This window comes from Pristiophorus japonicus, chromosome 12, assembly GCF_044704955.1.
Source record: "Pristiophorus japonicus isolate sPriJap1 chromosome 12, sPriJap1.hap1, whole genome shotgun sequence".
Classification (NCBI taxonomy): Eukaryota; Metazoa; Chordata; class Chondrichthyes; family Pristiophoridae; genus Pristiophorus; species Pristiophorus japonicus.
The window spans coordinates 163,106,461-163,250,639 of NC_091988.1; the positions used below are offsets into that span (position 1 = coordinate 163,106,461).

At 44.8% G+C, this 144,179-nt stretch overlaps 1 long non-coding RNA gene across 1 annotated transcript; it reads left to right on the forward strand.

Moving 5' to 3' along the window:
- The first annotated feature begins 1,094 nt into the window (after positions 1-1,094).
- LOC139277032 (uncharacterized) lies at positions 1,095-89,376 on the forward strand. The gene is made up of 3 exons (XR_011596022.1): positions 1,095-1,161; positions 2,582-2,795; positions 88,989-89,376. It is a non-coding gene; the product is annotated as an uncharacterized lncRNA (long non-coding RNA).
- Positions 89,377-144,179: the final 54,803 nt, after the last annotated feature.

Genomic DNA, 144,179 nt, shown 5'->3' on the forward strand with positions numbered 1-144,179 from the left:
GATGTCAGGCTGACTGGTCTATAATTCCCTGTTTTCTCTCTCCTTTTTTAAAAAGTGGGGTTACATTGGCTACCCTCCACTCCATAGGAACTGATCCAGAGTCTATGGAATGTTGGAAAATGACTGTCAATGCATCCGCTATTTCCAAGGCTACATTAGGGTTCATCCTTTTCAGAAAGTAGGCTGGAAATAAATTATTGAGCCTGCATCATTACTGTTCAGTGGTTAGAAAAGAGAAATTGCTTGTCTTTAGGTTAAAAGCTTTGGGTTAAGAAGGAAAGAGTTTATATTTATATAACACCTTTATATAGCACCCCAGGATGTTCCAAAGTGCTTCAGAGCCAATGAAGTACTTTTGAAGTGGTCACTGGGTTGAAAATAATTGGAGGACATAATTAGAAAGGGTTCAGTGCTGTGAATAAGATTGTATATGGCAGCAATCAGAGATGATCTAACCTTTGATGAGGGGAACATGGAGGCTATCTGCATCGAAAACTGATGTCATCAATAAATTGGATATTAAAACAATTAGGGCAAAATTAATAAATTTACGTACAATTATTATCTGAGCAAATGAGGACACCAATTGGAGATGGAACACATCAAAAAACAGCTTTTTCAATCTGTCAAGTTTTCTAGACCGATCTTCCTCATCTTCGGGAGAAGGACATTCACGTGGGCGAGATTGCGCTATTTGCCCATCTCTTGCCCAGCGCATGTCCTTCAAACTCTTGCGCTTGGCAAAAGCAGGCGCATAGCCTACTTTTATCAGCATTTAAAACATATAAAATACATATAAAAATAACATTTAAAAACACATTTTTATGTTAAAAAACCCTCTCCACTATGGTAAGTTTATTTTAAACTCTAATTGCAACACTTAAAAATTTTCTAACACATTTCATTAACTTTAATTTAAATTAATGTTATATATGTGAGGTGTTTTTTTAATGTTTTATTTGTGTTCGGGTGTTGGGGGAGGGGTTTTCTCATTCATAATGAGTACGCAGACTTACAGAGTTCCCATTATTATGAATGAGAATACTGTACCTTCATTGGCTGTCCAGTGCCATGTGACTCAAGCTTCTCCCTCCGCATCTCCAAGACGTGAACGCGCCCCAATGCGCAGGAAGAGGCCTCAGAACGCTGCAGGAGCAAAAGGTAGGTGCAGATCTTTTTTCTTATTTTCAGGTGAGCGCTCACGGGAAGCCCAGAACCGGGATTTCAGGCCCATGGGCTTTTCTACTTGAAACAATAAAAAGAATTGATGGTGTAGGACTGGGTGGCACAATGCATTCTTATTTTGCTTCTTGGATCTATGTTATGAACCAGTTCAGATTGAAGGGATGAATCTCTCTATTGACTGTAAGAATCCTACATATGAATACAGCTAGATAAGATTTATAAAGGGTCAACAGCATTTTACATTTTCTAAATGGAAACGTAAAGGACAAGAGCAAAGTTATGCATTATTTGTACATGCATGTGATTAGGATCCAGCTGGATAACGTGTACTGTATTGGGTACCTCTTTATAGAAAATAAATTAAAGCTAGAGAGAGCATAGAGTCACCAACCAGTGATGATAAATTATAGTTATGAGGAGAGATTTGAGGGACTGAGACTATTTCCAATGAACCCGAGAAAGCTAAAAGGAGATCTAATGTAGCCTTTTTAAGAGTTTTAATAGACTGTATAGGGAAAGATTATTTCCGCTGGTTGGGGTGATCAGTCATTTAAAATTGTCAGAGAAAATGAGGGGAGATTAGGAGAAATGTATCTACACAGATAGTTTCTGGCATGTGGAATGCTTTGCCACAAGGAGTAGTTGTGAAAGAAACCATTGTCTATTTTAAGGGAATAGATACACATTTGAAGCAGAGGACAATAAAATATCTTTGGGAAGAGAGCACGGCCATGAGATTAGTTTTGATTGCTCTAGTAAAGAGCTAGCATAGACGCAATGGGCCAAATGGTCTCTTCCTTCCATGCTGTAAACATTTATGGATCTATGTTGGTGACAGTATTGATGCAGTTCTTAGTAGTTGTGGGACCCTAAACTATTCACACTTTAGCACAAATGGTGTAAGGCAATCTCACACAGTATCACAAAGCTGCCTAATTTGGCATGAGTAAAAATTCACACCAGTGGAGTACTAATCTAAAATTGTAGTTAAGGTGTATTGTTGGGGCAGTGTAGAGGGATTTGTAATTTGGATCTGGCTGCGGTGTAATCAGCCTGAATGTATTTGAAGCTGATCTGGGCAATGCAAATGGAAAATAGCATTCCATTTGCCAGGACTGGCATCTCATTTTGATGCGGATAATTAAAAAAAACAAAGTGAAATGAAAGTTGGGAGGGAAGAATTTTTAGGTGCATTATCAATTTAGTTGAGCTGGTGCAGGCTGCATTTTGGTCCAATATATTAAAAAGATATCAGAGAAGAGATGGTAACTTGTTAAAATCACATATGGAGAGGGTTATTAATAGGTATGGATCTGATTGTAGAGTTCCTCAGGGCTCCACTTTGGTCCCATCACTGTTCATCAGTGGAACCATTCTCAAATTTCTTAACTCTTAGGCCTACCCGATCCAATCGACTTAGTACTTCCTCAAGATTGCGGAGATGAGAGTCGGTGTCCCTACCCGTGATGAATATGTCATCTTGAAACACAACCGTCCCCGGGATGGACTTGAGCAGACTGTCCATGTTGCGCTGGAATATAGCAGCTGCCGACCTGATGCCGAATGGGCATCGATTGTACACAAAAAGGCCACGATGTGTGTTGATGGTGGTGAGTAGCTTAGACTCTTTGGTCAGTTCTTGTGTCATATACGCAGATGTGAGATCAAGTTTCGAGAAAAGTTTTCCTCCAGCCAACGTGGCAAATAGGTCCTCTGCTCTGGGCAGCAGGAATTGTTCCTGTAGGAAGACTCTGTTTATGGTAGACTTGTAATCCCCACAGATTCGCACGGATCCATCAGGCTTCATGACGGGGATGATGGGACTTGCCCACTCACTGAATTCCACGGGAGTAATTATGCCTTCCCGCGGAAGCTGGTCCAGTTCGTTTTCAATCTTTTCCCTCATCACATGAGGTACAGCTTTAGCCTTGTGATGGACCAGTCTGACATTCTGTGTGATGTAGATTCTAACTTTAGCTCCTTTGAAGGTGCCCACACCTGGCTGAAAGAGATGTTCAAAACGGCTTAGAACTGTTGAGTAGGAGGTCCGTTCCTTTGACGACATGGCGTGAACATCACCCCATTTCCAATTAAGTTCTGCTAGCCAGCTTCTCCCCAACAGGGCTGGGAGATCCCCGGGGACAATCCACAGGGAAAGTCAGTTCACCATCCCTTTGTGTGTGACCGAGAGCATGGTGCTGCCAAGGACTGCGTCAATTTCTTTAGTATAGGTCCTTAGTTTGGTGTCAATCTTTGTGAGTTTTGGTCTGTTGCTTTTGCGCGGCCACAGCTGTTCAAATTGTTGAACGCTCATGAGGGACTGACTGGCCCCCGTGTCCAGTTCCATGTTGACGGGTATCCCGTTGAGTAGAACCCTCATCATAATTGGAGCCGTCTTGGTGTAAGAACAGTGGACATTGATCGAATTAACCCGCTGTACCTCGGTGTCCCGTGCACTGTTCCAACCGTCTTCTGGTCCGCTTTCCGACCCTTCCGATTCGTATACCAGCCGAGCTGCATTTTATTCTGCACATGCGAGCCAGATGCCCTGTGTAGTTGCAGTTTCTGCATACCCTGCTTGAGTGCCTTCCCCCACATCTCCAACACAGACAGTTTTCACTGTTTCCGAAGGATGAGCTGCGTCTGGCTGATCTCCCTTGAGCTTCTCTCAATCTGTTGTTGATTGCTCACATTGTGGGTTGATGAGGTGTGATCGGCCGTTCATGTGGCCCTTGATTTTGATGGCTTCTGGCGCCACTGTCTGCTGTTGAAGGCCTGCTCTCCTGCCTTTGTCTGTGTGTGGGGGTAGCGGTTTGTTTCACAATGTGAACCCCTTGTTCCGATGCCTCGTTGGTTGTCGTACCCAAAGTATAGATCAGCCTCGATTCTTCTTCGCCTGCCAAGAATGTCTGTGCGACCAGTGCTGCTGCCTCTAGAGTCAAGTTCTTAGTCTCTATAAGCTTTCAGAATATGCCTGCGTGGCCTATTCCTTCAATAAAAAAGTCTCTCAGTACTTCTCTCCTTAGTTCATCGGGGAACTCACATGAACTAGCCAGCCTCCGAAGTTCTGCCACAAAGTCGGGTATGCTTTGGCCCACACTGCGTCTGTAGTTGTAGAACCTGTGTCTGGCCATGTGTAGGCTGCTCGCTGGCTTCAGCTGGTTTCTCTCCAGTGTGCTCAACTCCTCAATTGACTTGCTTGCTGGTTTCTCGGGTGCCGGCAGGTCTTTCATTAAAGCGTATGTTTTCGAGCCACAGCTGGTCAAGAGATGGGCTCTTCTCTTGTCTGCCTTATCGTCACCCAGCCAGTCTTTGGTCACAAAGCTTTGCTGGAGCCTTTCTATAAAGTCATCCCAATTGTCTCCAGCATCCTATTTCTCATCTGAGCTGTTGGTAGCCATTCTGTGGATTCTGTGATCCCGTAACTCGTCACCACTGTTAAGTCCTGACTCTGATGTGCTGACTTACACGAGACACATGCTGAAGTCAAGGTTACTCAGGACCTGCACCTTTAATTCACAGCTCTCCAGTGCTGCACTTGCCTGAGACCTCCCTTTATATACTATACTCAGTGGAACAGGTATGGAGTGTCTCCTGCAAGTGCACCCCTGGTGGTAAGGTATGTTTATTGTTTCAGGTCATATCCAGTTAAAGTCATGTGTAGCATGGTAAGATACAGCTATATACAGTAATGTGAGATACATGACAGAGGCAGTGCAACAAATGTTCACTAGCTTGATTCCTAGGATGAGAGGGTTGTCCTATGAGGAGAGATTAAGCAAATTGGGCCTATACTCTATGGAATTTAAAGAATGACTTTCATTTATGTAATGCCTTTCATGGCCATTGGATGTCCCAAAGTGCTTTACAGCCAATGAAGTAATTTTTGATGCACACTGTTTTTTTAAATTTTATTTGAGGAATAAATATTGACCAGGACACCGGGGATAACTCCCCTGCTGTTCTTCAAAATAGTGCCATGGGATCTTTTATGTCCACCCTGTTAGAGCAGATGGGGCCTCGGTTTAACGTCTCCTCTGAAAGATGGCACATCAGACAGTGCAGCACTCTCTCAGTACGGCACGGGAGTGTCAGCCTAGATTTTTGTGCTCAAGTCTCAAGAGTGGGATTTAAGCCCACAACCTTCTCACTCAGAGGTGAGGGTACTACGGATTTGAGCCACCGGCTAATACTAGGTGATCTCATAAAAACATGTAAAATTCTGAGCGGGATTGAGAGGGTAGATGCTGAGAGGTTGTATCTCCTGACTGGAAAGTCTAGACTTAGGCGGCTCAGTTTCAGGATAAGAGGTCGACCATTTAAGACTGCGATGAGGAGGAATTTCTTCACTCAGCAGGTTGTGAATCTTTGGAATACTGTCCCTCAAAGGGTTGTGGAAGCTGAATCATTGAGTGTCTTCAGGTTGACATAGATTTTTGAACTCGAGGGGAATCAAGGGATATGGGGATCAGGCAGGAAAGTGGAATTGATGTCGAAGATCAACCATGATTTTATTGAATGGCAGAGAATGCTCGAGTGGCCGTATGGCCTTCTCCTGCTCCTAATTCTATGTTCTTATAGTTTTGGCACATATGTACTGTTATGTCTTTAGATGCTCTGATAATGACTCCACGAGGCAATGTATTTTACTTGAACTGTAGTGACCTTAGTCCATTTAATGTAACTCCAGAGTGAGTATCACACATGGTGGCCTACCGTTTATACTAGGCCTGGCACACCTGTACAGGTAACCTATAAGTCTCCCACTGCAGTGCCCTCTGGTGGCACACCTTAGTGACCATACAGCTGGTGTACAAGTTTCCCACAGTAGAGACGTCTGATGGCACATCATATGTAATAGTACAAGCAGTAAACATAGAAACATAGAAAATAGGTGCAGGAGTAGGCCATTCGGCCCTTTGAGCCTGCACCACCATTCAATATGATCATGGCTGATCATTTTGCAACTTTAGAATCCCATTCCTGCTTTCACTCCATACCCCTTGATCCCTTTAGCCGTAAGGGCCACATCTAACTCCTTTTGAAAATACTAATGAACTGGCCTCAACAGCTTTCTGTGGTAAAGAATTCCACAGGTTCACAATTCTCTGAGTGAAGAAGTTTCTCCTCATCTCGGTCCTAAATGGTTTACTCTTTACCCTTAGACTGTGACCCATGGTTCTGGACTTCCCCAACATCAGGAACATTCTTCCTGAATCTAACCTGTCCAATTCAGTCAGAATTTTATATATTTCCATGAGATCCCCTTTCATTCTTTTAAATTCCAGTGAATATAAGCCTAGTCGATCCAGTCTTTCTTCATATGTCAGTCCTGCCATCCCGGGAATTAGTCTGGTGAATCTTTGCTGCTCTCCCTCAATAGCAAGAATGTCCTTCCTCAGATTAGGAGACCAAAACTATACACAATATTCAAGGTGTGGCCTCACCAAGGCGCTATACAACTGCAGTTAGACCTCCCTGCTCCTATACTCAAATCGTCTCGCTATGAAGGCCAACATGCCATTTGCTTTCTTCACCGTCTGCTGTACCTGCATGCCAACTTTCAATGACTGATGTACCATGACACCCAGGTCTCATTGCACCTCCCCTTTTCCTAATCTGTCACCAGTTAGATAATATTCTGCCTTCCTGTTTTTGCCACTAAAGTGGATAACCTCACATTTATCTACATTATACTGCATCTGACATGCATTGGCCCATTCACCTAACCTGTCCAAGTCACCCTGCAACCTCTTAGCATCCTCCTCACAGCTCACACTGTCACCCAGCTTAGTGTCATCTGCAAACTTGGAAATATTACATTCAATTCCTTTGTCTAAATCATTAATGTATATTGTAAATAGCTGGGGTCCCAGCACTGAACCTTGCGGTACCCCACTCGTCACTGCCTGCCATTCTAAAAAGTACCCATTTATTCCTACTCTTTGCTTCCTGTCTGCCAACCAGTTCTCTATCCACATCAATACATTACCCTCAATACCATGTGCCTTAATTTTGCACACTAATCTCTTGTGTGGGACCTTGTCAAAAGCCTTTTGAAAGTCCAAATACACCACATCCACTGGTTCTCCCTTGTCCACTCTACTAGTTACATCCTCAAAACATTCTGGAAGACTTGTCAAGCATGATTTCCCCTTCATAAATCCATGCTGACTTGGACCGATCCTGTCACTGCTTTCCAAATGCGCTGCTATTACATCTTTAATAATTGATTCCAACATTTTCCCCACTACCGATGTCAGGCTGACCGGTCTATAATTCCCTGTTTTTTCTCTCCCTCCTTTTTAAAAAAGTGAGGTTACATTAGCTACCCTCCACTCCATAGGAACTGATCCAGAGTCTATAGAATGTTGGAAAATGATCGCCAATGCATCCACTATTTCTAGGGCCACTTCCTTAAGTACTTTGGGATGCAGACTATCAGGCCCTGGGGATTTATCGGTCTTCAGTCCCATCAATTTCCCTAACACAATTTCCTGACTAATAAGGATTTCCTTCAGTTCCTCCTTCTCGCTAGACCCTTGGTCCCCTAGTATTTCCGGAAGGTTATTTGTGTCTTCCGTGAAGACAGAACCAAAGTATTTGTTCAATTTGTCTGCCATTTCTTTGTTCTCCATTATAAATTCACCTGATTCTGACTGCAAGGAACCGATATTTGTCTTTGCTAATCTTTTTCTCTTCACATATCTATAGAAGCTTTTGCAGTCAGTTTTTATGTTCCGTGCAAGCTTATTCTCATACTCTATTTGCCCCCTCCTAATTAAACCCTTTGTCCTCCTCTGCTGAATTCTAAATTTCTCCCAGTCCTCAGGTTTGCTGCTTTTTCTGGCCAATTTATATGCCTCTTCCTTGGATTTAACACTATCCCTAATTTCACTTGTTAGCCACAGTTGAGCCACCTTCCCCGTTTTTACGCCAGATAAGGATGTACAATTGTTGAAGTTCATCCATGTGATCTTTCAGTGTCTGCCATTGCCTATCCACAGTCAACCCTTTAAGTATCATTCGCCAGTCTATCCTAGCCAACTCACGTCTCATACCATCGCAGTTACCTTTCTTTACGTTCAGGGATCTAGTCTCTGAATTAACTGTGTCATTCTCCATCGTAATTAAGAATTCTACCATATTATGGTCACTGTTCCCCAAAGGGCCTCACACAACAAGATTGCTAATTAATCCTCTCTCATTACACAACACGCAGTCTAGAATGGAAGGCTCTCTAGTTGGTTCCTCGACATATTTGTCTAGAAAACCATCCCTTATACACTCCAGGAAATCATGTTTGGATACATGACATCACCCCCCCCCCCACGTCGTTAGTGCAAATCACCTTCATTCATTGACTGTGCTCTGGGCTTAGCTCTATCTAGTTGACCCTTGGAGGGTTGTTTCCATCTTGGGTGAGTAGGTGGTGTTTCATTGGCAGTAGAGGTGCTGGTGGTTTCTATTGTGTTCCTAACACAGATGAGGCTGCACACAGGGAGGTTAAAGTAACAGTAACCTCAGTCTTTAATAAGACACTCCAGAATGAGGAACAGGCCTTACGGGCCGGCTTATATACAGTGCTCCCAAGGGATGCTGGGATCCCTTGAGTCTTCAGGGGATGAGCTCCCTGGTGGCAGAACATGGGAGTGCATGCTTTACAGATACACAACATCACTCCCCCCGCAAAGTCAAAGTGAAAACTATTTACAAGGTGAGGTGGTCGGGAGCCTTTCTTTCCCTGGTGGACCGCCTCGGTATAAATGTCTGTTCTGGTGTGTTGGCTCTGCCCTCGCTGGGCTGGCGTGTTGTTGGCCCTGCAGGGCTGCTAGGTGAGCCTGGCCTTGCTGGGTTGTTGGGCGTGATGGGTTCAATTTCCTGGTCCGGCGTGGTGTCGTTGATCCTTTGGGTGTGTGTTGTGGGCTCGAAAAAGGTGGTGTATGCTGTGGATTGTTCAGGGCATTCTGTGAACCGCAGCCTCGTTTGGTCCAGGTGCTTTCTGCAAATTTGTCCATTGTCTAGTTTGACTACAAACACCCTATTCCCTTCTTTAGCTATCACCGTGCCCACGATCCACTTGGGACCATGTCCATAGTTTAGCATATACACAGGGTCATTCAGATCAATTTCCCATGACACAGTGGCGTGACGATCGTTTACATTTTGTTGCTGCCGCCTGCTCTCTAACTGATCATGCAAGTTGGGGTGAACCAGCGAGAGTCTGGTTTTCAGTGTCCTTTTCATGAGTATCTCAGCCGGGGGCACCCCTGTGAGCAAGTGCGATCTTGTGCAATACTCGGGACAGGCAGGCTTGGAGTGAGCTTTCTGTGACTCATTTAAGGCTCTGTTTGATGATTTGTACTGCCCGCTCTGCCTGCCCATTGAAGGCTGGTTTAAACGGGGCCAAGGTGACATGTTTGATCCCATTGCGGGTCATGAATTCTTTAAATTCGACACTGGTGAAACATGGCTCGTTGTCACTGACCAGTATGTCAGGCAGGCCGTGTGTGGCATACATGGCCCTCAGGCTTTCAATGGTGGTGGTGGCGGTGCTTCCTGACATTATTTCACATTCAATCCATTTTGAAAAAGCATCCATCACCACCAGGAACATTTTACCGAGAAACGGGCCCGCATAGTCGACATGGATCCTCGACCATGGTCTGGATGGCCAGGACCACAAACGTAGTGGTGCTTCTCTGGGCGCGTTGCTCAACTGAGCACATACGCTGCATTGCCGTACACAGGACTCTAAGTCAGAATCGATACCGGGCCACCACACGTGGGATCTGGCCATCGCTTTCATCATTACTATACGCGGGTGTATGCTGTGGAGATCCGAGATGAACGTCTCCCTGCCCTTTTTTGGTAGCACTACACAGTTACCCCACAAAAGGCAGTCTACCTGAATGGACAGCTCATCCTTTCGCCGCTGGAATGGCTTGATTGGCCCTTGCATTTCAACTGGGATGCTGGCCCAGCTCCCATGCAGTACACAGTTTTTTACTAGGGACAGCAGAGGATCTTGGCTGGTCGAAGTCCTAATCTGGTGGGCCATGGCAGGTGATTTATCATTTTCAAACGCTTCCATGACCATCGACAAGTCTGCGGGCTGCGCCACCAGTAAAACAAGTTTGCAGGCTGCGCCATTTCCACCCCCGTGGTGGGCAATGGTAGCCGACTGAGAGCATCCGCACAGTTCTCGGTGTCTGGCCTGTGGCAGATGGTATAGTTATGCGCTGACAGCGCAAGTGCCCACCTTTGTATGTGGGCTGAGGCATTAGTATTTATCCCCTTGTTTTCAGTGAACAGGGATATGAGGGGCTTGTGATCGGTTTCCAGCTCAAATTTGAGGCCAAACAGGTACTGATGCATTTTCTTTACCTCGAACACACACGCTAATGCCTCTTTCTCAATTACGCTGTAGGCCCTCTCGGCCTTAGACAAGCTCCTGGAAGCATAGGTGACAGGTTGCAACTTCCCCGCAATGTTAGCTTGTTGTAATAAACACCCGACTCCATACGACGATGCGTCACATGCTAGCACAAGTCTTTTACACGGGTTATACAATACAAGCAGCTTGTTGGAGCATAAAATGTTTCTGGCTTTCTCAAAAGCAATTACTTGTTTTTTTCCCTATACCCAGTTCTCACCTTTGCGCAATAACTCATGTAAGGGCTCTAAAAGGGTGCTTAACCCCAGTAGGAAGTTACCAAAATAGTTGAGGAGGAATGACCGCAGCTCCGTGACATTCTGTGGCCTGGACGCGTTCCTGATAGCCTCTGCCTTGGCGTCTGTGGGCCGAATGCCATCCGCCACGATCTTTCACCCCAAAAACTCCACTTCTGTTGTCATGAAGATGCATTTCGACCTCTTCAGCCGCAGCCCTATGCGATCCAGTCGCTGGAGGACCTTCTCCAGGTTTTGTAGGTGCTCGGTGATGTCCCGACCCGTGACCAATATATCGTCCTGAAAGATCACCGTGTGTGGTACCGACTTGAGTAGGCTCTCCGGTTTCTTTGGAAGATCGCTGCAGGCAACCGAATTCCAAATGGGCATCTGTTGTAGATGGACAGTCCCTTGCGCGTGTTAATGCAGGTGAGGCCCTTCGAAGACTCCTCCAGCTCCTGCGTCATGTAGGCCGAAGTCAGGTCGAGCTTGGTGAACGTCTTGCCTCCTGCCAGCATCGCAAATAGGTCATCTGCCTTAGGTAGCGGGTATTGGTCCTGTAGCAAGAAACGATTAATAGTTACTTTATAATCGCTGCAAATCCTGACCTTGCCATCACTTTTGAGTACTGGAACAATCGGGCTGGCCCAGTCGCTGACTTCCACCGGGGAAATGATGCCCTCGCGTTACAGCCTGACCAGCTCGATTTCCACTCTCTCCCTCATCATGTGAGGTACCACTCGCGCCTTGTGGTGAATGGGTCGTGCCTCTGGGAGCAAGTGGATCCGCACCTTCGCCCCAGAAAAGTTTCCAATGCCTGGCTCAAAAAGGGAATGAAATTTGTTAAGAACCTGGGTACATGAGGCCTCATCGACATGTGATAGCACTCGTATGTCATCCCAGTTCCAGTGGATTTTGCCCAACCAGCTCCTTCCAAGCAGTGTGGGGCCATCGCCCGGGACAATCCAGATTGGCAGTTCATGCACCGTGCTCTTGTAGATGACCTTGACCATGGCGCTGCCCAGGACAGTGATAAGCTCTTTGGTGTACGTTCACAGTTTCGTGTGGATGGGGCTCAGAGCTGGTCTGAATGCTTTGTTGCACCACAGTCTCTCAAACATCTTTTTAATCATGATGGATTGGCTAGCGCCAGTGTCCAGTTCCTTGGCTACGGGTAAGCCATTCAATTTTACGCTTAGCATTATAGGTGGACATTTCGTCAAAAATGTGTGCACCCCGTGTACTTCAGCATCTGCCTCCTCTCTCTGAGGTTCGAAATTGCTTTGATCTTCCTCTGCCACGTGGTGGTTAGCAGGTTTTGCAGAGCTTGCAGCTCGTTTGCAAGCTCGTCGGAGGTGCCCCATTGTTCCACAGATCTTGCAAACATACCCTTTGAAGCGGTATGAATAGGCTGAATGGAAGCCTCCACAACGCGAACAAGGTGTGAATTGCCTTGCATTCATCCTTTGTTGGGGATTCTGAGTCATCTGGGTCACCTGAGGCCTGCTGGCAGTTGCAGACTCGCAGGTTCTGCCCTGTACATTTCTGCTCGCAAACACAGTTTCAGTTAATTTATGAACATTGCTAGCACTTGTGTGCTGAGAGATTTGTTTGGTGTTATCACTGGTGGACATAAATGCCTGTGCTATCGCAATGGCCTTACTGAAGGTCAGTGTTTCTACAGTCAAAAGTTTTCGTAGGATGGTCTCGTGGCCAATGCCCAGTACAAAAAAGTCTCTGAGCATTTGCTCCAGGTAGCCATCAAACTCATATTGTCCTGCAAGTCGCCTTAACTCGGCGACGTAGCTCGCCACTTCCTGACCTTCAGATCGCTGGCACGTGTAGAATCGATACCTCGCCATCAGTACGCTGTCCCTCGGGTTAAGATGCTCCCGAACCAGTGTACACAGCTCCTCATATGACTTATCTGTGGGTTTCACCAGAGCCAGAAGATTCTTCATGAGGCTCTAGGTCGGTGCCCCGCAGACTGTGAGGAGGACCGCTCTCCTTTTTGCAGCGCTCCCTGCTCCGTCCAGCTCGTTGGCTACTAAGTATTGGTCTAGCCGTTCGACATAGGCTTCCCAGTCCTTACCCTTCGAGAACTTCTCCAGGATGCCCACAGTTTGCTGCACCTTTGCATTGGATTCGTATTCTCGTCGCCAGTTATTGTGTTCCTAACACAGATGAGACTGCACACAGGGCAGTTAAAGTAACAGTGACCTCAGTTTTTAATAAGACACTCCAGAGTGAGGAACAGGCCTTAGTGGCCGGCTTATATACAGTGCTCCCAAGGGATGCTGGGATCGCTTGGGACTTCAGGGGATGAGCTCCCTGGTGGCGGAATATGGGAGTGCATGCTTTACAAATACACAGCAGTTTCTGATTGCGCGTCCATGGCCACTCCATTCTCTACCCCACACATGTACATTATGCCGGTGGTTCATTACATTCATATACATTCAAGTCCAGAAAAAAAAATTACATTTACAGCATTACATTTGTGAGGCAAATACATTTGACTTGTGAGGTACATACTTGATACATACTTGGAATCAGTACTGGTGTCAGCACCGGTGCGTGAGGACAATCTAGTACCAGAATTGCTGGATGGTGTCCAGGTAGTCTGGTGGCGGCGCAGTGCCCAGTGCTGGCAGTGGGAACTTGGTTGGCTCAAGTTGCCTGCTCTCGGGGCCTTTGTCATTGCTCCTAGCATCGGGCAGATTTGCACTGTGACCTCCCTGTCTTTTCCTTGCGCCCTGGGTCGCTGCTGCTCCCTGAGGAGCAGTCGTCTAGCAGTGTGCAGGGAACTGCTGACTCGCTTGCCTGGGCGTTACTTGGTTTGGGATCCTGGCTGGTCCTGGTCCCATTTCGGAGAACCATTGCAGGTGACCCTTCGTTCCCAGGTGTAGCTTTAGTGGCGATAGGATCTGGGAGCTGTGCCTTTGCGCGGTTTGCTCTTTCAGGCTCCAGGCGGTTGGTGTCATCGGGAGCCTGAGAGGTGGAGCTGATCAGGGGCAGGATATCGATACCAGTGCCATTGCCCTCCTGAGGTCGCTTGCTCTGCAGCTTGTCTATTTTAGCTGCTTGTGGCCACACTCCATGGTGCATCACTCTGGTCCCAGGGACGCAGGCTGGAAAGCTCGCTGGACCTGTGTGCTCCAGATGGGTGTTTGCCCGCTACATTAACTGAATGCAGTTGAAATCCTACATCTCACAATGTTTCATTACTCATTGTGGATAAACTGTAGCTCCGATCGCAATCGCACAACTTTTCTATACTTATTACATGTATAAAACTCTGATCATCAATTACAAGCTTTACATTTAACTCACAGTTGCTATTACATTGATTGAGAATGTGGACCTGTCCCTTTAAGTGTGGTGGGTTGCCGGCCTCCTTTAAGAGAGCCTTGCTATCTTTACCCCAACCATCTTCTTCGCTTGGTGCCATGTGTTGCTCCATCAGCGCTGCATCTCGTGGTCTGATCGCTGCCATCTTTTTTCCATCCACGATGTCGACTGCTGTGATCCTCTTCTCCCCGGGTTCTGCCACCGAGGCTGGGAAGTTGCCTTTGGATCTGATTTTCTTCCTGCCACTGGAACCCGGAAGGTGCGTTCAGGTCGTCTCAGCTGGATCATCTCCACGCAGTCGTGCTGAGTGGTCTGTGCCTCGAGTGCTGTGCTGGTCTGCTCACTGGTGCCGGATCCAACCTTAGGTGAGGGCTTGCTTTGCCTCTGAGCGCGGGGGACGTCGATCGCTGGAGGGGTGAAATCTTCCCAGCTCCAATGGATCTTCTCCATCCACCTTCTTCTGAATAGCGTTGGCCCATCACCTGCAACAATCCAGAGTAGTAACTTGTGCACCATGCCATCCTGGAGTACCTTTACATCCGCACTACCAACGACTGGGATAAGTTCATTAGTATAGGTTCGCAGCTTTGCCTGAACTGGGACCAACTTGTGTTGTTCAGCTTGATTGTCACATAGCCTCTCAAAGGCTTCTTGATCCTTACTGACTGGCTCATCCCGTGTCCACTTCCATGAAGACTGGAATGCCATTTATCTCCACTTCCATCCTCAGCGGGGAATATTCTGTGGTGCAGGTAAACATGCTATACACCTCATTGTGGGGCTGAGCTGCCTCTCTGACTATCGCTTCATAATCCGTGCTGGATTCATGGTCATCTACAGACTCTTCATCAACACAGTGAGTCATATTTCTTTTACACATTCACTGAAGGTGGCCCTCTGTGCTGCATCCTTTACACACATAGTCCTTAAAATGGCACTGGTGAGCCCTGTAATTCCCTCTGCAACGCCAGCATGATGCTACTCGATTAGCCCCCCTCAGCGGACTCTGAGTTAAGGGACTCGGGGGCCTGTTCTCTCTTCCCTGAGGAGATTCACTTTCTACAGCCCAGCCTCTACAAGGCGCCATTCTGTGTACAGTACTTGCCGGGTTTGAGTCCTGAGGGTGAGTCATCCACCTAGAGCTGCAAGTTGAGGTCATGAATGCTTGGCTCACGGAGATGGCCTTCTGCAGTGTGACTGTGGTATCCGCTGACAGTAGCTTATGAAGAAGGCCCTCATGGCCAATTCCAATGACAAAGATATCCCGCAGCGCTTCGGTGAGATGATTGCCAAAATCACACGGCGCCGCCAGCCTCCTGAGGTCTGCAGCATATTTCGCGATTTCCTGGCCTTCGGGCCGTCAGTGGGTATAAAACCAGTGTCTGGCTGTGAGAATGCTCTCTTTGGGTTTGAGTTGTTCTTGGATCAGCGATACAAGCTCCTCGTACGTTTTGGTCATTATCTTTGCTGGTGCCAGCAAGTACCTGACGAGACCATAGATGGTAGGTCCACAACTGGTTAGCAGGATAGCTCTGTGCTTATCAGCCAATGTGGCTGGATTATCGCCTGCCAGGTCGTTTGCTGTGAAGAAATGGTCGAGCCTCTCCACAAAGGCGTTCCAATCATGACCATTGGTGAACTGCTGCAACGTACCAAGGTTACCCATTTTCGCATGAAAGTCCGTAATCTCGTCGCCAATTGTTATGTCTTTAGATGCTCTGATAATGACTCAAGTACAATGTATTGTACTTGAACTGTAGTGACCTTAGTCCATTTAATGTAACTCTAAAGTATCACACGTGGTGGCCTGCCTTTTATACTAGGCATGGCACACCTGTACAGGTAACCTATAAGTTTCCCACTGCAGTGCCCTTAGTGACCATACAGCTGGTATATAAGTTTCCCATAGTAGTGCCCTCTGGTGGCACATCATATGTACAAGCACTAAACATGTTTGGATACATGACATATACCATGCAGGACAATGAGAGAGCACAGATTTAAGGTGATTGCTGAAAGAACCAGAGGTGACATGAGGGAACACTTTTTTATGTAATGATTGGTTGGGAATCGGATTGCACTGCCTGATAGGGTGGTGGATACAGGGTCAAAATAGCCTTCAAAAGGCAATTGGATAAATATTTTAAGAAGAAAAAATTTGCAGGGATATGGGGAAAGAGTGGGGGAGTGGGACTAACTGGATTTCTCTTCGATATAGCCAGGGCAGGCTCAATGGGGCGAATGGCCTCCTTCTGTGCTGTACTATCCTATGATTCTATTCTATAAGAGAACCCATCAAACATGGATCTGGAAAGAAACCTGGAGATAATAGCTGATCACTTGTTAAAAGTGCATACACGGGGAATTTTTTGGGCTGTAGGCGTAACGTATGATGTTGGGTCAGCTGGGAACATATATTTTGACAGCGGGTAGGGAACCTTCTGTCAAACCACCTCCACGCTAGTGTCCCAGATATTGGGTCCGTCATCGCTGAACAAACCAGAAACAAGCGGCGGAGGAAATTTAGATTATTAAGAGCTTGTTAACAGGCACTTAAAAACTATTTTAAGCTCACCTTTAGATTTTAAGAGTTTGCCAATGGCTTCCCCGCTGCTCGGGAATCATGTCAGATAAGGAGGTTGGGCGTTGTGTCAGCGTGGGATGATTTGAACATAAGAACAACGTAAGAAATAGGAGCAGGAGTAGTCCATTTGGCCCTTCGAGCCTGCTCTGCCATTCAATAAGATCATGGCTGATCTGATCATGGACTCAGCGCCACTTCCCTGCCCACTCCCCATAACCCTTTACTCCCTTATCACTCAAAAATCTGTGTGTGTCCACCTTAAATATATTCAATGATCCAGCCTCCACAGCTCTCTGGGGCAGAGAATTCCATAGATTTACAACCCTCTGAGAGAATAAATTTCTCCTCATCTCAGTTTTAAATTGGCAGCCCCTTATTCTATGTCCCCTAATTTTAGTTTCCCCTATGCGTGGAAATATCCTCTCTGCATCCACCTTGTTGAGTCCCCTCATTATCTTATAAGTTTCAATAAGATCACCTCTCATTCTTCTGAATTCCAATGAGTATAGGCCCAACCTACTCAAGCTATCTTCATAAGTCAACCCCCTCATCTCCAGAATCAACCTAATGAACCTTCTCTGAACAGCCTCCAATGCAAGTATATCCTTCTTTAAATACTGCATGCAGTACTCCAGCTGTGGCCTCACAAATACCCTGTACAGTTGCAGCAAGACTTCTCTACTTTTATACTCTATCCCCCTTGCAATTAAGGCCAACTTTCAATTTGCCTTCCTGATTACTTGCTGTACCTGTATACTATTTTTTTGTGTTTCATGCACAAGGACCCCCAGTTCTCTCTGTACTGCAACACTTTGCAATTTTTCTCCATTTAAATTATAATTTGCTTTTCTATTATTTCTGCCAAAGTGGAAAACCTTACATTTTCCTACATTGTACTCCATCTGCCAAATTTTTGCCCACTCACTTAGCCTGTCTATATCCCTTTGCAGACTTTTTGTATCCTCACAATTTGCTTTCCCACCCATCTTTGTATCATCAGCAAACTTGGCTACATTACACTCGGTCCCTTCATCCAAGTCATTAATATAGATTGTAAATAGTTGAGGCCCCAGCACCAATCCCTGCGACACCCCACTAGTGACTGTTTGCCAACCGGAAAATGACCCCTTTATCCTGACTCTCTGTTTTCTCTTAGTTAGCCAATCCTCCAAACATGCTAATATATTACCCCCAACCACGTGAACTTTTATCTTGTGCAGTAACCTCTTACGTGGCACCTTATCGAATGCCTTCTGTAAATCCAAATATACCACATCCACTGGTTCCCCCTTATTCACCCTGCTCATTACATCCTCAAAGAACTCCAGCAAATTTGTCAAACATGATTTCCTTTTCATAAAACCAGGCTGTCTCTGCTTCATTGAATTATGCTTATCCAAATGTCCCGCTACTGCTCCCTTAATAATGGTCTCCAGCATTTTCCCAATGACAGATGTTAGGCTAACTGGTCTATAGTTTCCTGCTTTTTGTCTGCCTCCTTTGTTAAATAGGGGCATTACATTTGCGGTTTTCCAATCCGTTGGGACCGCTCCAGAATCCAGAGAATTTTAGTAGATTACAAACAATGAATCCACTATCTCTGCAGCCATTCTCTTAAAACCCTAGGATGTAAACCATCAGGTCCAGGGGACTTGTCTGCCTTTAGTCCCATTATTTTACTTAGTACTACTTCATTAGTGATAGTGATTGTATTAAATTCCTCCCTCACTATAGCCCCTTGATTATCCACTATTAGGATGTTTTTAGTATCTTCTACCGTGAAGACCGATACAAGATATTTGTTCAATGTCTCTGCCATTTCCCTGTTCTCATTATTAATTCCCCAGTCTCATCCTCCAAGGGACCAACATTTACATTAGCCACTCTTTTCCTTTAAATGTACTTGTAGAAACTCTTACTGTCTGTTTTTATATTGCGTGTTAATTTACTTTCATAATCTATCTTCCCTCTCAAACATTTTTTTAGTCGTTCTCTGCTGGCTTAAAAAAGTATTCCAATCCTCTGGCCTCCCACTAGTCTTGGCTACATTGTATGCCTTTCTTTTCAATTTGATACCCTCCCTTATTTCCTTAGTTAGCCATGGATGATTATCCCTTCTCTTACAGTTTTTCCTTCCCATTGGGATATATTTTTGTTGCGAGTTATGAAATATCTCCTTAAATGTCTGCCACTGCTCATCAACCGTCCCATACTTTAGTCTATTTTCCCAGTCCACTTTAGCCAACTCTGCCCTCATACCTTTGTAGTCTCCTTTATTTAAGCTTAGGACATTGGTTTGAGAACCAACTTTCTCACCCTCCAATTGAATCTGAAATTCAACCATATTATGGTCACTCATTCCTGGAGGATCTTTTACTACAAGGTCATTTATTAATCCTGCCTCATTACACCTGGTCAGGTGGGCAGAGCAGTGGCAAAAGGAATTTAATTCAGAGAAGTGTGAGATGAAGCACTTTGGGAGGGCTAATAAGGAAAGGGTATACACATTAAGCGGTAGGCCACTTAATAGTGCAGAAGAACAAAGGGACCTTGATGTGCTTGTCCGCAGATCACTGAAAGTAGCAGGCCAGGTGGATAAGGTGGTTAAGAAGGCATCCGGAATGCTTGCCTTTATTGGCCGGGGCAATAAAGCAGGGAGGTTATGGCTTAAATTGTATAATACTTTGGTTAGGCCACAGCTGGAGTACTGCATGCAGTTCTCGTCACCATATTATAGGAAAGACGTGATTGCACTAGAGAGGGTGCAGAGGAGAGTTACTAGGATGCTGCCTGGAATGGAGAATCTTAGTTATGAGGACAGATTGGATAGGCTGGTTTTGTTCTCATTGGAACAGAGGAGGTTAAGAGGAGACCTCATTGAGGTGTACAAAATATTGAGCGGCCTGGATATAATGGATAGTAAGGGCCTATTTCCATTGGTGGAGGGGTCTATTACGAGGGGCATAGTTTTAAGATGGTTGGTGGAAGGTTTAGAGGGGATTTGGGGGGGGGGACTTCTTTACGCAGTGGGTTGTGGGGATCTGGAACTCGCTGTCTGGAAGAGTGGTGCATGCAGAAACCCTCACCACTTTTAAGAGATGGTTGGATGGGCACTTAAAGTGCCGTAACCTGCAGGGTTATGGACCTAGAGCTGGTAATTGGGATTAGACTGGATGACCTTTTGTTGGACGGTGCAGATATAATGGTAAGTACTGCAGGGAATCAAATACGGCCAGGGTGATCTCCTGGACTAGTTTCGATCGCTTAGATGGGTTGGAGAGGAATTTTCCCAGATTTTTTTCTCCTTAAATTGGCCTGGATTTTTATCTGGTTTTGGCTCTCTCAGGAGATCACATGGCTCCGGTTGGGGTGGAGTGTAGAAAGTTTCAGTATAAGGGGTGTTGCAGTTGTGTGAGGTGGACTGGTTGGGCTGGGTGCTTTTTACCTTTCCGTCATTATTCATAGGTTTATATGTGTTGTGGAGCATTAAAAATATAGCACTCACATGAAAGGTCTTTTATAGAGAAAAGAGTTGTTTATTAAAACCTGATTAATCAAGGGAGATCTGGCCGCATCAGTACCGTTACTAAGTGCTCTGCACGCCGATCTCACAGCACAGGTGGTGCAATTACATTTTTATAGAGTCGAAATACAGAAACTAGGCGGGGAAGTGTTACATTAGTTATTTGCCACCAGTCCCCGCCCACCTACTACTAATGCATTGGTTGATACAGGTTACAGGCAATTTCATTGGTTACAGTAATTTCTAATGATTCTATTGGTACATTCAGCTCTGACAGCTGTTGCTAGGGAACAGCCCCTGCAGGTTATGTGCACTTTCCTGGGAATGTCTTCCCAGGCTTGTTATCTTTGCCAGAGTCTGGTTACACTCTGCTTTAAAGAGGCTTTTGTCCCTCTTATCTCCTGTGTCTGGAACATCGTGGCCTTCTCTCATTATTTCTGTGAGCTGTCTACTTAAATCTTGTGGGTGTTCTTTTCTCCGAAGAGAATTCCTCTGACCTTAGTTTTTCTGCCTAATTCAGCTATTCTACCATCACCGCATTTTAAACCTTACTCTCAGTCTTTCTTCCTTTATTTTAATTACACCGAATTACTTTACCCCTAATTAAGGTTTTTCGCCCTTACAGTATGTAACCTTCAGGGCTGCTGACCAAGGGCCATGCGGCTCTTTGTCGGTCGGCATGGACACAATGGGCCAAAATGGCCTCCTTCTGCGCTGTAAATTTCTATGTTTCTTTGTTTCTTACACAGTACTAAATATAAGATAACCTGCTCCCTGGTTGGTTCCACAATGTACTGTTCAAGGAAACTATGCTGGATACACTCTATGAACTCTTCCTCAAGGCTACCCTAGCCAATTTGCTTTGTCCAATCAATATGAAGGTTAAAATCACCCATGATTATTGCCATTCCTTTATTACAAGCCTCCATTATTTCTTGATTTATACTCCATCCAACTGTGTAGCTAATGTTAGGGGGCCTATTGACTACACCCACCAGTGACTTTTTCCTTTATTATTCCTCATCTGCACCCAAACTGATTCAACATCTTGATCCTCTGAGCCAATATTGTTTCTCACTAATGCACTGATCGCTTCCTTTATTAACAGTGCTACCCCACCTCCTTTTCCTTTCTGCCTATCCTTCCAAATTATCAAATACCCCTGAATATTTAGTTCCCAGTCCTGGGCACCTTGCAACCATGTCTTTATAATGGCTATCAGATCATACCCATTTGTATCTATTTGTGCCATCAACTCATCTATTTTCTTATGAATGCATCGTGCATTTAGACAAAGAGCTTTTAAATTTGTATTTTTTTCTACCCTTTTTTCCTGCTTGTTTCCTCTGTCCTTCAAACTCACTTTCTACATTTTTGCTTTCTAATTCAAGCTTTACAACCCTCCCTACTGAATCTATTCTCAGGTTCCCATCCCCCTGCCAAGCTAGTTTAAACCCTCCCCAACAGCACAAGCAACCCTCCTGCTGCCGCCGTGAGGATATTGGTCAGTGGATATTGGATATTGACAGCTACAAATGGTCTATAAAAGCTTCCATTTCATAGGTGTTCACTTTCTAAGGTTAGAAGCTGTTGCTTACTGCATTTGGAAGACAGATCGAGCTTTATGCAGCTTGCAACTGTTTGGAGCAAACTCTCTATCCAGCGTCACCTCATTGGAACATCCTCTCTTACCATTGACAGATCACAACTGTCATCTCAACCTCACCTGTTATCCATCAGCATCACTGCCATTGAAAAAAATCTCACCTTGGTCCTCAGAATCCCATCATGATCAGCCCCAACACCAGTAACACCAGGCACTCCAACAGCACCAACAACAATATTGGCTAGGATAGACTGGAGAATGATACTTAAAGGGCTGACGGTGGATAGGCAATCGCAAACATTTAAATATCACATGGATGAACTACAACAATTGTACATCCCTGTGTGGCATAAGAATGATAAAGGGAAGGTGGCTCAACCGTGGCTAACAAGGGAAATGAGGGAAAGTGTTAAATCGAAGGAAGAGGCATATAAATTGGCCAGAAAAAGCAGTAAACCTGAGGACTGGGAGAAATTTAGAATTTAGCAGCAGAGGACTAAGGGTTTAATTAGCAAGGGGAAAATAGAGTGTGAGAGTAAGCTTATAGGGAACATAAAAACAGACTGCAACAGCTTCTATAAATATGTGAAGAGAAAAAGATTAGTGAAGACAAACGTAAGTCCCTGCACTCGGATTCAGGTGAATTTATAATGGGGAACAAAGAAATGGCAGACAAATTGAACAAATACTTCGGTTTTGTCTTCACGAAGGAAGACACAAATAACCTTATGAATGTACTAGGGGATAGTGGATCTAGTGAGAAGGAGGAACTGAAGGATATCCTTATTAGGCAGGAAATTGTGTTAGGGAAATTGATGGGATTGAAGGCCGATAAATCCCCAGGGCCTGATAGTCCGAATCTCAGAGTACTTAAGGAAGTGGCCCTAGAAATAGTGGATGCATTGGTGATCATTTTCCAACAGTCTATCGACTCTGGTTCAGTTCCTATGGACTGGAGGGTAGCTAATGTAACAGCACTTTAAAAAAAAGGAGGCAGAGAGAAAACAGGGAATTATAGACCGGTTAGCCTGACATCAGTAGTGGGGAAAATGTTGGAATCAATTAAACATAGAAACATAGAAAATAGGTGCAGGAGTAGGCCATTCGGCCCTTCGAGCCTGTACCGCCATTCAATGAGTTCATGGCTGAACATGCAACTTCAGTACCCCATTCCTGCTTTCTCGCCATACCCCTTGATCCCTCTAGTAGTAAGGACTACATCTAACTCCTTTTTGAATATATTTAGTGAATTGGCCTCAACAACTTTCTGTGGTAGAGAATTCCACAGGTTCACCACTCTCTGGGTGAAGAAGTTTCTCCTCATCTCGGTCCTAAATGGCTTACCCCTTATCCTTAGACTGTGTCCCCTGGTTCTGGACTTCCCCAACATTAGGAATATTCTTCCTGCATCTAACCTGTTTAAACCCGTCAGAATTTTAAATGTTTCTATGAGATCCCCTCTCATTCTTCTGAACTCCAGTGAATACAAGCCCAGTTGATCCAGTCTTTCTTGATATGTCAGTCCCGCCATCCCGGGAATCAGTCTGGTGAACCTTTGCTGCACTTCCTCAATAGCAAGGATGTCCTTCCTCAAGTTAGGAGTCCAAAACTGTACACAATACTCCAGGTGTGGCCTCACCAAGGCCCTGTACAATTGTAGTAACACCTCCCTGCCCCTGTACTCAAATCCCATCACTATGAAGGCCAACATGCCATTTGCTTTCTTAACCACCTGCTGTACCTGCAGGACAACGTTCAATGACTGATGTACTATGACACCCAGGTCTCGTTGCACCTCCCCTTTTCCTAATCTGTCACCATTCAGATAATAGTCTGTCTCCCTGGTTTTTACCACCAAAGTGAATAACCTCACATTTATCCACATTATACTTCATTTGCCATGCATTTGCCCGCTCACCTAACCTATCCAAGTCACTCTGCAGCCTCATAGCATCCTCCTCGCAGCTCACACTGCCACCCAACTTAGTGTCATCCGCAAATTTGGAGATACATTTAATCCCCTCGTCGAAATCATTAATGTACAATGTAAACAGCTGGGGCCCCAGCACAGAACCTTGCTACCTCACTAGTCACTGCCTGCCATTCTGAAAGGTACCTATTTACTCCTACTCTTTGCTTCCTGTCTGCCAACCAGTTCTCAATCCACGTCAGCACACTACCCCCAATCCCATGTGCTTTAACTTTGCACATTAATCTCTTGTGTGGGACCTTGTCGAAAGCCTTCTGAAAGTCCAAATACACCACATCAACTGGTTCTCTCTTGTCCACTCTACTGGAAACATCCTCAAAAAATTCCAGAAGATTTGTCAAGCATGATTTCCCTTTCACAAATCCATGCTGGCTTGGACCTATCATGTCACCTCTTTCCAAATGCGCTGCAATGACATCCTTAATAATTGATTCCATCATTTTACCCACTAACGATGTCAGGCTGACCGGTCTATAATTCCCTGTTTTCTCTCTCCCTTCTTTTTAAAAAAGTGGGGTTACATTGGCTACCCTCCACTCCATAGGAACTGATCCAGAGTCTATGGAATGTTGGAAAATGACTGTCAATGCATCCGCTATTTCCAAGGCCACCTCCTTAAGTACTCTGGGATGCAGTCCACCAGGCCCTGGGGATTTATTGGCCTTCAATCCCATCAATTTCCCCAACACAATTTCTCGACTAATAAGGAATTGCCTCAGTTCCTCCTTCTTACTAGACCCTCTGACTCCTTTCATATCTGGAAGGTTGTTTGTGACCTCCTTAGTGAATACCGAACCAAAGTACTTGTTCAATTCGTCTGCCATTTCTTTGTTCCCCGTTATAACTTCCGTTGTTTCTGACTGCAGGAGACCTACGTTTGTCTTTACTAACCTTTTTCTCTTTACATATCTATAGACGCTTTTGCAGTCCGTTTTAATATTCCCTGCAAGCTTCCTCTCGTACTCTATTTTCCCTGCCCTAATCAAAACCTTTGTCCTCCTCTGCTGAGTTCTAAATTTCTCCCAGTCCCTGGATTCACTGCTATTTCTGGCCAATTTGTATGCCACTTCCTTGGCTTTAATACTATCCCTGATTTCCCTTGATAGCCACGGTTGAGCCACCTTCCCTTTTTTATTTTTACGCTGGACAGGGATGTACATTTCATGTAGTTCATCCATGCGGTCTCTAAACGTCTGCCATTGCCCATCCACTGTCAACCCCTTAAGTATTATTCGCCAATCTATCCTCGCCAATTCACGCCTCATCCCTTCAAAGTTACCCTTCTTTAAGTTCTGGACCATGGTCTCTGAATTAACCCTTTCATTCTACATCCTAATGTAGAATTCCACCATATTATGGTCACTCTTCCCCAAGGGACCACGCACAACGAGATTGCTAATTAATCCTCTCTCATTACACAACGCCCAGTCTAAGATGGTCTCCCCCCAGTTGGTTCCTCGACATATTGGTCTAGAAAACCATCCCTTATGCACTCCAGGAAATCCTCCTCCACCATATTGTTTCCAGTTTGGTTAGCCCAATCTATATGCATATTAAAGACACCCATGATAACTGCTGCACCTTTATTGCATGCACGCCTAATTTCCTGTTTGATGCCCTCCCCAACATCACTACTACTGCTTGGAGGTCTGTACACAACTCCCACTGGCGTTTTCTGCCCTTTGGTATTCCGTAGCTCCACCCATACCGATTCCACATCATCCAAGCTGATGTCTTTCCTTACAATTGCATTAATTTCCTCTTTAACCAGCAACGCCACCCCGTCTCCTTTTCCTTTCTGTGTATCCTTCCTAAATGTTGAATACCCTTGGATGTTGAGTTCCCAGCCTTGGTCACCCTGGAGCCATGTCTCCGTGATGCCAACCACATCGAATCCGTTAATTGCTATCTGCACAGTTAATTCATCCACCTTATTCCGAATACTCCTCGCATTGAGGCACAGAGCCTTCAGGCTTGTCTTTTTAACACACTTTGCTCCTTTACAATTTTGCTGTAAAGTGGCCCTTTTTGTTTTTTGCCTTGGGTTTCTCTGCCCTCCACTTTTACTCTTCTCCTTTCTGTCTTTTGCTTTTGTCTCCATTTTGTTTCCCTCTGTCTCCCTGCATTGATTCCCATCCCCCTGCCATATTAGTTTAACTCCTCCCCAACAGCACTAGCAAACACTCCCCCTAGGACATTGGTTCCGGTCCTGCCCAGGTGCAGACCATCCGGTTTGTACTGGTCCCACCTCCCGCAGAGCCGGTTCCAATGCCCCAGGAATTTGAATCCTTCCCTTCTGCACCACTGCTCAAGCCACGTATTCATCTGAGCTATCCTGCGATTCCTACTCTGACTAGCATGTGGCACTGGTAGCAATCCTGAGATTACTACTTTTGAGGTCCTACTATTTAATTTAACTCCTAGCTCCCTAAATTCGTCTCGTAGGACCTCATCCCATTTTTTACCAATGTCGTTGGTACCTATATGCACCACGACAACTGGCTGTTCACCCTCCCTTTTCAGAATGTCCTGCACCCGCTCCGAGACATCCTTAACCCTTGCACCAGGGAGGCAACATACCATCCTGGAGTCTCGGTTGCGGCCGCAGAAACACCTGTCTATTCCCCTTACAATCGTATCCCCTATCACTATTGCTCTCCCACTATTTTTTCTGCCCTCCTGTACAGCAGAGCCCGCCACGGTGCCATGAACCTGCAGATTGGTGTGCAAAATCAAAGATATTGGGGATAATGTACTGACGTGGATAGAGAACTGGTTGGCAGACAGGAAGCAGAGAGTTGGGATAAACGGGTCCTTTTCAGAATGGCAGGCAGTGACTAGTGGAGTGCCGCAGGGCTCAGTGCTGGGACCCCAGCTCTTTACAATATACATTAACGATTTAGATGAAGAAATTGAGTGTAATATCTCCAAATTTGCAGATGATACTAAACTGGATGGCGGTGTGAGCTGTGTAGAGGACGCTAAGAGGCTGCAGGGTGACTTGGACAGATTAGGTGAGGGCAAATGCATGGCAGATGCAGTATAATGTGGATAAATGTGAGGTTATCCATTTTGGGGGCAAAAACACGAAGGCAGAATATTATCTGTATGGCGGCAGATTAGCTAAAGGGGAGGTGCAACGAGTCCTGGGTGTCATGGTTCATCAGTCATTGAAAGTTGGTATGCAGGTACACCAGGTGGTGAAGAAGGCAAATGGTATGTTGGCCTTCATAGCGAGGGGATTTGAGTATAGGAGCAGGGAGCTCTTACTGCAGTTGTACAGGGCTTTGGTGAGGCCTCAACTGGAATATTGTGTTCGGTTTTGGTCTCCTAATCTGAGGAAGGACGTTCTTGCTATTGAGGGAGTGCAGCGAAGGTTCACCAGACTGATTCCAGGGATGGCTGTACTGACATATGAGGAGAGACTGGATCAACTGTTCCTTTATTCACTGGAACTTAGAAGGATGAGAGGGGATCTCATAGAAACGTATAAGATGATGACGAGACTGGACAGGTTAGATGCGAGAAGAATGTTCCCGATGTTAGGGAAGTCCAGAACCAGTGGACATAGTCTGAGGATAAGGGGTAGGCCATTTAGGACCGAGATGAGGAGAAACTTCTTCACTCAGAGAGTTGTTAACCTGTGGAATTCCCTGCCGCAGAGAGTTGTTGATGCCAGTTCATTGGATATATTCAAGAGGGAATTCGACATGGCCCTTATGGCTAAAGAGATCAAGGGGTATGGTGAGAAAGCAGGAAAGGGGTACTGAGGGAATGATCAGCCATGATCTTATTGAATGGTGGTGCAGGCTCGAAGGGCCGAATGGCCTACTCCTGCACCTATTTTCTATGTTTCTATGTTTATATGAAGGCCGATAAATCCCCAGGGCCTGATAGTCTACATCCCAGAGTATTTAAGGAAGTGGCCCTAGAAATAGTAGATACATTGGTGGTCATTTTCCAACATTCCATGGACTCTGGTTCAGTTCCTATGGATTGGAGGGTAGCTAATGTAACCCCACTTTTTAAAAAAGGAGGGAGAGAGAAAACAGGGAATTATAGACCAGTTAGCCTGACATTGGTAACGGGGAAAATGTTGGAATCAATTATTAAAGATATAATAGCAGCGCATTTGGAAAGCAGTGACAGGATCGGTCCAAGTCAGCATGGATTTATGAAAGGGAAATCATGCTTGACAAATCTTCTAAAGTTTTTTGAGGATGTAACTGGTAGAGTGGATAAGGGAGAAGCAGTGGATGTGGTGTATTTGGATTTTCAAAAGGTTTTTGACAAGGTCCCACACAAGAGATTGGTGTGCAAAATTAAGGCACATGGTATTGGGGGTAATGTATTGACGTGGATAGAGAACTGGTTGGCAGACAGGAAGCAAAGAATGGGAATAAACAGGTCCTTTTCAGAATGGCAGTTAGTGACTAGTGGGGTGCCGCAGGGTTCAGTGCTGGGACCCCAGCTATTTACAATATACATTAATGATTTAGACGAAGGAATTGAATGTAATATTTCCAAGTTTGCAGATGACACTAAGCTGGATGTCAGTGCGAACTGCGAGGAAGATGCTAGGAGGCTGCAGGGGGGACTTGGACAGGTTCGGTGAATAGGCAAATGCATGGCAAATGCAGTATAATGTGGATAAGTGTGAGGTTATCCACTTTGGTGGCAAAAACAGGAAGGAAGATTATTATCTGATTGGTGACAGATTAGGAAAAGGGGAGGTGCAACGAGACCTGGGTGCCATGGTACATCAGTCATTGAATGTGGGCATGCAGGTACAGCAGGCAGTAAAGTAAACAAATGGCATGCTGGCTTTCATAGCGAGGGGATTTGTGTATAGGAGCAGAGAGATCTTACTGCAGTTGTACAGGACCTTGGTGAGACCACACCTTGTGATGAGTGGCACAGCAGGATGAGGTTGAGTTTGGTTTTGCAGTAACATTTCATTAGCTACTGTGATCATTGAAAGGTTTGCACCACTGGTCCTCCTGATGACATCTCTGCTTGTTCTCCTAATCTGAGGAAGGACATTCTTGCTATTGAGGGAGTGCAGCGAAAGTTCACCAGACTGATTCCTGGGATGGCAGGACTAACGTATGAAGAAAGGCTGGATCTACTCGGCTTATATTCACTGGAATTTAGAAGAATGATAGGGGATCATATAGAAACATATAAAATTCTGATGGGATTGGACAGGTTAGATGCAGGAAGAATGTTCCCGATGTTGGGGAAGTCCAGAACCAGGGGTCACAGTCTAAGGATAAGGAGTAAGCCATTTAGGACTGAGATGAGGAGAAACTTCTTCACTCAGTGAATTGTGAACCTGTGGAATTCTCCACCACAGGAAGTTGTTGAGGCCAGTTCGTTAGATATATTCAAAAGGGAGTTAGATGTGGCCCTTATGGCTAAAGGGATCAAGGGATATGGAGATAAAGCAGAAATGGGGTACTGAAGTTGCATGATCAGCCATGATCATATTGAATGATGGTGCAGGCTCGAAGGGCCGAATAGCCTACTCCTGCACCTATTTTCTATGTTTCTATGTTTCTATGTTTCTAACCTTCTCTGCAATCAGCAGATGCTGCATAGAACACAGGGCATCAGCACCCGACCACATTGCTGCCGGGACACCAGGGATGGCCTCACCATAGCCAGATTTACTTCAACTGACCCTGTACACCCTGGCTGTCACATGATGTGCCAGGTTAGCACTACCCCACACCAATACCATAAAACATCTGTACAATGCCTAAGCCATTCCTTTCACACTCATCGCCATTGCAGGGTGTACCGATATGTCTCACCATTCACTGCAACTCACTAAGCCACTTCCAAAGGTGTACACAAATCTGTCGAAGAACTCAAAGTGTTGAAAATAAAGACTTCAATGTTTGACAGCACAGAAATGGAAACTTCACTTGAACATTGGCTAAAACAGTCAAGTGCCTACCCTTGTGTGTTAGTTGGTATGATTAGACTAGGATGAGGGTGCATGTGAGATGGGGAAGTGATAATGTAGATAGAGAGGGATGGGTTGAGGTGCAAGATAAGTTGGTGTGAATAAGGATGTGCAGGAGTAGGGAAGGGAAGGCAGAGTGATGGGGATGTGATGAGTGGCACAGCAGATTGAGGTTGAGTGTGGTTTTGCAGTAACATTTCATTAGCTACTGTGATCATTGAAAGGTTTGCGCCACTGGAGCCTGGTCCTCCTGATGACATCCCTGCTTGTGCCCTCATGTGCAACCAGGCTGCATTGGTCTCCTGGGTAGGACTCTTCCACCCATTGAAAGGGAAGAGAACCACCCTGCAAGCTTTGACTCCCTCCATAAGCATATGGAGAGCCTGAGTGCTGCAATGCACTTCTGTGCAGTGCTTGTCTGTGTTTGCAGTACTCAATGCTGTCGAACACTGACAGTACAACTGTCAAAAACAATGTGGACATGATCCCTTTGAGGAAACTGGCAGATGACGTCTCATCAAATAAAATCATCAGACCTGCTTCCTTTTAATTGGCCGGGAACCTCGCTGGGCAGGTTTACCAAGCCCAATCAACCTAAAATCACTACAGAGTGGTGTGGAGCCAACAGCAGGTTGGGTCCCCGCTTTGGACGTCGCATGCCTCAGTCGGTAAAATCACGGCCTTTCTTTTGTTTCTAGCAATACAACTCAAAACCCTATTTACTTTCCTGTTAGCCACCTCATACTGCATGTGCAACTTTAACGAATTATCAGCTGTGACCCTCAGGTCTCTTTCTTGCTCTGTAACATTTGATAGTTACCCCTGTATGGTATAAACTTTCCTGGAGTTTTGCAATCCCAGTGCATGATACTGGGTCTGTCCACATAAAATGACATCTGCCATGCCTAGGCCTAGTCTCCTAACTTTTCTGAATTGCTCTACACCTATTGTTTTGGTCTGAATTACTAACCCCTGTGCATAGTTTTGTATCATTTGTGATGATGTATTACTTTAAGAATGAAAATTAAGAATAGTGTGTGATGTTGCACTTAATGGTCTTATTTGCCCCCTTTTGATAATTTATAGTTAATTAAGTTCGTATTCTAGACAGTGGAAAGTTAGGAGTTGCTTAGATACTAGTGATAATGCCATCAGATTTAAACTTATGGCATACGTATGAACAAGAGATAATAAAATCTTAAACCCAGAGTCCCATTTGTCTTTTCATGGTCCTTTCTACCTGCATTCCAAACTTCAAAGATTCAAAACCTCTCTGTTCATCCCCCTGGTTAGGAATCTTATCATATTTACTCTCCGTTCTTAAAATGTGCCATTTTATATTTCTCTGCATTGAATTGCACTTGCTACCAATTTGTCCACTCTGCTCCACTGCCTATGTCCTTCAGCAAACTTCAGCACTCTTCCTCACAGCTTACTATGCCCCGTATGTGGTACATTCAGCAAATATTGATGTCATACTTTTTAGGTTTATGTCCAAATCATTTACATAAATGCTAGCGGTCCCACCACAGATCAACCGTGACACATACCACAAACCAAAATCCCACAAAACTCCATTTACCCCTATTCTTTGCTTTCTGCCCCCAGGCAACTTTGACCATATGGTTACATCTTCATTGTAGCAGAATTTTTGCAGCAAGTCTGTTATATGCAAAACAGAGATTGATAGATTTTTGGATACTAAGAGAATCAAGGGATATGGGGATAGTGCAGGAAGGGGGAGTTGAGTTGGAAGATCAGCCATGATCTTATTGAATAGTGGAACAGACTCGAAGGGCCGAATAACCTATTCCTGCTCCTATTTCTTATATTCTTATGCAAGTTATCAAAATCAATAAATGCAATATTCACATCATCGCTTTATCCATACTTGTTGATTTCCTCCAAAATGCAATTAAACTAGTCAAGTTTGACCAGCAAATCCTATGCTATGCCTCGCCTTACCAAGTGCTCATTAATTTAATATTTATTGTGAACTTTGGAAATTCATCCACAATCCAGGTAGGACTAATTGGTCTATTGGAAACATTTCCACACACACAGAGTGGTGGAAGTTTGGAACTCTCTTCTGCAAACGGCAGTTGATGCTGGGTCAATTGTTAATTTTATTGTTAAATCTGAGATTGACAGATTTTTAATTACTAAAGATATTAAAGGATATGAGGCAAAGTTGGGGATATGAAGTTAGGTCACAGATCAGCCATGATCTCATTGAATGGCGGATCAAGCTGGAGGGGCTGAATGGCCTCCTCATGTTCCAAAAGCGGTTAACCCAACGACAATACACATCAAAAGAAGTTACAGCTGCACTGTTTACAATTTTCTATGCGTGGCAGACAAGGGAGGCGTTCCCTGCCATAAATGCATATTTGGAAAATTGATTCTATAAATTCCTGGGTTAATTAGCTTACCCGTTCTTGAATTGGGTGTAACATTAGCCACGCTCCAGTCTTAGGACACAATCCCTATCATATTAACCACATTTAATGACCATTACTGAATGGATGATCTCATTCAAGTTCATTTATTTCTATTGCATGTGACTTTCCTAAATTGTGAGCACCGTTCACCATCTCCGCGGGGGAAAGGCTCGGAGGCCAAAAACCCTGTAAATAGGGAAAAAGTGAGTTTATTCTAACTTGTCAAAAATATGCTGCCGCCAAAAATAATCAACACAATGGATAATGCACTAAACATTAATTCAGCATTTTATTAAACAGCTACATTTTAGAGACTTGCAATTCCAAATGGACGTAAAGCTAGATCTTCTGCTTTGACTAACTATTCCAGAAGTTTAAGAAACTAAATGTGTTCTTTTGAAAGATTAGGTTTTTTTTAGTCTGGACTGGGCCGATCTGCAGCTCTCGTTGTCTTCCAGTGTTGGGGCTATATTACAGGGACGTTTCTTGGGATCTTCCTGCAGACGAGCGGCGAATTTCTCGGAGACTCAGAACCGGGGACAACAGCAGAATGGAAAATTACCAAATGTAAATTTATTTCCTTTTCTGGCAGTTTTCGGAGCATGTTTGTGTCTCTTGTGATTGGTCGATGAGGAGGTTAGTCGGTTTAGTGATCTCGAAGGTTTTCCGGTGTTCGGGCAAGCAATTGACTCCATGGTGGAGATGCGGCATATCCCGTTATTATCGGCGGTGGATGGTTGGGACAGCTCGGTCGTTGCGTCCGTGTCAGTGCTTGTGGCATGATCTGTGCACATTTTGTTTGAAGTCGAGGTTGTAGGTTCACTGGAGAGCAGGTCGGTGTCGCTGGTGTCAGTGACTGCTTCTGGGAGATGCGACAGGAGTTTGGCACTTAATTCCTTGCTGGATTGCACGCTTGATATTGAGTCTCTCCGGTCTCCGTTAGCAGATTTCGGGATTCTGTCTGCATGGACAGAGGGTCTTCTACTGTCTGCACGGGAAGAGGGTCTTCTGCTGTCTGCATGGACAGAGGGTCTTCTGCTGTCTGCATGGGAAGAGGGTCTTCTGCTGTCTGCATGGACAGAGGGTCTTCTGCTGTCTGAATGGACAGAGGGTCTTCTGCTGTCTACATGGGCAGAGGGTCTTCTGCTGTCTGCATGAACAGAGGGTTTTCTGCTGTCTGCATGAACAGAGGGTCTTCTGCTATCCCCATGCTGGGACTCGGAGCCTTTCCTTTCGGGAACTTCCGTGGACCTGTCTGGCTGCGAGATGGATTTCGAATTTCTCCTGGAGGACGGGTGGGAGTGACTCGGGGGGCTCAATACTGAGTGGTACATGGTATCTCCACTCAAATCTAACATAGAATGCAGTGATCGTGCTGGTTTTATATCCGGATCTAATGTTTCGGGGAGGCTTAACTCCTCCAAGGATTGCCGCCGGCTTTGCCTGTGGTACGTCTGCTTGGGGGCGTATTCCTCCAGAGGGCAGACGCCACCGATATAATCAGCTTCCACCAGCAAGGTGTGCTTTTCGCAAATGATCAGGTTCAGCGTGTTTAAGTTGACCTCCGGAGGAATGTTGAAGGTGTTGGAAAAGCCCTGATAGTTCCGTCTGATCATCCCATCTTCCTCCTCGATCAGTTCCTCCTGCTCTCCACAGATACTCACTGTCCTGTCAGTGATGGTCGCGTTGATCTTCTCCGGAGGGACGTCGCCCAGGTTGATACAGACGGAAAACAGCGGCGAGGCTTCATGTTTTGCTGCGATTTTGCGTCGTCTTTCTATCGGTTTTGACTTTCCCCCGCGTTTGTTTAATTCCGCGGAGTGGGTGCATGCATCGCTATCCTCTGCTGGCCGACGTTGCATAATTCACGGGCTTGTAACTTTCTGAAAGCGGCAGTGCATTTGTTTACGCAGCCGATTTGCAGGCGTTTATTCACCTCTATGATGAAAATGACTGTGCACAATTGAGTATTAATATACAGCTTTTATTTACTGGGAATAAAATCATATTGCGCTGGCTATCAAGGTAAAACTGCTTAACTCTATAGAGAGAAAACACATTGCCAATAAGATTTTATTAATATGTGAAACGACGCCTTTTTTTAAAGCAGGAATTCATTTCAACAATAAAATAAAAACCTTTTGCAAACCTGGAAATTGTGTGCGGCCTGGAGTTAGAACTGTCGACTTTCCCCCCAATGGGCCAAGTTTGGAATACAGCCCGTGGTGATGGAAATAAGGTATCTCTCTCTGAAACCGTGACAGTGGAGAGGGAAATGAATTGATTTCTGCGCACGCGCGGTATTTACAATGTCAAAGCTGGTGAGAGGTATGTGCCGGACCTTTTCCATTACAGCATGTAGCTTACGGACACAGCCCTCCGAGATATCTGCTTCTGGCCTCTTGAGCATCCCCGATTTTAATCGCTTCCCCATTGGCGGCTGTGCCTTCAACTGCCTAGGCCCTAAGCCCTGGAATTATCTCCTTCAACCTTTCCATCTCTCTACCTCTCTTTGCTCCTTTAAGACGCTCCTCAAAACCAACCTCTTTGACCAAGCTTTTGGTCATCTGCCCTAATATCTCATTATGTGGCTCGGTGTCAAATTTTGTTTTATAACACTCTGGTGAAGTACCTTGGGATGTTTTACCATGTTAAAGGCGCTATATAAATACAAGTTGTTAAGAAATACATTGGCTATCATGGGAAATGCTGTGTTCCCCAGATATTTTGGCTTGTTGCATTTAATTGATAATTCATGTATATCGGTATAGCACTTTATCGTCTGATTCAGAAAATTGTACGCCCAAGATTAGAGCATATCATTTAGGCTGACCGTTCAGTGCAGTTCGAAGTACTTAATTGTCAGAGGTGCTGTCATTTCAATGATCAGGTCAATCCCCAAAGATGGCACTATTCAAAGAGAAGGGAGTTCTCCCAGTTCCCTGACCAATCAAAAACATTAACTAGATAATTCATCTCACTTGTTTTGGGGATTTTACTTTGTGAAAATTGGCTGCCTCATATCTCTACGTGATAACTTGGACTGCACGTCAAAACATAACTCGTTGTGAAGGCTTTGGAACTTCCTGAGAACTGATGAGACACTACATAAATGCAAGCCATTCTTGCTTTATAATCAGGAAGTACCTGATATTGTGCTGGGTGCAAAAAGTGGACAAATGTTAGAGATTGCACAATATCATCGAACATTTCGTGTCAATTTTCTCCTGGTGTCCCCACTTTCCCCATATTGCTGCAAATAGTTTAAAAGTTAAAAAAACTGCATCACTAATGAATTTGCATGTTAAAAAACAGCTTTAGTTCAGTGTTATAAATGCCTGAGCTATGAATAAGCTAAATCTATTTTGATTATAAAATTAATTTGGAGGATAGATATGATCCAAGCTACTAAAATCACAGATAATGCTCCCTGTAATAATGTTTCTGATATTTGTTCAGGACATTGGAATTATATTCCAAGAAGGCAATGTCAGGGTTAAGAATGTATCAATTAAATATTCTGATCAGATCTACTGCCAAACTGGCTGAGACCATTATATAACATTCCCTATCATAGATTATTACATTCCCCACCTGGAAGATGTCTTTACATTGCTGACAATTGCCAATCCTGCCTTCTGGAGGAGTGGAGGAACAAAAGGGAGCGACCCAACCAATCACAATAGAGTTTTTATTTTATTATGTGATACGACTGAATTCTATACTCAGCGGTGTCTCGTGTAATAAAGCAATAGCTGCTTTCTCATACTTGAATAAGTTCAATACCTGTGTTTCTGAAATAGGGAATGTAGCCCTTGACATTTCAGAAAATAATTTAAGTCATGCATTCTGTTGTAACAGGTGACCTGTTCCAAAGTTCTCAGCTATTGGAAGAGGATTACACAGGCCTTAATGAAGGCATGGAAATGAGGAATTTGTTCTTCTCTCTATGCCATAGGGAAGGGACATGGGAAGACATGATAGTTAAATCTTATTTCAAGAGCAAAATTACAAAGGAATCTGAACTCCAGATATGCATCACTGATGCTGCAGAGGGAAAAGGTGCTATAATAAGTCTTGTCTACAAGTCTTGTAACAAAGAATATGGAAATTCACAAAAGACCATTAAATATGCCTTCAAAACATGACGCTAAAATATAAAAACACCCAGGAATACCTGAGCAGTAGGTCAAGTGACAACATTTGCAATATTCACACTAGGGAAAATAAGCTAAAGAAAGTTCTGTATGCCCAATCATTTGCACAGATAACAGGAAATGTACCATTTGACAAAGATTAAAACCAAAATTGTGAACTAACAAGTTTTTTGGTATATTGTGTTGACTGAGTAGTATCATTGACAAGCTCTGGGTAAATAAATAGGCTAGTTGGTAAGCTTATAGAATCATAGAATCTTACAGCATAGAACATAAGAAAATAAGAAATAGGAGCAGGAGTAGGCCAGTCAGCCCTTTGAGTCTGCTCCACCATTCAGTAAGATCATGGCTGATCTTTGACCTCAACTCCACTTTCCCGCCCGATCCCCATATCCCTTGATTCCCTTAATATCCAAAAATCTATCGATCTCTGTCTTGAATATGCTCAACAGCTGAGCATCCACATCCCTCTGGGGTAGAAAATTCCAGAGATTCACAACCCTTTAATTGAAGAAATTTCTCCTCATCTCACTCCTAAATGGCCAATCTCGTATCCTGAGACTGTGACCCCTAGTTCTAGACTCCCCAGCCAGGGGAAACATCCTCCCAGAATTTACAATGTCAATTCCCCTCAGAATCTTGTATGTTTCAATGAGATCACCTCTCATTCTTCTAAATTCTAGGGAATATAGGCCTAGTATCCTCAATCTCTCCTCATAGGACAATCCCCCCATCTCAGGAAGAAGTCTGGTGAACCTTTATGTCACTCCCTCTTAGGCAAGTATATCTTTCCTTAGGAAAGGAGACCAAAACTATACAGAGTACTCTGAGTGTGGTCTCGCCAAGGCCCTATATAATTGCGGTAAGACTTCTTTACTCTTATACTCCAATCCTTCTGTAATAAAGGCTAACATGCCAAGTGCTTTCCTAATTGCTTGCTATAGCTGCATGTTAACTTTCTGTGATTCATGTACAAGGATTCCCAGGTCCCCCTGAATAGCAACATTTCCCAATCCCTCACCCTTTAAAAAAAATTCTGCTTTTTTATTTTTCCGAACAAAGTAGATAACTGCACATTTCTCTACATTATATACCATCTGCCATGTTCTTGCCCACTCAAATAACCTGTCCCGTGGATTGCTCATCCTGAGGCATGTGGGTAATCCTGGATGCTTCGCGCAGCTGGGACGACCACGTGTGCAGGAGTTGTCACCAGCTGCACCAACTCGAGCTCCGTGTTTTGGAGCTTGAGCGGCGGCTGGAGTCACTGCGGTGCATCCGTGAGACTGAGAGCTACTTGGATAGCACATTTCTAGAGGTGGTTACCCCACAGATTAAGAGTGTGCAGGCAGATAGGGATTGGGTGACCGCCAGACAGAAGAGGAGGACTAGGCAGGTAGTGCCGGAGTCCACTGAGTCCATCTCGCTCTCCAACCAGTACTCTGTTCTGAGTACCGGTGAGGGCGATGGTGGCTCTGAGGAGTGCAGCCACAGCCAAATCCACGGCACCACGGGTGGCTCAGCTGCACGGGGGGGGGGGGGGGGGGGCGGGGGGAAGGAAGAAGAATGAAAGAGCTACAGTGGTAGGAGATTTAATAGTCAGGGGAGCAGACAGGCGTTTCTGCGGCCACAGACGTGACTCCAGGATGATATGTTACCTCCCTGGTGCCAGGGTCAAGGATGTCACTGAACGGCTGCAGGGCATTCTGGGGGGAGAGGGTGAACAGCCAGAGGTCAGGACCAATGACATAGGTAGAAAGAGGGATGAGTCCTGCAGGCAGAGTTTAGGGAGCTCGGAGAGAGATTAAAAAGCAGGACCTCAAAGGTAGTAATCTCCTGATTACTCCCGGTTCCACGAGCTAGTGAGTACATAAATAGGATAGAGCAGATGAATACATGGCTGGAAAGATGGTGCAGGTGGGAGGGCTTTAGTTTCCTGAGGCATTGGGGCCCTTCTGGGGGAAATGGGACCTGTATGGCTTGCACCTCAACAGAGAGGGGATCTCATAGAAACATATAAAATTCTGACGGGATTGGACAGGTTAGTGGCAGGAAGAATGTTCCCGTTGCTGGGGAGTTTCAGAACCAGGGGTCACGGTCTAAGAATAAGGGGTAAGCCATTTAGGACCGAGATGAGGAGAAACTTCTTCACTCAGAGAGTGGTTAACCTGTGGAATTCTCTACCGCAGAAAGTTGTTGAGGCCAGTTCGTTAGATATATTCAAAAGGGAGTTAGATATGGCCCTTACGGCCAAAGGGATCAAGGGGTATGGAGAGAAAGCAGGAAAGGGATACTGAGGTTGAATGATCAGTCATGATCTTATTGAATGGCGGTGCAGGCTCGAAGGGCCTTCTCCTGCACCTAATTTCTATGTTTCTATGTAATATCCTCGCGGGGGGGGGGGGGGGTGGTGGTTTGCTAGTGCTGTTGGGGAGTGTTTAAACTAGCTTGGCAGGGGGGATGGGAACCTGAAAATAGATTCAGTAGGGATGGGAATAAAGCTGGAATTAGAAAGCAAAGATAAAGAAAGTGAGTTTGAAGGAGAGAGGAAACAAGCAGGAAAAAAGGGTACAAAAACAAATTTAAAGGTACTTTGTCTAAATGCACGTAGCATTCATAAAAAAATAGATGAGTTAATGGCACAAATAGATACAAATGGCTATGATCTGATAGCCATCAGAGACGTGGTTGCAAGGTGACCAGGACTGGGAATTAAATATTCAGCAGAATTTGACAATCCAGAAGGATAGACAGAAAGGAAAAGGAGATGGGATAGCTCTATTGATAAAGTATGGAATCACTGCAATAGTGAGAAATAATATTGGCTCAAATGATCAGGATATTGAAACAGTTTGGGTGGAGATAAGGAATAATAAGGGGAAAAAAAATCACTGGTGGGCGTAGTCTATAGGCCCCCTAACAGTAGCAACTCTGTTGGTCGGAGTATAAATCAGGAAATAGTGGGGGCTTGTAAAAAGGGAGTAGCAAAAATCATGGGTGATTTTAATCTCCATATTGATTGGACAAATCAAATTGGTCAGGGTAGCCTTGAGGAAGAGTTCATAGAGTGCATTAGGGATGGGTTTCTTGAGCAGTATGTAACGGAACATAAGAACATAAGAAATAAGAGCAGGAGTAAACTATACGGCCCCACGAGCCTGCTCCGCCATTTAATACGATCATGGCTGATCTGATCATGGACTCAGGTCCACTTCCCTGCCCGCTCTCCATAAGTGCTTATTTCCTTATCGTTTAAGAAACTGTCTATTTCTGTCTTAAATTTATTCAATGTCCTAGTTTCCACAGCTCTTTGAGGCAGCGAATTCCACGGATCCACAACCCTCTGTGAGAAGAAATTTCTCCTCATCTCAGTTTTAAATGGGCGGCCCCTTATTCTAAGATTATGCCCTCTAGTTCTAGTCTCTCCTATCAGTGGAAACATCCTCTCTGCATCCATCTTGTCAAGCTCCCTCGTAATCTTATATGTATTGACAAGATCACCTCTCATTCTTCTGAATTCCAATGAGTAGAGGCCCAACCTACTCAAACTTTCCTCATAAATCAACCCCCTCATCCCCAGAATCAACCTAGTGAACCTTCTCTGAACTGCCTCCAAAGCAAGTATAATCTTTCGTAAATATGGAAACCAAATATTTCAGGTGTGGCCTCACCAATACCCTGTACAACTGTAGCAAGACTTCCCTGCTTTTATACTCCATCCCCTTTGGAACCAACCAGGGGAAAGGCTATCTTGAATCTGGTCCTGTGTAATGAGACAGGATTAATAAACAATCTCCTAGTAAAGGATCCCCTTGGAATGAGTGATCATAGCATGGTCGAATTTCAAATTCAGATGGAGGGTAAGAAAGTTGGATCTCAAACCACCGTACTAAGCATTAATAAAGGAGAATATGAAGGCAGAGTTGGCTAAAGTGGGCTGGGAAAATAGATTAAAGTGTAGGACAGTTGATGAACAGTGGCGTACATTTAAGGAGATATTTCACAACTCTCACGAAAAATATATTCCAGTGAGGAGAAAAGGGTGTAAAAGAAACATAGAAAATAGGTGCAGGAGTAGGCCATTCGGCCCTTCGAGCCTGCACCACCATTCAATAAGATCATGGCTGATCATTCACCTCAGTACCCCGTTCCTGCTTTCTCTCCATACCCCTTGATCCCTTTAGCTGTAAGGGTCACATCTAATCCCTCTTGAATATATCCAACGAACCGGCATCAACAACTCTCTGCAGTAGGGAATTCCAAAGGTTAACAGCTCTCTGAGTGAAGAAGTTTCTCCTCATCTCGGTCCTAAATGGCTTACCCCTTATCCTTAGACTGTGTCTCCTGGTTCTGGACTTCCCCAACATCGGGAACATTCTTCCTGCATCTAACCTGTCCAGTCCCGTCAGAATTTTATATGTTTCTATGAGATCCCCTCTCATCCTTCTAATCTCCAATGAATACAGGCCTAGTCGATCCAGTCTCTCCTCATATGTTAGTCCTGCCATCCTGGGAATCAGTCTGGTGAACCTTTGTTGCACTCCCTCAATAGCAAGAACGTCCTTCCTCAGATTAGGAGACCAAAACGGAACACAATATTCCAGGTGAGGCCTCACCAAGGCACTGTACAACTCCAGTAAGACTTCCCTGCTCCTATACTCAAATCCCCTTGCTATGAAGGCCAACATACCATTTGCCTTCTTCACCGCCTGCTGTACCTGCATGCCAACTTTCAATGACTGATGTACCATGACACCCAGGTCTTGTTTCACCTCCCCTTTTCGTAATCTGCCACCATTCAGATAATATTCTGCCTTCGTGTTTCTGCCCCCAAAGTGGATAACCTCACATTTATCCACATTATACTGCACCTGCCATGCATTTGCCCACTCACCTAACCTGTCCAAGTCACCCTGCAGCCTCTTAGCGTCCTCCTCACAGCTCACACCGCCACCCAGTTTAGTGTCATCTGCAAACTTGGATAGCCACCCGTGGCTAACTAAAGAAATAAAGGACGGTATCCAATTAAAAAGAAGGGAATACAAAGTGGCCAAAACTAGTGGGAGGACAGAAGATTGCGAAGCTTTTTAAAGCCAGCAAAGAATGGCTAAAAATGATTACGAAAGGGAAGATAGACTATGAAAGTAAACTAGCATGAAATATAAAAACAGATAGCAAGAGTTTCTTTAGGTATATAAAAAGGAAAAGAGTGGCTAAAGTAAATGTTGCTCCCTTAGAGAATAAAACCGGGGAATTAGTAATGGGGAACATGGAGATGGTAGAAACTTTGAACAAATATTTTGTATCAGTCTTTACGAAAGAGGATACAAACAATATCCCAACAGTGGATAGTCAAGGGGTTATAGGGGGGGAGGAACTTAACACAATCACAATCACTAAAGAGGTGGTACTCGGTAAGATAATGGGACTAAAGGCGGATAAATTCCTTGGACCTGATGGCTTGCATCCTCTAGTTTTAAGAGAAGTAGCGGCAGGGATAGTGGATACATTTGTAATTCACCAAAATTCCCTGGATTCTGGGGAGGTCCCAGCAGATTGGAAAACTGCAAATGTAATGCCTCTTTTTAAAAAAGGAGGCAGACAAAAAGTAGGAAACTATAGACCAGTTAGCCTAACATCTGTGGTTGGGAAAATGTTGGAGTCCATTATTAAAGAAGCAGTAGTAGGACATTTGGAAAAACATAATTCAATCAGGCAGTCATGGATTTATGAAGGGGAAGTCATGTTTGACAAATTTGCTGGAATTCTTTGAGGACATAACAAAGAGGGTGGATAAAGGGGAACCAGTGGATGTGGTGTATTTGGACTTCCAGAAGGCATTTGACAAGGTGCCACATAAAAGGTTACTGCACAAGATAAAAGTTCACAGGGTTGGGGGTAATATATTAGCATGGATAGAGGATTGGCTAACGAACAGAAAACAGAGAGTTTGCGATAAATGATTCATTCTCGGGCTGGCAATCAGTAACTAGTAGGGTGCCACAGGGATCAGTGCTGGTACCCCAACTATTTACAACCTATATTAATGACTGGGAAGAAAGGACCGAGTGTAACGTAGCCAGGTTTGCTGATGATACAAAGATGGGCGGAAAAGCAATATGTGAAGAGGACACAAAAAATCTACAAAAGGACATAGACAGGCTAAGTGAGTGGGCAAAAATTTGGCAGATGGAGTAAAATGTTGGAAAGTGTGAGCTCTGGCACTTTGACAGAAAAAAAATCAAAGAGCAAGTTATTATTTAAATGGAGAAAAATGGCAAAGTGCTGCAGTACATTGGGACTTGGGGGTACTTGTGCATGAAACACAAAAGGTTTGTATGCAGGTACAGCAAGTGATCAGGAAGGCCAATGAAATCTTGGCCTTTATTGCAAAGGGGATGGAGTATAAAAGAAAGGAAAGGTATTGGAGAGGCCGCACCTAGAGTACTGCTTACAGTTTTGGTTTCCATATTTACAAAAGGATATACTTGCTTTGGAGGCAGTTCAGAGAAGGTTCATTAGGTTGATTCTGGAGATGAGGGAATTGACTTATGAGGAAAGGTTGAGTAGGTTGGGCCTCTACTGATTGGAATTCAGAAGAATGAGAGGAGATCTTATCAAAATATATAAGATTATAAGGGGGCTTGACAAGGTGGATGCAGAGAGGATGTTTCCACTGATAAGGGAGACTAGAACTAGGGGGCATAATCTTAGAATAAGGGGCCGCCCATTTAAAACTGAGATGAGGAGAAATTTCTTCTCTCAGAGGGTTATAAATCTGTGGAATTCGCTGCCTGAGAGAGCTGTGGAGGCTGGGACATTGAATAAATTTAAGACAGAGATGAACAGTTTCTTAGCCGATAAGGGATTAAGGGGCTTATGGGGAGCGGGCAGGGAAGTGGACCTGAATCCATGATCGGATCAGCCATGATCGTATTAAATGGTGGAGCAAGCTCGAGAGTTTGTGTGGCCTAATTTTGCTCCTATTTCTTATGTTCTTATATCCCTTAGAAGTCTCTTTGCATCCTCCTCACATCCTTTCCCACCTAGCTTTGCAAGCCTTGGATACACACAGTCCTCTCATCTAAGTCATTGACATAGATTGTAAATAGCTGACGCCCAAGCATTGATCCTTGTGGTACCCCACTAGTTACAGCCTGCCAACCTGAAAATGACCTGGTTATTCCTACTTTCTGTTTTCTGTCTGTTAACCAATCCTCAATCCATCCTAATATATTACTCCCAATCCCATGATCCTTAATTTTGAATAATAACCTCTTGTGTGGTACCTTATCGAATGCTTTCTGAAAATCCAATATACACGTTTGACCTCCCGAAGCCGGCAACCTCGGGACCGAGGCCGAGCCAGTTTTCGTGTTTTTCTGGATTTCGGAACGTATTTCTGACGTCACAAATCCGTCCCAGGTTCTGAACCCACTCGAGCCCAGGTTCGGGTATTTCCGGATTTCAGAACATCAGAAAGGGGAGGGCGTGGGCAGCACTCACCAAGGAGCTGTTCGGGTCGTCGGCCCTGTCAATGAGGTTGTCGGGCAGTGCCAAGCCGCCAAGGAAGTGTTCGGGTGGGCCCTGTCGCTGAGGACCTGATCGGGCGGGGACCGCCAGCGAGGACCTGATCGGGCAGGGCCCTGCCGCCGTGGAGGAGTTCCTTGTCTGGCCCGAGGTAGGTGGGGTCGGGCAGCCAAGGTAAAGGGGAGAGAGGGGGGCCCACGCGAAGTTGGGGCGGGCGAAGTCATGGCGAAGTCTGGCCAGGCGAAGTCGGGGCGAGTGAAGTCGGTTTGCCGAGGCGGGGGGAGTCCGGATAGTGGAACATTTTCTGGTTTCCGGACGACCCCGCCACAGATTGGCCCGGTGTCTGGATTCCGGAATATTTTGGATTCCGGAACTCTGGATTTTGGAGGTCGAACCTGTACCACACCCAATGGTTCCACCTTACCTACCCTGCTCGTTACAAGCTCAAAATCTGTAACAGATTTGTCAAGCATGATTTCCCTTTTCATAAATCCATGTTGACTCTGCCTAATCATATTATGATTTTCTAAGTGCCCTAGTACTACGTCCCTAATAATAGATTCTAGCATTTTCACTACAACTGATGTCAGGCTAACTAGTCTATAGTTCCCTGTTTTCTATCTCCCTTCTTTCTTGAATAGCAGAGTTATATTTGCTACCTTCCCATCCATACTAGAATCTAGGGGATTCGGGAAGATCAAGTCCAGTATCTCTATAGCCACCTCTTTTAAAACCCTAGGATGTAGGCCATGAGGTTCAGGGGATTTTAGTCCCATTAATTTCTCTAGTATTATTTCTTTACTAATACAAATTTGTTTAAGTTCCTTGTTCTCATGAGACCCTTGGTTCCCCACTATTTCTAGAATTTTTTTTGTGTCTCCTCCCGTGAAGACAGATACAAAGAATTTATTTCATGTCTCTTGCCAATTTTTTATTCCCACTATAATTTCTCCTGTCTCTGTCTGTAAGGGATCCATGTTTACTTTAGCTAAACTCTTGCTTTTTACAGTCCTGTAGAAGCTTTTACAATCTGTTTTTATGTCTCTTACTAGTTTACTTTCATTCTATTTCTTCTCTCTTTATCAATTTCTTGATCGTCCTTTGCTGAATTCTAAAATTCTCCCAATCCTCAGGCTTACTATTTTTGGCAACATTATAGACCTTTTACTTTCATCTAATACTATCTTTAACTACTCCTGTTAGCCACAGTGCAGTTTTTTATTCCTTAGGGGAAGTTATATTCATTGTGAATTTTGAATTATTTCTTTAAATGTTTGACATTACTTATCGTCATATCTTTTAATTTAGTTTCCCAATATATCTTGGCTAACTTGCTTCTCATACCTATTCAAATTTAAAACCCAAAATCACTCTCAAACTCAGCATGATATTTTATCATATTCTGATCACTTCTCCCCAGAGGCTGTTACTACAAGGTTATTCATTAACCCTGTCTTATTGCACAGTACTAGATCTAAAATAGCCTGTTGCCTATTTGGTTACTCAACATACTGATCTAGAAAACTATCTTGAATGCATTTATTGAACTTGTCCTCTGCACTATACTGCAAATTTGGGTCGGCCAGACTATATGAAAATTAAAGTGCCCCATATACCTTTTTTACATGCATCTCTAATTTCCTGATTTATACTGTGCCCAACACTACAACTATTGCTAGGGAATCTATAAACTACCCCCACCAATATTTTCTGTTCCTTGTTGTTTCTTAGCTCCACCCAAAGTAATTCTACATCTTGTTTTAGGCGCCATTTGGCCCATCATACCTGTGTTGGCTCTTTGAAAAAGCAATCCAATTAATCCCACTCCCATACTTTTCCCCATAGCCCTGCAAATTTTTCCTTTTCAAGTATATATCCATTTCCCTTTTGAAAGTTAGTGTTGAATCTGATGCCACCATCCTTTCATGTAGTGCGTTCCAGATCATAACTAGTCGCTTCGTAAAAAAAAATTCTCATCTCCCCTCTGGTTCTTTTGCCAATTATCTTTAATCTGTGTCCTTTGGTTATTGACACTCCTCCCAGTGGAAACTGTTTCTCCTTAGCTACTTTATTAAACCATTTCATTATTTTGAACAGCTCTATTAAATCTCTCCTTAACCTTCTCTGCTCTAAGAAGGACAATCCCAGCTTCTTTAGTTTCTCCACAAACCTGAAGTCGCTCATCCCTGTTACCTTCTAGTAAATCCTCACTGCACCCTCTTCAAGTCTTCAACATTCTTCCTAAAGTGTGGTGCCCGGAATTGGATACAATACTCCAACTGAGGCCTAAACCGTGTTTTATAAAGGTATATAGCACAGAAACGGGCCATTCGGCCGAGCGAGTCCATGTCGGCGTTTATGCTCCACCTGAGCCTCCTCCCATACTTAGCATCTAACTCTCAGCATAACCCTCTATTCCCTTCTCCCTCAGATGCTTATCTAACTTCCCCTTAAATGCTATTCCCTGTGGTAGCAAGTTCCACATTGGGTAAAGAAGTTTTTTCTGAATTCCCTATTTGATTTCTTGGTGACTATCTAATATTGATGGCCTCTAGTTTTGCTTTTCCCCACAAGTGGCAACACACTCTCTGGCTGAGATTTTCTTGACCTCGGCGGGCCCAGGGCGGATGACGTCGGTGGCGGGTCTCGACCCCGCTGCTGACTCCATCCAACTCTGGAAAATAATTTTACATTGATAGAGCTTATTAAGCCCACCCAGTGTGTTTCCCAGTCCAATTATAGCAAGAGGGTCTGGTGACATCATTCATGACGCATCATCAGCTGATTTCCTGAAAGGGACTATGGTCAACTTTCTTTTAACATTTGTGCTGTCAGCATTAAAGTGCTGCAAACACTGACAATGACTGCACAGAAGTGCAGGCTGCACCCAGGTTTTCTCGTGACTCCCTCCATAGAGCATGCAGGGAGGTCCTCTTTCCATCTGATCGGCGGAAGAGACCTCTCCAGGAGACCAACACAGCCTGATTGGACATTGCAGAGGAGGTCACAAGCAAGGATGTCGCCAGGAGGACCTGGGTGTAGTGATGAAACCTTTCAGTGGTCTCATTAGATCATGAAACGTTAATACAAAGCTACACTCACATTCATCCTGCTGTGCCTCTCATCACATCCCCATCACTCTGCCTTCCCTACCCTACTCCTGCACATCCTTACTCACACCATTCTTCTCTATCTAAATTATCACATCCCCATCTCACTAGCCACCCTTCACCCTCACCCTCATCCTAATCCAATCATACCAACTAACAACACACAAGGGTAAACACTTGGCTGTTTTATCCAATGTCCCTGTAAAGTTTCCGTTAATGTGCTGTCAAACATTGAAACCTTTCAAAACTTTGCATTCTTGGACAGATTTGTGTGCACCTTTGAAAGTGGCTTAGTGAGTTGCAGTGTATAGTGAGACATAATGATACACCCTGCAATGGTGGTGAGGGTGAAAGCAATGGCTTGGACATTGTAGGGATGCCTTATGGTGTTGGTATGCGATGGTACCAACTTGGCACATCACGTGCCAGCCAGGGTGTACAGCTTCAAGTGTAGTAAATCTGGCCATGATGAGTCAATCCCTGACCTCCCGGGCAGCAGCATGCTCAGGTGCTGATGCCTTCTGTCCTGTGCAGCATCAGGTAATCGCGGAGAAGGTTGATGCTGTTTTGTTGCTGCTGGTGTGCCTGATGCTGCTGATGTTGGGTCTGGTCATGGTTGGATTCTGAGGACCAAGGTGAGACAGTATAAAGGGCACCCATGTTGATGGAATAGATGGCAGGTGAAAAAGAGATGATAGAACCACTCTGGAAAAACTCTTTCACCATTGACAATGAGGTAAGATTGAATGGAGAGTGGAAAGTGGAAAACTGCAGAATCTGTGCTGGAAATGGACTGAGAAACAGCTTGTGGCCGAGGATAGTGACTATCTTTAAGGTGGGAGCTTTTACTGTACATTTGAAGCTGTCAAATAATCAGCTGGAGCAATGGCCACTGAACCCTCTGACAGCCGTGGTTCCCGAAAAACGTGGTTCCAGTGGCCATGAAATTTGTAATGACTCGAGTCTGGTTAGTGTAAACTCACTCAGGTGCAACCTGATCCATCTTTATTCCAGCCCAAGAGTGCCAGCTTGACAAAGACACACAGCTTATATACAAGTGACCAAGCACACATGCCACATGTGTACAGCCCGATAACCTCTGACTGCGACACCCTCTGGTGTCTGGTGACCCCCAAGCATTAATACATAACAAAATTAAAGTGAAAAGATAAGTTAAAAAGCCTGTTAATGATCTGTCAACTAGATGGTAATGAGTTTAATTGGATTGCCCACTGCTGCCTGTCAGGTCTGCTCAACGTGCAACGGGTTGACAACGGGGTACCAACCCAATGTCAAAAAATCTAATTTCCCACCCGACCTGCCACCGATCCTGCCCGCTGACCTCCTGGAAAATTCTGGCATCTATGTCTGCTCTATCAAAACCTTTCAAAATGTTAAAAATCTGTATTAGGTCACCCCTCTGCAATGTTCCCTTTAAGCTGTGTGGCCGTACAACATTCTGCCGCTCCTGTGCAGCCGGCTCGCTGGCTTTTAAATAGGAAAAACCCCTTATGCGCGGTATTTTGAAGGGGCCACGACCCCCAAAAATTGAAGGGATAATTCCCCCTCAGCCTTTTCCTTTCAAGAGAAAAGAAACCCAGCCTGTTTATCCTTTCCTGATAGGTATAACCTCACAGTTTTCTGGTATCACCTTTTTTGCATCCTCTTCATTACCTCTATATCCTTGTTATAATATTGTGACCAGAACTGAATACAGTACTCCAAATGTGGTCTAACCAAGATTTGATATAAGTTTAGCATCCCTTCTCAACTCTTCAATTCTATCCCTCGAGAAATAAATCCTACTGATTGGTTTAATTTTGTATGACTTTATTGACCGGCATTGCAACTTTTAGTGATTTGTGTATTTGTACTCCCAGATTCCTTTGCTCCTCTATCCCATTTAGAATCTTATTTTCTAAGTAATATGTGACCTCCTTATTTTTCCTAGCCAAATATAATACCAAATTATATGCTGAAATTTATTTGCCAATTATATGCCCATTCTGCAAGTTTATTAATGTCTTATGCAATTTGTTGTAGTCCTCCTCAATGTTGACTACCCCCATCACTCCGCTCCCCCCCTCCCCCCGCCAATTTGCTGTAATCCGACAATTTAGATTTTAGCTCAGATTTTGCAGTGGTAATGGTGGAAAAACTGTTAGCGTTTACTGTCATTATACCTCTGAAACTGATCGTAAATTTAGGAATTCACTGAAAATTATTTGAACTGATGAAAACTTCCCCTTTTCCGATCTAATATCACTGTTAAAGATCCCATAAAAAGTTAAGTCTTTTTCAATGGCGTTTAACTGGGATTTGAGTAATAACTACTGTTGAACAACCATCTGACCCTGACAAACTAATTTTATATTTGTAGTGTCAAATTTCTGCATTATGATAAAAATGTCTAGATTAAAAAAAAATGTTTGTTTATGATATTTCAGCTTCTATCTTAACCCCATGTGTATGTCCCAATCTTTATTGTGCTCTCTGTAAAAAATTTTAAAGGTGAATGATAAAAGATGCTTTTTATTTCCTGGTTTGCTGTCTGTGAGAATTCTTCAAAGTGATTGGCTGCTTAGCCAGCTTGATAACATCACTGCTGCTGGATGCTGGAGATCCGCTATAAAGAGTGCTACAATCAAATTAACATTGAGAAAGCTAACGTTTACACCACAGAGATCGCAAGACACTTCATCACTTAATCACAAATTCCAGGCCATTGCGTTTTTGAGAGTCTAAATCATTGATATAAATTGTGAATAACAGTGGCCTCAGCACTGATCCTTGTGCGTTCCCAGTTCCCACCTTCTGCCACTCAGAATAGCTACGCTTTACCCCTATGCTCTGCTTTCTGTCTTTCAACCAGCCAGCTATCCATTCTGCTACTTATCCTGACTCGGCATGCTATGACCTTATTCATTAGTCTATTATACCTAACTGAAGTCCTTTTGGAAATCTAGACATATTACATCAACTGGATTACCCTTGTCTACTCTCTCTGTTACCTCTTCAAAGAATTCAATGAGGTTGGTCATATTGTGTTCCTAACACAGATGAGACTGCACACGGGGAGGTTAAAGTAACAGTGACATCACTCTTTATTAAGACACTCCAGAATGAGGAACAGGCCTTAGGGGTCGGCTTATATACAGTGCTCCCAAGGGATGCTGGGATCCCTTGGGACTTCAGGGGATGTGCTCCCTGGTGGCGGAACATGGGAGTGCATGCTTTACAGATACACAACATCACTCCCTCCCCCCCAAAGTCAAAGTGAAAACTATTTACAAGGTGAGGCGGTCAGGAACCTTTCTTTCCCTGGTGGACCTCCTCGGTACAAATGTCTGTTCTGGTGTGTTGGCTGTGCCCTCGCTGGGCTGGTGTATTGTTGGCCTTGCAGGGCTGCTGGGTGAGCCTGGCCTTGCTGGGCTGTTGGGCATGATGGGTTTGATTTCCTGGTCCAAGGTGGTGTCGTTGATCATTTGGGTGTGTGTTGTGGGCTCGAAAAAGGTGGTGTCTGCAGTGGGTTGTTCAGGGCAGTCTGTGAACCGCAGCCTTGTTTGGTCCAGGTGCTTTCTGCAAATTTGTCCATTGTCTAGTTTGACTACAAACACCCTACTCCCTTCTTTAGCTATCACCGTGCCCGCGATCCACTTGGGACCATGTCCGTAGTTTAGCACATACACAGGGTCATTCAGATCAATTTCCCATGACAAAGTGGCGCGACCATCGTTTACATTTTGTTGCTGCCGCCTGCTCTCTACCTGATCATGCAGGTTGGGGTGAACCAGCGAGAGTCTGGTTTTAAGTGTCCTTTTCATGAGTATCTCAGCCGGGGGCACCCCTGTGAGCGAGTGGGGTCTCGTGCGGTAGCTGAGCAGTACTCGGGACAGGCGAGTTTGGAGTGAGCCCTCTGTGACTCATTTGAGGCTCTGTTTGATTGTTTGTACTGCCCGCTCTGCCTGCCCATTGAAGGCTGGTTTAAACGGGACCGAGGTGACATGTTTGATCCCATTGCGGGTCATGAATTCTTTAAATTCAGCACTGGTGAAACATAGCCCGTTGTCACTGACCAGTATGTCAGGCAGGCCGTGGATGGCAAACATGGCCCTCAGGCTTTCAATGGTGGTGGCGGCGGTGCTTCCCGACATTATTTCACATTCAATCCATTTTGAAAAAGCAGGAACATTTTACCGAGAAACGGGCCCGCATAGTCGACATGGCTCCTCGACCATGGTCTGGAGGGCCAGGACCACAAACTTAGTGGTGCCTCTCTGGGCGCGTTGCTCAACTGAGCGCACACGCTGCATTGCCATACACAGGACTCTAAGTCAAAGGCGATACCGGACCACCACACGTGGGATCTGGCTATCGCTTTCATCATCACTATACCCGGGTGTGTGCTGTGGAGATCCGAGATGAAAGTTTTCCTGTCCTTTTTGGGTAGCACTACGCGGTTACTCCACAACAGGCAGTCTGCTTGAATGGACAGCTCGTCCTTTCGCCGCTGGAACGGCTTGATTAGCTCTTGCATTTCAACGGGGATGCTGGCCTTGCTCCCATGTAGTACACAGTTTTTTACTAGGCACAGCAGAGGAGCTTGGCTGGTCCAAGTCCTAATCTGGCAGGCCATGACAGGTGATTTATCATTTTCAAACGCTTCCTTGACCATCAACAAGTCTGCGGTCTGTGCCACCATCAACAAGTTTGCAGGCTGCGCCATTTCCACCCCCGTGGTGGGCAATGGTAGCCGACTGAGAGCATCCACACAGTTCTCGGTGCCTGGCCTGTGGCGTATGGTATAGTTATACGCTGATAGCGTGAGTGCCCACCTTTTTATGTGGGCTGAGGCACTGTTTTCAGTGAACAGGGATATGAGGGGCTTGTGATCGGTTTCCAGCTCAAATTTGCGGCCAAACAGGTACTGATGCATTTTCTTTACCCCAAACTCACACGCTAATGCCTCTTTCTCAATCATGCTGTAGGCCCTCTTGGCAGTAGACAAGCTCCTGGAGGCATAGGCGACAGGTTGTAACTTCCCCGCAACGTTAACCTGTTGTAATACACACCCAACTCGGTACGACGATGCATCACATGCTAACACAAGTCTTTTACACGGGTTATACAATACAAGTAGCTTCTTGGAGCATAAAATGATTCTGGCTTTCTCAAAAGCAATTACTTGTTTTTTTTCCCCATACCCAGTTCTCACCTTTACGTAATAACACATGTAGGGGCTTCAAGAGGGTGCTTAACCCCAGTAGGAAGTTACCAAAATAGTTGAGGAGTCCCAGGAATGACCGCAGCTCCGTGACGTTCTGTGGCCTGGGCGAGTTCTTGATAGCCTCGGTCTTGGCGTCTGTGGGCCGAATGCCATCTGCCGCGATCTTTCTCCCCAAAAACTCCACTTCTATTGCCATGAAGACGCATTTCGACCTCTTCAGCCGCAGCCCTACATGATCCAGTCACTGGAGGACCTCCTCCAGGTTTTGGAGGTGCTCAACGGTGTCCCGACCCGTAACCAATATGTCGTCCTGAAAAACCACCATGCGTGGTACTGACTTGAGTAGGCTCTCCATGTTTCTCTGGAAGATCACTGCATCTGTTGTAGAGGAACAGTCCCGTGTGCATGTTGATGCAGGTGAGGCCCTTCGAAGATTCCTCCAGCTCCTGCGTCATGTAGGCCAAAGTCAGATCGAGCTTGGTGAATGTCTTGCCTCCTGCCAGCGTCGCAAATAGGTCTTCTGCCTTAGGTAGTGGGTATTGGTCCTGTAGCGAGAAACGATTAATAGTTACTTTATAATCGCCGCAAATCCTGACAGTGCCATCACTTTTGCGTACTAGAACAATCGGGCTGGCCCACTTGCTGAATTCCACTGGCGAGATCATGCCCTTGCATTGCAGCCTGTCCAGCTCGATTTCCACTCTCTCCCTCATCATGTGAGGTACCGCTCGCACCTTGTGGTGAATGGGTCGTTCCTCTGGGACCAAGTGGATCCGCACCTTCGCCCTGGAAAAGTTTCCAATGCCTGGCTCAAAAAGGGAAGGAAATTTGTTGAGAACCAGGGTACATGAGGCCTCATCAACATGTGATAGCGCTCGGATGTCATCCCAGTTCCAGCGGATTTTGCCCAGCCAGCTCCTTCCAAGCAGTGTGGGGCCATCGCCCGGGATAATCCAGAGTCGCAATTCGTTCACCGTGCCCTCGTAGGTGACCTTGACCATGGCGCTGCCCAGGACAGTGATAAGCTCTTTGGTGTACGTTCTCAGTTTCGTGTGGATGGGGCTCAGGGCTGATCTGAGTGCCTTGTTGCACCACAGTCTCTCAAACATCTTTTTACTCACGATGGATTGGCTAGCGCCAGTGTCCAGGTCCATGGCTACGGGTAAGCCATTCAATTTTACATTTAGCATTATAGGTGGACATTTCGTCGAAAATGTGTGCATCCCGTGTACTTCAGCATCTATATCCTCTCTCTGAGGCTCGAAATTTCTTTGATCCATCATGGACCCATCTTCCTCTGTCACATGATGGTTAGCAGGTTTTGCAGAGCTTGCAGCTCATTTGCAAGCTCGTTGGAGGTGCCCCATTGTTCCACAGCTCTTGCAAACATACCCTTTGAAGCTGCATGAATAGGTTGAATGGAAGCCTCCACAACGCCAACAAGGTGTGAACTGCCTTGCATTCATCCTTTGTTGCGGACTCTGAGTCATCTATTTCACCTGAGGCCTGCTGGCAGTTGCAGACTCGTGGGTCCTGCCCTGTACATTTCTGCTCACAAACACAGTTCCAGTTCATTTATGAACATTGCTAGCACTTGTGTGCTGAGAGATTTGTTTGGTGTTATCACTGGTGGACATAAACGCCTGTGCTATCACAATGGCCTTACTGAGGGTCGGTGTCTCTACAGTCAAAAGTTTTTGTAGGATGGCCTGATGGACAATGCCCAGTACAAAAAAGTCTCTGAGCATTTGCTCCAGGTAGCCATCAAACTCACATTGCCCTGCAAGTCGCCTTAGCTCGGCGACGTAGCTCGCCACTTCCTGACCTTCAGATCGCTGGCATGTGTAGAACCGATACCTCGCCATCAGCTCACTCTCCCTCAGGTTAAGATGCTCCCGAACCAGTGTTCACAGCTCCTCATACGACTTATCTGTGGGTTTCACCGGAGCCAGAAGATTCTTCATGAGATGTAGGTCAGTGCCCCGCAGACCGTGAGGAGGACCGCTCTCCTTTTTGCAGCACTTCCTTCTCCGTCCAGCTCGTTGGCTACAAAGTACTGGTCTAGCCGTGAGGGCTTCCCAGTCCTCACCCTCCGAGAACTTCTCCAGGATGCCCAGTTTGCTGCATCTTTGCATTGGATTCGTATACTCATCGCCAGTTATTGTGTTCCTAGCATAGATGAGACTGCACACAGGAAGGTTAAAGTAACAGTGACCTCGGTCTTTATTAAGACACTCCAGAGTGAGGAATAGGCCTTCGGGGCCGGCTTATATACAGTGCTCCCAAGGGATTCTAGGATAATAAGAACATAAGAATTAGGAACAGGAGTAGGCCATCTAGCCCCTCGAGCCTGCTCCGCCATTCAACAAGATCATGGCTGATCTGGTCGTGGACTCAGCTCCACTTACCCGCCCGCTCCCCGTAACCCTTAATTCCCTTATTGGTTAAAAATCTATCTATCTGTGATTTGAATACATTCAATGAGCTAGCCTCAACTGCTTCCTTGGGCAGAGAATTCCTCAGATTCACAATCCTCTGGGAGAAGAAATTCCTTTTCAACTCGGTTTTAAATTGGCTCCCCCGTATTTTGAGGCTGTGCCCCCTAGTTCTAGTCTCCCCGACCAGTGGAAACAACCTCTCGGCCTCTATCTTGTCTATCCCTTTCATTATTTTAAATGTTTCTATAAGATCACCCCTCATCCTTCTGAACTCCAACGAGTAAAGACCCAGTCTACTCAATCTATCATCATAAGGTAACCCCCTCATCTCCGGAATCAGCCTAGTGAATCGTCTCTGTACCCCCTCCAAAGCTAGTATATCCCTTGGGACTTCAGGGGATGCGCTCCCTGGTGGCGGACCATGGGAGTGTATGCTTTACAGATACACAACAGGTCAAGCTAAACTTTCCCTTTTGAAATCCATTTTGTCTATTCATTATTATATTTTTATTTTCTAGATGTTTTTCTATCTTCTTTAGTAGGAAATTGATTATTTTTCCTCGTACTGCTGTTAAGCTGACTGGTCTACAGTTCCCTGGACATGTTCTATCTCCCTTCTTAAATATAGGTGTAACATTAGCTGTCCACATTTTTCTAATGAATTTTTAAATATGTGTAATAATGCCTCTATCTCTTTAGATTTTTAAAGAATACACGGATGCAACCATCTGAACCAGGGGTCTTAGTCTCTTTGTGTTTGATTATTTTATTTAATATTTCTCTTTTGTTCTTTTAAATGCTGTTATCTAATTTCTAATCTCATCTTCCAATGTCATTTGCACTTGATCTGTCTCCCTTTAGTATAACTTGCTTGTTTTTGTAATCTATGACTCTATTTACAAAGCCTAGGATCCCATAAGTTTTTTTAATAATCTTGTCCTGCAAAGATTGTGTATGTCTGTTCTGTTCTTGCACCCCCTTTATAATTGTACCATTTACTTTATATTGCCTCTTCTCATTCCTCCTTCCAAAATGCATCACTTCACACTTCTGTGCATTTCATCTGCCATGGTTCTGTCCATTTCATCAGACTATCTATGCCTCTTAAAGTCTGCTACTATCCTCTTTACTGTTTACTACATTTGCAAGTTTTGTGTCATCTGCAAACTTAGTACCAATATTCTGCAAGTTGCCATCTGCCAGCTGTAAGTTCTACATGTTGCCCCCCACAATTTTGATGGCATCTAGGAACTCATAACTAATATATCAAGGATCCCATTTTATATTGAAACCTTTCCTCTATTTGTTGCTACAGAGAAAGACTACTTGATTGATCCCAGAACTTGAGGAAAGACTGACTACCTTGGATCTTTTTTCTCTTGAAAAGAGGGAATATGAAATAAGTATTTAAAATTGTGAAAGGTTTGGATAAATTGGATCCAAGTAAGCTTTTCTGTCATATACACAATTTAAGACCAAGGAGCAATATTTACAAATTAAAGACCAACAAAATAAAATAGGAAATGCAAGAAGAACTTTTTTCCTTAAAAGGTAAAGCATTTGGAAAGATTAATGGTGCGGGTGATGGAATAAGAAGCCTTAATGTGTTTTAAGATGGAACTAGACAGATTCTTGTCAGCAAACGGGATTCAGGATTATTAGATATGCACCAAGGGAATACTGTTAATAGGTGGGCTAGATGGAGCAAAGACCTTCTCCTGCCTGAAACTGTTAATATGTTACTATAATCTTATCCTCTGAAAAGATGAATAAAGCAGTTGCTGAACACCAACAGCGCCAGTGAGCATTGGAAGTTTTCCCCCAGTGCAGGCTAAAAACAAACTCATTCATATCTGAAATAAATATGCTGGACTTCCTAACAAAAAAAATATTTTATTATGGAAACTTATTATCAATATCTTTTAAAAGACAGTAACAAGATCCCAATCCCGAGGCCTTGTGTACAAAGAAACATACTTTTGTTGTCTCATTGGTCAAATTATGTCATATGGTAAATACTTATAGTGCTGCCAGGGTTGGAGATAAGGAGGTTGCTTAATAGGATTCGCTACATAATGGTAACAAATCTGTCATGTATCTCACATTGCTGTATATAACTGTATCTTACCATGCTATACATGACTGTAACTGGATATGACCTGTAACAATAAGCATACCTTACCACCAGGGGTACACTTGCAGGAGACACTCCATACCTGTCCCATTGAGGTATATAAAGAGAGGTCTCAGGCAAGTGCAGCACTGGAGAGCTGGAATTAAAGGTGCAAGTCCTGAGTGACCTTGACTTCAGCATGTGTCTCGTGTAAATCAGTACATTAGAGTCAGGACTTAACAGTGGCGACGAGTTACGGGATCACAGAATCCACAGAATGGCTACCAACAGCTCAGATGAGAAATACAATGCTGGAGACAATTGGGATGACTTTATAGAAAGGCTCCAGCAAATCTTTATGACCAAAGACTGGCTGGACGACGATAATGCAGACAAAAGAAGAGACCAGCCGTGGCTCGAAAACATACGCTTCAATGAAAGACCTTCTGGCACCCGAGAAACCAGAAAGCAAGTCATTTGGTAAGATACCACCTGAAGCCAGCGAGCAGCCTACACATGGCCAGACACAGGTTCTACAACTACAGACGCTGTGTGGGCCAAAGCATACCAGACTTCGTGGCAGAACTTAGGAGGCTGGCTAGTTCATGTGAGTTCCCCGATGAACTAAGGAGAGAAGTGCCGAGAGCCTTTTTTATTGAAGGCATAGGCCATGCAGGCATATTCTGAAAGCTTATAGAGACTAAGAACTTGACTCTAGAGGCAGCAGCACTGGTCGCACTGACGTTCTTGGCAGGCGAAGAAGAAACGAGGCTGATCTATACTTTGGGTACGACAACCAACGAGGCATCGGAATAAGGGGTTCACATTGTGAAACAAACCGCTACCCCCACACACAGACAAAGGCAGGAGAGCAGGCCTTCAACAGCAGACAGTGGCGCCAGAAGCCATCAAAGCCAAGGGCCACATGAACGGCTGAACACACCTCATCAACCCACAATGCGAGCAATCAACAACAGATTGAGAGAAGCTCAAGGGAGATCAGCCAGATGCAGCTCATCCTTCGGAAATAATGGAAATGGTCTGTGTTGGAGATGTGGGGGAAGGCACTCAATCAGGGTGTGTCGATTTCAGCATGCCGTTTGCAGAAACTGCAACTACACAGGGCATCTAGCTCGCATGTGCAGAAAAAAAGCAGCTCGGCTGGTATACGAATCGGAAGGGTCGGAAAGCGGACCAGAAGACGGTTGGAACAGTGCATGGGACGCCGAGGTATAGCGGGTTAATACGGTCAATGTCCACTGCTCTTACACCAAGACGCCTCCAATTATGATGAGCAGCAGTCGGTGAGCGAGCAGTGCGGGGAGGAGCAGCGTCAGCGGCAGTCCGGGGTCAGCGGCCTACAAAGGTCCAGCGGCAGTCAGTGAGCGAGCAGTGCGGGGAGGAGGGACAAGAAATCAAAAAGTGACGTCACAGCCAAGCTGGTAAGTGGTTGGCTGATCAGCTGGTGAGTATATCTCTTTGATTTTGTGTTCTAATAGATAAGAGGATAAATGACTAAATAGATGTTTAGTGTGTGTAGTGGGAGTCAATGTTTTTGCTGGGTAATTTAAGGGTAACTAGTGGAATGGCAGGGCAGCTTGTTCAAACGGAATGCAACACCTGTGCCATGTGGGAATTCCTGGATGCTTCTCGCAACGGGGATGACCACATGTCTAGGAAGTGTCTCCAGCTCCTCCAACTTGAGCGCCGAGTCACGGAGCTTGAGCGAAGACTGGAGGCACTGAGGAGCATCCGAGAGAACGAGAGGTACGTGAATAGCACGTTTCAGGCATTGGTCACCCCACAGATTAAAAGGGTACAGGAGGATAGGGAATGGGTGACCGTCGCACACCAGAGTATGGCGAGGCAGGTAGTGCAGGAGTTCCCTGAGGCTATCCCGCTCTCCAACCGGTACTCTATTCTGACTACTGGCGAGGGCGGTGATGCCTCTGGGGAGTGCAGCCAGGGCCAAGTCCACAGCATCGTGGGTGGCTCAGCTGCACAGAGTGGGAGGAAGAAGACGGGAAGGGTGAAAGTGATAGGAGATTCAATAGTTAGGGGAGCAGATATGCGCTCCTGCGGCAGCAAAAGTGACATCAGGATGGTGTGTTGCCTCCCTGATGCAAGGGTCGATGATGTCATTGAGCGACTGCAGGGCATTCTGGGGAGGGAAGGGGAACAGCCAGTGGTTGTGGTCCACATTGGTACCAACGACATAGGTAGAAAGAGGGGTGAGGTCCTGAAAGCAGAGTTTAGGGAGCTAGGAGTAAGACTGAAAGCCAGGACCTCAAAGGTGGTAATCTCGGGATTACTGCCAGTGCCACGTACTAGTGAGGGTAGAAATAGGAAGGCAAGTCAGATAAATACGTGGCTGGGGCATTGGTGAAGGAGGGAGGGCTTTAGTTTCCTGAACAATTGAGACCGCTTCTGGGGTAGGTAGGACCTGTACAAGTCGGACAGGTTACAGCTCAACAGAGACAGGACCAATGTTCTCACGGGTGGTTTTGATAGTGCAGTTGGGAGGGCTTTAAACTAGCTTGGCAGGGGGATGGGAACCCAGAAGAAGGCTCTGAGCTAGTTAGAGTGGGTGAGAACTCAGATGAACAGAACTCCGAAAGAATGCAAAAGGCAGGAGGCAACAGAGCAGAGTAGCACTGGGGAAAGTGTAAACCACAACGTGATAGGAAGGGACAATATGTATGAATATAAAGGGGCTGCAGGAGGGGTCAAACCTAAAAATCATGGTTTAAAAACGAGTATTAAAACACTTTACCTAAACGCACGCAGCATTCGAAACAAAGTAAATGAGTTAACGGCACAAATCATTACAAATGGGTATGATTTGGTGGCCATTACTGAAACATAGAAAATAGGTGCAGGAGCAGGCCATTCAGCCCTTCTAGCCTGCACCGCCATTCAATAAGTTCATGGCTGAACATGAAACTTCAGTACCCCCTTCCTGATTTCTCGCCATACCCCTTGATCCGCCGAGTAGTAAGGACTTCATCTAACTCCCTTTTGAATATATTTAGTGAATTGGCCCCAACCACTTTCTGTGGCAGAGAATTCCACAGGTTCACCACTCTCTGGGTGAAAAAGTCTCTCCTCATCTCGGTCCTAAATGGCTTACCCCTTATCCTTAGACTGTGACCCCTGGTTCTGGACTTCCCCAACATTGGGAACATTCTTCCTGCATCTAACCTGTCTAAACCCGTCAGGATTTTAAACGTTTCTATGAGGTCCCCTCTCATTCTTCTGAACTCCAGTGAATACAAGCCCAGTTGATCCAGTCTTTCTTGATAGGTCAGTCTCACCATCCCGGGAATCAGTCTGGTGAATCTTCGCTGCACTCCCTCAATAGCAAGAATGTCCTTCCTCAAGTTAGGAGACCAAAATTGTACACAATACTCCAGGTGTGGCCTCACCAAGGCCCTGTACAACTGTAGCAACACCTCTCTGCCCCTGTACTCAAATCCCCTCGCTATGAAGGCCAACATGCCATTTGCTTTCTTAACCGCCTGCTGTACCTGCATGCCAACCTTCAATGACTGATGTACCATGGCACCTTCCCTTTTCCTAATCTGTCACCATTCAGATAATAGTCTGTCTCTCTGTTTTTACCACCAAAGTGGATAACCTCACATTTATCCACATTATACTTCATCTGCCATGCATTTACCCACTCACCTAACCTATCCAAGTCACTCTGCAGCCTCATAGCATCCTCCTCGCAGCTCACACTGCCACCCAACTTAGTGTCATCCGCAAATTTGGAGATACTACATTTAATCCCCTCGTCTAAATCATTAATGTACAATGTAAACAGCTGGGGCCCCAGCACAGAACCTTGTGGTACCCCACTAGTCACTGCCTGCCATTCTGAAAAGTACCCATTTACTCCTACTCTTTGCTTCCTGTCTGACAACCAGTTCTCAATCCACGTCAGCACACTACCCCCAATCCCATGTGCTTTAACTTTGCACATTAATCTCTTGTGTGGGACCTTGTCGAAAGCCTTCTGAAAGTCCAAATATACCACATCAACTGGTTCTCCTTTGTCCACTTTACTGGAAACATCCTCAAAAAATTCCAGAAGATTTGTCAAACATGATTTCCCCTTCACAAATACATGCTGACTTGGACCTATCATGTCACCATTTTCCAAATGCGCTGCTATGACATCCTTAATAATTGATTCCATCACTTTACCCACTACTGAGGTCAGGCTGACCGGTCTATAATTCCCTGTTTTCTCTCTCCCTCCTTTTTTAAAAAGTGGGGTTACATTGGCTACCCTCCACTCGATAGGAACTGATCCAGAGTCAATGGAATGTTGGAAAATGACTGTCAATGCATCCGCTATTTCCAAGGCCACCTCCTTAAGTACTCTGGGATGCAGTCCATCAGGCCCTGGGGATTTATCGGACTTCAATCCCATCAATTTCCCCAACACAATTTCCCGACTAATAAAGATTTCCCTCAGTTCTTCCTCCCTACTAGACCCTCTGACCCCTTTTATATCCTTAGTGAATACTGAACCAAAGTACTTGTTCAATTGGTCTGCCATTTCTTTGTTCCCCGTTATGACTTCCCCTGATTCTGACTGCAGGGGACCTACGTTTGTCTTTACTAACCTTTTTCTCTTTACATACCTCTAGAAACTTTTGCAATCCGCCTTAATGTTCCCTGCAAGCTTCTTCTCGTACTCCATTTTCCCTGCCCTAATCAAACCCTTTGTCCTCCTCTGCTGAGTTCTAAATTTCTCCCAGTCCCCAGGTTCGCTGCTATTTCTGGCCAATTTGTATGCCACTTCCTTGGCTTTAATACTATCCCTGATTTCCCTAGATAGCCACGGTTGAGCCACCTTCCCTTTTTTATTTTTACGCCAGACAGGAATGTACAATTGTTGTAATTCATCCATGCGGTCTCTAAATGTCTGCCATTGCCCATCCACAGTCAACTCCTTAAGTATCATTCGCCAATCTATCCTAGCCAATTCACGCCTCATACCTTCAAAGTTACCCTTCTTTAAGTTCTGGACCATGGTCTCTGAATTAACTGTATCATTCTCCATCCTAATGCAGAATTCCACCATATTATGGTCACTCTTCCCCAAGGGGCCTCGCACAATGAGATTGCTAATTAGTCCTCTCTCATTACACAACACCCAGTCTAAGATGGCCTCCCCCCTAGTTGGTTCCTCGACATATTGGTCTAGAAAACCATCCCTTATCCACTCCAGGAAATCCCCCTCCACCGTATTGCTTCCAGTTTGGCTAGCCCAATCTATGTGAAACGTGGTTGCAGGGTGGCCAAGACTGGGAATTAAACATACAGGAGTATCTGACAATTCGGAAAGATAGGCAAGAAGGGAAAGGAGGTGGGGTAGCTCTGTTAATAAAGGATGATATCAAGGCAGTTGTGAGAGACGATATTGGCTCAAATGAACAAAATGTTGAATCATTGTGGGTGGAGATTAGAGATAGTAAGGGGAAAAAGTCACTGGTGGGCGTAGTTTATAGGCCCCCAAATAAAAACTTTACGGTGGGGCGGATAATAATCAAGGGAATAATGGGGGCATGTGAAAAAGGAACGGCAGTAATCATGGGGGATTTTAACCTACATATTGATTGGTCAAATCAAATCGCACGGGGTAGTCTTGAGGAGGAATTCATAGAATGCTTACGGGATTGTTTCTTAGAACCGTATGTTACAGAACCTACAAGGGAGCAAGCTATCTTAGATCTGGTCCTGTGTAATGAGACAGGAATAATAAACGATCTCCTAGTAAAAGATCCTCTTGGAATGAGTGATCACAGTATGGTTGAATTTGTAATACAGATTGAGGGTGAGGAAGTAGTGTCTCAAACGAGCATACTATGCTTAAACAAAGGGGACTACAGTGGGATGAGGGCAGAGTTGGCTAAAGTAGACTGGGAACACAGACTAAACGGTGGCACAATTGAGGAACAGTGGAGGACTTTTAAGGAGCTCTTTCATAGTGCTCAACAAAAACATATTCCAGTGAAAAAGAAGGGCGGTAAGAGAAGGGATAACCAGCCGTGGATAACCAAGGAAATAAAGGAGAGTATCAACTTAAAAACCAATGCGTATAAAGTGGCCAAGGTTAGTGGGAAACAAGAAGATTGGGAAAATTTTAAACGACAGCAAAGAATGACTAAGAAAGCAATAAAGAAAGGAAAGATAGATTACGAAAGTAAACTTGCGCAAAACATAAAAACAGATAGTAAAAGCTTTTACCGATATATAAAACGGAAAAGAGTGATTCAAGTAAATGTTGGTCCCTTAGAAGATGAGAAGGGGGATTTAATAATGGGAAATGTGGAAATGGCTGAGACCTTAAACAATTATTTTGCTTCGGTCTTCACAGTGGAAGACACAAAAAGCATGCCAAAAATTGCTGGTCACGTGAATGTGGGAAGGGAGGACCTTGAGACAATCACTATCACTAAAGGGGTAGTGCTGGACAGGCTAATGGGACTCAAGGTAGACAAGTCCCCTGGTCCTGATGAAATGCATCCCAGGGTATTAAAAGAGATGGCGGAAGTTATAGCAGATGCATTCGTTATAATCTACCAAAATTCTCTGGACTCTGGGGAAGTACCATTGGATTGGAAAGCAGCTAATGTAACGCCTCTGTTTAAAAAAGAGGGCAGACAAAAGGCAGGTAACTATAGGCCGGTTAGTTTAACATCTGTAGTGGGGTATATGCTTGAAGCTATTATTAAAGAAGAAATAGCGGGACATCTAGATAGGAATAATGCAATCAAGCAGACGCAACATGGATTCATGAAGGGGAAATCATGTTTAACTAATTTACTGGAATTCTTTGAGGATATAATGAGCATGGTGGATAGAGGTGTACCGATGGATGTGGTGTATTTAGATTTCCAAAAGGCATTCGATAAGGTGCCACACAAAAGGTTACTGCAGAAGATAAAGGTACGCGGAGTCAGAGGAAATGTATTAGCATGGATAGAGAATTGGCTGGCTAACAGAAAGCAGAGAGTCGGGATAAATGGGTCCTTTTCGGGTTGGAAATCAGTGGTTAGTTGTGTGCCACAGGGATCGGTGCTGGGACCACAACTGTTTACAATATACATAGATGACCTGGAAGAGGGGACAGAGTGCAGTGTAACAAAATTGGCAGATGACACAAAGATTAGTGGGAAAGCGGGTTGTGTGGAGGACACAGAGAGGCTGCAAAGAGATTTAGATAGGTTAAGCGAATGGGCTAAGGTTTGGCAGATGGAATATAATGTCGGAAAAATGTGAGGTCATCCACGTTGGGGAAAAAAACAGTAAAAGGGAATATTATTTGAATGGGGAGAAATTACAACATGCTGCAGTGCAGAGGGACTTGGGGGTCCTTATGCATGAATCCCAAAAAGTTAGTTTGCAGGTGCAGCAGGTAATCAGGAAGGCGAATGGAATGTTGGCCTTCATTGCGAGAGGGATGGAGTACAAAAGCAGGGAGGTCCTGCTGCAACTGTATAGGGTATTGGTGAGGCTGCACCGGGAGTACTGCATGCAGTTTTGGTCACCTTACTTAAGGAAGGATAGACTAGCTTTGGAGGGGGTACAGAGACGATTCACTCGGCTGATTCCGAAGATGAGGGATTTACCTTATGATGATAGATTGAGTAGACTGGATCTTTACTCGTTGTAGTTCAGAAGGATGAGGGGTGATCATATAGAAACATTTAAAATAATGAAAGGGATCGACAAGATAGAGGCAGAGAGGTTGTTTCCACTGGTCGGGGAGACTAGAACTAGGGGGCACAGCCTCAAAATACGAGGGAGACAATTTAAAACCGAGTTGAGAAGGAATTTCTTCTCCCAGAGGGTTGTGAATCTGTGGAATTCTCTGCCCAAGGAAGCAGTTGAGGCTCGCTCATTGAATGTATTCAAATCACAGATAGATAGATTTTTAACCAATAAGGTAATTAAGGGTTATGGGGAGCGGTCGGGTAAATGGAGCTGAGTCCACGACCAGATCAGCCATGTTGCGGAGCAGGCTCGAGGGGCTAGATGGCCTACCCCTGTTCCTAATTCTTATGTTTTACTCAACGGGATACCCGTCAACATGGAACTGGACATGGGGGCCAGTCAATCCCTCATGAGCGTTCAACAATTTGAACAGCTGTGGCCGCATAAAAGCAACAGACCTAAACTCACAAAGATCGGCACCAAACTAAGGACCTATACTAAAGAAATCGTCCCAGTCCTTGGCAGCGCCATGCTCTCAGTCACACATTAAAGGGATGGTGCACCGACTTTCCCTGTGGATTGTCCCCGGGGATCTCCCAGCCCTGTTGGGGAAAAGCTGGCTAGCAGAACTTAATTGGAAATGGGATGATGTTCATGCCATGTCGTCAGAGGAACGGACCTCCTGCTCAACAGTTCTAAGCTGTTTTGAACATCTCTTTCAGCCAGGTGTGGGCACCTTCAAAGGGGCTAAAGTTAGAATCTACATCACACAGAATGCCAGACCGGTCCATCACAAGGCTAGAGCTGTGCCTTTTGTGATGAGGGAAAAGATTGAAAACGAACTGGACTGGCATCTGAGGGAAGGCATAATTTCTCCCGTGGAATTCAGCGACTGGGCAAGCCCCATCGTCCCCGTTATGAAGCCTGATCGATCCGTGCGAATCTGTTGGGATTACAAGTCGACCATAAACAGAGTCTCCCTACAGGACCAATACCCGTGCCCAGAGCGGAGGACCTATTTGCCATGTTGGCTGGAGGAAAACCTTTCTTGAAACTTGATCTCACATCTGCGGATATGACGCAAGAACTGACCGAAGAATCTAAGCTACTCACCACCATCAACACACATCGAGGCCTTTTTGTGTACAATCGATGCCCATTCGGCATCAGGTCGGCAGCTGCTATATTCCAGCGCAACATGGAGAGTCTGCTCAAGTCCATCCCGGGGACGGTTGTGTTTCGAGATGACATACTCATCACGGGCAGGGACACCGACTCTCATCTCCGCAATCTTGAGGAAGTACTAAGTCGATTGGATCGGGTAGGCCTAAGAGTTAAAAATCCAAGTGTCTGTTTCTCGCGCCTGAGGTTGAATTTTTGGGCAGAAGGATTGCCGCTGATGGAATCCGCCCAACCGAATCCAAAACCGAAGCGATTCGCCTGGCACCCAGGCCCTGGAATGTCTCAGAACTGCGCGCCTTTCTCGGGCAACTCAATTACTTTGGGAACTTTATGCAGAACTTGCCTCTCCATGTGCTACTCAGAAAGGGGTGCGATTGGTTTTGGGGGGGCGCCCAAGAACGCGCTTTCAATAAGGCACGCAACCTTCTATGTTCCAAGAGTGTGTTAGCCTTTTTTGACCCAGGTAAAAAGTTAGTCCTTACGTGTGATGCGTCAGCGTACGAGGTCGGGTGCGTTTTACAGCACGTCAATGATGCGGGTAAATTGCAGTCCGTTGCTTATGCCTCCAGGTCACTTTCGCGGGAGGAGCGCAGGTACGGTATGGTTGAGAAGGAGGCGCTCGCGTGCGTGTACGGTGTCAAAAAGATGCACCGATACCTTTTTGGGGCCAAGATTACGTTACAAACTGACCACAAACCCCTCACGTCCCAACTATCCGAGTGCAAATCAATCAACGCCAACGCCTCGGCGCGCATTCAGCGGTGGGCACTCATGCTGGCGGCTTACGACTACATGATAAGGCACAGAGCAGGCACAGACAACTGTGCCGACGCACTTAGCAGGCTACCCCTGGCGACCACAGAAGGATCCGATGAACAGGACTGTGAGATGGTCATGGCAATCAATGCCTTTGAATCCACAGGTTCGCCCATGACAGCTCGCCAAATCAGAGCCTGGACGACCAGCGACCCCATGTTATCTCTAGTTAAAAGATGCGTTTTAACCGGTGACTGGGCAGAGGCTCGCGATGCCTGCTCCGAGGAGGTCAAACCCTTCCATAGGCGCATGCATGAACTCTCACTACAGGCAGACTGCCTGATGTGGGGCAGCTGAGTAGTTCTGCCCTTACGAGGCAGGGAGGCGTTTGTCCGGGAGCTCCATCGCGAGCACCCGGGGATTGTCCTTATGAAGGCCATAGCCAGATCTCATGTCTGTTGGCCTGGCATTGACGCAGACTTGGAGCTCTGCGTCCGTCGGTGCACCATTTGTGCCCAACTCAGTAATGCCCCCAGGGAGGCCCCCCTAAGCCCCTGGCCCTGGCCCACCAAACCGTGGTCGCGGGTGCATGTAGACTATGCAGGCCCATTCATGGGCAAAATGTTCCTCGTAGTCGTTGATGCATTTTCAAAATGGATCGAGTGCGCACCATTTTAAACTCGAGCACCACCTCCACCACTGTGGAGAGCCTTAGAACCATGTTTACAACGCATGGCATTCCTGACATATTGGTCAGTGATAATGGTCCGTGCTTCACCAGCGCAGATTTTCACGATTTTATCGTTGACCACGGTATAAATCACGTTAAGACGGCACCTTTCAAGCCGGCCTCCAATGGCCAGGCGGAGCGAGCAGTACAGATTATTAAACAAGGCATGCTCAGAATCCAAGGTCCCACACTGCAGAGCCGCCTGTCGCGACTGCTGCTGGCATACAGATCTCGTCCGCATTCATTGACTGGAGTTCCCCCCGCGCAACTATTGATGAAACGAACCTTAAAGACCAGGCTCTCGTTAATCCTCCCAGACATGCATGAAATTGTTGAGGCTAAGCATCAAAAGCTAACTGAATACCATCACCGAAATTCGAGGGGGAGGTGGAATGAGATAGGAGACAAAGTGTTTGTGCTAAACTATGGCCGGGGTCACAAAAGGCTTGCAGGGACAGTAACAGACAAAGAGGGAAACAGGCTGCTGGTTGTCCAAATGGACAATAGCCAAACCTGCCGGAGGCATGTAGACCAAGTAAAAAGTAGATTCACTGATAACACAGAAGACCCAGAGGCAGACTACAATGTGGAACTCACACCACACCTAGTGGACAGACAGGTGGAACAACCTGAGGAAAGGGCAGTCTCAACAGACAGCCCAGACGAGATACCAGCAATCACACCAAACGAAACAGACAGCCCAGGCGAGATACCAGCAATCACACAGAACGAAAAACAGGCACCAAGGCAAACAACTGAACCACAACTAAGACGCTCCAGGCAAGAGCGCAGACCACCTGAGAGACTGAATCTATAAAGGCAATAAGACCTTGGGGGAAGGTGATGTCATGTATCTCACATTACTGTATATAACTGTGTCTTACCATGCTATACATGACTGTAACTGCATATGACTGTAACAATAAGCATACCTTACCACCAGGGATGCACTTGCAGGAGACACTCCATATCTGTCCCACTATGGTATATAAAGAGAGGTCTCAGGCAAGTGCAGCACTGGAGAGCTGTGAATTAAAGGTGCAGGTCCTGAGTGACCTTGACTTCAGCATGTGTCTCGTGTAAGTCAGTACATTAGAGTCAGGACTTAATAAAATCACTGCAACTTCCTGAGTTTCCAAAACTAATTCCAAGAGCATGTGCTGTATTTTCAAATGCATTTATAAGCATAAGATGCCAATGTCATATCAAACTATGTGGCTTTCTTCAATGGGAGATGTTAATAACAGGGTGCCAAACTCTTGTACTAATTTGACCAAAAATGATGTGTTTTTGGCTCTGCTACTTCACCATACCTTAAGAATAGAAAGATTCCACTGAATCCTGGACCTCAGAAGCCTAAAGATTCCTGGGGGAAGAAAACATAATGGTTATTGTAATGTATATACCTGTGAGTATGCTCACAGGTTTGTAGAGCTGATGCATTGTGAGTGACTTAGTCAGTCATGTGATGTTCACAAGATTCAATAAAACCCCAGTTAGTTGAGTCAAGGTCATCCATGATGAGGTATGCAGTTGTGAGCCTAGTGGATGAACTGGTAATGTTTAATGTGATTGTTAAACCTTTGTTAATAAACCAACTAGTTCTTAATAGCAATGTGTTGCTATGAATTCTTAAGCAAAGAACCCATGAAGCAAATACATTAGTTCTCTTGCCCTCACTTTTTGGACCACGATAGGAGATAGGCTGGCTGGTATTTTTTCATAATGGATAAGGCAAAAAGCCACAGAAAATTCTGTGTTTAACTGACAGGTAGACATTGTTAGTTCAAGATTGCAATCTTCTGAATAACTTCTGTATCAAATTTATATAAATTGCCTCATATTGTAATCTAACACACATATCTCAAGAAAATGTATACCTTGATTGGATGCTTCACGGACCATTGTTAGACCTATCCAGGAGTAATCACACACATAGTAAAGGAATCTGTGGAGCTGGAATGCTAGAGAAACATCAAGTAGACTCTCCTTCAAGGTTTCCAAAGAAATACTACATTAGTTATCTTGCCCTCACTTTTGCCTTTTGCATCACCACGATTTACATGTTGCATTCTATTTAAGATACCTTATAGCCCCATTCTCTGAACAGTTAATTTCTACTGAGAGAGGGCCAATGAGACCACTCACTATTCAAAAATCAGTAAGATTCCACACTGTTTAAAAATATCTTCAGGAAATCCAATGATTTAGCTCCGGGCTGGCAATATATACCACCTACTAACTAAAGATGGCTTATGTGCGCTCAACAACCTCACATCATGCAGACCCTAACACAAAACCGGAACCTGCTCATGTTGAGATGAATCTCCATATCATAAGGACCATTTGCTGGAAGATTCATCCATGGCCTTCTTCAACTCTCCCTTTACAATCTCCCCCAGGCTGATGCCCCAATTCACTATGTTTTAAATATTGATCTTTGGCCATGGACTGGTGATACAGTGATATCTGCTGTATCATGAACTGTTAGAACAGTTTCACATTCCCGATTACCCATATGGTGATGTCCCTGTCTGCCAGAGTGAAGGGAGGTCATTTATCTACAGGGAGGGGAAACATTCAGAAAGGGTCTTATCTTTTGGCTACTTCTTACATTTACAGAGAATCAGAAATAGGGTAGTTACTTTTATTATCAGCTGTAGCTGTCAGCGGAAAATAGAAAAAAGTGTATTCTGTCCTATACTCATAATCCAAACTGAACATGGACATTTGATGCAACTAATTTGTAATAACTTACACTGTAGTAAAATATATTTTAGATAATTCTGTTTTTAAGATGTGAATAAATTCGAACAAGGAAGGTCATTTCTCAGCTTTATTAAGCAGGTTGGTGTTTCCTGCTCCAATTCAATGTACTTATTTTTATGCACTGCCGAGCTAATTACCGCGGAAGATTTAGATACTACAACACTTTTTGAGAAGCTAGATACACGTCTTCCTCAATTCTACGCTTATTCTGTGCGGTGTTGCTTTTCGGGTGGCTTCAGTCTGTCGAGATGTACAGTTGCAGGAGTGTCTCTGAGCTTGGAGCAGCCTCGCCATTAGACGGGGCCGCAGCAAAGTGGGCAACAGGTTGTACGCGGGGGCGAGACGGGTTTGAGCTTCACCCACTGGCTGTTTGGCTGACAGGTAGCCATCACGGTGCCTTGAGTTGGCTTGTCCGTTTCGTCTTTCTTTGCCTTCCAAGTCGTTGGCCCTTCTTTGTTCTCTGTCTTTCGATATTCTTTTTGGTTTTCGGCCGCGTTCGGAGGCTTGGCCTGGGACCGAGTTTGCCGCGGCGCGTGTTGTGAGCCGCTTTGTTTCCTGTGACTGCCTCGGCGATTGCGCTTGTCGCCCTGAATCAGGATGGTCTGATTATCAACCACGCTGAGAGTCAGAGAATCTGGGTCCACATTGTCGGGCAGTTCAAATTCGTTGGAGAAACCATGGAAGCTGTATCTAATATCTCCGTCTTTCGTCTTGAACTCGTCGACGTGTTGCCCAAACACGTTGACTCTCCTCTCCTTGACGCTAGCGTTCACCCTGTGTGGGACGTCAACGTCCTGTATATTGACGGCAACCATGTACTTGCTCGGCGAGTGGGCGAAGGACGCCTGTCCTTTGTCTTTCTTTGGCTTGCTCCTTCCTGCCATAGCTTCCAAAGCGCCGCGAGATCCAGAAGCACGATGCGTTGAACCACGGTGTACAATTCACAGGCTTAAAACTTTCTGAAAACGACAGTGCATCTGCTTACGCCACAGAACTGAACAACGTCTCTTACACCTCTATGATGAAATGACTGTGCAGTTGTAGCGCCAATAATAATTGTTATCTGCAGCAAAGTGGCGAGGCTTTGGGATAAAATGGAAATTCAAAACCTAATTGCAATAGGGTAAAGATATAATTGAGTTGGTACATAATGCAGAAAATTATAAAAGATTTCCCCAGCGCATTGGCTGATATTTGTCAGTCATCTGTGTTTTTTTAACTTTAAGGGTGTGTTTATGCTGCAACTTAGTGGTTTCTGCTTCACACTAATGCGCAAGTTGCAGTATAACTGAGACATTGGGTGCTGACCTCACTGGACAGGAGATCCCTGGAACAGCTAGTCTTGTTAGCGAGGGGAACAATCGGGAAAATGTGCCCAGGGTGCTGGTCAGGTGATTAACACTACAGTCATGTGACCACACTACAGTTCCTGGGCAAATGATGAACACCCCTGGACTGGCGGGAACTTGCTGATCCGGGCTTGGGCGGGGGATGCTGCTACGGGCAAAGGGACTTTGCAACTAACATCGCGGAAACTTCAGCGTAAAGTGGTTATGAGGCGCAACTCACGCATAAAATTCCACGATCGAATAAAACTGATATCTAGACGGAAATCATGCGGAAACTGCAGGCCATTGTTTTTAGACTTGCCACCACATGGAGTATAACTTCAGTGACATTAATACGTACTCAGGGGTTTCTTGCCATTTCAAAACCTTGAAAAAAATGATGTGGAGCTGACTTAAATGTTGAGGAGGTGCAAACAATTCTGCAGCCTCTGAACATTTCAAATTTAACAGTGGGGAGAGTTCTCCCTGTAAGCTCGCCTGTGTAGAGCTCTCCTGTGCTGGGGAGAATCCTGTTTGGAGAAGACCAGTGTAAACGAGGTACAGTCTGGCTGGAATTGATACTGCAATTACTGGCCTCAGACTAGCATTGTTACAATGTAAATGCATTCTAAAAATGCTGGTGAGAGGCATGCTATCAATAGAATAGTGCGCACAGTGGGCAATATTTTCCACTACAATTACTTTTAACACACATATGGCAAGACAGTTTAAGGAAAGAAAGTTGGAGTGAAATGGTGATACAGTATGGCCCGTACCACTGAACTCATGTTGTCAGCCCTGTCGCTGGTAGAGATGCCATTTGGCAGCCGCACGCTGCCCCGTGGGGGTGGGGGTTCGGTGGTCAGTGAATGGAAGGAGAATGCAGGTAGGCAGCCTCCAAATCAGGATTGTTAGTGTTAACAAGGCCACTTTCAGACAATACTTGCTGGCTGGCCAATCAGTGGCATTGCCCATTATGCAATTTCATCCAGGGAAGTGAGTGGTTCAACAGACAATTGGAAAGTAGAAACAGAGTAATGTGCAATCATTTAAAAAATGGGAAATTCAATATTTTTACATAGTGCATTAAATATTATCTTACTGTACACTGGGCTCGTAAACCTTTCTAGCATGAATCGCTTAACTACAACTGTCCTTTCATATATTTCATACTCTTTCAGTAAGTCCAATTTCTGAAAAATCATAGAAATTTACAGCAGAGAAGGCCCATTCCGCCCAGCTTGTCTGTCGGCTGACAACAAGCTATCCAGTCTAATTCCACATTCCAGCTCTTGGTCTGTAGCCCTGTAGGTTACAGCACTTCAAGTGATACCCGTACCTTTTAAATGTGATGAGGGTTTCTGCCTCTATCATCCTTTCAGGCAGTGAGTTCCAGACCCCCACTACTCTCTGTGTGAAAAAAAGTTTTCCTCAACTCCCCTCTAATCCTTCTACCAAATACTTTAACTCTATGCCCCCTTGGTTATTGACCTCTCTGCTAAGGGAAATAGGTCCTTCCTATCCACTCTATCTAGCCCCTTCAATTTTATACACCTCAATTAAGTCTCTTCTCAACCTCTGCTCCAAAGAAAACAACCCCGGCCTATCCAACTTTTCCTCATAGCTAAAATTCTCGGAAATCTCCTCTGTACCCTCTCTAGTGCAATCACATCTTTCTTGTAATGCGGTAACCAGAATTGTATGCGGTACTCTAGGTGTGGCCTAACCAGTGTTTTATGCAGTTCAAGCATAACCTCCCTACTCTTGTATTCTATGCCTTGACTAATAAAGGAAAGTATCCCATATGCTTTCTTAAGCACCTTATCTACCTGTCCTGCTACATTCAGGGATCTGTTGATATGCACGTCAAGGTCCCTCTGTTCCTTTACACTTCTCCATATCCTACTCTTTATTGTGTATTCCCTTGCCTTGTTAGCCCTCCCCAAATGCATTACCTCACACTTATCTGGATTGAATTCCATTTGCCACTTTTCTGCCCACTTGACCAGTTCATTGATATCTTCTTGCAGTCTACAGCTTTCTTCCTCACTATCAACCACACGGCCAATTTTTGTATCATCTGCAAACTTCTTAATTATGCCCCCTACATTTAAGTCTAAATCATTGATATATACCACAATAAGCAAGGTAACTAGTACTGAGCCATGTGAACCCCACTGGAGACAGCCTTCCACTCACAAAAACACCTGTTGACCATTACTCTTTCCTTCCTGCCACTGAGCCAATTTTGAATTCAACTTGCCACTTTCCCTTGGATCCTATGGGCTTTTACTTTTCTGACTAGTCTTCCATGTAGCACCTTATCAAAAGCCTTGCTAAAATCCACGTAGACTACATCAAACGTGCTACCATCACCGAACCTCTCTTTACCTGTTCAAAAAACTCAATCAAGTTAGTCAGACACAATCTTCTCTTAACAAATCCATGCTGATTGTCCTTGATTAATCTGTGCATTTCTAAATAATGATTAATACTATCCCTCAGAATTTTTTTCCAATAACTTTTTCCTAACCACTGAGGTTAGGCTGACTGACCTTTAATTACTCGGTCTATCCCTTTTTCCCCTTTTAAATAATGGCACAACATTAGCAGTCCTCTGGCACCACGCCTGTGGCCAGAGAGGACTGAAAAATGATGGTCAAAGCCTCTGCTATTTCCTCCCTTGCTTCTCTTAACAGCTGGGATACATTTCATCCGGGCCTGATGATTTATCTACTTTCAAAGATGCTCAACCCCTTAATACTTCCTCTCTCAATATGATTATCTCATCTTATGTTTATCTTCACACTACTTCTTAACTACAATGTTTGCATCGTTCCTCTCTTTTGTGAATACAGATGGAAGGTATTCATTAAGAAACATATCCACATTCACATACAGGTTGCCTTTTTAGTCTCTCATAGGCCCTTCTCTTTCTTTAGTTATCCTCTTGCTCTTTATGTATTTATAAAACATTTTTGGGTTTTCCTTGATTTTACTTGCCAATACTTTTTCTTGCCCTCTCTTTGCTTTACAAATTTCCTTTTTCATTTCACCCTTGCAGTTTCTATATTCGTCTCGGCGTTCTAAAGTATTTAGCTCATAGTTTCTGACACAAGTTTCCCTTGATGGCTTATCCTACCCCTTATCCCCCTTGACATCCAAGGGGCTCTAGATTTGGGAGCCCTACCTTTTTTGTTTGTGGAAACATATTTGCTCTGAACTCCCACTATCTCCTCCTTGAATGCCTCCCACTGATCTGACACTGATTTAATTTCAAGTATCTGTTTCCAGTCCACTTTGGCTAAATCACATCTTAGCTTAGTAAAATTGGCTTTTCCCCAATTGAGAACTTTTACTCCTGGTCTATCTTTGTCCTTTTCCATAATGATGCTAAATTTAACTGAATTGTCATCACTACCACCAAAATGCTCGTCCACTGATACCCCTTCCACCTGCCTAGCTTCATTCCCCAAAACTAAGTCCAGAACCTCTGGCTGTTCACCCTTCCCCCTCAAAATGTCCTACAGCTGCTCAGTGACATCCTTGACCCTGGCACCAGGGAGACAACATACCATCCTAGTTGGGCTTGCTATGTAATGACTAAAAAAGTTCCCCTGAATGCATTTTAAGAATTCTGCACTCTCTATACCTTTTACGCTGTATCCCAGTTAATATTAGGGTAGTTGGAATTCCCTACTGTTATTGCCCTATTTTTGCACTTCTCAGAAATTTGCCAACATATTTATTCTTCTGATTATTTGGGGCTCTATAGTTACACTCCCAGCAGTGTGATTACCCCTTTTTTGTTCTTCAGTTTAACCCATTTGGCTTCATTTGATGATCCGTCTAACATATCATCACTCCTCACAGCTGTAATTGTTTCTTTAACCAATATTGCAACCCCTATCCTTTTTACCCTCCTCTCAATCTCGTCTGAAACCCCTGTACCAGGAATGTTGAGCTGCTATTCCTGCCCTTCTTTCAGCCATGTCTCAGTAATAGCTACCATATCATATTTCCACGTGTCTATCGATGCCCTCAGCTAATCTGCCTTATTCACTAGACTTCTTGCATTGACTTCCTGCCAACCCCCTTTGTTGTCTATTTTCTAACCTTTGTTTCCTCTGCCTTCCAGATTCACTTACTAATTTTCTGTCTTCCATTTCCAGCTTTGCTTCTCTTCCTTCTGAATCTGCCCTCAGGTTCCCATCCCACTGCCAAGCTAGTTTAAACCCTCCCCAACAGCACTAGCAACCTCCCCACCCCCCAACCCCCACGAGGATATTTGTCCTGGCCTTGCTGAGGTGCAACCCATCCAGTTTGTACAGGTCCCACTTCCCCAGAACCAGTCCCAATGCCTCAAGAATCTGAAGCCCTCCCTCATACACCATGTCTCCAGCCACACATTCATCTGCTCAATCCGTCTATTTCTGTACCCACTCACGTGTGGCACCAGGAGTAATCCAGAGATTACTATTTTTGAGGTCCTGCTTATTAATCCCTTTCCTAGCAGCTGTTCAGTGACATCCTTGACTGGGAGGCAACATACCATCCTTGTAAATAATGCCATTTAAAAAAGGCTGTCTGTTTTTCACACAACAGTAACACTGCTGTGCCACCATCACTAACCCTTGTGGTTAAAATATATTAAAAAAATTAAAAAGTTAACATTTGTAAAAAAAGTAATATTTGTGGTATAAGAAATTACTCACCACTAATCTGGTGGTGACAAATTTGAAGAATATTTCATCGGTGGACCGATGTGATAACTCACGAAGAAACATTCACAAAGGAGTCTCGGCTGATCCAGTGGTGAATATATTCTCTATAGTTCACTCCCATACATTCTGTTTGTCACACATTAACAAAGAAATTAGTACTACAGCATTTGAAAATGGTTACAAGTTGCATAGAATTTACAACACTGAAACTGGCCATATGGGCCAACTCGTCTATGCTGGTGTTTATGCTCCACACAAGTCTCCCCCCACCCTACTTCATCTAACCCTATCTGCACATCCTTCTATTGCTTTCTCCCTCATGTCTTAACTAGATTCCCATTGAAGGCATCTATGCTATTCACCTCAACTACTACTTTTTGGTAGCAAGTTCCACATTATAACCAATCTCTGGGTAAGGAAGTTTCTCGTGAATTCTTTATTGGATTTATTAGTGACTATTTTGTATTTATAGCCCCTAGTTTTGGTCTCCACATCTTTGCTACGTAAACCATATCATCCCCTTCATAATTTTAAAGACCTTTATTAAGTCACCCCTCAGCCTTCTCTCTTCTAAAGAAAAGAGCCCCAAGCCTATTCCTTATAGTTATAACCAATGTTTCCTCTAATTTTTTTATTGGATGCGCGCCCTTTTTAACAGGCTGTGTGGTCCATTCACAGTTTCGCACATGTGCGAAATTTAACATTGGAAATGTTGGTGCTGGGCTGTGCAGGACCGGCGGACAGCACTTAGAAGGAATGTTGGTTATAACTTCTCAGTTCTGTTATCATCCTTGTAAATCATTTTTGCACATTCACCAGTGCCTCTATATAATTTTTGTAATATGGAGACCGGAACTGGACACAGCACTCAAGTTTCACATAACTTCTCTCCTTTTCAATTCTACCTCTCTGGAAATGAACCCCAGTGCTTTGTTTGTATTTTTATGGTCTTGTTAACCTGTATAAAAAGTTATAGGGCTAGATTTTACACTTTTTTTGCATGCATAACGCCCACTTACTATCCATTTTTCCGCTGAAATGAGATATCACCCATTTAGTCACAAAATGGAAACTGACGCCCATTTTTCAGACATTTATTGCCGAGCGTTACTTTCCCTATGTACGTAATACCGGGAAAAAATAATACCGCCCGCCCACATTTTTTGGGTGGAATCACCAGAATGGGTGAAACCAACACCCATAATATCGCCCAGCATTACCTTCCGCACGTAAGTAACGCCGAGATTCAAAAATAATGACCACCCACATTATTTTGTCATAAAGATCACATTTGCCAAAATTAACACCCAGGCGATCGCCCAACGTCACTTTCACCACCTCACACACATCTCGCCCACAATATCGCTCACCCAAAAAAACGCTGGGAAAAAGTGGAACTAACCGGAACTACTCACAGCGGTATGGACACCATGTTCTAAATCACATGTCGCATCATTTAAAAGGCTGCTCTGCTTCAACCTCGGCAGAGTTGGGATGTACTCTGGAGGTCTTTGGAGGTGATGTGAACATCTGAACAAACATCTTTATGGACGATTGGAATTTAATAGGCGTCTTCGTGGGGACATTCATTCTTTGTGACAAATCGGTGGAAAACAGATAGCTATTGGAATGGGGTCTGTCCTTTATCACCATCTCTTGATGACCAATTACATGCTGCAGACTCAAGATGGCAGAAGGTACACTCGACAGCATCAGGTGCCCAATGTAAGACGTGACAAACTGATGAGGAGGACCAGACGTTACACCCCCCAGCAAGTACAGGGAGAAGCAGTCCTACCTCAACTTGCCCGACACCACTTGCCTCCAGAGACTGCGCTTCCACAAAGAGGTTATCACTGAGTTATGCCAGCTCATAAGGGGAGATGTCAGCCTGTTAGCACCATCAGAACTGTACTGTCCGTTGAGGTCAAAGTCACCGCAGCACTGTCGTTCCACGTGTCGGGTTCTTTTCAGGCCTCAGCTGGCGATATTTGTGGTATGCCTCAGCATGCAACACATTGCTGCATTAGACAGGTCACTGAAGCCCTGTACACATGCAGGAGGGACTTGATCAGCTTCCCCATTACCAGGGAGGCTCGGACTGAGAGGGCTCTAGGACTCGACCGAATTGCTAACTTCCCCAAGGTGCAGGGAGCAATAGACTGTATGCACATCGCGATACAGGCACCTTTTCAGGATGCTGAGGTTTTCAGGAACCGCAAGGGATTCCACTCACTGAATGTGCAACTGGTTGTCGACCACCAGCAAATTATATTGGCAGTGATGCTAAATTTCCGGCAGCATCCATGATGCTCACATCCTGTGTAAGTGCACTGTATCTGACTTGTTTAACAATCAGCCAGAAGGTCAATGCTGGATGCTTGGTGACAAAGGATATGGCCTCGCCACCTGGCTGATGACCCCCCCCCTCCCCGCGCGACACCCACAACGAAGCCGAGAAGCGATACAACGAGAGCCACAGAGCCACTCACAATATCGTGGAGAAATCCATTGGAGTGCTTAAGCAGCGTTTTAGGTGCCTGGACCACTTAGGAGGTGAGCTCCAATACCACCCTGAGCAGGTAGCTCAATTTGTGGAGGTGTGCTCCATGCTGCACAACTTGGCTATCAGGAGGGGACAAGAATTGCCAGAAGAGTGTGACGGTCCACCTCAGGAGAAAGAGGAAGAGGAGGTGGATGCTGACTGCAGGCCACACAATCAGGCTTAGCTTAGCCATGCCCCCACCCCCGTGTAGACCGCATGAAAGGGCCCGTGGTGGCATCATAGCTGCAAGACTCTTGCATCAGGAGCTCATCAATGATCGCTTTGCCTGAAAGAACGTTGGTGGTATTTACAAGGCTGACACAAAGCTGGGTTGTGCAGGTCATATATCAATGGTGGGTATCACCTTGGTGGCAGTTAAAGTTTAAGTTGATTGAAGTTAAGTGTAATTATACCCTTTGATGTTAAGGAATCACCAGTGTGTAACGGTGCAGCTATCTGAGCCAATGCACAACAAGGTTATGTTAAATAAAAAACATTTAAACTGAACATTTGTCTGAAATCATAAGTATATCTGTAAAAACCATCCCTTCCCCCTTCCCTCTGCTTCTCATCCCCACCGCTACCCCTTCCCCATCCCCTCCTGACTCCAAGCCACCTGGCCGAGGAATTCCCTCAGGTGCTGATTCATTGGGGGTGGGGTAGGATGACGGCTGAACCGCTGCTTGGACGGATACGGGAGAGGACGGTCCCGAGGTGGGAACAAGCTCAGTGCCAGAAGCAAGATGTTGCTCCTGGCTCTCATGTGTCGTTGGCAATGTCGGTAAGGCACCTTGGGTTGCAGTGCCACGCTCTGGGACCACTGGGAGCCCTCTGCCACCAGTGTTCCTGGCTAATAGCTCCAGGGCCTCCATCATCCCTTCCATGTTATATATTATTTGTTGGAGAAAAACTCGGTACCAACTATATTCTGGGTGTTTAGTAGGCTTTTTGCTACTGGTGAATCTCCCTCGTGCCTCCCGCAACAGCCAAACAAGCACACACACTTCTAGTCCCTCTGTGCTCCCTCTCTCTCTGTCTCCTCTTCTGCGCATGTAATGATGACCCCTGACCTCCTGAATCACGGGAAACAAGCTAAGAATGGCAACACTTTACGGCAGAAGGTCAGAGAGATTTAATGCTAACGTCCATTTCATATTGCTAGTGGTAATGCCCAATTTTTAAAATGGAAACTAGGGGCTTTGAGAATGGGCGACAAGCCGGCGATCTGAAAATCAATTTTTACCACCCACGCCGTGAGTACCGCCCAATTTTGGGTGATCTGCACAAAAGTGTAAAATCTAGCCCATACATTTTTTCATCACAACCATTGTGTCCTTTCCATAGATTAAATTTTGTACTCATCTATTGGTACTAGGGGCTTTGAGAATGTGTAATGAGACAGGATTAATAAACAATCTCCTAGTAAAGGATCCCCTCGGAATGAGTGATCATAGCATGATTGAATTTCAAATCCAGATGGAGGATGAGAAAATTGGATCTCTGACCAGTTAAATAAAGGAGACTATGAAGGTATGAGGGCAGAGTTGGGTAAAGTGGACTGGGTAAATAGATTAAAGTGTAGGACAGTTGATGAACAGTGCTGTACATTTAAGGAGATATTTCACAATTCTCAAGAAAAATATATTCCAGTGAAGAGGAAAGGGTGTAAGAGAAAAGATTGGCATCCATGGCTAACTAAGGAGATTAAGGATGGTATCCCATTAAAAACAAGGGCATACAAAGTGGCCAAAACTAGTGGGAGGACAGAATACTGGGAAGCTTTTAAAAGCCAGCAAAGAACGACTAAAAAAATGATTAAGAAAGGGAAGATAAACTATGAAAGTAAACTAGCACAAAATATAAAAACAGATAGCAAGAGTTTCTGTAGGTATGTAAAAAGGAAAAGAGTGGCTAAAGTAAATGTTGGTCCCTTAGAGGATGAGGCCGGGGAATTAGGAATGGGGAACATGGAGATGGCAGAATCTCTGAATAAATATTTTGTATCAGTCTTTACATTAGAGGATACTAACAATATTCCAACAGTGGATAGCCAAGGGGCTATAGGGTGGGGGGGGGGGGGGAGAACTTAACACAATCACAATCACTAAGGAAGTGGTACTCAGTAAGATAATGGGACTAAAGGCAGATAAATCACCTGGACCTGATGGCTTGCATCCTAGGGTCTTAAGAGAAGTGGCTGCAGGGATAGTGGATGCATTGGTTGTAATTTACCAACATTCCCTGGATTCTGGGAAGGTCCCAGCAGATTGGAAAACTGCAAATGTAATGCCCCTATTTAAGAAAGGGGGCAGACAAAAAGCAGGAAACTATAGACCAGTTAGCCTAACATTGTGGTTGGGAAAATGTTGGAGTCCATTATTAAAGAAGCAGTAGCAGGACATTTGAAAAAGCAAAATTCGGTCAGGCAGTGTCAGCATGGATTTATGAAGGGGAAGTTATGTTTGACAAATTTGCTGGAGTTCTTCGAAGATGTAACAAACAGGGTAGATAAAGAGGAACCAGTGGATGTGGTGTATTTGGACTTCCAGAAGGCATTTGACAAGATGCCACAAAAAAGGTTACTGCACAAGATAAAAGTTCATGGGGTTGGGGGTGATATATTAGCATGGATAGAGGATTGGCTAACTAAGAGAAAACAGAGAGTCGGGATAAATGGTTCATTCTCTGGTTGGCAACCAGTAACTAGTGGGGTGCCGCAGGGATCAATGCTGGGACCCCAACTATTTACAATCTATATTAACGACTTGGAAGAAGGGACTGAGTGTAATGTAGCCAAGTTTGCTGACGATACAAAGATGGGAAGAAAAGCAATGTGTGAGGAGGACACAAAAAATCTGCAAAAGGACATAGACAGGCTAAGTGAGTGGGCAAAGATTTGGCAGATGGAGTATAATGTTGGAAAGTGTGAGGTCATGCACTTTGGCAGAAAAGATCAAAGAGCAAGTTATTATTTAAATGGAGAAAGATTGCAAAGTGCTGCAGTACAGCGGGACCTTGGGGTACTTGTGCATGAAACGCTAAAGGATAGTATGCAGGTACAGCAAGTGATCAGGAAGGCCAATGGTATCTTGGCCTTTATTGCAAAGGGGATGGAGTATAAAAGCAGGGAAGTCTTGCTGCAGCTATATAAGCTATTGGTGAGGCCACACCTGGAGTATTGCGTGCAGTTTTGGTTTCCATATTTACGAAAGGATATACTTGCTTTGGAGGCAGTTCAGAGAAGGTTCACTAGGTTGTTTCTGGAGATGAGGGGGTTGACTTATGAGGAAAGGTTGAGTAGGTTGAGCCTCTACTCATTGGAATTCAGAAGAATGAGAGGTGATCAGGTGATCTTATCGAAACATATACGATTGAGGGAACTTGACAAGATGGATGCAGAGAGGATGTTTCCACTGATGGGAGAATCTAGAACTAGAGGGCATGATCTTAGAATAAGGGGCCACCCATTTAAAACAGAGATGAGGAGAAATTTCTTCTCAGAGGGTTGTAAATCTGTGGAATTCACTGCCTCAGACAGTTGTGGAAGCTGGGGCATTGAATAAATTTAAGACAGAAATAGACAGTTTCTTAAACGATAAGGTAATAAGGGGTTATGGGGAGCGGGCGGGGAAGTGGAGCTGAGTCCATGATCAGATCAACCATCATCTTATTGAATGGCGGAGCAGGCTCGAGGGGCCGGATGGCCTACTCCTGTTTCGATTTCTTTTGTTCTTAAGTTATGTTCTATGGAGAATGGAACACTTTTCCATTCTGATGAACCAAAGCCAACATTTTAGGCTTGCTAAAACATGCCCAGATGCAAAATGAAGCTTCATCTACTCTGCCTGTAGTGGCTTTATACCTACCTCAACGTGATGAAAATCATGCAGGTTCTACAACGGCAGGCAATTCGCTCCACCAGGTGTTGAACTAGAAAATTACACCCACTATAGAAATAGAAGTTATTGTGGTTGACTCTGTTCTTAGATAGCAAAGCCAAAGGGAGATTAGTGCCAACTCCACAACTTACTCTGTTTCCAAGACTTGTGGTAGGGTTTCAATTATTAAAATATTTGTTTAACTTTTGTGTAAATTACAAAGGAAATTGTCTGTTGATCCAGTGATGTCATGGTGAGGTAATAATAATGGAATTATGAAGGCTGATTTTCCTATGTAAGTCTAGCAGCAGTGAAGGCAGAAGCGCATGAGTACCATTCTTGTGGCAGGCATGTCTGATATCTTTCAAGGTCCCCTCATTCAAATAATTATGCAATGTCCCGAGTGCTGATTGGGCTATGTGCTGGGAATGTTGAGGCTCGGGGTGGAGGTGTTGGGCAATATCAAGAGCAGCAGTGTAAAATACTGTTGCTGGCCTGCAAATTCCATGGAGTGAGCTGCACTGCTTTTATACCAATGGGAAATGAGTTGTGGCCATTGGAGATGTACTTATAGTAGAATTTCCTGGGTCAACTCATTGGAATAGTTCTTTGCGTATAATCCGTGTAAAACTGGAGTGATGTACTAGTGTGCAGCCTTTAAAACACCAGTTTGGCTGAACATTACAGAAGCACACTGGAGGAGCAGTGGGTATGCGAGGAACAGTGCTTGGCTCAGTCAGTTGACTGTCAGCTAGCTTGACTAGATGTCTCATGCTTCCTTTTGTGCCATTTTACAAATGCTAGTTTCAGTAAGGAAGTGTAGCAGGTGATTCATAAGAGTATGAGAGTGAGTTGGAGGAATGGGTGAAGAGATGCCACCTCCCCAATGGATGCTGAGGACAAGGCTGCCCATAGCTTCGGAGTCATGAAACCCAAGACTCATGGGTACTCACCTGAACAGAAGGATGTTCAAGGAACATCATACTTACACTGTTGGTAAGGTGTGTGACTGTTGCACAATGGAAATTTGGACGTGCTCAGTGGAACCACAGCTGAATGAGCCAATCATGGACTTGTCGGCAGATGACTCCTCCCTTCCACCTGCTCCTCCTTTTACTCCTCATCCACCTCTTCCTCTTCCTCTACGTCCTCTTGCTTCCTCTGCGGGCATCTTGTCCTCTTCTTTGCTGCCTCTGCTCCATCTCCCTGTCATGCTGCAGGCCAAAGGGATTGGCAACTACAACATCCATGATTGGGAGCAAGTGCTCTGATCAGAACCCTTGAAGTCAGGATCAAGGCCTTCTCTACTTGGGCACCACGCCCTGTCACTTCACCAACTTTAAACAACTCTAGAAAGCACCAAATACTTCTACAAATTTACAAAGAACTAGTAGAAATTAATCAGCAACTAACCTGAGACCAGCTGCCCAGTTGGGAAGTACACTCATGACGTGTTTCCGGCACTCGTGTTCGGTGACTGATGTTCCCACCCCTTGCCCTGTGCCCAGCATGTCCCTGCACTGCCATTGCAAAGGGGTGGGAAATGTCCCCTGTAATTTTTATCATGTTTTGATATGACTACATCACTGCATAAATCGAATATCCAATGTATGCCAGACATGCTTTTGTTTTTTCCATAGCTCTAAGTAGAAAACAGTATAGTGAAACATATGATCAAAGAGAAGGTATTGAACTTACCAGTGGAATAAATTCTATAAGTTGAAGTGATCTTTTTTACTATTTTCCAGTGACATCATAGCCTCTGTAATATATCTTATATCTCAATGCAGCCCAGGATACAAAAAATCCCAACATTTTTCCACACTAGTGATGTCACAATGGATCAGTTATGTCAACTGAAAGTTTGGCCATTTCCTGAGATAATAGGTGAAATAGCAGTGAAATAATTTACAATCCTTTCCCCCAGTAAATAAGGAAATGGCATTACAAATAGAATGCTAAATTATTCTCTATAAATTCCATTTTTATATTTCCAATTACGGGCTGATCGCAATTCTTTTCTGCCATCAGCTTAAAATTTAAGATGCACAATGGGTGAAAAATTATCAGAGGGATTCCAGTCCTCCATATAAGTGACTTTTCTTTAGCCAGAACTCACGTGATCGTCGCTTAATGACTCTGCCCTTTTTGTGGCAACTTCAGCTCTTTTGACCAGCGGAAGAATGTTAACAAAAGGTTCAGTGGTCAACAGAAGATTGCTATGGTATCAAGTCAAAATCTCACAGAGCTTTATCTTCATAGAAGTTTTACCAATGATTGATCATCTCTGTGGGAGAGTAAATAAATGGCTTAACAAAAAGAAAAATAAAGAAAGAAAGACTTGCATTTATATAGCGCCTTTCATGACCTCAGGCCATTCCAAAGTGTTTTACAGCCAATGAGCTACTTTTAAAATGTATTCACTGTTGAAATATAAGGCAAATTGAACATGGTTTGTTTTCCAGAATGAACTTGATGAGTCTGTTTCCTTATATTCTATGCTTCTAACCTATGAGCTTCTAACCCATAAAGAAGGGGGCTAGAAAACTGATCCTGAATTTATGTAAAAACATTGGGAAACATTTAAACTGAAGTTAACAAGGTCGGAAAGGAGAAGCATTAAAAAGAGAATGATAAGAACAAATATAAGTACTGATGATGAAGGAGACTTGTTCAGAATTGTAGCCAAAATGAATTTGAAAAATGATAGGGATCATACGAACATACAAAAATGATGGATAGGAAAACAGTCACTGGTCCATCCAACCTGTCTCATACATTTGGGATACCTTACGCGCTCCCCATCCATCTAGAGCCATGTAATCTCCTGGGAAAGGCAAAAAAAGGATAGAAATCCAGGCCAATGAGGGGGTAAAATGTGTAAAATTCCTCTCTGATCCCATTAGGTACTCGAAACTAGTCCAGGAGATTACATCTGCTCTGATTTACATTACAGGATACCTATGTCTGGTACAAGGTGATCTCCGCCCCAGCCAGGAACGGGTCCAGCTCTCACTTAAAGGAATACAGTGACTCAGCGTTCACGGCATGACAACCTGTTTCACAAGTCCACTATTTTCTGCAAAAAAGAACTGCCTAACCTCTAACCTAGTTCCACCATTACATACATTTTAAGGATAACCCTGGTCCTCCCTAACCTATTCAATTGAAATAATTGGTCTACGTACACACCATCTTGTCCCATCATTATATTATAAACCTCGGTCAAATCATCCCTAAGTCTACGCTTCTCTATAGCATAGACACGCAGCTAGTTGAGCCTATCTGGGTAACTAAGTTGTGACAAACTGGGAATTAATCTCGTGGCCCTCCTTGGCACCCTTTCTAAAGCCTCAATCTACCCAATCATATGAGGCGCCCAAAACTGGGCACAGTATTCTAACTGAGGCCGAACCACAAGGCCTTGTACAAGGACCACACGGTATGCTTTGTTTTGTAATGAATAGTCCCACAAATATACTCTAGAACCCTTTGTAACATTGAGCAATAAAGTATTTTTACACTAACATGAAGATTAAATAAAATAAATTATTGTATAGATTGATAATGAAGAAAATAAATTTGACAGTAAATGGTAATTTGTGTACATTTTAACATTTATTTTGGAGTATTTCTTTAAACGTATTATGGGCACTTGCAAAGATAATTGTAATGCCATTAGATTTACCCTGTATTGCACTAAGGGCAAGAAACCATTTCAATGTATTGCAAAGTATGTCATTATCCATAATATCTCTTTCCCATTAAACTTGTTTTGTCTTTCTCTATTTTATCAATGCATCATGGTCATTCTTCCTTTGAGCTTTCTATTATTCCTCCAAAGCTCCAAATATGCCACCCTGTATCCTCTTCCTCTGCAGTACCACTGTGGTGAAATGAAGACACCTTGGAGGTGATTTATATGAGTGGATCACACCAGATGGGTGGAGTTGGCTGGGGGCTCCGTGGCATTTTTGTGGCCAGGATAATTTAAGTGCAATCGACAAACTGCCAGTGCTAACTGCACTCCCTATAGGCAATACAACAATTGGGAAATCTGACCACATGGCCACTAATAAAGGCAGCCTGTAGCAACAACAATAACAACTTGCATTTATATAGGAAAACATCCCAAAGCGCTTCACAGTAGCGTTATCAGATAAATTTGACTCTGAGTCACATAAGGAGCTATTGGGACAGGTGACCAAAAGCTTGGTAAAAGAGGTAGGTTTTAAGGAGTGTATGTATTAAAGAAACAGGGAGAGGTAGAATTGCGGAGATGTTTAGGGAGGGAATTCGAAAGCTTGGGCCTAGGGCCTGCTGAAGGCACAGCCGCCAATTAAAGGGCAAAGGAAATCGGGGATGGACAAGAGGCCAGAATTGGAGGAATGCAGAGTTCTCGGAGGGTTCCCCACCAATTCAGAGGTCTCATGCTGGAAGATATCACGTATGCATGATTGCACAGCAAATTTAAAGAGACTGCGCACTTAGACCTCAAATTAGAGAGAACATTGGTTGTAGGGCTGGAGGAGGTTACAGAGGTAAAGAGTGGTAAGGCCGTGGAGAAGTTTTAAAGCAAGGATGCAAATTTTAAATTTGAATCATTGCCGGACTGGGAGCCAATATAAGTCAGTGAGCACAGGGGTGATATGTGAACAGGACTTGGTGAGAGTCAGGATATAGGCAACAGAGTTTTGGATGAGCTCAAGTTTACAGAGGGTGGAAGATTGGAGGTCAGCCAGGAGAGCATTGGCATTGTCGAGTTTGGAAGTAATAAAAGCATGGATGAAGGTTTTACCAGCAGGTGGGCTGAGGAAGGGAGGAGACGGGAAATATTATGGAGGTGGAAATAGGCAGTCTTGGTGAAGGAGAGGATATGTGGTTGGAAGCTCAGCTCAGAGTCAAATATGACACCTAGGCAAACAGTCTGGTTTGACTTAGACTGTGTCCAGAGAGAGGGATGGAGTCAGTGGCTAGGGAGCAGAGTTTATGGACGAGGCCAAAAACAAGGCTTTGGTCTTTCCAATATTTAATAGGAGGAAATTTTTGCTCATCCAATACTGGATGTCAGACAAGCAGCATGACAAATTAGAGGTAATGGGGGGGTTGAGAGAGGTTGAGGTGAAGGAGAGCTAGCTGTCAACGGTGTACATGTGAAATCTGGCGATGTCACCGAGGGACAGCATGTAGATAAGAAATAGGAGGAGGCCAAGGATTGATCCTTGGGGGACTCCAGAGGTAACGGTGCAGGAATGGGAAGAAAAGCATTTACAGGAAATTCTCTGGCAATGACTGGATAGATAAGAATGGAGGCAGTGCTGGATAGTGGAAGATGGTGTGGTCAAGCGTGTCAAATGTTGCGGATAGGTCAAGAAGGATGAGGAGGGACAGTGTAACATGGTTACAGTCACATATGCTGTTATTTGTGACTTTGATAAGTGCTGTTTCAGTGCTGTGGCAGGGGCAGAAACCTGTTGTAGGTTCAAACGTATTGCATGATTAATGGGCAAGGATTTGGGAGGCAACATCGCGTTCAAGGACTTTGGAGAGGAAAGGGAGGTTGGAGATGGGGTGGTAGTTTACAAGGACAGAGGGAGCCAAGGGTGTGTTTTTTGAGGAAAGGGTTGATGATGGCCGATTTGAAAGGGAGGGAGAGAGTGGGAGGAAACAGTTAACAATATCAGGGGGCCAGAAAAGGAAGTTGGGTGGTCAGCAGTTTAGTGGGAATAGAGTTGAGAGAGCAGGAGCTGAGTCTCATGGACAAGATGGGCTCAGAGAGGGCATGAGGGGAGAAACTAGAGAAAGATGCGAGTTCAGGTCTAGGGCAGGGGGGAACCTTGGGGGAAATTTGGCTTGCTAGGCTAGGGGAAGGGACAGATGGTCTCAATGTTAGAGACAATGAAGTCTATGAACACCTCACATTTTTTGTTTGAGGTGAGGATGGAGGAGGCAGGAGAAGGGGTTTATCTTAAAGGAAAGGTGTACTTTATAAGGTGGACAGTGGACAGCAACATTCTGAAGCAGCAGACAGTATAACTTTAACCAGGGTCCTCCAATGGGCAACAGACACCCAGACAAATTTCTCAGCCACAGTGGAGCGAACTGGCAGAACACGTAAATGCTTCAAGCTGGTCAAGACGGCATAAAATGCAAGAGAGGGGTTCAAGACCAAGGGAGAAATACTCAACATCAAAGCCTGCACCCAAGCAGAGCACGATGACTGGATAACTGGAGATTAGTGGTCCAGACTGAGCCATGAGCATCGGGGAATGCGAGGCTGGTGGTTTATCTGAGCAAGGTGTCTGCACATTATTTTTAACCATTCATTCACCTCAGCAAATATTCAGCAAGTTTCACAACTTCAAGTTGCATTCTCAAGACTGTTACCTGCTACTGACTAGTTTCTCAGTGCCATCCTAACTTTTGCCTCTTTTCTCTTTCCTCTAGGTCCTTCTCAGCCACAACAGATTCATGCATAAGCCACCTTGGTGGAGGCCAATACCCTTGCAGATACACTGTCACGTGCTCCATCCCTCCCAAGCCCGAGCACAGATATTGGTACACTGCATAGGTTAGATAGAGAGGGAGAAGAGTCTGCACATGATGAAATCCTCAGCACAAGTGAGCAGCAGCAGGTACTGTTGGCAGGGATAGCCTAGGAAACAGTTTGAAGGACAGAGAGGTTCTCTTCCAGCTCTTCAACTTTTGTTTTGAGCAGATAAAATTATCTCTTTAACTAAACAGCTCAAAATAAATTATTATAATATGATTATATACAAATGGTGGATTTCAAAAAATTCTATGAAGGAATAGTTGTAATTTATGCAAATAATGTAGCTCAAAAATGTTATACAGAAATATTTAAAAATTTGTATAATTATTTACTCCTGTACTCCATGTAATAGCAGTATAAAAAGTCACTAATATTCAAATTGTGTTTAGATTAAATAGTAAAAAGAATATGATTAAATAAATGTACATCATTCAAGCATCACTTTTCGAAACTGTAGATGTAGAACAATAAAAAATGTCAATTATATATAATGGTAGTGTTCTAAACACTTAGCTAATATTGATTGTAAGAGTTTAGTGTAAAAGTGATAATTGTCCCTCACAGTTTAACTATAGTGTACTCTTGTTCGCAATATTTAATTGGAGAAGTCCATTGTCTTATTTTTTTATAGACATATTTTGCATATAATGATGAATTAAACTAACCTGTCTCTAAGACTTTGATATATTTACGCATTGGAAGCTGTTGTATGCATCTTGACAAACTGCAGTGCAAAGAATGTATTCTTCCATGAGCATACGGATCCAGGTGATAGAATTATTTGCAATTTTCCATGGAGTTTGTAGCATGTGTCACAAACGTATGAGGATGATAGGAAAAACAATTTATGGTCCTAACACTTGCACATAACTTTGTATGATCTACATACATGCAGACAGTTCCCCAATGTCTTCATCCAAATCTTTAATAAAGACTGTGAAGGGTAAGCCGTAATACCAATCCTTGTGGACTCCACTAATAACTGGTCCCTATGCAGAACCATTCCAACTGAAATCAACCTTTCGCCTCCTGGAATGCAACCAATTTCTTGTCTGTGCACTAATCCCACAGGACACTGTCTTAAGTAACCTATTTTGTGATATCTTGTCAAAAGTTTTTTGAAAATCCAGGTGTGTCAACCATTCCACCTACATCCACCAAGCTAGTAACCTCATCAAAAAAAATGCAACCAGTTTTTTAAGACATGGAGCTAGATTTTCCATTATTTTTGCATGCATACCGCCCACTTAACATCCAATTTAACGCTGAAATGAGGTGCAATGCCCATATATTCCCCATTTAGTCACAAAATGGAAACTGACACCCATTTCTCGGTCACTTATCGGCGAGCATTAGTTTCCGCATGTGCGTAACGGTGAGAAAAAATAATACCGCCCGCTTACTTTTTTGGGGCGGAATCATCAGAATGGGAGATCCCAATGCCCATAATATTGCCAGCGTTACTTTCGGCATGTAATTAACGCAAGAGATTTAATAATACCGACTGCCCACCTTTTTGTCGTAAAGATCACATTTGCTGAAACTAACGCCCAGTATATCGCCCATCCTTACTTTCGGCACCTCGCACACATCTCGCTAACAATATCGCTTGCCAAAAAAAATGCTGGGAAAAAGTTGAACTAACCAGAAATACTCACAACAGTATGGACGCTATGTTCTAAATCACAAGTCGCATCATTTAAAAGGCTGCTCTGCTTCAATCTCGGGGGAGTTTGGATGTACTCTGGAGGTGTTTGGAGGTGATGTGAACATCTGAACAAACATCTTTTCATATGTCGACGATTGGAATTTACTAGGTGCCTTAGTGGGGACATTCATTCTTTGTGAACAATTGGTGGAAAACAGATAGCTATTGGAATGGGGTCTGTCATTTCTCACCCTCCCTTGATAACCATGCACATGCTGCAGACTCAAGATGGCAGAAGGTACATTTGACAGCAGCATGTGCCCAATGTAAGACGTGACAGACTGATGAGGAGGACCAGACATTACACCCCCCCCCCCCCCACCCCCGCAAGTATAGGGAGAAGCAGTCTTACCTCAACTTGTCTGACACCACCTGCCTTCGGAGACTGCACTTCCACAAAGAGGTTTTCAGTGAGATATTCCAGCTCATCAGGGGAGATCTGCAGCCTGCCAGCACCATCAGGACTGCACTGTCCGTCAAGCTCAAGGTCAAGTTCACCGCTGCACTGTTGTTCTATGCGTCAGGTTCCTTTCAGGCCTCAGCTGGCGACATTTGCGGTATATCTCAGCATGCCACACACTGCTGCTTTAGACAGGTCACTGAAGCCCTGTATGCACACAGGATGGACTTTTATCAACTTCCCTATGACCAAGGAGGCTCAGACTGAGAGGGCTTTAGGGTTCTACTGAATTGCTAACTTCCCCAGGATGCAAAGGCTTTCAGGAACCGCAAGGCATTCCACTCCCTGAATGTGCAACTTGTTGTCGACCACCAGCAAATTATTATGGCAGTGAATGCTAAATATCCGGGCAGCATCCATGATGCTCACATCCTGCATTAGAACACTGTATCTGACTTGTTTACCAATCAGCCACAAGGTCAATGCTGGATGCTTGATGACAAAGGATATGGCCTTGCCACCTGGCTGATGACCCCCCTGCGTGACACCCACACCAAAGCCGAGAAGCGATACAACGAGAGCCACAAATCCACTCGCAATATTGTCGAGAAAAGCATTGGAGCGCTTAAGCAGATTGTAAAACTGCAAATGTAACGCCCCTATTTAAAAAAGGAGGCAGACAAAAAGCAGGAATCTATAGACCAGTTCCCCTAACATCTGTGATTGGGAAGATGTTAGAGTCCATTATTAAAGAGGCAGTGGCAGGACATTTGGAAAAGCAAAATTCGGTCAGAAAGAGTCAGCATGGATTTATGAAGGGGGAGTCATGTTTAACAAATTTGCTGGAATTCTTTGAGGATGTAATGAACAGGGTGGATAATGGGGAACCAGTGGATGTGGTGTATTTGGACTTCCAGAAGGCATTTGACAAGGTGCCACATAAAAGATTACTGCACAAGATAAAAGTTCACAGGGTTGGGGGAAATATATTGGCATGGATAGAGGATTGGCTAACGAACAGAAAACAGACAGTAGGGATAAATGGTTCATTCTCCGGTTGGCAATCAATAACCAGTGGGGTGCCGCAGAGATCAGTGCTGGGACCACAACTAATTACAATCTATATTAACGACGTGGAGGAAGGGACCTGGTGCAACGTAGCCAAGTTTGCTGATTATACAAAAATGTGAGGAAAAGCAATGTGTGAGGAGAACACAAAAAATCTGCAAAAGGTCATAGGCTAAATGAGTGGGCAAAAATTTAGCAGATGAAGTATAATTTTGGAAAATGTGAGGTCATGCACTTTGGCAGAAAAAAATCAAAGAACAAGTTATTATTTAAATGGAGAAAGATTGCAAAGTGTTGCAGTATAGCGGGACCTGGGGTACTTGCGCATGAAACACAAAAGGATAGTATGCAGGTACAGCAAGTGATCAGGAAGGCCAATGGAATCTTGGCCTTTATTGCAAAGGGGATGGAATATAAAAACAGTGAAGTCTTGCTACGGTTGTACAGGGTATTGGTGAGGCCACACCTGGAATACTGCGTGCAGTTTTGGTTTCCATATTTACGAAAGGATATACTTGCTTTGGAGGCAGTTCAGAGAAGGTTCACAAGGTTGATTCCAGAGATGAGTGGGTTCACATGAGGAAAGGTTGAGTAGGTTGGGCCTCTACTCGTTGAAATTCAGAAGAATGAGAGGTGATCTTATCGAAACGTATAAGATTATGAGGGGGCTTGACAAGGTGGATGCAGAGAGGATGTTTCCACTGATATGGGAGACTAGAACTAAAGGGCATGATCTTAGAATAAGGGGCCGCCCATTTAAAACTGAGATGAGGAGAAATTTCTTCTCTCAGAGGGTTGTGGATCTGTGGAATTTGCTGCCTCAGACAGCTGTGGAAGCTGGGACATTGAATAAATTTAAGAAAGAAATAGACAGTTTCTTAAACGATAAGGGAATAAGGGGTTATGGAGATCGGCAGGGAAGTGGACCTGAGTCCATGATCGGATCAGCCATGATCATATTAAATGGCGGAGCAGGCTCGAGGGGCCGTATGGCCTACTCCTGCATCTATTTCTTATGTTCTTATGTAGCAGCACTTTCGATGCCTGGACCACTCAGGAGGCGAGCTCCAATACCACCCTGAGCAGGTAGCTCAATTTGTGGTGGTGTTCTCCATGCTGCACAACTTGGCTATCAGGAGGGGAAAAGAATTGCTAGAAGGGTCTGACGGTCCACCTCAGGAGAGAGAGTAAGAGGAGGTGGATGCTGACATTGGGCCAGTCAATCAGGCTGACGTTGAATCCATGCCCGCGTCCCCCCTGTATAAGGTGGCCAAGGTTGGTAGGAAACTAGAAGATTGGGAAAATTTTAAACGATAGCAAAGAATGACTACGAAAACAATAAAGAAAGGAAAGATAGATTACGAAAGTAAATTTGCGCAAAACATAAAAACAGATAGTAAAAGCTTTTACAGATATATAAAACGGAAAAGTGACGAAAGTAAATGTTGGTCCCTTAGAAGATGAGAAGGGGGATTTAATAAAGGTAAATGTGGAAGTGGCTGAGACCTTAAACAATTATTTTGCTTCGGTCTTCACAGTGGAAGACACAAAAACCATGCCAAAAATTGCTGGTCACGGGAATGTGGGAAGGGAGGACCTTGAGATAATCACTATCACTCGGGGGGTAGTGCTGGACAGGCTAATGGGACTCAAGGTAGACAAGTCCCCTCGTCCGGATGAAATGCATCCCAGGGTATTAAAAGAGATGGTGGAAGTTATAGTAGATGCATTCGTTATAATCTACCAAAATTCTCTGGACTCTGGGCAGGTACCATTGGATTGGAAAGCAGCTAATGTAACGCCTCTGTTTAAAAAAGGGGGCAGACAAAAGGCAGGTAACTATAGGCTGGTTAGTTTAACATCTGTAGTGGGTAAAATGCTTGAAGGTATCATTAAGGAAGAAATAGCGGGACATCTAGATAGGAATAGTGCAATCAAGCAGACGCAACATGGATTCATGAAGGGGAAATCATGTTTAACTAATTTACTGGAATTCTTTGAGGATATAACAAGCATGGTGGATAGAGGTGTACCGATGGATGTGGTGTATTTAGATTTCCAAAAGGCATTTGATAAGGTGCCACACAAAAGGTTACTGCAGAAGATAAAGGTATGCGGAGTCAGAGGAAATGTATTAGCATGGATCGAGAATTGGCTGGCTAACAGAAAGCAGAGAGTCGGGATAAATGGGTCCTTTTCGGGTTGGAAATCGGTGGTTAGTGGTGTGCCACTGGGATCGGTGCTGGGACCACAACTGTTTACAATATACATAGATGACCTGGAAGAGGGGACAGAGTGTAGTGTAACAAAATTTGCAGATGACATAAAGATTAGTGGGAAAGCGGGTTGTGTGGAGGACACAGAGAGGCTGCAAAGAGATTTAGATAGGTTAAGCGAATGGGCTAAGGTTTGGCAGATGGAATATAATGTCGGAAAATGTGAGGTCATCCACCTTGGGGAAAAAAAAACAGTAAAATGGAATATTATTTGAATGGGGAGAAATTACAACATGCTGCGGTGCAGAGCGTCCTGGGGGTCCTTGTGCATGAATCCCAAAAAGTTAGTTTGCAGGTGCAGCAGGTAATCAGGAAGGCGAATGGAATGTTGGCCTTCATTGCGAGAGGGATGGAGTATAAAAGCAGGGAGGTGTTGCTGTAACTGTACAGGGTATTGGTGAGGCCGCACCTGGAGTACTGCGTGCAGTTTTGGTCACCTTACTTAAGGAAGGATATACTGGCTTTGGAGGGGGTACAGAGACGATTCACTAGGCTGATTCCAGAGATGAGGGGGTTACCTTATGATGATAGATTGAGCAGACTAGGTCTTTACTCGTTGGAGTTCAGAAGGATGAGGGGTGATCTTATAGAAACATTTAAAATAATGAAAGGGATAGACAAGATAGAGGCAGAGAGGTTGTTTCCACTGGTCGGGGAGACTAGAACTAGGAGGCCCAGCCTCAAAATATGGGGGAGCCAATTTAAAACCGAGTTGGGAAGGAATTTCTGTGGAATTCTCTGCCCAAGGAAGCAGTTGAGGCTAGCTCATTGAATGTATTCAAATCACAGATAGATAGATTTTAACCAATAAGGAAATTCAAGGTTATGGGGAGTGGGCGGGTAAGTGGAGCTGAGTCCACGGCCAGATCAGCCATGATCTTGTTGAATGGCGGAGCAGGCTCGAGGGGCTAGATGGCCTACTCCTGTTCCTAATTCTTATGTTCTTATGTTAGACTTCAGTTGGAGTATTGCTTGGGTTCTAAGCACCCTGTTACAGGAAGAATATTGCAGGCATAGAAAGAGTACAGCAAAGACTCACTAGAATAATACCAAGAATTAGATTTTATTGTTCAGAAGAAAGAATGGGCCTTTTTTTCCGGGACAGAGAAAATAAGGAGGATCTAACAGAGATTTTCAGAATTATGAAAGGCTTAGAGGGAATAAATAGTGAAAGATTGTTTCCACTGAGTGGCGAATTGGTGATAAGGCTGCATGGATCCAATATTAACATTAGAAGAATGAAGGGGGAAATTAGAAGACATATTGTTACATTGAGGTTATTTGAAAGTGGAATGATTTACTAACCGAGAGGGTTGGTGATGGTAGTACGGTTGATGTGTATACTGACTTTCAAAATGTGTTTGACAAAGTTGCACATAACAGACTTGTTGCCAAAATTAAAGCCCATGGGATTAAAAGGACAGTGGCAGCATGGATACAAAATTGGCTAAGGGACAGAAAGAGGAGAGTAGTGGTGAATGGTTGCTTTTCAGACTAGAGGGAGGTATATAGTAGTGTTCCCCATCGTCCGTATTAAAGCCACTGATTTTTTTGATATATATTAATGACCTGCTTTGGGTATACATGGCATGGTTTCAAAGTTTGCAGATGATACAAAACTCAAAACAATGGACAGGATAGTAACAGACTTCAGGAGGACATAGACAGACTGATGAAATGGACAAATACATGACACATGAAATTTAACACAGAGAAATGTGATGTGATTGATAGGAAGAATGAGGAGAGGCAATATGAACTAAATGGTACAATTTTAAGGAGGTACATGAACAGAGAGACCTGAGGGCATATGTACACATATCTTTGAAGGTGGCAGGACAAGTTGGGAAGGCTATTTAAAAAAAACATATGCAATCCTTGACGTTATTAATAGAGGAATAGAGTACAAAAGCAAGGAAGTCATTATACTAAATCTTTAAAAAAAACACTGATTAGGCCTCAGCTGCAGTATTATATTTAATTCTGGGTACCAGACTTTAGGAAGGATGTCAAGACCTTGTAGAGAGTGCAAAAGAGATTTACTAGAATGGTACCAGGGATCAGGGAGTTCAATTATGTGGGGAGACTGGAGAAGTTGGGGGTTGTTCTCCTTAATCAAAAAAGGCTAAAGGAAGATTAAATAGATGTGTACAAAATCATGAATGGTTTTGATCGAGTAAATAAGGAGACATTGTTTCCAGTGGCAGAAGGGTCAGTAACCAAAGGACACAGATTGAAGATGATAGGCAAAAGAACGAGAGGCGACCACGCCCGACTTTAGTGGACCGCCCAATTCTCAGCGGTCTCATGGTGGTTGGTCAATCTTCACCACTTGGTACCGCTGGGGTGGAGTGTTGGCAACATTGGTCCGGGCGGTCCTGAGCGGTGCATCAGTGGAGGGTAAGTTGTCTGGGACTCGGGACTCTTTGCGTCCCAAGTTCTGCGCATGCGCGCTCTTCCATCGACCTGCGTTCCCCACCCCCCACCCTCCCGCCGAGAAGAGCAGTCCGGAGGCCTAAGAGACTGCCAATGTTGGATCGCAGGTAAGTGTCTCCAAGTAAGTTTAGATTTTTAATTGATTTGATTTATTAATAATACTTATATTGTTATTTTCTTGTTTTTCTGGCAGGGGGTTAGAATAGATCTCTGAGGGGGGGATTAGATCTCTGGGGGGAGCACTAGCTCTCTGGGGGTGGGATTAGATCTCCGGGGAATTCGATCTCTCTGGGGGATTAGATTTCTGGGGGGGGGGGGGATTAGATCTCCGGGGCTGGCGTGGAGGGGTGGGCGGTGATTAGATCTCTGTGTCTCTCTGGGGAAAGATTAGCTCTCTCAGGGGAATTAGATCTTGGGAGGGTGGGGGTGGGTTAGATCTCCAGGAGGGATTAGATCGCTGGGTGGCTGAGAAGACTAGATTGCTGGGGGGATTAGATCTCTCTGGGGGATTAGATTTTTGGGGGGAAGACTAGATCACTGGGGGGATTAGATCTCTGGGGGAGGAGAAATAGATCGCTGGGGGAGGAATATATCGCTGGGGGAGAAGAACATTGTAAATTACATACCATCGACATACCATCGGCAAAAAAACACCTTTTTTCAGATGGTGTGCAGCTCCGGTGGTATGTTGGAGGGATGTTACCAATGTTGGGCTTTTGGATGGTCTGTAGGGTGCTCCTTGTGGACGGACGGTATGCATACTGCCCGGCAGTATGTCGCTGATGAATTTCCTGCCAGGTGGTATGTAGGTATTTTTTTTAAATCAATTTTATGTCGGCAGTCCATGGGCAGTATCTCCACGATTTTTGGTCCCAGAGTTGTGATCTGGAATGCACTGCCTTAAAGGGTGGTAGAGGCAGATTCAATAGCAACATTCAAACGAGAATTGGATAAATACTTGAACAGAAAAAATTTACAGAGCAGGGGAGTGGAATTAGTTACATAGCTCTACCAAAGAGCCAGCAGAGGCACGATGGGCCGAATGGCTTCCTTCTGTGCTGTATCATTCTATGATTCAATGATTCGATACGTGCCAATTGAGACAGACATTCTAGCATTATTCAAAGGAAATTGATAGATATTTGAAAAGGAAAAATAGAAAAGTATACAAGGCTTAAAAGTCAGACTCGGTGAAATTGTGACATCTTCTTCGCTGCCCATGTGCCATGCCCTGGCCTTGTAACAGTGTGTGTCAGCTGCTCCTGTGATAGATATTCTTGAAAAGTGGAAGAAAAACATCATGACACATACAGTAAAGCTAGCTGAGACTCAAGTGAATGAACTTACTTGCTTGCTGCTCACTCCGGCTGCTGCTGTAATCTTTTACTGTACTCTAATTCCCATGCAGCCCTGCCGATGTTTGGCTTGAATTTTACACCAATCACTACTCCAATAGATATGCAAATAAATTGACCCAGGAAACCCTCATGTAAATACCTCTCCAAATCATTGGCAGGCGTAAAAGCACTCCAACTCAGCATGCAGAAATTCTACCCCCAAATTTAATTTGAATTAAAAATCTACCAACTCTGAAGTGAAAGAAAATATTGTACAAATTTGTCCAAATGCACCATTTCAAATGTTTTTAATTGAAATGCTTTCAGAGAGCCATGCTCCAGACTACCACTGCAATGCTTGTGACAGCACGTGTGTGGTGTGAGTTGGAAGGTGATTGGGCAAGCAGCATTTAAAATAAATGTATATTCAATTTTAAATTTGTTACTTATCCCCTGAGCTGGTGGTGTTGAAGAAGGCAAAGTTGTTTCCATCGGGGGCGGGTGTGGTGGAGAAAGGGACAGATTAAACATTATCCATTCCAGAGCAGTTACTACAGGCTGAAAGAAAGACATCTTTATAGAGCACCTTTCACAACCTCAGGAAGTCCCATAGCACTTAACAGCCAATGAAGTAAATATAAAGTGCAATCAATGTTATAATGTAGGAAATGTGCCAGCCAATTTTTACACAGCAATGTCCCACAAACAGCAATGTGATAATGACCAGATTTTTTTCAGTGATGTTGGTTGAGGGATAAATATTGGCTAGGACAACCCTCCTGCTCTTCTTAGAAATAGTGCTATGGGATCTTTTACATTCTCATCTGAATTATGCAACATCCAACAGTGCAACAGTCCTTCAGTACTGCACTGGAGTGTCAGCCTAGATTTTGTCCTCCAAGTTCCACTGGAGTGGGATTTGAACTCACAAACTCTCTGACTCAAGAAGCAAGAGTGCTCCTACTAAGCCATAGCTGACACATCAGGCCAGGTACTAGTGAAGGTATAGGAGTAGTTCAAACTGCCCATTGTGTTCAGGAATAGTACATGCTGTGGAACTATAAAATAAACAATTTTAAAAATGGGGAGAAAATATGTTCAACTGCCTAATGCCTGATTCATACTGAAAATTGCAATGGTTGGCAGAAAAATGTTTTAAAAAAAATCTCCACCCAACTGGGATTTCAAGTGGCCTTCGAAATGGCTGGCCAGTGCTACCGCCTGAAACAGCCTTATTTAAACTAGGATCCGAGGAAGTCAATGCCGTTTTCATGTATCAATGGGCGGAACCTGTAGTGAAATTGAGTGCTGATCAGCCTAACCAATGGTCTTTAAAAGTCTTTGGTTCTTTTAAGATATTTGCTTGACCAAGAGGAAGATTAATGTTCTCACAAAAATCTTCCAGCCCTCTGCCAACACCCCCCAGCCACCCATTAACCTTGAACTTCTAGCTTGGCTCTGTGGAGGAACCACTTGATTTCCTTCTCCCTCCCTGCCCCACTCCTGGTCCAGCGGACTGCCTATGAGTGCTGGTTTAGTGATCGCAGCATACCAGCATTATGCAGATAAGATCAGTCCATGAAAATGGCTTGGATCTCCCGCGAGTGCAAACGGACAGAAGCTGAGATCGCTCCACCTAGCACCTGCCCGATCTGCGCTCTACATCAAAATAGGTCCCTATAAATTAAAATATTTGTTTATTTTAGCATAGCCCATCATCATGCCAAAAGATATTAAATTTAAAGTTGAATTCTTTTGAAATCTACAATGTTAATTGCAATGTATAATTCTAAACATGAGAGTAAATTAAGTTGAAGAACTGGAACAAATATTGAGCTTGAGTTTTATTTAACTGCATAAATGGTGGCAGTGTCTTAACATTACTGTTTTAGCTAACCGCTCCAGAAGTTCCAGGAATGTTTCCTTAAGACCCTTTCAAGTGGCTAAAGATCATTTCCCCTTATATTTTAGAAGACAATTTCCCGTGCAAAGTCAGAATCTGTTTTTTGCCTATCTTGTAGAAAATCTTCTGTGTTGACTCCATGTTGGCCATATATTAGGACCCAAGCTTTTTCTTGCAGCGAGAGCAAGAATGAAGAATATGTTTGCGGCCACATTTGCATTGCTTTGAGGTTTTCTCACCTTTCTGTAGCAGTTGTCGACTGTGATAGAAGTGGACTCTTTTAATGCAATCATCCTCATCAGAAGAAGTTTCTAAGGGATATTGACTGTTTTGAGTGGTGAACATTGAATGAGTGTGCCTACATTTGCATTGGGCTGCTGAGAGTTTCTGCATCTCCTGGAAATATTTGTTGGTATGATTTTGGTTGGGTTGAAATTGGTTTTCTGAGAGACATTGATCGTTTTGGGAGGGCATTTCTTCAACTTCTCTGTTTTGGGTATAGGGTCTTGAGGTAATTTTTTTGTTTCTTGGGCGAGTATCCAGTTCATTTTGGATGTGGGGTTTTTTGAATTCTTGTATAACTTCGATTTGAATTTCTGCCAGATCATGCTTAGTTTCAGAGGTAGTTTCCAGGGGAGCTTGTTTGCTTTGGGGACAGCATATTGGGGTATGTTGCTGGTCTGCATTATGGGTTTCGAGAAGATCATGCCTGTTTTGGTATTTAGGTACTTCAGCACAGGCCTTGGCTGGGAACTGGGTTTCTAAAAGATTACCCCAATCTGTTTGAGTGACTAGATCTTGGGGGTCACGGTGAGAATTTTTGCTTTGTGTTTTTGTTTGTTTGTCTTGCACCACCCTTTTCTTTTCTTTTGATTTGCATGATTGGTGTTTTTTATCTGTTTCAACAATGACTGTTTGACTATTGTGTGCCTCTTGGTTGGAATTTTTTGATGTCTCAGCAATAGGCCCTATATCTCTCTCTGGTACACATGTTGTTAATCTCAGTGGTGTTTCTTTCTCCTTTTGGAAAACAATTAAAAGGTGTTTGGATGTTTTTTGGGTTGAGGGGATCATCTCTTTAGTGACAAACAAGCTATTTTCAGTTGATGTAACCATGGGGATTTCTTCACTTTGACAATAGGTTTTTGAGATCTGTTGCATGTCTTCAGGAAGGCTATCCAAGAGATCTTGGTCATCTTGGGAAGAAGATTCGAAGGAAACAAGTTTGCCTTGAGGACAGTGTTGCTTGTCTTCATTGTGGCTTTCTACAGAATCCTGCCCCCTTTGGCTGTGAGGTATTTCAATATCTTGCTTGGCTGAATGTTGGATTTCATGGAGATCGTGTGCATCAATTATAGAGAATACCCACGAATCTTGGAGGGAATTTTTCATGTGTTCATTGTGTGTAGCCCTTTTCCTATGTTTTGATTTGCATGATTTACTTTTTTTTTCTGACTCAGTGCTGGTTGTCAGGATCTTGTTTGCTTCTAGTTCAGACTTTTGAGACTTCTTGGATGTCTTGGGATTTGATTTTGTGGGCATTTCATTTTTTTCAGATGAAGTGTTTGGGGGCATTAGTGCTGTTTCTTTGCCTTTCTTTTGAAAAGAGTTCCAAAGGTGTTTGGGCATGTTTGGGATTGAAGGGATCATTGCTTCCTTAATGAGAACTAGGCCATTCTGGGAGGATATTTCCAAAGGAAGTTCTCCACCTTGAGGATAGAGATTTGGGATATGTTGCTTCTTTTCAGGTTGGATATCCAAGAAATCGTGTTGGCTTTGGCTGTCTGTATTTCTGTCACCTTGTTTGACTTGAGAATGGGTTTCTAGAAGATCTTGTCCATTTTCAGAATAAATTTCTGAGGATTCTTGCCCACCTTGGAGATAGACTTTTGGTTCAGGGTGGCTTTCCCAAATATTCTGCCCTCTATGAGCACGAGGTATTTGAATGTCTTGTTTGACTGAGCCTTGCATTTTTAGATCTTGTCCTTCTGTTGGAAGGAACTTCCAAAAGCATTGACAGTAATAGTATGAATCTTCGGTTTGTGTTTGTTTGTCATGAGCCTCTCTCTTTTGTTTTGATTTGGATGATCGATGTTTTTTGCCTAACTCAGTGATTGTCTGTAGGTCACACTTTTCAGAGGTTTGCAATGTCTTGATAGTAGGAATTTTACACATTGCATTTGTCTCGGGTGTAGATTTTATGGGCCTCAGTGGCGTTTCTATGCTTTTGTTTTGCAAATAATTAAAATCCCGATTGGGTGTTTTAGAACTTGAAGGGGTTATCGCTTCCTTACTGAGAATGGGGCCTGTCTCCAAACCAGGAATCAGATGGCAAATCAGCTCCTTAGAAGGGATTGACAGAGTACATACCTCAGGAAATGGTGTTGGATTTTCATCATATATTCTAGGAGCTGTTGGAAGGCATTTAGTATCTACATTGGGAGCTGTTGGCAAGTATTTATCATCTGTCTTGAGAGATGATCGCAGACATTCACTATCAGTAGGCAGTGGCTGCAATTCTTTATATGTCACAGGAAGTAGATGTTGGTACTCATTAGGTATTTTGAGTGCTGGTGTCAATTCTTTTTCACCTTTCTGGTGGTCAGCTGTCAAACCAATAGTTGGGATTGTCTGCTGGTCAAACGTTATGAGATTGAATTGGTACCTAGGAGTGTTCGTATCCATATTATGAGGCAGTGACTGTTGCTCTTCATATATCCTGCTGTCAGTTGTTAAGTGTTTGTGGTGTGTGTCTATAAATGAAATGAGAGGTTTTAAAAAGTCTTCAATGACAGGTGGCATGTTTGGACTTAGTTCATCATGGGTTTCTATTGTGGCTGTATTGTGCTTACTGGATCTGGCATAGTGTTCTCCTGGATCACATGGAATGTTTTTTCTTGGATTGTCAGTGGGTTTTGGTAAAATGTTGGATGTTCTTGGAATATTGGACTTTATTGTGTTGATGGCATTTATTTTTTGCTGCACACTGATTGTAACGCTGTTGCTACTTGAAATAATGAACTTTAGAGAATTTAGATCAGCATCTAGTGGGACATCAAATCTGCTACAAAATCCATGGAAAATATTTCTGATCATTCCATGTTCATCCTGTATGGTGATTGACTGATCTCCAAAGATATTTATTCTTCTACCATTGATTGTTGAATTCACCTTATTCACAGGAATATGTCCGAGATTTAGACATATACAAAAATGCTGCAATGTCTCATTATGTTCATTGTCTCTTCTGTGGTTCATAATCATAGCAAGATCATCCAAGGATGTGTTTTGCTCCATGCTTGGTCAACTTTGCAGAAGTCATATGCATTCAGCTTTCTGAAAATAACAATGTACAAAACAACAGTTCCTGTTTACACCAATAATTTGTAAGCATTTTATATAACTCTAAAATGAAAATGGCGACATAAGGTGAGGCATTATTAGAGTTAATGGGCTCAATTTTCCCCGGTCATTTTCGCCATTTTTTGGCATGCACCGTTTTTTTTTTGCGTGTTTATTTTTTTCCAAGTTTCCCCCTGCGATCTGTGTCGAGGTAATTGACTTAGTTCCGATTTTTCTAGGAAGTTTTTTTTTTAACGTCATAGTTCCCTCATATCTGCGCCGGTTTTTATAATTTTTCGCAGTTTGGACAACATTTTTTCCTCCTAAGTCGGCATATCTGGCCACTCCCGAAAAACCTGGGCACTTAAGAAAACCAGCGCAGATTGAGAAATCGGCACTGGAAGACGCCATTGTTTTAAATCGAAGATTTTGGAGGGAGTCAAGAACACGGTCAAAATCAATAATAAATTTCAATTTTTTTTACCTGTCAACATAGTAAATGTAAATTTGTTGGATTTCAGAAGTTTTCTCATTTTTTTTACTCACTCACATGCCACTATTGAACGTCTTGAAGCAGGGCTGGAGGGTCGTAGCTTTGGCTGGCAGAATCGGCCCCATGCCTGGACACAGGGGCTCGGGGCTCGACTAGAAAACAAGCCGCTGGGGGGGGGGGAGGGCGGGGAGGAAAGAGAGAAAGAGAGCGAGGTGCCGATCGGAAGGCTTCTGAAGACTGCAATGGGTGGAAGAGAGAAGGGGAGAAGTCAAAAGACTGCAATTAGTTAAGGGGGGGGGGGGGCGGGGAGAGAGAAGTCACAAGACCTTGGGTGTGGTCCATCCATACAGACCTTGGAGAGAGAGAAAACTTCAAACCTGTCCTGCCTGCTTTCCTGCCATTTTGAGCTTCTTTCAAAGGTTACATTTAAGTATGGGGGCAATACTGACAATGTCACACCTTGTGCGAGCCTTCTGCATCATGGTGCTACGTAGGAGACAATTGATTCAACGTCATCGCATCAGGAACATCAGAGCCCATAGGGTGCTGGGCAGAAGGCCTTACCCACATCAGATATATCACGACAGGCATTCGTACCTCCACCTGAGTGATGCAGACTGTTTCAGAAGGCTGCGTTTCCGCAAAGAAGTTGTAACTGAGATCTGTGAGTTGGTCAAAGCAGACCTGCAACCTAGAAGCATCAGGAGGATTGCTTTGTCAGTTGAAGTACAGCTGCACTTTAATTCTATGCCTCCGGCTCGTTTCAAGCTACAACTGGGGATAAGTGTGCCATCTCTCAACATGCAACACATTCGTCAGGTGTCGTATGCGCGGAAGAATGACTTCATAAAGTTCCCCATGACCACCCAAGCAATCCATGGCAGGACTGTGGGCTTCTCCAGGATTGCTGGCTTCCCAAAGGTACAGGGCTGCACTGATTGTACCCACATCACCTTGCGAGCACCTTTGGAAGATTCCGAGATGTACAGGAACAGAAAAGGCTTCCACTCCATTAATGTGTGTGTGACGACATGCATCATATCATGTCAGTCGATGCAAGATACCTTGGGAGCATCCATGATGCCTTCATCCTATGTGACAGCGTTATATCTGCCATGTTTCAGCAGCAGCAGCCAGAAGGGCAGAACTGGCTACTGGGAGACAAAGGGTATGGTCTTGCCACCAGGCTCATGATGCCCCTACGCGTAACACAGACAGAAGTTGACTGTGAATACAACACGTCGCACATTGCGACACACAGCATCATAGCGAGGTCCATTGGCATCTTGAAACAGCATTTCTGATGCCTAGACCATTCCGGAGACTACTTGCTGAACTCCCCTGAGATTGTCAGTCAGTTCACTGTTGTGTGTTGCATGCTGCATAACTTAGCCATCATGAGACAGCAGCACCTGGTAGTGGAAGACCCACCTGCGGTGAGAGTGGCTGATGATAATGATGTGGAAGATGCAGGTGACGAGCAGGAGGAGGAGGAGGAGGAGGAGGACGACGAGGATGAGGAAGCCATGCAAATGCCTGAGGCTGGAGCATGACAGTGGAGGAGGGTGGGCCATCGTGCCCCTTTAACAATTGCTCGAGCCTTGTGCCAGGAGCTCATCTGTGACCACTTTACTGATCCCGAGAGCTCAGTGTCAACTATTCCACATGGACCATGTTTACTGTTTGGAGCTGTTCCATAATGCGTTGTGTTAATGGAACACGATTCAGTTTTAATGTAAAATATAATTTATTCAAAAGTTTAACAAACAGTTCTTTTGCACTTTAATAAAATTATTCTTGTATCAAACTTTACTTTAAGATCATTTTCAAAACTTTAAGATCACTCACAAACTTTTAAACTTGTAACTTTACATAACTTACAAAAAACTTTTAATTTCAGAACAGTTACAACCGTATCAACAATAATAACAACAACAGTAGCAAAGAAAGGCTGCACCCACCTATCTCTCCTCCACCTTATTCTAAGACTGCCCTCTGTGCTTGGTCTTGGACTCTCTACCAACCCTGCTCGCAGATGGCGGCGCAGTATTTCTGGGCTTGATACCAAACTTATTTTCTTTCTAAGACCTTAGGTACTGTGCACCTGTATGGGGGGTGGGGGGTGGGGGGGTGGGAGTGTGTCGGCGCAGGCGGAAAGTTAGAGGGCCCAGGCGGCAAGTTGGCGGGCCCGGCTTTGGGCTCTTCGGAGGCTGGTGCGGGGATTGGAGTGGGAGTGACAGTTGATTCTGTCAATGGGCGCGGGGTCTGGGCATGTTCCCTTATTGCAGCAGCTATCTCTAACATGCTGTCACTGATGCACCCTGACAGTGTCTCAACGACCTGCAACATTCCCTCCCTCATGGTCAGTGACGTGGTTTGCACTACCTCTGACATTCCCTCCCTGATGGCCATTATTCCCTCACTGATGGTCCCGGATATCATTCCCATTTCTCATGTCATTGCTGTTACTTCTCCCGACAGTCCCGCTTCCTCATCACTCACCCCACTGATGGCATCCAGAAGTGATCAGGTAAGGCCAATGCTCTCCGCAGTCAATGACATCATCTGAACCACATCTGTTAGACCTGCACCTCAGGGGAGCGCGATTGAGCTCTCCTTCCCCTCCTCCCCATGGGTGTGCCTTGCTGCACCCCACCACTGGGACCCGCAACCTGAGACGGTGGGGCCCTGGGTGTGCCTTGTTGCATCACACCACTGGGACCCGCAACCTCAGAAGGTGGGGCCCTGGGTGTGCCTTGCTGCACCACACCATTGGGACCCGCAATCTCAGAAGGTGGGGCCGTGGGTGTGCCTCGCTGCACCCCACCACTGGGACCTGCAACCTCAGAAGGTGGGGCCCTGGGTGTGCCTCATTGTCCCCCACCATTGGGACCCGCAACCTCGGACGGTGGGACCCTGGATGTGCCTCGCTGTACCACACCACTGGGACTGAGAACCTTGGAAGATGGGGCCCTAGGTGTGCCTCGCTGCACCACACCACTGGAACCTGCAACCTCAAGGTGTGAAACCGTGGAATATCCCACCAGCACTCAAACCACTAGTCACGGAAGGGGTTATCACCTCAATGAGCGGCACCTCCTCCAAAGTCAGTACAACAGTGGGAGCTTCATCCAGCTCCATCCCCTCCCCCTCCCCCCCATGTTCTTGGTCTGGAGGGTTGGATTGGAAGATGTTCTTTTCAGGCTCATCCGCGTCTGAATCTTCTTCCACACCATCAGGGTTGGCCTCAAGTTCTGCAAAATATAACAGAACACAGACAAATGGTTAGCAGAAGAGGAGGGGGCAGGGTGGATGGCATGAATTGGTTCATACATCGCAGGCTAGGCAGCAGGCTGATTTGAAGGACCATGATGAATTTGCAGGACTTACCCTCTCCCTCGAGTGTGGGCCCAGCTTGTGCAGTGGTGATTGATTTTCTTCAGGCAGGACCCATCAAAGCAGTGACCCTCTCTTCCAAGAGTGTCAGTGGGTGCAGATTTGCCAGGCCTTCTCCTGTTCGAGTTCTTTCCCTTTTATTAAATGCTGCCTTTCTCTGCAAAGTTGAAAACCTAACTTATTAAAGAGGGTGTCTTTCTGCTGGATGGGACATATACAGATGACCACATTTACAATTGCAATTGCATTGAATAAATGAAAATATTACTTACACTAACTACTTGACCAAGGTCCTGCCATTTCTTTTTATACTGGCCTCCAAATCTCATGGTGGTCACCACTGCACGGTAATCTGCAACTTGGTTCCAGCGTTTCTTCATTTCTTTAGGTGGAACTTTTATGTGATCTCTGCTGGTGTCCAGCTCCTGCCATCTGTTCTCAATCACAGTGCCTCCACTTCTTCCTGTAAGCAATTCTTGCTCCTTGCACTGTGTTGCATCTTGTATTGCTGCAGCTGCAATTTTTCCAATGCTTTCACACAGCACTCAACATTCTCACACACGCAACTGGGTCTTTAAAAATGGCCAATTGCCAACTTGGAACTGTACTGCATATGCGCATCCATTGCAACAACGTCAGAAACGTAACTTTATTTCCCGTGCATGCGCAGAAGGTGCGGCATCGTTTTTTGGCGCAGACAGTAGGCTCCACCCCCCGAGGCGACTGGACACGCTGCGTGATACCAAATTTGAATTATATATCGGGGAAACTTTAGCAAATTATTTCCGCCGCATTTCTGGCCTAGAAAAACGGGCATAACTCTGGCAATACACCAGAAAACGGGCTTGGGGAAAATTGAGACCCAAGTACTTCTAGGAAAATATATTGGCCCAAAAACTGCAGTCAAAATAGCAGTGAAGCCAATACTACATGCTGTTGTTTATGTGCAAATGCCAGAGCAACTTCAGGTGAGGGCAGATGCACGCAAATGCTGAAACTGAAAGTTGCTGTCAACGATGTGCTGCTCCACCGTTAACCTTACGAAAATGGCATCTGGCTGTCTGGCTCCCCATTCAAATGTATTGAGCAATTTGAAGTTCCTGTACTTGCACAGTCGATATGAAGTCAACTTAGCACAGTCAAGTCATTTTAAATCTAAGTGCCCTTTAAACAAATTGATGATGACTGCCAGCCAGCCTATCTGGCACTGAAAATTAACTATTGCAAGTGTGGAGTCTCATTCCTTGAGGTTTTAATTGTTACTTGAGATTTAAAATAAAATGCTGAATAAATTTCTTCTTCTTTACTTTTTCTTTCTCTCTTTATTCTCTATCTTTTAATCCAATCTTTTTGGTCCTGCTATTTATTTCTCTTTCTGTACCTGATTTGACATTGAATTCACCATTCTAACTGGCACTTTCTTGCTCAGACCTTGTGCTATTAATTTCACAATCCTTCAATCTGATTAGTTAAGGAGATGCACAGTTGCTTGTTCACTCAAATCCCAGATACCCTATAATGGGTGCCACACCATTTCTGTAAAGTCTTTAACAGACAGCATGAAACCACGCGAGGCACATTCTGGGAACAAGGTCACTCTGTGACCTTAACTCTTTATTCACAGGACTCCAAGTGATGACCCTGCATGGGACCTCCCTTTTTATACCTGTGTGATCAGGTAAGGAGTGTCTCCCACAAGTTCACCCCTTGTGGTCAAGGTGTGCGTCTAGGTTGAGTATATACAATAATACAGTGGTATTACATTGAGGTTACATACATGACATCACCTTCCCCCACCCCCCCCCCAAAGTCTTATTGGGATCATAGATTTAGTCTTTCAGGTGGTCTACACTCCCTCGTGGAGCGCCGCAGTTGGGGCTCTGGTTGTTGGACACTGACGTGAGTGTCTGTCACCTGTGGTGATTCCGGCCTGTCCGGGCTGACTGCAGAAACTGTGCATTCTTCTGAATGCTCTTGTTGCTCATTCACTGGTGGTGTTGTGAGCTCCATCTCATGGTCTTCTTCAGGTTCCTCCGTGTCGATGCTGAACCTTTTTTTTACTTGGTCCAGATGCTTACGGCATATCTGACCATTGTTGAGTTTTACCACGATGACTATATTCCTCTCTTTGTCAATTACAGTACCCTCGAGCCATTTGGGCCCCATGGCGTGATTGAGGATGAATACAGGATCATTTATTTCTATACATCTCCCCCTCGCATTACGGTCATGGTACTCATTTTGTGACTTGCGCTTGCCCTCAACTATGTCGGTCAGGACTAGGTGAATGAGGGACAACCAAGTTTTGAGTGTCAGTTTCATTAGTTGCTCTGCGGGCGGGACCCCCGTGAGCGAGTGCGGTCGGGATCTATAGGCCAGCAGGAGGCGCGATAGGCGGCATTGTAGGGAATGTCCTTGAATCCTGAGCATACCTTGCTTAATGATTTGGACCGCACGTTCCTCCTGGCTATTGGAGGCCGGCTTGAACGGTGCAGTCCTGACGTGGTTGATGCCATTGCCCGACATAAACTCTCGGAATTCGTAGTTTGTGAAACGGGCCATTATCACTAACCAGGATGTCCGGCAAGCCATGGGTTGCAAAGATCGCACGGAGGCTTTCCACGGTGGTGGATGACATGCATGAATTTAGAATGATGCACTCGATCCATTTCGAGTACGCTTCTACCACAAGAAGAAACATCTTATCCATGAACGGGCCCGCATAGTCAACATGAATGCGTGACCATGGCCTGGTGGGCCAGGGCCACAGGCTGAGCGGGGCCTCCCTGGGGACATTACTCAGCTGGTCACACGTCATGCACCTGCGAACACAATGTTCCAGGTCTGAATCAATTCCCGGCCACTAAACTTGTGACCGGGCAATTGCCTTCATCCTGGGTGCTTGGGTGCTCGCTGTGGCGTTCCCGGCTGAAAGCCTCCCTGCCCTTCTGGGGCAAAACCACCCGGCTGCCCCATAGTAGGCAGTCGGCTTGGATGGAGAGCTCATCCATCCGTCTGTGGAATGGTCTGACCTCCTCAGGGCATGCTCCGTGTGCGGGCGCCCAATCCCCAGTCAGGACACATTTCTTAATCAGGGATAGGAGGGGATCTCTGTCCAGATTTTGATCTGGCGGGCTGTAATGGGGGAGCCCGCACTGTTAAAGGTATCGACAGCCATGACCATCTTGGCGCTTTGCTCCGCTGCTCCCTCAGTGGTGGCCAGTGGAAGCCTGCTGAGCGCGTCAGAGCAATTTTCAGTGCCGGGCCGGTGCTGGATGGAGTAGTTAGATGCAGCCAGCGTGAGGGCCCATCGCTGTATGCGAGCTGATGCGTTGGCATTGATAGCCTTGCTGTCAGATAACAGGGATGTTAATGGCTTGTGGTCCGTCTCTAACTCAAATTTCCTATTAAAGAAGTACTGATGCATTTTTTTTACGCCATAGACACATGCAAGCGCTTCCTTCTCGACCATGCCATATCCCCGTTCTACTTGAGAGAGCGACCTGGAGGCATAAGCCACAGGCTGTAGTTGACCCTCAGCATTGCCCTGCTGCAACACGCACCCAACCCCATAGGATGAAGCATCACATGTAAGAACCAATTTTTTACAAGGGTCGTACAAGGTCAACAACTTGTTTGAACAAAGTAGGTTTCGCACCCGATCTAAAGCCCGTTCCTGACAGTCCCCCCAAAACCAATCGCAACCCTTACGCAGGAGCACGTGTAGCGGCTCCAACAACGTGCTCAAGTTCGGCAGAAAGTTCCCGAAATAGTTCAGCAGTCCCAGGAATGAATGCAACTCCGATGTGTTGCAGGGCCTGGGTGCTCTTCATTTCGCCTCTGTTTTGGATTCAGTGGGCCGAATCCCATCTGCAGCAACCCTCCTGCCCAGAAACTCAACCTCAGGAGCTAAGAACACACATTTAGACTTCTTGAGTCGCAGGTCTACCCGGTCCAGTCGGCGTAGCACCTCCTCCAGGTTGTGGAGATGTTCCTCGCTGTCTTGACCCGTGATGAGGATGTCGTCCTGGAATACGATCGTTCCAGGAATGGATTTAAGCAGGCTTTCCATGTTTCGTTGAAAAATCTCGGCCGCTGATCGAATGCTAAACGGGCACCTGTTATAAACGAACAGTCCCTTGTGCGTGGTGATGGTGGTCAGTAGTTTGGATTCATCGGTCAGTTCCTGGGTCATATAAGCTGAAGTGAGGTCCAACTTGGTGAACAGCTTGCCGTCAGCCAGCGTGGCGAAATGATCCTCCGCTCTCGGGAGCGGGTATTGGTCTTGAAGGGACACCCGACTGATGGTGGCCTTGTAGTCGCCACGGATCCTGACAGAGCCATCCGCTTTTAGGATGGGAATGATGGGCCTCGCCCAGTCGCTGAATTCAACAGGCGAGATGATGCCCTCTCTCAACAGCCAGTCCAATTCGTTCTCGCTCTTTTCCTGCATTACATACGGCACCACTCTGGCTTTGTGGTGCACTGGCCTGGCGTCCGGGGTGATGTGTATCACTACCTTTGAAAGTCCCGACGCCAGGTTGGAATAGTGAGTCGAATTGTTGCCGAACTTGTGAGCATGAACTTCACTCCACAGATGACATTGCATGAACATCTCCCCATTTCCAGTTCATCTCGGCTAACCAGCTCCTCCCCAACAGTGCGGGACCATTGCCTGGGACAATCCAGAGCGGCAGCCGATTCACTAAACCGTTATGTGTGACAGCCAACATTGCACTGCCGAGCACCGGAATAATTTCTTTAGTGTAAGTCCGTAATAGTGTCTCAACACATGCTAATTTTGGTCTACTGGCTTTAAATGGCCATAGTTTCCCAATTGCTGAACGCCTATGAGTGACTGGCTGGCCCCAGTGTCCAGCTCCATGCATACAGGGATACCATTTAACAAAACCTTCATCATCATGGGTGGCGTTTTGGTGTATGAACTGTGAATATTCGCCACATGGACTCGCTGAACCTCGGTGTCCATCGATTCTCCCCAAAAGTCATCCTGCCTCAGAGGACCCTCTTCTGGTCCATCTGCCTCATATATTAGTCTGATTGCAGGCTTCCTGCACATTCGAGCTAAATGGCCACTGAGATTGCAGTTCCTGCAGACAAACTGTTGAAATCTGAAGATCTGGCTGGGTGTTTTCCCCCACACCTCCAGCATGAGTTAAAGCTTCCATTGTTGGGAACAAAGGGACTATGGCTACGCATTCCGCGCTGACTGTCCCTTGGACTGCTCTTAAGTACCCTATTAATGGGTGTCAATGGCCCCATCCCGGGCCACATTGTCCGCTGTGATGGCGTGAATGTCTGTTCAGCCTGCCATTGTCTCTGTTGAAGTCCTACTTTGGGGTCTATTGCTGCCTGGGGAATGTCGAACTGCCCCTGCCTGCCTGCGGGGCTCTGAGCTGCATTGATAATGTTGACTCCCTGATCCCGCGCCGCGTTAAGGGCAGAATTGCGCGCATATATTATTTTTGTCTCTTCCTCCCCCACCATGAAAGTTTGAGCTAGCTACGCCGCCACTTCCAAGGTCAAATCCTTGGTCTCAATTAACTTGCAGAAAATCCCCGCATGACCGATGCCCTCGATAAAGAAGTCCCTTAGCATCTCCCCCCTGCAGGCATCTGTGAACTTACAGAGGCTGGCCAAACGCCGGAGGTCCGCTACGAAGTCCTGTATGCTCTGTCCTTCCTGACGTCGGTGGGTGTAGAATCTGTGTCGGGCCATATGTATGCTACTCGCTGGTTTGAGGTGCTCCCCGATCAATTTGCTAAGTTCTTCAAAGGTTTTGTCCGCCGGCTTTTCGGGTGCTAGTAAGTCCTTCATGAGCGCATAAGTCTTTGGTCTGCAGCTGGTCAAAAGATGAGCCCTTCGCTTGTCGGCCGCTGCATCCCCCAGCCATTTTTTCATCACGAAGCTTTGCTGAAGCCTCTCGACAGTCTTCCCCAACACAGTACCATTCCTCTGTGCTACCGGTGGCCATTCTCGTGGGTCGTGAATTCCCATTTCTCGTCGCCAATGTAAAGTCCTTACTCTACAGCATGAAACCACACGAGACACATTCTGGAGCAGGACTCCAAGTGATGACCCTGCGTGGGACCTCCCTTTTTATACCTGTGTGATCAGGTAAGGAGTGTCTCCCACAAGTTCACCTCTTGTGGTCAAGGTGTGCATCTAGGTTGAGTGTATACAGTAATACAGTGGTGTTACATTGAGGTTACATACATGACAATTTCCATCTCGCATTTCCAGCAACTTGCAGGGCAAAATATAATTAACTGGGCATGGGCAAGTCTAACTGACAGCAGGCGCATTCAGTAACAAAGTTACATATGGTACTGCGCAGACCGGCACCAACATGTTTTACTTGAAGGAGCACAAAAATTACATACAAAAAGTGTGAAATAAAATTTATAACCCATAAGTGGTCTGACTAATAACGCAAATGTTGTCAGCACCAAAGATAAGATGTATAACATATCCCTCAGCTATTCATCACATTCTGCTCATAGCACACATTGAACTAGCAAGTAAAATTAAAGCAATAAGAGACATGCTAGACATCTGAGGCAATAAATTATAATGCTAATTGTATTTACAGTGCCAGACAGTCATACCTGGATATATTTAAAGAATCCTGCAGGCACACACTCTAATTTTCCAGAGAGGCTATCATTGAACTGTGCTCATTCCTAAAGCCAGACCTGGAAAAAACTTCCTAGATAAGGACGGTTCTGTCATTAGTTGTCCTGATGAGAAGTGCTGTTAAGAATTTCGCACCATTGGATCCAGGCAACAACAGAAGATATCTGCCCAATCTCCCAACCTGCAGTGAACAGTTGCATTAATATGGATAACAGTTGCTTTATTTGTTCAAGCCACTGCATTAATTTAATTCATCGTGGAAACACACAGCAACAAGAGAGAGCCTTGTAGTTTTATCATCTGGCTAGAATCGGCAAACATCATCATCATCATAGGTAGTCCCTCGAAATCGAGGAAGGCTCGTTTCCACTCCAAAAGTGAGTTCTTAGGTGACTGAACAGTCCAATATGGGAAGTACAGCCTCTGTCATAGGTGGGACAGACAGTCGTTGAAAGAAAGGGTAGGTAGGACTGGTTTGCCGCACGCTCCATCCGCTGCCTGCGCTTGTTTTCTGCATGCTCTCGGCGACGAGACTCGAGGTGCTCAATGCCCTCCCGGATGCTCTTCCTCCACTTAGGGCGATCTTTGGCCAGGGACTCCCAGGTGTCGGTGGGGATGTTGCATTTTATCAAGGAGGCTTTGAGGGTGTCCTTGAAGCGTTTTCTCTGCCCACCTGGGGCTGGCTTGCCGTGTTGGAGTTCTGAGTAGAGCACTTGCTTTGGGAGTCTTGTGTCAGGCATGCGAACAATGTGGCCCGCCCAACGGAGCTGGTTGAATGTTGTCAGTGCTTCGATGCTGGGGATGTTGGCCTGATCGAGGACACTAACGTTGGTGCGTCTGTCCTCCCAGGGGATTTGAAGGATCTTGTGGAGACATAGTTGGTGGTATTTCTCCAGCGATTTGAGATGTCTAATGTATATGGTCCGCATCTCTGAGCCATACAGGAGGGCGAATATCATTACAACCCTGTAGACCATGAGCTTGGTATCAGATTTGAGGGCCTGATCTTCGAACACTCTCTTCCTCAGGCGGCTGAAGGCTGCGCTGGCGCACTGGAGGCGATGTTGAAACTTGTCGTAAATGTCTGCCCTTGCTGATAATAGGCTCCTGAGGTATGGAAAGTGGTCCACAAAGTGTCCTCGACTCCATCCCGCAGCATGCTACTCGCCATTATCTCAGCAAAATCCCAGCCCTGCATGAGGTAGGAAAGGTCATCCGCCAGCTCAAGAACAACAAGGCAACGGGAGCGGATGTAATCGGCAAACAGCTTGGCATTATTAATAGCACGCATGCAACCATATTTTTTTTATTCGTTCATTGGCCAGGCCAGCATTTATTGCCCATTCCTAATTGCCTTTGAATCCATGCTTCTTTGTAGCAGTTTGGTATAACCGAGTGACTTGCTGGGCCATTTCAGAGGGCAATTAAGAGTCAACCAAATGGCCCTGGGTCTGGAGTCACATATAGGCCAGACCAGGTAAAGACATCAGATTTCCTTCCCTAAAGTGAACCAGATGGGTTTTTACAACAATCCAGCAGTTTCATGGTTACCATTACTGACACTAGCTTTTTATTCGATTTATTTAATATACTGAATTTAAATTCCCCAGTTACCGTGGTGTGTTTTACTCATGTCTCTGGATCATTAGTCTAGGCCTCTGGCTTACTAGCCCAGTAACATAGCCACTATGCTACTGTACCCATTTTAAGTCCAATGCTGCCTTCAATAAATCTTTTTTACTATATGAATGTGTAACTGGTCTGTGATATCGGTACAGAATAAAGGAGCATAGGAACAGGAGGAGGCCATTCAGCCGCTCAAGCCTTTTTCACCATTCAATTAGATCATGGCTGATCTGTACCTCAATTTCATTTATCCACCTTTGATCCATATCCTTTGATACTCTTACCTAATAAACATATGTCGATCTTAGTCTTTAAATTTCAGTTGACCCAGATTCACAGCCTTTTGGAGAAGAGATTTCCAGATTTCCACCACTATTTGTGTGAAAAAATACTTCCTGATTTTACTCCTGAATGGTCTAGCTCTAATTTTAAGATTGTGCCAACTTGGTCTGGACTCCCCTGGAGGAAATGGCTTCTCCCTATCTACATTATCGGATCATTTTATTATTTTCAACACCTCAAATAGATCACTCCTCAACCTACTAAACTCAAGGGAATATAAGTTAAGTTTATGCAACCTGTCCTCATGATTTAGCCCTTTAAGCCCTTGGTAATCCAGCGCCCTTGAGATAAAGACCAACATTTCATTAGTCTTTTTGATTCATTTTTGTACCTGTATACTAACTTTTAATGACAATCCAGAGGCTTGGACTAATGATCCAGAGATATGAGTAAAATCACACTACTGCAGCTGGGGAATTTAAATTCAGTATATTAAATAAACCTGGACACCCAAATTCCTTTGCTTCTCCACAGTTCTTAGTCTCCTGCCATTAAGAAAATATTCCGATTTGTCTTTCTTGGATCCAAAGTGGATGACCTCACACGCCCACATTGAACTCCATCTGCCACAGATTTGACCACTCCCTCTGTAACTTTCTGCTAGCATCTACACAACATACTGTGCCTCCTAACTAAGTGTCATATGCAAACTTGGATATACAATTCTCTGGGGCCGACTTTGGTGGCCGCCCATTTCTCGGCGGCCACCGCGCGGGAGGTCCGTTTTTGGCACCCGCTGCCACCAGGTCCCGTCGGGAGCCACTTTGGTCACCGTTGTGTGGGCGGCAGCGGGAGGGGCAGCGGATGTCAGTCGGCGAGCGGAAGCGGGCGGGAGTGGGACTTGGCGGCAAGCATCATCAGAATGCGTCAGGCGGAGGCCTCTCCACTTGGGTTTTTTCAAAGGGCCTCCACTGCGAATGCGCGGGATTTAGGCATTTTTAAAAATTGTTGTTCTGTGTAGCCTGTTGTAGTCCTTTTGTGGCCATTGCACGCTAATTGAGTAAGTGCTCAGGGCCATAAAAGGACACCACTCAATTTCACCTGCGAGGGGAGAGGAGAGAGCCAGGAGAGAGACAGGAGACAGAGAAGAAAAGGGTAGAGAGCAGAGGATCCAGAGAAGAGAGGAGAGGATACAGAGAAGAGATAAGAGAGGAGTGGTGAGGAGAGAGAGAGAGAATATAGAGGAGAGAGAGAGAAGAGAGAGAGGAGTGGAGAGAGAGAATATAGAGAGAGAGAGGAGAGAGGAGAGAGAGAGCGAGTTGGAGGTTAGAGAGCAGAGGTGGCATTGGAGAGGGTCCAGTCTGAGTTGCAGAGGGGCAGTGTGACAATTTTATAACCAAACTGTTGAGCAGCCATTCCTCTCATCATAGCGGATGAGTGGCCAGAAAGCATCAATGAAGACTGCCAGATCCAGGCCCAGAGCTCCATGGTTCAATGAACAGGAGTTGGAGGAGCAAGTGACAGAGGTGGAGCGCAGGTACAGCGAACTCACCCGGGATGGGCGTGGCAAGCCTCCACCTGCCCAATATTGACGTCTTTGGATGGACATAGGTCAGACGGTCAGTGCAACGGACAACGTGGAGCGGGATGGGGACCAATGCCGCAAACGGTGGAACGATTTGGTGGCGGCAGCCAAAGTGAGTACAAATTTATTTGTCCCCTCCTGTTCAAGGCCAAAAAGGTTGAGCGCGATGTGTGTGTATGTGGGAATGTGTGTGTGGTTGGGGGGGGCGGGGGCGGTGGGGCGTGAGCAAAGGGAGTAAAGGCTGCAATGTTTCTTTGTGCAGAGTAAACAAGCAGCCAAACAGGCAAGACTGAGTGCGACCGAAGGGGCCCCACAAGATGTGGTGGAATTGACCAGGTTGGAGGAGTGCGCTTTGGCATTGGTGGGACATCGCCGCATTCCAACCACGAAAGTTTCTGCAGATCTGGTGCTACCGCAGGGTAAGGCTACACTCATCTCTGGTGTCAGCCACAGTCATGGCATGAAAGTACTTGCAATGTTAAGGCATTCGCAGTTGAAAGCAGACTTTGTCGCCCATTATTGATGTGGACATGTCGGAATGGAACTCCTTGCTGGCATAATGTGAGATGGAATGGCTCACGATTCACTTTCACCACCACCACCCCTACCCCCTCACCCACCACTACAATCTGAAATGTTGTCTTTTACTTGCAGATGCTGATTCGGACATCACGGATCTACGGAGACTATTGACCTCTGGCCTTCACAGAAGCTGTCACACCCCAGCATCTCCCACCCCGACATTCTCCACACCCGAGGACACCGGATCCTTCCTGCACCCATGTGCACCGCTCCGACCTCTGCCACCCAGGGCCAGGAAGAAGAGGAGAGAGAGGAGGGAGAAGGGCCCTTCACCTGGAGGATCTGGAAGCCCCCTGCCAAGTCAGCCACGTGTCTGCAGAACCTCAGCGTCAGGCTCAGATTTCCTGGGGTTTCCAACAGACTCCACTCGAGCAAGCTCAAGCAAGCGCAGAGTCCGTGGCGCAAAGGGAAGCAAGGCCCCAGCATCCAGCAGCAGCGAGCAACCACCTGTGGATGCAGGACGGCTCGCTCTATTGAGCCATACGGTCCAACTTTCAACCACCAGTGTGGAGGTAGGTCGCGAGATGCAGCAGACCATGGCTGGGATAGCTGCCAGCATGGCCACAGTCACTCATGATGAAAGGATGGAGCGCACATCAGAAAGCGTCGAGGCCATAAGGCAGGAGATGGCTTCTGCACACGTGCTGCAAGCCCCCGACCCCACACCCTCAAGGCACACAGATGCGGAGGAGCAGGAGATCTCGGCGCCTTCAGTCCTGCGCCCAACGTTGTCACCGAGATGCACACGTCTACACACATCGTGCTGCCCTCCTGCACAACCTCCTGAACCAGAGGCAGTGAGGGGCAGGGGAGGGCCACTCCATCATGTAGGCGTGGGGAGGAAGAGGAAAGCAGGCATTGCTGCAAGGAGGGGTGGGGGGGGAAGAGAGATGGTGGTGCCGGGTAGAGGGGTGGGTGCTGCTTCCTCATCTAAATGTATATGTGATAATATTATGTAACATTTGTCATTGTGCACTTGTAAAAACACTCACATTGTTGACCCTCTGTTTGTGCGTATGCCATTTTAACGTCATATTTGTGGTGCATTGTGCCAACCACATATCTGTCTCTCAGGTCATCTGCTTCATCAGGAATATCTTCCCATCCACATCTGACTGCAGTGTATAATGGGTCCTGTCATCAGACCATCGCAAGACGACAATGAATGCAGGAAGGCTGCCATTCAGTTACTCTAGTTTACTCAGTTGCAGGGCATATCTTAAGGCTTGCACTTCAACCTTCTTTTTGTGAGGCCAAAGATGGAGGAGTGCCACCCCTGAATTGACATGGTCATCAGTCACATTGCAGTACATTGTGCGAGACAATTAATGAATCAGCTTGGATATACAACAGGTGAGATGCTGAACACTTGTCAGTCACTCATAATAATTTTCCCTTTGCCATTGGCCTTCTCAATGAAGGACTTTCAACAAGGTGCAACAAAAAAGCCTCCATTTAGCTTACACACATTTCAGTCGGTTTTATCACATCTAATTTAAACATCACCATCAGCAAGAAAGTAATGCAACATTGACCTAACTTCTTTCAAGCAGTCCCACTGATATGGTGCAGAATTCGACTGGCTGACGTGATGTGATGGCCACCAGCACTCCCTCCCAGCCGATGTGCCGGAGCTGCCCCAATATACTCCATCTCTCGCTCCCTCCCAGCCGATGTGCCGGAGCTGCCCCAATATACTCCATCTCTCGCTCCCTCCCAGCCGATGTGCCAGCGCTGCCCCAAAGGCTCCACCTCTCCTTCCTCTCACAAATAGTGGAGACTAGAACTAGGGGGCATAATCTTAGAATAAGAGGCCGCCCATTTAAAACTGAGATGAGGAGGAATTTCTTCTCACAGAGGGTTGTAAATCTGTGGAATTTGTTTCCTCAGAGAGCTGTGGAAGCCGGGACATTGAATAAATTTAAGACAAAGATAGATAGTTTCTTAACCGATAAGGGATTGAGGTGTTATGGGGAGCGGGCAGGGAAGTGGATCTGAGTCCATGATCAGATCAGCCATGATCGTATTAAATGGCGGAGCAGGCTCGAGGGGCCGTATGACCTATTCCTGCTCCTATTTCTTATGTTCTTATGTTATGTTCTTCCTCCCAGCTAATGTGCGATTGCTGCCCACTCACACTGCTCCCGCCCTCCCTCCTGATTAATGCTGCTCACACTGCTCCTTCCCTCCCTCCTGATTAACGCTGCTCACACTGCTCCCGCCCTCCCTCCTGATTAACACTGCTCACACTGCTCCCTCCCTCCCTCCTGATTAACACTGCTCACACTGCTCCCTCCCTCCCTCCTGATTAACGCTGCTCACACTGCTCCCGCCCTCCCTCCTGATTAACGCTGCTCACACTGCTACCGCCCTCCCTCCTGATTAACGCTGCTCACACTGCTCCCGCCCTCCCTCCTGATTAACGCTGCTCACACTGCTCTCTCCCTCCCTCCTGATTAACGCTGCTCACACTGCTCCCGCCCTCCCTCCTGATTAACGCTGCTCACACTGCTCCCTCCCTCCCTCCTGATTAACGCTGCTCACACTGCTCCCTCCCTCCCTCCTGATTAACGCTGCTCACACTGCTCCCGCCCTCCCTCCTGATTAACGCTGCTCACACTGCTCCCTCCCTCCCTCCTGATTAACGCTGCTCACACTGCTCCCTCCCTCCCTCCTGATTAACGCTGCTCACACTGCTCCCGCCCTCCCTCCTGATTAATACTGCTCACACTGCTCCCGCCCTCCCGATTGATGCCAAAATAGTATTGCCTTCTTCCCAATCTCCTGATTCACGCCGCTAATTGTGCTCCCTCCCGCCCGATGTGCGATTGCGGGCCCACTGCTGCCCAGATCAGACCTGCTTTTCCAGAGCGGTCCTTCTGGCGGGCAGCAGGTCAGCGGGAGTGCTGAAAAAGTGATCAAAATGGCGATTATCTGGGCGGGCGGGACACTGTGATGTGGGCGGAACCCTTCCTCACCAATCTTCCGCCGGGCGGATCCTCGATGGGAGATGGGCGGTTCTAGAAGAATCGCTCAGAAAAGGGCCATTTCTGGTGGAACCTCGGCATCTGCAGGAGGGATATCGATGAAAGTCGGTCCCTCTATTTCTATTTATACCAAATCATTGATATAAATGGTGAAAAGCTGAGAGCCCACTCAATGTTCCCCTAATTTTAAAATTTGGGTGCGCAGTTCCTTTAATGGGCTGCATGACCCATTCAAGGTTTTTCACATTTGAAAAGCCGGCCCCAGGCTGTGTGGGATCGGCAGATAGCTGTGCGGTCGCGCAGCTTAGCGGGAGCGTTGGCCCCACTACAGATGCCTGGGGAGCACAGAGTACATTCCCTTTATCACTATTCTGTGTTGCCTACTTCCAGAACCAATTACTAACTCGCATGACAAGATTTTCTCCAATTCCGTTCTTTTTTATTTTTGCTAATAATCTCTTGTGTGCAACCTTATCAATTGCCTTCCGGAAGTCCATATGTACAAAATCCATTGAAACTGACAAGTCTGTAGTTTCCTGGTTTTTACTTCCCACCTTTCTTAAATAATGGAGTAATATTTGATAAAGTACCACATAATAGACTTGTTAGCAAAATTGAATTCCCAAATTTAAAGGGGCAGTGGCTGCGTTGATACTAAATTGACGAAGGGACAGAAGGCAGAAAATTGTGATGAGTGGTGAGTGGTTGTTTTTCACACTTGAAGGAGTGTGCCATGGCGTCCCCCCCACTCTTTTTAATGTACAGTAATGAGCTTGACATGGGTATAAAGGACATCATTTCAAAGTTTGCAGATGACATGAAAATCAAAAATATAGTAAACAGTGAGAAGGCTAGTAACAGACTACAGTATGACAAAGACAGACTGGTGAGATGGGCAGACACATGGCAGATGAAATTTAATCCAAAGAAGTATGAAGTAATTCATTTTGGTAGAAAGAATGAGAGGCAATATAATCTAAATGGTACAATATTAAAGGGGGTGCAGGAACAGAGGGACCTGTACAGTATACATTCACAAGTCTTTGAGGGTGGCAGGACAAATTGAGATGGCTGTTAAAAGGCATATGGGATTATTGGCTTTATAAATAGTGGCATAGAGTATAAACGCAAGGAAATTAAACTAATGCTTTATAAAACGTTGGTTAGGCCTCAGCTGGAGTATTGTGGCCAATTCTGGGCACCACACTTTAGGAAGGATGTCAAGGCCTTAGAGAGGGTGCAGAAGGATTTACGAGAATGGGAGCAGGGACAAAAGAATTCAGCTATAAAGAGAGGCTAGAAAAACTGGGATTGTTTTCATTGGAGCAGGGAAGGTTAAGGGGAGATTTGATAAAGATGTTCAAAATCATGAAGGGTTTTGATATAAATAAAGAGAAACTGTTTCCAATGACAGAAACCCGAGGACACAAGTAATTTTCAAAAGAAGCAGAGGTCATGGGAGGAATTTATTTTTACGCAATGAGTTTTTATGATCTGGAATGCACTGCCTGAAAGGGTGATGGAAGCACGTTCAATAATAACTTTCAAACAGGAACTGGATAAATACTTGAAGGAGGAAAATTTGCAGGGTGATGGGGAAAGAACAGGGGGAGTGAAATTAATTGGATGGCTCTTTCAAAGAGCCAACACAGGCATGATGGGCCAAATGATCTCCTTCTGTGCTGTGTCATTCTATGATTCAATGATTTGCAATTTTAGAATAACTTTTAAAAATTATGACTAACATCTGCAATTTCCCCACCTGTTTCCTTTAATACTCTAGGGTGGAAACCATAAGGTCCCAGAGGTTAGGTCTATCGAAAACCTATTATTTTCTCCATTACCACTTTTTTTTAACTTGTATTAAATACAATACATTCCTTCTCTTGACTTATTTTTTGATTCCTTTTTACCACTGGTATTTTCTCCTCTTCCTTTACTGTGAAAATGGTAAAGCAAGTGAATGCCTACTATGTTGACATTTACCATGATTTATTGCTTTGACTTCAATACACAATGCCATCATTATTTCAAGGATTGAGAAGACTGGAAGGTTAGCTGTTGGGGACTTAATGCTATCAATTGCACCAATAGCTGTATACCTCACCGAGACATCCAAGGACAGACCTGAATAGCAATACTGTATAACAAATTACACACTGCCACCAAGCAAACCATTTGCAACCTGCAGCACAGGTTCAGATGTCTGGACTTATTGATAGAGTCCTGCAATTTAGTCAAGACAAGGGCTGCAAAATTTGGGGGTGTAGTGCCACCCATTAAGGCTGTTTCTGTTGAGAAACTGGTGGCCACCTTGCTTTTGCCAGCTTCCGGCGTGGAGCACGGCAGCCACAATTTTGGAGAGGTAGTTAATGCTGCCGTTGCCTGCGCTCAACTCTCACATGTAAGTATGCAGATCGTGACATCAATTGGCATGCAATGCCTGAATTGATGTACACCTATGATTTTGGTCATCGCCACTCTCCATACCACCCTCTCCAACCCACGCACTGAAGAACATGCATGCAGCAGTTGTATAGGGGTGCTGTCGGCGCTTCTGAAAGGGACACACACATCTTTCAGGTAAGTTTCAATTTCAATTTTTGGACTTTTCTTTTTACACTTTATTGGAGTAGTGGCTTGGTGCAATACATTAAAAAAGTGATTAAAGTCTACAGGGAGTGCTGTTGGATGCTTGCAAGGCTTTGGCTGTTAAAGGAAGGCCTCTGAGAACACCACTTGCTCCCAATGCTGAGGGCTCTAGTTACAGACCCCCTTGGGCTGCAACATCACATGGAGATGATGCAGAAGCAGCAAAGGGGACAAGCTGCTCTCAGTGGAAGGAGGAAGAAGCAGAAGATGGAAACGCAGAACATAAGAACATAAGAAATAGGAGCAGGAGTAGGCCATACAGACCCTCGAGCCTGCTCCACCACTCAATAAAATCATGGCTGATCCGATCATGGACTCGGGTCCACTTCGCTGCCCACTCTCCAGAATCCCTTATTCCTTTATCGTTTAAGAAACTGTCTATTTCTGTCTTAAATTTATTCAATGTCCCAGCTTCCACAGCTTTCTGAGGCAGCGAGTTCCACACCTCCACACCGTCTGAGAGAAGAAATTTCTCTTCATCTCAGTTTTAAATGGGCGGCCCCTTATTCTAAGATTATGCCCTCCAGTTCTAGTCTCCCCTATCAGTGGAAACATCCTCTCTGCATTCACTCTGTCAAGCCCCCTCATAATCTTATACGCTTCGATAAGATCACCTCTCATTCTTCTGAATTCCAATGAGTAGAGGCCCAACCTACTCAACCTTTCCTCATAAGCCAACCCCCTCATCTCCGGAATCAACCTAGTGAACCTTCTCTGAACTGCCTCCACAGCAAGTATATCCTTTCATAAATATGGAAACCAAAACTCTCTGAGGCAGCGAGTTCCACAGTTCCACAACCCTCTGAGAGAAGAAATTTCTCTTCACTTCAGTTTTAAATGGGCGGCCCCTTATTCTAAGATTATGCAGTATTCCAGGTGTGGCCTCACCAATAGCATGTACAACTGTAGCAAGACTTCCCTGCTTTTATACTCCATCTCCTTTGCAATAAAGGCCAAGATTCCATTGGCCTTCCTGATCAATTGCTGTACCTGCATATTCATGCACAAGTACCCCCCAGGTCCCGCTGTACTGCAGCACTTTGCAATCTTTCTCATTTAAATAATAACTTGCTCTTTGATTTTTTTTTCTGCCAAATTGCATGACCTCATACTTTCCAACATTGTACTCCATCTGCTAAATTTTTGCCCACTCACTTAGCCTGTCTATGTCCTTTTGACGATTTTGTGTGTCCTCCTCACACATTGCTTTTCCTCCCATCCTTGCATCATCAGCAAACTTGGCTACGTTATACTCAGTCCCTTCTTCCAAGTAGTTAATATAGATTGTAAATAGTTGGGGTCCCAGCACTGATCCCTGCAGCACACCACTGGTTACTGATTGCCAACCAGAGAATGAACAATTTATCCTGACTCTCTGTTTTCAGTTAGTTAGCCAATCTTCTATCCATGCTCATATATTACCCCCAACTGCGTGAACTTTTATCTTGTGCAGTGATGGAGATGACTCTGTATCACCCAGCTACCTTGCTCAAATGACTGCATACATGTCAGATAACTTACAGTCTTAGGCATCAATCACATCACAACTACTGACACAGTACAAAGAGGTACTGGGCAACTTCTATTCGTACAGGCAGGTATTGATACCCAGCAACCATCAGCTTCACTTTCTCCTTCTACTTGGGAAAGCTAAGAAGGAGCACACAGTTAGAAAGTAGCATACATTTTCACTCAGGGAAAGCACTGAGGTCAAAACACTGAACACCTGCCCAATTGTTAAGGATTAATAAAAGATGTGTTGACTGATACTAGAATGTGATGTGACAGTTGTATTGGTATAAGGTAGATTAAGATAGTTGGGGAGAATTATAATGGCCTGAAAATTGCGGCCTCTCCAGGTGCGAACAATGTGCGCACGCACTGGAAAAGGCCTCACAAATGGCTGTTCACAGCGAGTGATGTGCATGCGCCGAGAACTGGCTTTTGCGATTTATCAAAATTTCTTTTGACAGTTCCAATGCATCCCCGGGAGAAGGACATCCGCGGGGCAGAGATTGGGTTATTTGCCCAACTCATGTCCAGCGAATGTCCTTCAAACTCTTACGCCTGATAAAAGCCAGCGTATAGCTTACTTTTATCAGCGTAAGAGTTTTAAAACATAGAAAAATTAAATGTTATTATTTATTTTTATATTAAAAACCCTGTCTATGAAGGTAAGTTTATTTTATCACTATTAAAACATTTTTGCTTTAATTTCAATAAATTTTTTTCTAAAACATTTACTTTAATGCAATTTCTGTTAATTTAAAAAAAAGTGAAGTGCTTTTTTTATGTTGGTGTTTTATTTGAGTTATGGGGTATTCTCATCGATAGTAATGGGAGCTCGGATGAGAATACAACATTGTGATTGGTGGTCAAGGCCCACATGATCCCAGGATTCACATACACACCTGGAAGACATGGACATGTACACTTGACTGCGCAACTATGCCTCGGAGCGCAATTCTACGTTCCTCCGGGACCATCAGGTATTTTCATTAAAAAATGTTCAGGCCATTGTATTCATAAGTCTTGATGTCTAGATGGGCCCAATTAAAAATATGCTTTATTTGGCAAGGGTATCAGACAGGTACAGATGTTTGTTCACCAATGTCCTCAAGCACTTAACTAAATGTATTCCCTATTAGAGTCTGTCTTATAGCTCTTGTTTGTGATTGTTTATTGTGCAGGCAAATCCTCTGTTTCCTGGTCAGCATTATTTTCTGCTTTATTTATTGCTGTCTATCTCCTCCTGCCTCCATCAAGGCAAAACTCTTTTCCATGGTGAAGTTGTGTAAAAAGCAGCAGATGACAATCATTTTTGACAGCTTGGCCAAGAAATTCGATAAGGCCCGAAAACCTTGGGCAAGATTTGCTCGCACCTGTTTAGAAAGCACAGGCAACATTTTATTTTGGTGCTGCCTGCTAATTTAAATGATTTTAGCGCACAGCCCAGTGACTATTGTGCTACTGACAGGCTGTCCGTTCTGCTGGAGCGACGCTGGATTTCCTTAAAGCAAGGCTGTTAGCAGTACCTGGTCTTTAAATGTAAACTGCCTTCTGAAAATAAAATTAAATATCATTCAAAACTAGGCAGTCTCTCACCTTTAAAGCTGAACGGCCTTCCGCACATGAAAAATGGTAAAATTGCTTAATCACTAACATAAATGGCTCGACAGGTCAGGGAAGGGGCACGCAGAGTCTCGGACATAGCACTCAACCTTTGTGCAGGGGGTCAACACTGGAAGAAAGGTCCTCTACCCACAGGGGCCAAGAGGCCCTCCAGAAAAACGATATGGGACCAGATCGCCAGATCACTGCCAGCAGTGTCTCCCCCAGGATCTGGCTCCAGTGCCCAAATAAATTTCATGGCCTCTGATGAGTGGTCAAGGTCCGTGAATGCACCTTCAATAGCCATCTCCTACCAACTGTATCACTAGCCTCACACACTGCTCAGTGCATGACCCCATCCCCAATCATTCACCTACCAACAATCTCTACTGAACACAGGGCACACCTGACATTCCTAGCTTCACCTCATCCCCTTGGAGAAGATGGTGCTGGCCATTCTTGGCAGGGGCATGGCTGAGCCCGTGGCCAACGGCGAGGCTGAAAGAATACAATTTGCTGATATCCTCATATGTTATCCTCCTTCTCACATCCCACTCCCCCTTATCTCACAATCTCTTCTGATGTACAAACTACACATTGTGTAAGCGAGAATTTCTTGCTTTCGCGCCATCTCCTCACCCCAATCTCAACCCTACCCTTTTACCTTCCTAATTTAAGATACCCAAGGAATCCAGCCTGCTCAGCCAGTGGTAAACCAAGAAAAGAGAGAGCAGAGTGAAGAAGACGAAGAAGAAGAAACACTGATATTGCGTGCTGTCTGAATTGATACTAAGTGTTGCGGGATAGGAAGAAGGACTTTTAGTCATCTCACCCTATCAACATATCCTATTCTTTTCTTCCTCGTGTACTTAACTAGCTTTCCCTTAAATGCATCTCTGCTATTTGCCTCAACTACTCCATATGGTAGCGAGTTCCACATTCTCACCACTCTCTGAGTAAGGATGAAAGAGTCATGACTGCTGCCAGGACAACAGGCACAGACCTGCCCGTGGTCACAAATCAGATGTACGTTGAGGGTGTGTAAACCCTTTTGATTGATAAAGGTGCCAGGCTGCTGATAGAGAGCACACAAGGCGATGAGTGTGCAATCAATGACACCCTGGGGAAGCCTGCCATGCACTCAAAATCTATACTCTCATCCTGCTTCACTATCATGTAGGTGTTCCTCTTGTTGTTGAGAGCCTCAGTAACTTCCCTGATACACCGGTGCACTGCGAGGGTGACGTCATGCCGGAATAGAGCCACATTGTGCTGAGTAAGATCATCATGTAATGAATGAACTGCTGGGCGGTCCAAAATTGAAAACATCATTTAATTATATTACTTTCCATTTAAAAGAAATAAAGACTTGCATTTCTTTAATGCTTTTCATGACCTGAGGACATCCCAAAACTCTTTCAGCCAATTAAGTAATTTGAAGTGTAGTCACTGTTGTAATCGAGGAATCACGGCAACCAATTTATGCATAGCAAGGTCCCATAAACAGCAGTGTAATCATGACCAGATAATTTGTTTTAGTGGTGTTGATTGAAGATAAATATTGGCCAGGGCCCCGAGGATAACTCCACTGTTCTTCTTCAAAATAGTGCCATGGGATCTTTTCCGTTCACCTGAGAGAGCAGATGGAACCTCTGATCTGATAGAAAGCACCTTTGACATTGCAACACTCCCTCAGTACTGCACTGTAGTGTTTGCCTAGATTTTGTGCTCAAGTTTCTGGAGTAGGACTTGAACCCACAACCTTCTGAATCAGAGGTGAGAAAGTTATCAACTGACCCACGGCTTAGAATGCTGCTGGCCGTGCGCTCCTGTCACCAGGGTGACCTCCTCTACCAATATCATGATATTCTGCCTGGAAGTGTGAGCTAGCTTCCTTCCTGCAATATTGGGACCTTAATAGGCTACTTCGCGCCGAGAAAATGAGCAGATAGGCCCAAAGCTTTATTTACGTATGTTCTGGCGGGACAACAGTCAACTTCATATGTGCCTAATACCCCATGTAAATGAAACCTTCTCCCCTTCATTGGGCCCAGCTTTACATCTAGATGCATGAATGCTATATCACTTTCTAATAATCCTATGATTTGTTGATGTTTAGCAACCAAAGTGCACTTGTACATAATCCTGTGAGCTTCAAAAGCCTGGGCTTAGTAGCTGATGGAAACCTTGAGCACAGATATATTGCTGATGCCACTTGCCACTACAGGAGTGGGTGACACATGATTCCATGAGGCGCTTGGTTATATCTTGTCAGTGGGCAGTGACACTGTCTCATCTTGGAGATCTGAAAGACCTTTTATTACTTAAACAAGATCTTCTGAAACAGAGATGCATGTAGCAAGATATTCCACCATGTTATGCTGCTGTATATGCCAGTGATCCCAGACAGGACAGCACACTCCGTTCCTCCCACAAATGTTTGCAAACATCAACACTACTATGTAGGACACAATGGATGATCTTGAAGTGGTGAGTCACATTGCACAGGAGATGAGAAAGTGATGGCAGTGGAGCAGCAGGAACATGCCTTTCAGGTGAACACTTGTGTGCATCAATGTCATCCCAGCCACCATCTATTTTGAGAAATTCTGCATTGCAATGAATTTGGGCAGCTATGTTACGCGCTGTCACTATTCAGTTGGAATAGAGATGAAGTGAGTGACCATACTGGCCAATGCAGTTATTGATACGTGTGATTTTTCTTTTTATTGTTGCGATGTGGATGATACCCATCACTAGTTGCCCTGAGAAGGTGGCACTAAGTCTGCGCCTTGAGGGAGAAGGCAGCTGTACCTTTTCTTGTTGATGATGGTCGTTGACTGGCATTCCTGTGCTACAAGTGTCTCCTGCCATTGTCCAGATCCTGCTGTAGGCTGTTAATGACTGCTTCATTATTGCAGGAGTTGTGAATGGAACTGAACACTGTAGAATTATCAGCAAAATGCCACACTTCTGACCATATGATGGAAGGAAGTTCTTGAAGAAGCAACAACAACAATTTGTGTTTATATAGCGCCTTTAACATAGTAAAACATCCTTAGGCGCTTCACAGGAGAGTTATAAGACAAAACCATGAATTTGACACCGAGCCACATAAGAAGAAATTATGGCAGATGACCAAAAGCTTGGTTAAAGAAGTAGGATTTAAGGAGATTCTTAAAGGAGGGAAGAGAGGTAGAGAGGCTGAGATGTTTAGGGAGGCAGTTCCAGAGCTTAGGACCCAGGCAGTTGGAGGCACGGCCACCAACAGTTGAGCAGTTATAATCAGGGATGCTCAAGAGGGCAGAATTTGAGGAGTGCAGACATCCCGGGGGGTTGTGAGGCTGAAGCAGATTACAGAGATAGGAAGGGGCGAGGCCATGGAGGGATTTGTAAACAAGGATGATCATTTTGAAATCGAGGCATTGCTTAACCGGGAGCCAATGTAGGTCAGCGAGCACAGGGGTGAGGGATAAGTGGGACTTGGTGCGAATTAGGACACAGACTACTGAGTTTTGGATTACCTCAAGTTTACATAGGGTAGAATGTTGGAGGCCAGCCAGGAGTGCATTGGAGTAGTCAAGACTAGAGGTAACAAAGGCATGGATGAGGGTTTCAGCAGCAGATGAGCGGAGGCATGGGCAGAGACAGGTGATGTTATGGAGGTGGAAATAGACATTTTTAGTTATGCTGCGGATATTTGGCCGGATGCTCATTTCAGGGTCAAATATGACGCCAAGGTTGCGAACAGTCTGATTCAGCCTCAGACAGATGCTAGGAAGAGGGATGGAGTCGGTGGTTAGGGAATGCAGTTTGTGGTGGGGACCAAAGACAATGGCTTCGGTCTTCCCAATATTTAATTGGAGAAAATTTCTGCTCATCCAATACTGAATGTCGGACAAGCAGTCTGACAATTTAGAGAGCATGGAGAGGTCGCGAGAAGTGGTGGTGAGGTAGAGCTGGGTGTCGTCAGCGTACATGTGGAAACTGACGCTGTGTTTTCAGATGATGTCGCCAAGGGGCAGCATATAAATGAAAAATAGATGGGCCCAAGGATAGATCCAGAGGTAATGATGCAGGAGTGGGAAGAGAAGCTGTTGCAGGTGATTTTCTGGCTACGATTAGATAGATAAAAATGGAACCAGGCGAGAGCAGTCCCACCCAGCTGGACGATGGTGCAGAGGTGTCGGAGGAGGATGGAGTGGTCAACTGTCTCAAAGGCTGCAGACAAGTCAAGAAGGACGAGGAGGGGTAGTTTACATTTATCACAGTCACAAAGGATGTAATTTGTACTTTGATGAGAGCTGTTTCGGTACTGTGGCAGGGGCAGTAAGGGATTAAAGGGATTCAAACATAGAATTCCAGGAAAGATGGACATGGATTTTGGAGGTGACAACACGTTCAAGGACTTTGGAGGGGACAGTGAGGTTGGAGATGGGGCAGTAGCTTGCAAGCACAGTAGGGTCAAGGGTTATTTTTTGAGAAGGGTGATGACGGCAGATTTGAAAGAGAGCGGGACAGTACCTGAGGAGAGAGAACCTAACATGGGAGCCAAAAAAGGAAGTGGGGTTATCAGCAGTTTAGTGGGAATAGGGTCAAGGGAGCAGGAAGTGGGTCTCATGGACAAGGTGAGCGTGGAGAGGTCAAGAGGGGAGATCAGAGAGAAACTGGAGAAAAATCTGGGTTCAGGGCTAGAACAGGGGGGAACCGCAGAGGAAGTTTGGCCCGGTAGGTTAGGGGAAGGAAGGGAAGTGGCAGAGGCTATTTATCGCATGTTCTCAATCTTTGAGACAAGGAAGTCCATCAGCTCCTCGCACTTGTTGGAGGTGAGTGTGGTGGAGACAGGGGAGAGGGGTTTAAGAAGACGATTAGCAGTAGAGAATAGTAGCCAGGGGTTACGTTTTCATTCCAGAATGATCCTGGAGTAGTGAGCCGTTTTGGCAGACAAGAGTTGGACCCGATGATGTTTTACGTGGTCCAGCCAGATCTGATGGTGAATGGCTAAACCAGTTGTCCACCATATCCGTTCAAGTCTGCATCTCTTGGACTAGAACGAACGAAGATGAGGACCATACCAGGGGGAACAGCTAGGGTGAGAGAGTGTAATGGTTTTAATAGGGACTAGGGCATCAAAGGATGTGATTGAGCAGATCGGTGGCTAAAGAAATGTCATGGTGAATGGAGGGCCAAAGGCTGGACAATTTGGAGTTGATAAGTGCAGTTGTAAGAGAGTTTGAAGAGAGTTTTTCCCCAGTGGCGGACAGAGAAGGAAGTCGGGTTGGGTGGGGTAAGAGGGATGTGGGTGGAGAGTGAAAGAAGGAAATGGTCAGAGATGGCCTTTTCTGCAATTGACACAATAGGAATAGCAAGGCCACGAGAGATGACAAGGTCAAGGTGGGGGTGGCTGTGAATATGAGTTGGAGGGTTCACGTGGGGGGAGTGATTAAGAGAGGATAGGAGGTTTGTGAATTCAGAGGAGAGAGAGCATGATGAATTCAGATGGAGGTTGAAATCATTGAGGATGAGAAGTCGCTCGGTGCAGAGGCTGAGGGAGGAAAGCAGTGACGATCTCTCAGTGATAAAAATGTTAGCGCATTTGGGTGGGCCGTAGAGAACAATAGTAGTTGAATATGGTTGTGCCACTGCTGTGAGGAACTCCAGCAGCAATGTCTGGGGCTATAATGCTTGCTATCCAACAATCACAACCATCTTACTTCGTGTACAGTATGACTCCAGCCACTGGAGGATTTTCTCCATGTCTCCCATTGAGTTGCTTGATCCCATACTCAGTTGATGACCTCAGTGTGCAACTGGTTCCGTACTGAACTGGTAATTATCTCAAGATCTTCAAAGGGGCAGGTGTGGGTAGTCCAGCTCTGGTCCCTACAGATCTTCCTGGCATGTCTTCTTTCCTCCTGTACCATTTCAACTATGATGATGGCATTTTAACAGCAACTCCCATCATTCATTTAAATTGTCCTGCCAAACAGCATAGGATTCTGGAATATGAAGTTACATGGCTTGTTACTACCTGTGCCAGAGTGAAAGATTGGAGTGTCAGAGTCCCTGTTCAATTCTTCTCATCTTTTACCATTTCCCTGTCCTTCTGAACTTTTATTAATGCTTCAATAATAGCGGGCAAGCCAGTGATTTGTTTTTCTCTGCATAAACATTCACAACATGTTCAGATGCCAAATAAACAAAAAAACCCAGAAAAATAACATAAAAATTGCAACAAAAAAGCAGATAAATATCCACTGTAAAAACTGCATAAAATATTTAGTCAGCAAGCTTCTGTCCCTGTCCAGTCGATGTGGGTGGGCTGAGTGCACAACACAATTCTGTCCTAAACACCAAGAAATTACATAGTCTGATATTTCCAACAATTAAGGCCTTAATTACATATTGAAGTTATTCTCATACAAACCATTGAGAGTAATTTACATGGACTGGAAAATTGTTTTCTGTTGCATTCCAGTGAGAAGTGGGCAGAATCGTGCACCACCCAATTTCCCTCTACTACTCATGTGAGTGATTCTGCCAGACAAAAAATGTCCTTCATAAACACTTCATGTAGTTGTGGTAGATATTTGATTGCACCAAAGCAGGTCAATGCATCTTCTTGCTCCTTGAATGACATCTTTGCGAGTTTGCAAGTGGCAGATGTTAATTGACTCATTGATAGCTGAAATTAGGTTCAAGTGCATGAGGAGGTCACTCACAGGTCTCATAGTTCCTAGGATCTGTGAGAGTAGAACCAAAATATATGCCTTGTGGAGATAATTCCAACATTCTATCAATGCTTATCTGTTAGGCTTGGATGTAATTTTCAAAGTTTGTACAGGTTGAGATATGTGTGCTGCTGGTGGAAATGGTAAGCAGCAGTTACAGTAATACCTGTTGTAACATATGCACATGTGAGCATGCTCACAGATTCGTAGAGCTGTTGCATTGTGAGTGGCTTAGCCAGTCTCATGATGTTCACAAGACTCAATAAAACCCCAGTCAGTTGAGTCTAGGTCATCCACGATGAGGTAGGTGATTGTGAGCCGAGTGGATGAACTGGTAATGTGTTGCTATGAATTCTTAAGCAAGAACCCATGAAGCAAATAAATTATGTTCTTCAGTCCTCTGCTGGGGGTGGACAATTTGGACATTACACTCCCAAGAGCTATAGAAAATGTCCACATCATCTGGTACTGAGGGAGATAACATTCAGAAGGAAGGAAGAGATGTACTTGTGGATCAACCCAGTGTTACAGATGGCCAGATCCAGGGGCCCGCTTGTGTTGCATTCCTGGAGAAATGTTGGGATCTGGAGGTTGCAAAAGTCATCATGCAGTATTAAATTTGTCTGGAACCTTCTGGAAAGATATTATTGGCCCTGAAATTCCGGTTTGGCCTTCTCGCGGGCATTTTAGAGAAAAAATACGCACCTACCTTAAGCTGATGCCCACGTTGGACTTTCCGATGCTGTAGCCTCCTTCGACTTGATTCACAGCGCGTGCATGTCGACGCGTGTGCAGGCCTCGAGCTGGAGTCACATGGCTCTGGACAGCCAATCAGGTAAGGTATCATAGTAATAGGAGTTCTGCAGGGTCCTAAACTCCTAATACTATGATTGTATTAGAATCTGACACACCCAAAACACAGCCCCAAACACCCAAAACACTAATAAAAAAACAGAAAATGATTAGACTACAATCATTTAAATTAGTTATTAATGTCTTAAAAATGTTTTTTTTAAGTTTTTTTAAATGAACTTCCCATTGTGGGGAGGGTTTTTAATGATAAAATATGTTTTAATAACTTTATTTTTATATGTTTTTGTGTTTTTTAAAACACTTGTGTCTGAAAAAGTAGTCTATGCGCTTGCTTTTTCAGGCACAAGATTTTTGAGGACATTTGTAAGCATAAATATTGGAAATTTCCACTTACAAGTGCGCTCGCTCCCGATCTGGCTATGATCTGTCAAGCCAGAAACTTGACAGATTGGAAATTCTGGTTTCCAGCGCATGCACATTGAGTGCTGGAAACCAGCATTTCCGATGCCTTCCCGGGTCCATAGGAACTCCGTACGGACCCGGGGATGCCGGAATTTCAGGGCCATGATTTACCCTTGTGAAACTGCCTGTTTAATTCTCTCAATATATGTCTGATGGTATTTGTGGCATAATACAGAGTATTACATAATATTTACAGCACAGAAACAGGCCATTCGGCCCAACAAGTCCATGTGATGTTTATGCTCCACACGAGCCTCGTCCCACCCTTCTTCATCTAACCCTATCAACATATCCTTTTATTCCTTTCTCCCTCTTGTGTTTACTTAGCTTCACCTCAAATATATCTATGCTAGTTGCAACAATTACTCCTTGTGGTATCAAGTTCCACTTTCTAACCACTCTCTGGGTAGAGAGGTTTCTCTTGAATTACTAATGTATTTACTAGTGATTATCTTATATTTATGGCAAAAGTAAAATACTGCGGATGCTGAAAACCTGAAATAAAAACAGAAAATGCTGGAAATATTCAGCAGGTCAGGCAGACCTGTGGAGAGAGAAAGAGAGTTAATGTTTCAAATTGAAGACTGGATATTTGTGATATTTATGGGCCCTAGTTCTGGTCTCCACCGCACGTGGAAACATCTTCTGTATGTCTACCCTATCAAACCCTTTCATAATCTTAAAGATCTCTATCAGATCACTGCTCAGTCTTGAAAAGAGAAACAGCACCAGCCTGTTCAATCTTTCCTGATAGGTATAATCTCTCAGTTTTGGTATCATTCTAGTGAATCTTTTTTGCACCTTCTCCAGTACCCTATGCCCTTTTTATAATATGGAGACCAGAACTGTTCACAGTACTCCAAGTGTGGTCTAACAAAGGTGTAAGAATAAAAGTGTTTATTAATTGATTCTGTGTATGTATAAATGTTAAAAGTGCAGATTAACGGAAAGGCCTGTTTGTGTTGTGATAAAATGGAAGCCCACAGATTGCCTGCATGGGCTAAGTTTTGTAAGAAACAAAATGAAAGCCCCCAGAGCTGCCGCATGGGTTTTGTGTATTGGAAAGCCATTTAAACTAATCAGAGATGGCTGAGCCAGACCAGACAGCCACATGTCTAAGGAGAGCCAATAAGGAGCTGCCCTGATCCAATCGGGAGGCTTTCTAAGGATAATGGCCTTGAGGAATATAAAAAACACAAGCCAGGAACTTTTCTCTCTTCTCTTCTCTCTCTTGCACACACAGCACGAGACATCCCTGAAGACCAGCTAAAACAGCAAGCCATGTGTCCAAACCAGCCAGCAAAAGGGACGTAATGTATATCACTCATTATTATAATCTCACTGTATCTCTGTTGTAATGAAGGTAGATCTATAGGATATTTGATGACTGCTGTTAAATGTATGTGTGTGTTTTTAATAAACTGTGCCAATTGTTCTGAAAGAATCATCTCACTGTCAAATGTAAACCCAGGGAGATTCAGAAATCCTACAAAGGTTCTATACAAATTTAACATAACCTCTCTGCTTTTCAATTGTATCTCTCCAGAAATGAGCCCCAGTGCTTTGTTTGCTCTCTTAAGTCTTATTAATCTGTGTGGCTACTTCTGGTATCTGTTCCCCCAGATTCCCTCTGCTCCTCTCCCCCATATAGAAACTTATTTTCCAAGGGGTATGTGGCCTCCTTATTCTTCCTTATTCTTGCATCATCCCACACTTATCTATATTGAAGTTCATTTGCCATTTACACACATATTCTGAATGTTTATTAATTTCTTGCAGTTCTTCTCTGTATACCCCTCAAGTTGGTGTCATCCGCAAATTTTGTAATTGTACTTCTGATTCCAGAGTCCAAATCTTTTATGTAAATTGTGAACAATAGTTGTCCCAGCACGATCCTTGTGGAACGCTAGTCTACATAACTACCTTTACACCCTACTCTCATTTATGATTTGCAGCCAGCTTGTTATCTCTTCTGTTACTTGTCCACTGACTAACGGGGTGGACATTGCCCTCTTCTTTAAGACACGTTACCACCTCTAATGGGGTGGTAAAACCTTTCTGACTGAGGGCCAGGTGGCGAGGTCAATCCATCTGCAATTGTCCCCAGGCCAGGGGCAGCGGGAACAGGATTCTGCTGTGCTCTGCGTTTCCGACCTGCATGGAGCAACGACCCCATACTGCCTACTGGACGACCCCTTTTCTGCCCCATGGAGGAAATTGCTCCACAGGAGCGCGGACGCCGCCGATTGGTGCCCCCCGACAGCTTTGCGCGGTGGGATGCTGCCAGTGGCTGGGCAGTGTGGCTGCCCTTAAAGGGAGGGCGCACCATCGCGGCCACCATTTTAAAAAAATTGTTGGCCGACTCCTTAATCAGCCCGACAATGGCAGCCGCTGGATCGACCGGGCCGCCCGACACCCCCTCTTGAGTGCTGTGCCACTGGCCCAGCTGAAACCCTCCCTGGTAGCCCAACATCCCTCCCCTTTACGTGAAAGGAAGGGATGTTGCGACGTGTCAGCACAATGCGGCACATCTGCGTCACGCTGATGTCATCACCGCACCGCTCCCATCCCGTTCCCGCCCGGATACTGCCTCAAACTGCACCCCAAAGCACTGGGAGGTGGTGTCTGAGTTAAAGAGCCGAATTTTCCAGGTCTTCCCTCCGGCATTAAACCTTTGGATAAATTGAAGTGCCCTCCCCAGTTTCCCGCTGAGGGCAATTTTGATCCCCACATGTTTTGACATTAGTCATGAGTCTACTACTTATTGAAGGCTTTTTGAAAATCCAAATATATTACATTTATTGCATTACCCTTGTCTACTCTTTCTGTTACTTCTTCAAATAAGGTTGGTCAAGCATGACCTTCCCTTTTGAAAAAGCATGCTGACTATTTATTATATTTTCAGTTTCTCGGGGGCCGAAATTGATGGCCTTACTGCCGACTGCTGCCGAGATCCGCTGATATTCCTCTTCGGGTTATTTCCTGTGCCAGTTTGCACTTGGCTGGAATGGGTGGGAGGGGAGAATCGCCGGGAACTGCCCGCTACATCAGCGGATGGTCAAATGGCGCTAGTGACCTCCCGCCTGTCGAGATGTCAGACTGGTGCAGGCGAGAGTCAGCGGGAGTCGGCGCCAGAACAAGGAAGGACCGCTTCCTTGGAGGCTGGTCTATCCCCGACGGTAGGGGTATGAAGATCTGCAAAAAAAGGTTAGTGAACAATTTTTTTAAATTTTCTTACAGCGACTTACCTGCATGGGGTCCCCTGAAGGTGTTCCGTTTTTTTTTTTGCATTGATTTTTCTTTTCAGCTCTTCGACCCTCCCTGGGCCCGACTCCATCCTCGGCAGCACTTGGGCGGCAAGAACCTTTGCCGCTGAGATTGGGAGCTCCTGCCTGCTGCCGCTCAGATTGACGGTGTAAGTCCCTCTTTTGCCGCCAGGTGCCCTTTCAAGGACCTTTTTGCCAAAACTCCCGCCGAAAGTACCATCAGGTATCTCGGCGGCCTACGGCGATCCTTTGGGAGGCACTTAGGCGGTCCTTGGCCTTCACCAATTTCAGCCCCTAGATGTTTTTCTATTACATCTTTGAGTAAAGATTCCATTATCTTTCCTACCACCGACATTAAGCTAATTAGTCTATTGTTTCCTGGACATGTTTTTAAATATAGAAATCACATTAGCTTTCCACCAGTCCTCTGGTACTATTCCCTTTTCTAATGAATTTTTATATATTTGTAATACTGCCTCTGCTTTCACTTCCCTAGCTTCTGTCAATATGGACGGGGAAGCTAATATGAAGCCTTCAGATTAGTGGAGCAAGCAAAAGCTTTGAAAGGGACTTATTTAGAATTAAATAAAAATACAAAAAATCATCAAATACTAGTGACTACAAATAATAAACGTAAATATAATAAACAAAAGTTACAATAAATTAATTTCCTCTTTCCAGAAAATTATCTGGAAAATTAGACTATTTTTATGAACAAATTCTGCCTATTTTCAGTATTGGTCGAGTTGAATTCTGTTGTTTATCAATTTGAGCTTCAGATTGCACAATTCTCTCCACCTGACCAAATCTTAGAGGACAGAAATAGTTACAACCCTGACAAAAAACAACTTGCAATTCTACACCTATTTGGGCATTGGAGACACGTGTCCAGGAAAGTCTCCAAATTTCCTTTTGTAGCCAAACCACATAATGCTCTATTTGTGTATGAGGTTGCTTTCAAATGCATGTAGCTAGGTTCCCAAACAAAGACAAAGGGGGCAAAATTGCCCCTTTTTATAGTCCCGTTAGTGTCTCTGGGGGGTGTTAATGGGGCACAAGACAATTTTTGCCTGGGGACGGGCAGGCGGGTACCGCCTCCTGGGAAATTTCCCGGGAGTTTCACGCTGCACCCCTTACTGTCCCACGGGGTAAATTGCATGGTGGGCGACGAAGGCTGGCACGAGCGGATGTCAATGGCAGCTTTGCGGGTCTCGAAGCTGACCGACATCCGCTCTCGGGGCTATGCTTAAAGGGGAGGACGCCAGCGCCCCGGGCCGCCAACTTTTTGTGTCGGCTGACTCTCGGCCCGGCTCGACGATGGTGGCCCTACCTTGGTTCAGGTCACCATTGTGTAGCTCGGCACTTCGTCTTGGCTGCCGGGCTGCTGGCCCAGTCGCATGCTGCCCAGGTGGCTTAATGGAGGCCTTCAGCGACCCTCCCCTTTAAACGAAGGGGAGGGTCGTTGAAGCGCATCAGCGCTACACGGAGCATCCTTGTAGCGCCCCAGTTTTCGAAGCCAAAGGAAGTGGATGCGGGAGATTGCACTCTGTTTCCTTTCACGGGCAGTAAGGGTAATTCCACAGGGGGGGTGGGGCAATTTCACCCAAAGAGTTCACGATATTGCAATTCAAAATTCCTGCAACATTTAAATAAATAAGATACATTTTTATCTGCTTAGCTTCACACGAGTTACAGGCCATCAGACACACACAACAAATATATTCTTGGCTCATCTGTGACACAGGAACAATTTGTCATTTATATTTGGGGGACAATTAGCAATTCAAAACAGCAAGTACTCACTGGACATTTTAAATTGTACCTTCGCGGCAAGCACCAAAATCAAGAATTGAATATAATTGATTTTTTTTCCAATAATAGTGAACTTAGAAGCATTTTCAAACTTGATATATTACTTCAATTCCACTTTTTAAACTTCATAAATGTGTTTCCAATGCATTTTGTAAAAGAAAATGAATTTGCCTATTTTAACAGCTGAAATCTTGTCTCTGTACTCAACAGTATCAAGGTACTATGGTCTCAATTGCCATAAAATATTGCTTCGGATACATAAAACCCTTCTATGAATCCTACAACAGAATCATTTTTTGTGGTTATCTCACAACTATGTCTTGCCTTTAATCATTGTACCTTAAGTGTTACTGTTCATCCTGAGAATAGCCATAACATTAAGAAATTATTGCTGTTATTATGATGTCTCTTGTCTGAACCCTCAAATCAATGCCAACCCTTCATTACTTACTAGCCAGTTATTAGGAAAGATATCTCATGGATGAACGCAAGTCTTCTAATGGGTCGTTAACGTCAGAGTCTCTGATTTCCCCCCATCCTTGTGTGGAGATATTGGTGCAGGTAAAAATTTATGCCACAATTGCTATGATATCATAATGACAAAATTATGTCATCAGGCGGTTTCCCCTCATTTGCTTGTGCTAAAAAACTACAACAATAATTGCTAAAATGATCTGTTTTTAAACTTCATTCTGTGCCCATGAAAATTAGCTCAATTTGTAAGAATATACGCAACTCACTTCTGACTTCTTCAACCAGGTAGATTGTCACTTGTTTAAAGAAATATAAAAAGTAGCAGCAGAAATATAATGTGGTGCTTGATAGTAATGAAGGCAGAGGTTAAAGCAATAATGTTTGGAGTCCAGGACATTTCATAAAGACAGGCTGATCTTCTTGAAGGGGAGCTGTATTCTGGCCGCAAAGATTGAGGAACACGTTATGGAAGAAATAGCTGAAGCAGAGAGAGAACGGGCACCAAAGTTCTCTGATGCTGCACTGGAGGCTTTGGCGGAGGCAGTGGCGAGGAGGAGGGACATCCTTTTTTGCCCAGGGGAAAGGAAGCTATCCAGGCATTTACTCAGGAAGCAGTGGGATGAGATAGCTAAATACATCAATGCCTGGAGCATTGCCCCAAGAACATGCCTGGAATGCAGGAAAAAATCCAATGATTTAACTAGAATTATCAAGGTAAGAAGACTGCTAAAATATTTACTGATCACAGTCACACTACACACAGCCTTGTTAATTACAACAGTCACAGCACTTACAACACTGCTCTGCACTGCCCTGCAATGACTGTACTACACTTTACTAAACCTCCTTCTCCTCATGCGCATAATGTCATGGAGGAATCTAGCTCCAACTTGTGTCAAGGTTTTGCACCAAGCATGGAGATGATTTGGCCCAATGTGAACCGACTGATAAGCTCCATGAACGTGCCAATGATGCCCACCATGACTTGTTTGCAGCCAGGCCCTCTAATCCCAGAGCTGCTCGAGGTCGTCCTCAAAGGACATCTGAGGTATTCTCACTTGGAGCTAAGCAGCTTTCAACCTCCAAAGCTGTACATACTGAGGAAGTACCTCTTAGGAGCACCAGGATGAAAATCAAGCACACAAGACAGGCACTAAGGTCTCGCAGAAGAGAGATTAGTCACTTTTTTTGGCTGACATGATTTGTTTGATCAATTTGTTTTTTGACCTGGATTTGGCATTGGTATGTGTCTTTGTTGTAAAGGGATGGCAAGACCTATGTATTTTGAGTGAAGCAAGGCAATCGACGGTGCCCGTAAGAAGAGTGATATTGACTGTGGAACTGTTAGTGAATGGGTAATGGGAGGGCTGATTTAATTGAAGTGCTTCTCTGAGAGCTGGGCAGATAGTGACTCTGGCTCTCCTCCTCTTTCAACTCCTCTTCCTCTTCATCCTGCTCCTGCTCCTGTACTTGTTGCTGCATAGATGGTGGTAGGGCTGGTCCCTTATGATGGCAAAGTTGTGGAGCAAGCAGAAGATGATGACATATCTGGATACCTGCAAAGCTCTTCCGGAATGGTCCAGACATCAGAAGTGTTGTTTGAACCAAAGATTGTTTGCTCAATAATGTTCCAGTATTGTGACTTTCTGGCCCAAATTTTAAACATATCTTTCTGGAGGGGCAAAGAGGTTGCTGATAGACCCTTCACTGATTCTCCAATCTAAAGGGGCTGGCAGCAACTTGGAATAACCACTTTTCAGGGCCCCTTCATCTCTTGTGTGCATCAGGTGGAATGATTCAGGAGGTATTATGATGTCACGTCCACATCATTTGCATTAAATTTAATGCAGATTAGTGCAGGAGAGAGATGATAATTACTGAGCGCTTAAAAATGATTTTTGACTACAGAACTACACGAGACATTGTGAAGGCTATTTTTAAAATTTGCACAGCTTCCGGTAGCTTCCGGTTCATTGTCAGGAGTCACTCCTTTAAAATTAAATGTCCCCTCCTGTTTCAGGTGGGAGCTTGCTTGCACACACCAGCACTGTACCTAAAAATACATGTCAAGCACCAAAGATGCAGAAACTGGTGTCATAGTGCTTCATGCCTCATTTTTCTGTTCAACGCCCCAGAGCCAGGGGTACACACAGCATCACAAGAGGACTATCAGCTGAAAGTTACACAAAATCATAAGCTGAGAAAAATTGAACTACATAAAGTAGTTAGTTAAGGGTAAGACAGGTACAAAGTCAGAAGAATACATATAGCAACATGGTTCTCCCTTCCAGCCATAGAATTACAGCAGGAGCCCATCTCACCAGTGCAAGCTTTCTGAAAGTTTAATCCACTCAGTTCCATTCCCCTGTGCTGTCCCCAAATCCTTTAATGTTATTCTTTTTCAAATATTTATCCACTTTTCTTTCAAAAATTATTGTGGATTCTGCTTCCACCAATGTTTCTTGTTGATCATTCCATATCCTAATCAGTCACTATGTGAAAAAGAATCTCCTAACTTCACCCTTTTTTCTTTTGGTGATGGTCTTAAATTCATGCCCTTTGTTTAATGACTTACCAATCAGTGGAAATGGTTTTAACCTATTTGCCTGGTCATAACCCTTCACAAGAACAGGGACACTGTTTTTTCCTGATGCCTGGGGATCAGGGACGCTGGGAAGGGGTTCCAGAATCTCTCAGTAATGGGTTCTCAGGATCTAATGGTATTTTGAGGGGGGCTGCAGGTTTTGGGAGCACTCAGCAGGAGATTCTATTAAAAAAATATGAGAACACTGGGGCAGGTCCTTAGTTTTGGGACAATTGGGAAGGGTGGGCAGTGGGAGCAGTGGGGCCAATCCTGGGATCAAGGAGCATTGCAACTACAGTCTAGGGGCTAATGAGTATTGAGAGTGGGCTACAAGATATATAATGAGGATGGGGGTAGTTTGAAGAGGGGACTCTTGGGGTCCAGCAGAACTGGAAAGTGCATTTTGGAGCATTGGGGGCTACTGGGATACGGCAATATTGGAGGGAACAGCTTTTGTAGCCTTGTAGGTGAAGGAAGCCTAAATAATGGGACTCCAACTGCATTCAAACCAGAAGGTGCAACCCACCCATTGTATGATTGCCCATCAATCTGCTCCTTGCCCCCATCTACAGCCCCTTAGTGGAAAAATAACAGATTGTGGTGTGGGTGTAAATTCCTGAAATATGCTGCTAGAACAGTCATAATGAAGCAAAAATGACCTTATAAAACAGTCACATGTTCATCGTTCATAGTTTCCAAGTTTTTATCTTTAAAATTCTTTAAGCATCAAAAATGTTTCGAAAGAAAGATTTTCTGATGAATTTTCTACAGAAATAGAAGAGAATGACTAAAAAGGAACCCATTCATGATAAACAATCTCAGTTTCCCTTTCTATTCATCAACAAGTTGAATACCAGAGGTGAGGTGAAAGTAACCGCCCTTGACATATGGCAGCATTTGACCGAGCGTGGCATCAAGAATCCCTGGTAAAATTAAAGTCAATGGTAATAAGCGGGAAAACTTTCCACTGGCTGGAGTCATACCGAGCACAAAGGAAGATGTTTGTGGTTGTTCGAGGTCAATCATCACAGCCCCAGGACATCACTGCAGGAGTTCCTCAGGGCAGTGTCCCAGGCCCAACTATCTTCAGCTGCTTCATCAA